At 43.4% G+C, this 121,896-nt stretch overlaps 1 protein-coding gene across 3 annotated transcripts; it reads left to right on the top strand.

The window, feature by feature from the left end:
* Window positions 1–1,079: 1,079 nt before the first annotated feature.
* ESYT2 (extended synaptotagmin 2) lies at window positions 1,080–99,482 on the top strand. Of its 3 annotated transcripts, XM_055115583.2 has the most exons (24): window positions 1,080–1,547; window positions 30,321–30,362; window positions 31,301–31,435; window positions 35,762–35,838; window positions 41,060–41,132; window positions 41,384–41,473; window positions 56,256–56,311; window positions 61,876–61,996; window positions 64,785–64,961; window positions 66,475–66,557; window positions 68,094–68,142; window positions 69,491–69,580; window positions 70,055–70,150; window positions 72,872–72,973; window positions 77,463–77,525; window positions 80,591–80,665; window positions 82,038–82,124; window positions 86,816–86,965; window positions 88,595–88,968; window positions 91,365–91,463; window positions 93,283–93,414; window positions 94,867–94,972; window positions 96,004–96,053; window positions 96,223–99,482. In XM_055115583.2, exons 1-24 carry the CDS (start codon window positions 1,218–1,220, stop codon window positions 96,266–96,268), a joined length of 2,703 nt encoding a protein of 900 aa, XP_054971558.1. In that variant the 5' UTR covers window positions 1,080–1,217; the 3' UTR covers window positions 96,269–99,482. The 3 variants fall into 3 exon arrangements, with proteins under 3 accessions (XP_054971558.1, XP_054971559.1, XP_054971560.1); XM_055115584.2 differs by lacking the exon at window positions 72,872–72,973 and having other exon boundaries at window positions 1,081–1,547; XM_055115585.2 differs by lacking the exons at window positions 72,872–72,973; window positions 77,463–77,525 and having other exon boundaries at window positions 1,082–1,547.
* The last annotated feature ends 22,414 nt before the right edge of the window (window positions 99,483–121,896 follow it).

The raw sequence follows: 121,896 nt of genomic DNA, 5'->3' as shown, positions 1-121,896 counted from the left end.
TGCTACTGTTTGGCTTGGAGTTTCCTTGAAAGAAACTACAGAACAAATATAATTAACTCGATTGAATTCACTGGAAAGTAAAGTGATCAATAGTTGTGTTTTTGAGTTAACTGAAAAGTGACCTCAGGAATCACAGGCAAGGCCCAAAATTAGTCGTTTGAAACAGCTATTCATAGTTGGCCACAATATTAACACCTTCGGCGAAGCTGCGTGGTGCCCGGGGTGGAGTTCCCGAGTGTCAACAGCGTCCCTTGGGCGCTTGCGGTGGTCTTTGCCCGGCACTACCAGACCCCTCAGGGAGGACTTTTGGGTTTAAAGGCATCTTAAAAGCCAACTGAACTGTGTGAGAGTTGTCAGGGTCACAACGGAGTCGTTCGTGTTTAAAACCCTGACAAGCAGGGTGGGAAGGGCCCCAGAGGCAGCGTTCTCACGCCGGAATACCTGATAACAAGACCATCCCGAGAGACTCCGCAAAAGCCACAACCTTGCACACTGGCTAGGCAACCTCACACCGAAAAATACTGGAGGACTCCCGCCAGCGGCGCCCGTCCGACCTCCGGCGGGCGGCGCCCTGTCACCCGTCCTCCTGGCCGCGAAATTACCGCAAACAGGGACGCCGCCCTCTCATCCCACCGCCACCCCGGCTGCGCTCAGCGGCCGCGCACCCCCACGTTTGCCAGCAGCTCCCAGAGGCGGTCAGCCTTTGGGTTTGACGACGGCAACTTCCCGGGCCCCGGCGAGCGCAGCCACGCACCCGGAAGCCGCCTCGGGGCGCGACGCCGAGCCAAAACCGCCCGCGGGCTCCGAGGCCACAGGCAAGTGGGGAGGGTGCCCTGTGGGGCTCGGGGGGACGCAGGCACGCCCAGCCCACGCAACGAGCACTCTCCTTTCCCGTCCCCGGCTCCCGCCAGCCGAGACACAACGCTCGCGTGATGACGTCGTGCGCCTGCCCGGCCCACTCCAGTAGTCTCCGACCCGGCCCACGGCCCGCCCCGCGCGATGACGTCAGTATCCACCCCGCCCGCTCCCGGTGACGGGCCAGCCCCAGGCCCACGCCGCTCCCGCCCCGCGTGATGACGCCACCGTCCCGGGCGGAGGCGGGCGTGCGGCGGAGCCGCGTCCCCTCAGAGGGGCGCTGGCGCGGGGCTGAGCCGCCCGGGATCAGCGCGAGCACCCAGCCCGCCTCGGCCGGGAGGGCAGCGCGGCACGGCGGGGCGATGAGCGGCGCCCGGGGCGAGGGCCCGGAGGTGGGCGCCGGCGGGGCTGGGGGCCGCGCGGCGCCTGAGAACCCCGGGGGCGTGCTGAGCGTGGAGCTGCCCGGGCTGCTGGCGCAGCTGGCGCGGAGCTTCGCGCTGCTGCTGCCCGTGTACGCGCTGGGCTACCTGGGGCTCAGCTTCAGCTGGGTTCTCCTCGCGCTCGCGCTGCTCGCCTGGTGTCGCCGCAGCCGCGGCCTCAAGGCCCTGCGCCTGTGCCGCGCGCTGGCGCTGCTGGAAGACGAGGAGCGCGTCGTGCGCCTGGGGGTGCGCGCCTGCGACCTGCCCGCCTGGGTGAGTGCAGACCCCTGCCCGTCCCGACCCCTGACCACCAGTCCCGATCTCCCCTCGTCCAGGCAGGCACTCCCCTCCCCGCGACCTGCCGCCTGGGTGAGTGCAGACCCCGCCCCGCCCCCCGGCCCCGACTCCCAGCCTGCTGGCGACCTGCCCCCTAGGGCGAGTGCAGACCCCAGCCCCGCCCCGGCCTCCGGCCCACTCCCTGCGAACCTGTCCGCCTGGGGCCGCCGCCCGCTGCTCGCCGCTCCCGCCCTAGTCCTGAGTGCTCCGTGCCCTCCCTCCGTCCAAGTCGGGCGTCCCCTTCTCCGCTTCCCCGCCCGCCCAGGCTCCGGGTCCGGGGCGCGTCTGCCCTCGTGAAGCCTCCCCTCGCCGTCCCGCGCGGCTTTCTCGGAGACCCCTCTTCACAAAGCCCACTTCCCTCCCCCGGCCTGCAGACCCCGAGCGCCAGCGGCAGGTACCGGGCTTGGTGCCCCCTCTTCGGCCGCGGCCCTGCCCGGAGCGCGCGCTTCCTCCTGGTGCCGCCCGCGGGGTCTCCTTAGGGGCCTGAGCGGCCGGTTCTGCTCTCAGAGCGCCCAGCGCGATTCTCGTGCTCATTCCCAACGCCCTGCCGGCCTGGAAATGCTCCGGGTGGCTTCAGCTTTTCCTTCTCTCTGTTTTAAAAAAAAAACGTAATGACAGCTGGTGGGGGAGAAGTTAACTTTTTCTTCTACCGGGAGAAGACGCACTCGTGTCTTGGTTGTTTCTGACGCATTTCAAGGGCAGTGAGTGTCTCTCGAAAGATGTGGAGATATTAGATAATTGAAAGATTGTTTCAGTTTTTTGCAAGTATAATTGTGAGACTGAGCATTTTTATATGGGATCGACCTGAATCCAGTGTGAATGTGTGTGTGTGGCAGGAAGTTTTGGAAGAGTTGCAGCAATAACAAGAGTCATGGTATTATTTTATTTTTAACCCGGCAGTTCTCTACCTCATATATTTATGGACTATAGACACGAAGAGTTGGCTTCAAATCTTTTTCTTGTCATTCCCTAATTCTTTCTTAGCCATGACTTGGCGTCACAGTTTCACACTGCAAGAAAGGATTTTAATGATTCTTCCATTAGGCTTAATATAAACTTTGGGGTGAAGGTGACCAGCAGTGGGTTTCGGAAGGGTCATTTTCTCTTAGAGGAGAAAAGTCCCTGTTTCCAGTCATGAGACACCTGAGAAGTAAGGCATAACACAGATGGCAAACAAGAATTAGAAAGGAGGCGTGCCCAAGACAAGAAGAAGGTAGTAGATGCTACTTTGTGACGTCATATTGCAACTGGAGTAAGAATATAATGTAAGGAGCTTGGGAATGTACAGTTGTGCCGATGCGTGGTGAACATGAGGGAGTCATATTTGGAGAACCAAGGTAACTGGCATGGTGCAGCTTTTAGCTAGTGGCGGGAAAAACCGAGGGGTGTGTAGAAAAAGGAAGTTAAGAGGAACCGAGGTGGGAAAAACTAAGAACAGAAGAGGTGCACTTTGGAAATGGAAAAGGACTTTAAAGTGACGTTTTGTATCTATATTACACTAAGATGCATAATACTAAAAAGTAGCTAAAAATAGAGTCCATTAGCATCCATTACCAAAACAGCAATGTTATCAATGCTGAAATTTGCAGGAAGTGATGATGCTGACTTTCATAGATACTTGGTTATTGGCTAATATCAAATTTGCTTGTTAAAAATCTTTGTGAAACACAGATTTTCTGTTTTTTTTTCTTTTTTTTTTTTTTGAGACAGAGCCTCTCCCTGTTGCCCAGGCTGGAGTGCAATGGCGTGATCTCGGCTCACTACAACCTCCGCCTCCAAGGTTCAAACGATTCTCCTGCCTCAGCCTCCCGAGTAGCTGGGATTACAGGCGTGCGCCATCACGCCCAGCTAATTTTTGTATTTTTAGTAGAAACAGGGTTTCAGCATGTTGGCCAGGCTGGTCTCAAACTCCTGACCTTGTGTTCCGCCCGCCTTGGCCTCCCAAAGTGCAGGGATTACAGGCGTGAGCCACCGCGCCCGGCCACACAGACTGTACAGATGAAATTGCTGCCCTATTGAAGAACTGAAATTTTTTTTTTTTTTTTTGAGACGGAATCTCGCTCTGTTGCCAGGCTGAAGTGCAGTGGCGCCATCTCAACTCACTGCAACCTCCGCCTCCCGGGTTCAAGCCATTCTCCTGCCTCACCCTCCTGAATAGCTGGGACTACAGGCGCACACCACCACACCCAGTTAATTTTTGTATTTTTAGTAGAGACTGGGTTTCACCATGTTGGCCAGGATGGTCTCGATCTCTTGACCTCGTGATCCACCCGCCTCAGCCTCCTAAAGTGCTGGGATTACAGGTGTGAGCCACTGCGCCCAGCCTGAAATTCTTTTTTTTTAAAAAAATACAAAAGTAATTTAGCCAAAGATTCTTTTCGAGTTTTTAATCTGTGTGACTTAAACTGATGAACTGTGGTGTTGACCTCATGAATTTATATTTTCTCCAGAATGTTTTACTTGTTTATTCCAAATTTGTACTTGAGCTCATAATCCCATATGTGTAAACTTCAGTGTGCCTAGGTTGCTTAAGACGCTTCTTGAAGGATTCACATGAAACTTGACAGTGATTATGTTGACAGTTTTAGAGAGATTTTAAAAATATCTTTTAAATTATGTATCTATTTTGTGATATTTATTAAAAGTGTAATATACTTTATTTTCATAATAAAACCAGCAGGTTGCATGGTCTCGAAGTGTGCCTGAAATTCTGCTACGCGGCAGGGGTGGTGGGGGTGGTCAAAGCACATCAATAATAGAAGAAACTATGAATAAGAAAAGTTAAGATTTCAGTATTACTTGCACTTTGGGTTTGTTTTTGTTTTTTTTTTTTTTTCCTAGAGGTGAGTTCTTACCGCGTTGTCCAGGCTGGTCTCAAACTTTTGGCCTCGAGGCATCCTCCCACTTAGACTTCCTAAAGTGTGGGGATTACAGGTGTGAGCCACCATGCCTGGCCAATGTTACTAGTACCTTGATTTTTACCATACATACATTGATGCTTGGGGTTTCTGAACTTTGGACTGGTATTTTGCCTTGAACAAGATGTATCTGTACATCCCAAAGGCTGTACTTGTTTTCATAGTGTGTCGTTGATGACCGTGAATTCATGGCAGAGTGGAAACATAGGAAAACATGAATTAAGGAGATACTAATTTCCTCACCTCACCTTTGTATATATTCACTGACAGCTTTTCTTCTTACTGAGTAAAAACTGAAGCTGGATATGGAAATGAGATAAGAGTATTAATACTTTGAGAAACTATATGTACTGTTCCTGATTGAGGCTATTAGGATGTGACAGATGGCTCTCACTTAACTGTGATAATTCTGTAAGTTTGGTCCTACAGCTTTAATATAAACAGTGTTGTTATTCTTCACTTCTTTTCCCATGAACAGTTATGTTCCAACTGCTTAGGGGAAAGGCCTGGCAGGCTGGATGAATTGAGGACAGGGTTTTTTGTTGTTTAAGTGTCTACCCTGTGTTAATGGGCCCTGGACCATTAGACTACTCTGGGTGAAGAAGAGAAGATTTATTTATTTATTATTTCATTTATTTATTTATTTTTGAGACGGAGTCTCACTCTGTTGCCCAGGATGAAGGGCAGTGGCATGGTCTCGGCTCACCGCAACCTCTGCCTCCCGGGTTTAAGCGACTCTCCTGCCTCAGCCTCCCAAGTAGCTGGGAGTACAGGTGCCCGTCACCACGTCTGGCTAATTTTTGTGTTTTTAGTAGAGACAGGGTTTCACCATGTTGGCCAGGCTGGTCTCAAACTCCTGACCTCAGGTGATCCACCAGCCTTGGCCTCCCAAAGTGCTGGGATTACAGGCATGAACCACCGCGCCCAGCCTTTTTTGTTTTTTAAAGAGAGGCGGTTCTCGCTGTGTTCCCCAGGCTTGAACTCTTGGGCTCAACTCTTGGGCTCAAGCGAACCACCTACGTGAGTCTCCCAAGTAGCTGGGATTACAGTTGCATGCCACCATGCTCAGGGCTGTGAGGAAGATTCTTGAAGGGTTTTTATAGAGATGAATAAGGGCAATTTTTCATTACTATTTTTATTTATTTGAAAATATTATCTCTTCATAGGATAAAGTCTGACTCTATCCTGCTTTTACTATTGCCAGTAAATGCTGATTGTATGGCTGCTATGGATAATACTGTCACGGATAATACTACTTAACTGTTCTGACAGTTGGTCTTTTATTACCCTCATACTTGGATTATTGAGAATTAAAGCATATTAGCTTCCTTGGTTATGTTGTTCTGTACTTTTGTATACAAACTTTCTCTGGGGAGAGCTTTCTTCCCATTGCCCTTCTGGGAAGTTCAGGAAAATTTAACTCTAGCAAAAATATGGTATGTATAGTCTAAGAACCAAATGAATAGAAGAAAATAATGCACTGTGATCTCATGTAAAGAAAGGGCAAATATTTTTTTATTCTCAGTGTTAATCATTGACTTAATACTTTAATAAAATATTGTGAAGACTTGTAACTGAAAATAGTTGGCATAGCTAATTCAGGAGCCACAATTTAGCTATTTTAAACAAGTGCTTCTTTAGCACCTGAATCCGAGTGGTCATGTGGTTGAGGAAGTGTTGGAGTCCTCATCGTAGCTGCAGATAGGATGAGGATGCTGCTTGGGTTTCTTGTTCACACCCACACTGCGGCTGAGACACAGAAGGGAAAGGATGTGACCGTTGTTGCTTCAGTTCTGTGGTCTGAGAACCTCCTTCAGTTAGAACATTAATGCCCCAAGATGGCTAAAAATAAAGCAGTAAATATCAGGTTTTTAGTTTAAGCTAAAAAATAGATTTAAATTTAGGATATATGCAATCCATCAGCCTGTATGTTGTGGATTTAGTAAAATTTCTACTTAAGATTAATATTATTATCATTCTACATTTAAGGATGGGAGGGTATAGAGCTAGGACTGAAATATAAATAGTTTATATGGATATATACACTTAAAACATAATATATTTTATAAGTACGTATTCATAAATGTAAACTTCCATCCTGTGAAGATCAGTTATGGAATAGTGTGATTGTTAGACCTAATGAACCCATGATCGTTTCTGTAGGCTTTCATGGTTTCCACATTGGTCACAGCCTTTAACCTTGAAGTAGACATTCTGAATATACTAAAAACCATCAAACTGTTTACTTTAAATGAGTGCATTGACGAGTATGTGAATTATATCTCAATAGCACTGTTAAAAAATATAGACATCAGGGCTGGGCGCGGTGGCTCACACCTGTAATCTCTGCTCTTTGGGAGGCCAAGGCAGGTGGATCACGAGGTCAGGAGATTGAGACCATCCTGGCTAATACGGTGAGACCCTGTCTCTACTAAAAATACAAAAAATTAGCCGGGCGTGGTGGTGTGCGCCTGTAGTCCCAGCTACTCGGGAGGCTGAGGCAGGAGAATGGCATGAAACTGGGAGGCGGAGCTTGCAGTGAGACGAGATCGCACCACTGCACTCCAGCCTGGGTGACAGAGCCACAGTCCGTCTCTAAAAAAAAAAAAATCCAATGTCTTTTTTTTTTTCTTTTTTTTTTTGAGACAGAGTCTCGCTCTGTCGCCCAGGCTGGGGCACAGTGGCACCATCTCGGGTCACTGCAACCTCCGCCTCGCTGGTTCAAGCAATTCTCCTGCCTCAGCCTCCCAAGTATCTGGGACTACAGGCGCACACCGCCACATCCAGCTAATTTCTTTTGTATTATAGTGGAGACAGGGTTTCACCATGTTGCCCAGGCTGGTCTTGAACTCCTGAGCTCAGGCAATCCGCCTGCCTCAGCCTCCCAAAGTGCTAGGATTACAGGCGTGAGCCACCATGCCTGGCCTGAATTTCTTTTAATAATGGATGAAAAGGTGGTCAGTTATAGTGCAAAGTGAGGTACACCTTTGCTTACGGAATTCTAGCTAAAATTGTAAAAGTTTTTAAGGAATTTTGTTCTAACTTAAGTTTGAGGGTATTTACATTTTAAAGGATAGTTAATGAAAGGGTTAGGTATATGAATTTTAAAAACTAGGTAAATATTTTTAACTTAAACCTAATAGTACTTTATTTATTTTTTGAGCTGGAGTCTCACTGTGTTAGCCCAGGCTGGCCTCGAACTCCTAGGCTTGAGGGATCCTCCTGCCTCAGCCTCCTGAGTGGCTGGGACTACAGGTGTGAATCATTGTACCCAGCTCTAATATTACTTTATTTTTATTTATTTTTTAATTTTATATATTTGAACATTTTTTATACTTGTAGTAGAGCCGAGGTCTTGCTATGTTGCCCAGGCTGGTCTCAAACTCCTGGGCTCAAGTGATCCTCCCATCTCAGCACTTCTGAAGTGCTCTGATTACAGGTGTGAGCCACCACCTCGGGCCTCTAATAGTCCCTTAAACACGGATGCTATACTATATTGGCTTAAACAAATATTAATTTTAATTGCATAGCAATAGAAATCATGCTTCAAAAATATAAAAAACCGAAATCTGTTTTTCCGTGAGTTATTCCAAAGTCTTAACTGTGATTCAAGGTATCAGTATATAATCATCACATGTTTGAGTAGTTTAGCTTATGGATTGGTTTGTTTCATACTGGGTACATTCTATCAGAACATAATTTTATCATGTATTGTAGAATACATTGTGGTCTTTTGTCGTCTCTTGCATTTTGTTATGGTTTGGCAAGTGATTATCTTTTTTAGTTTTCATGATGATTCTGTCTCAGAGGAATTTTATTTCTTCATTTAGAGATGTAAGGACCCACTATATGCAGATGATTGTGCCAACACAAGTGTAAGAAATCATCCTGTCTTCATATTTACACTCTGCTCAGAGTAGTTAGAACAAGCACCTGGGAGGCGGGCTGTGGTGATGGCTCCAGTGTCACGGTGGTTCAGAAGAAAGGAGCAGGGAGGGCTTGATGGTAAGTAAGGGGGTGTGTTATAAATTTACGGACATGTTAGGGAAGAGATTCTATTCTTATTGAAGGGCATGGCCTTATGTTCAGTGGCAACAGCACGAGCAGCCGTGTGGAGGACAGTTGCAAAGGCAGATTTCTGGGCCGTCTCATCTGGAGGGAAATGCATGGTAGTTCTGATAGGGTTGTAACTCCTCCACCTGGTAGAAGGCTGCACTCAGCTTGGGATTTACTCTGGGCCCAGCAGTGAGGAAAGGAAGTGGTCCCACTAGACCCCAGCCCAGGTCCCCATGACCTGGGAGGAGTAGAAGTGCTCCTTCTGGATGGCTGGCCCAGGCCCTCAGGGCAGTTCTGATTTACAGGATGCAGGGACGTGGCTGGGATTACTGTCGTGCTTTTAAGACAGAGTTTGGACATGATGGGGGTGAAAGTAGTGATGTGTTCAGATCTAAGCTTGTGAAATCAGAAAAGGAAAGCTACTGTGTAATGCAGTATACTTCTATTCTTGCTGTAGCTACCAGAAAACTCACAGCCAAAATTATTGCTGGATTGTTGGGCCCTGTACTACTGTAATAGCCGGGAGTACCCATCGCACTTTTCTTCAAATAGGCGATCTTCTTTTACTCTCAATGATCTTATTGTTCCTTGAACACTGAGTCACCTCCTGTTCTTTTGGAATTGGGTGGGGCATAGTTCTTACACAGATGGTGAATGTGTTAGTAGTTGTCTTTTGCATGGGATCATTTTTTCCATAAAGCATGTTTTATTTATGGCGGTTTTTCCAGAGTCTTTCTCCCTGTCACTGATTTTTTTTCTTCATTTATTTTTCTTAACTGTTTTTAAAGTTCTATAATGTTTGTTAAAGCAAACTATTTATTTTTGTGAATTTTTTCCTGGATCACATTTTAAGAAACTATTCCAATTTATATGTAAGGATTAAAAATGAGTCTTGATGAATTTATGGACATTTATTAGGCATTTGCTATGTTCTAGGTACTGTGTTAGGTGCTAGTGACACAAAATATGTGTAAGACAAGGCCTTAAACTCAGAAATTTACTAGCCGGCAATAACACAACAAATCTGTTTAATCCTAGCATTAGTCATAGTATGAATTGGTGGGTTTTTTTCAATTATTTTTATTTATTTATTTTTTGACACAAGGTTTTGCTCTGTTGCCCAGACTGGAGTGCAGTGGCACAATCATGGCTCGCTGCAGCCTCAACCTACTGGGCTCAGTCACCCCTCCCGCCTCAGCCTCCCCAGTAGCTTGGGCTACAGGCATGCGCCACCACGTCTCACTAGTTTTTAAAATTTTTTGTAGAAGGGAGGTTTCTCCGTGTTACCCAGGCTGGTCTTGAACTCCTGGGCTCAAGCGATCCTCCTGCCTCTACTTCCCAAAGATCTGGGAGGGAATACAGGCGTGAGCCACTGCACCTGGCTATTGTTATTTTTTTATCTGATAAAAGTATTATTTTTATTGTGTTCAACATGTTTTGAAATATGTATACATTGTAGAATGTGCTAAATCAGGCTAATTAACAAATGCATTATGTCACGGGCTTACCATTTTTTGTGGTGGAACACTAGAAAATCTACTCTTAGTGACTTTTTCAAGAATATATTATATTGTTCTAACTATAGTTACAGTGTTGTACAATAGATCTCTTGAACTTATTCCTTGTAATTGAAATGTTTTATCCATTTGTTAATATCTCTCTAGACTCTCCCCCATTCTTTTAGTAAAAATAATACATGTTCACTTTTTTAAAATCCAAGAAAAAATATATTTAAAAGATCATCCATAATACCAAACCATCCATAATGGTAGTTGGTAGTAAAGTATAAATTGAATGGGGTTTAATGGATTACGGCAGTGTCTAGATGAAAGTATCAATACAAAGTAAGAAGCACATCCCACGTGCACCTGTGTATTGCAGCAGCAGTGTCCTTTCGGATAACAGCTTCAGTTTTGTGCTTGGTGATTGCGTGCTGGAATTAGTGATAACCACACCAACAGCAGATGTGGAAATACTAATATGATGGTTTTCATTATGCTTTCTTTATTACTTGTAAAATTGTCATTGAAACTGAGTTTCTTTTTTTTAATTTGTTCAGTTACACGGTGAAGTCCCCCTTTATCTTTCTATATTTAATGAACGTGTAGTTGTATTTTTCTTCATTTCTTATGTTATGGCTAGACAGGTTTCAAAAACATTTTTTCTGATTTAAAGAAGAAAGTATGCTCATTGAAGAATAAGCTTTGGAGAAGAATAAAGAAGAAAAAAGTTACCTGCAATTCTACTAACTAGTGATAACGTTACATTGGCAACATTTCTGTGGATTTTGTTAATGTTTTAATGATATGTTTGGATATATGGGTGTGTATAGTATCCTCCTTTCTTAAATGCTATATTATGGATATTATGTTATTCTTCAGAAATATGACTTTGACTATTGCAGTATCATCTGTCTTATGGAACTACCAGACTTTATTTAAATGATGTGTGATAGACATTTGAAAAACTAGATTGTGAGATATGATATAATGAGAAGAGTTAAAAATAGAATTTGAGATATTTAATTTTCTGCTCTTTTTAAGTTATGAAAACGTATTTACTTGAGCTATTTATTAGATCTGTGTCTAGGATATATGAATTATTTTTGAACTCATTAGACTGACATGATAATTTTGTAAGCAAAAGTCTGGCCATGGAAGGCAGTGTTTGTTTTTGCATGGTATGATGTTAAAAGACAGAAGATTTATCCCTATCTCTTTTTGTCTGAATAACCTTTGGAAGAAAGCATTCCCTCCATAATGAGTCACAGCTTCAGATTGCTTTTCTTCCCCTATGCTGTGTTGGTATATTAAAGTTTGCTAACAGTTACAAGTATTTTTAACTGCCGTGGTTTCGTGTAGCACAATTGAGCGATGGCTACTTTGAGGTTCCCGTGATGATTTGTTGAATTGGTGTGTCCTTGTCTGGACATGACCAGTCATGTGGCCAGTGCCCGTGCGAGTGGGGCTGCCCTTCTGTGGGGTGTGCTGAGGTGTGGCCACCGGCCTCTGGTTAGCTTTGAGGCTCCCACCGTCTCGCAGAGCCCACAGCTCAGGCTCTGGCTCTGGTGGGTGTGGGTTGCGCCCTGAGACCCACCCCTTCCTAACTCCCTGCCCTTGGGTGAGTCAGGTCCAACTCTTAGAACCTTGTTTCCTCTTTGGTTTGATGGGGGTTGAGCCTGACTCTGTGCTGTGGTTGTGAGGCTGGAATGGGGAGAGGCCAGTGAACACACTGGACATGGGCGGGCAGGGAGGCATGTCCTCGGGTCAGCCGTCTGAGTCACAGGCCCAGAGATGCCCAGCTGTGACCAGTGCTCCGCTTGCAGGCAAGTCCTGGTGTGGCCTTTGCCACCTCCCTCCCCCACCTCTGCTGAAATGGAACAGATGAGCCCTGGGGTTTTTCTTTGTTTCTGTTCCACCGTGGTTTGTTTACGCTGTTGCTAAGAATTTATCTACCATAATGCTTTGTTGTTATTAACGCTTGCAAGTATGTATGCCGTAAAATTTCACTTTCTCTCTCTTCCTCTCTGTATATCCCTAAAATAATATCCAAGGAGCCTACAGTGTCACTCCTCTTCCTTGCCTTGATTTGCTCTGTATCTTCCTTAAAACAGATATTGTTCCAAGAACATGGCTAATCTTTCTTGACTCCACTTCCAGGAGTCACCCTGATGCCATAGATAATGATAGTTAACTTTACATTTTGTACATATAACATTTAATTATTCTAATATTCATTAACTTCCTTTTGTGAATAAGTGCTGGTTAGTGACTAAAAAGTGGGGATTTGAAAGTGCACATCCTATTTCGGGGTCAGTTGTAATAGTTTAATTTTAACGTGTATTATATGTGGAGTTGTTTCCTGTCCGAGGGATTGATATGTTTTAAGTTTCCCAGAGTAAGGTAGATCTGTAGAAAATAAATCCAGTGATTTGGGAGAACATTATCTAACTTCATGCCATAAATATTATACTGGAGTACCTATTATATGCTAGTTTTTGATTATGCTGCTCACATTTCGAGAACCAGTATCAAATTGCTAAAATTATTAATCTGAATGATACTTTCACCTTCCATTTTCTTATGAAACTTTGTTACATATTTGTTGAAGCATTTAGTTTAATCTGTAAACCAAAAGTATTTGAGACAAGTCTCAATTAATTTAGTATTTTATTTTGCCCGGTTTAAAGGATGCTGGTGACATAGTCTCAAGACATTTGCCCAAGGGGGTTGACCTGTAAGTTTTAGGGATACATAAGACATCAATCAATACATGTAAGCTGTACATTGGTTCAGAAAGGTTGGACACCTGGAAGTGGGTACATTGGTTCAGAAAGGTGGGACACCTGGAAGCAGGTACATTGGTTCAGAAAGGTGGGACAGCTGGAAGCGGGTACATTCGTTCAGCAAGGTGGGACACCTGGAAGCAGGTTGGTGTGGGGAGCGCTCCAGATCATAGCTGGACTCAAAGATTTTTCTGATTGGCAATTGGTTAAGTTACTGTCTAGAGACCTGGAATCAATAGAAAGGAATGTCTGGATTACCTTGTGGAGACCAAGGTTTTATTGTACAGATGAAGCCTCCAGGTAGCAGGCTTCAGAGAGAATAGATGGTTAATGTTTCCTGTCAGACTTAAAGAGTCTGTCAGTTCTTCTGTCAGTTCTGTCAGTCTTAAGTCTGTGTCATGGTAATGAGGTGTGTCCGACGCCCCGCCCCCTCATCGTGGCCTGAAGTAGTTTTACAGGTTAACTTTGGAATGCCCCTGGCAGAGAGGAGGAGCTGTTCAGAGAGTTGGGAGCTTAGAATTTTGTTTTTGGTTTATACTTTGTACCCAATTTGTAAAATGTTATATAAAGCTGGTGTTGATATTTATACACAATTAGAAGTGAATTGCCTACTGAGATCATTAATTTATTTCATTTGTGCTACAAATCTTTAAATGGCTAGTAAGTGCGTACCTAAAATTTGTTAACACCGTCTACGTTAATATCTGAGTGCTAGAATTTTGAAACCGAAACTCCAAATATAATCCAATACAAAGTAACAATACTCTTCCTACTTATTTTTTCACACATATAAAGATCTTGGAATTTATCCAGTAACTAGTAGAAAGAATTGATTTTACTTAATCACAAATGGTGCTGTGTGTGAAGCAAAGTTTTAAAAGAAATGCTCCGTAGATGTCAACGTCAGTACTGGAGCAGGAGGGAAAGGATGACATGGTTGGTACATTAGGGCGCCTGTGACAAAGTGCCATCAACTTGGTGGCTTCAGACAACACTCTTATCTTTTAAGGGTTCTGGAGGCCAGCAGTTGGAAATCAGTTCCTCTGGGCTAAAACTGAGGGATGGGCAGGGTGTGCACTCTGGAGGCTCCTGGGGAGAAGCTTTTCCTGCTTTTCTTGCTTCTCAGCCACATTCCATGGCTGCAGGCCCTTCTCCCTTCAGAGCTGGCAGCTGCTTTCATCCTCATGGGGCCATTCTGCTTTCTGTTTTGTCAAATCTCTGTTCCTCCCTGTTTTCTTTCTTTTCGTTAGACAAGGATTGAGGCTGCAGTGAGCTGTTTGCACCTAGGCTGGAGTCTGGTTGTGTGGTCATAGCTCCCTGCAGTCTCGACCTCCTGGACTCAAGCAACCCTTCCACTTCAGCCTCTCGAGTATCTGGGACTACAGGCCTGCACCACCACACCCAGCTAATTAGCTAATTTTAAAAATTTTTTGTAGAGATGGAGTCTCACTGTGTTGCCCAGGCTGGACTTCCTCCGTTTTTAAGGATACTGGAGATGGCATTTAGGGCCTTACGGACAGTCCTCCACCAGCGAAGATCCTCCATTTTACCACATCTGCAGCGTTCTTTTTGCCATATAAAGCGACACTCACAAATTCCAGGGATTAGGACGTGACCATCTTTTGAGGGCTGTTACTCAGCTTCCCACACTACCCTGTTTCTTGGAGTATTCAGGAGCCAGGAAGGCTTAGTTCCAGCACTTTCCCCGTGCCGTAACATCTCAGAAATCAGATTTATTTTACAAGGGTGCATCACTGTTAATGGACTGTGCTCTTAGTGGCACATAAAGTGATGGTGCAGCTTATAATTGATCACATCTTGGATTCAATACTAAGGTTTTTTTCCATTTTTGGCTGTAGTCCTGGTGTCTGAGGTTGGATGTGGTCTTTCAGAGGTGGGATGAGGAGGAGCTGTGCAGTGGGAAGAAGGGTTAGGAACTGTGGGAACTGAGATGACCACAGGAAGCAGCACCGTAAGTTACCCAAGTGGAAGAGTTGGGCTTGATCCCTAGACACAGGGCAGCATCCAGATATCCACTAGAGGGATGTGTCCCAATTTAAAAGGGGGGTTTAGCAAGATACATTTGGCAGGGATATCCAGAGGGACTGGGGACACACATCTAAGCATGAGGGGGAAGGAGTGCCTGAATGTCAGGGGAATAGCTTTGGGGAGGAAGGAAGATAGATGAGTGAGCCAGGAATGTGAACAACCACCCCAGGGTGTAGAAATGATGCTGGAACAATAGGAGCAGTAGTTTGAGGCGGGGGCTGCGGTGGGAGATTACTTCAGTCTTTAATGTTGGTGTAAGAAACCCAAGGAAGTTCCGAGAGGACTCAGCCCAACAGCAGCCACCACCTCCCTGGAGAGACAGGAGACAGGCAAGCGAGAGGCGGAAGATCGTGTGGATAGCTTCACAAGGGGGCTGCCTCTCTGCACTGGGAGGAGTGTAACAGAAAACCCGTGAGAAAACAAACGGTGAATGTGCTTAGCACTCATTGCAGGCTCTCTTCTAACTCTTTACATGGAAGTCATTTAAACCTCACAGCTAACCCGCCACCTTTGTTTTACAGGTAAGGAAACAAGCTCTGCTAATGTCAGAGGTGAGCACAGGCAGCCCTGGACCTGTGAGGTCTGTGCACTGCCGTGCATTCTCTGCTCTCTCCTCTCTCTTGATGGCAGTAGGGGAGGAACTGGGGATTTGGCACCATCTAATCTAGTCATTTTTACAACCCCAAGAGAATTGTATGTCATTTCCGCTCTTCAGAGCAGGAGCTAAGGTCTGAGAGACCCTGCAGTCACCCCAGTACAAGTCAGGTGTACCCGCCTGACCATACTCAGTGCCCTGGGAGCTGGGCCCAGCCCATAAAACCTGTGCTTTGCAGAAGGCACCAGAGACACCAGGGTGGTGGCAGGTTACTGTTTCTAGAAGAGGAAAACCAATGCAAGTGAATGAGCCACCACCTTGTTAGCCAGTGGGAGTTTCTCTGGGTGTTTTAAGTTTATATACTGTTAGCATTCTTAAATACGTTAGGAGGTGACAGCCAGACTGTGATATATTTTTAAATGTTTCACATCTGTGAGAGTAATCGGGACGAGTAACGTATATTTTTAAATGTTTTAGATCTGTGAGGGTAATCGGGACGAGTAATGTATATTTTTAAAACGTTTTTGATCTGTGAGAGTCATCTGGACGAATAACGTTTTATATATATATATATATATATATATATAATTTTTTTTTTTTTTTTTGAGACGGAGTCTCGCTCTGTCGCCCAGGCTGGAGTGCAGTGGCGCGATCTCGGCTCACTGCAAGCTCCGCTTCCTGGGTTCACGCCATTCTCCTGCCTCAGCCTCCCGAGTAGCTGGGACTACAGGCGCCCGCCACCACGCCTGACTAATTTTTTGTATTTTCTAGTAGAGACAGGGTTTCACCATGTTGGTCAGGATGATCTCGATCTCCTGACCTCGTGATCTGCCTGCCTCGGCCTCCCAAAGTGCTGGGATCACAGCGTTAGCCACCGCGCCTGGCCTGAGTAACGTATATTTTTAAAATGTTTTTGATCTGTGAGAGTCATCGGGACGAGGAACGTATATTTTTAAAACGTTTTTGATCTGAGAGTCATCGGGACGAGGAACGTGTATTTTTAAAACATTTTTGATCTGTGAGAGTCACTGGGACGAGGAACAGAGGTGCTCTCCCTTGGTCTTTGTTTCCTTCTTACTGTTAACACGTTTTGTCTGGGATGATTTTCCTCCTGCCTGAAAAACTTACTTTAGTATTTCTTTTACTGCAAGTCTACTAGCAATGGATTTTCTCAATTTTTGTCTGGAAAGGTATTTATTTCCGTTTCACTTAGTTAAATTAATAGACTTCATTTTTTAGAACAATTCTGGATTTCCAGAAAAATTCAGCAGATAATACAGAGCCCCCACATCCCTTCTTACAACTTCCTTTGCTATGTCTGTCACAATTAATGAGCCCGAGTTGATATGTTTCATACTAGTCTGAAGCCCACAGTTTACAGTACAGCTCATTCTCAGTGTTGTACATTCCGTGGATCTTGACAAATGGATAATGGCATGTATCAGCTATTACAATGTCATACGAAGTAGTTTTGCTGCCCTAAAATCTTCTGTGCTTCAATTCAACTCTTCCTGTCCGTCTGCCTGTGCTTACTGATCTTTTTACATAGTTTTGCCCTTTCTAGAATGTCATATATTGGAATTATAAAGTATTGGCCTTTTCAGATTGGTTTATTTCACCTAGAAATATGCATTTTAGGTTCTTCTGTGTCTTTTCATTGCTTGATAGCTCATTTGTTTCATTTTTATTGCAGTAAATTCAAATAACATAAAACCATTTTAAAGGACACAATTCAGTGCCATTTACTACCTTTACATGTAGTGTAATCATCACCTCTCTCTGGTTCCAAAACATTTTCTCTGCCCTAAAAGGAACCCTGTTTTGTGCCCATTCGTGGTCACACCCTGTTTCCCCTCCCCCAACCCATGGCAACCACATCTGCTTTGTATCTGTGGGTTTACCTGTTCTGGATATTTCCTGTAAACGGAGGCATGTAATATGTGTGTGATCTTTTATGTGTGGCTTCTTTCAGTTAGCTTAGTTTTGAGGTTAATTTGCATTGTAGCGTATACCAGTGTATCATCTCTTTAAGGCTGAATATTCCGGTACCACAGTTTGATTATCCATTCATCCACAATGGCCATTCGGGTTGTTTCCACCTTTTGGCTGTTTTGAATGGTGCTGCGATGAACATTCATGTACACGTTTTTGTTTGAATATCCATTTTCAGTTCTTTTGAGTATATACCTAGGAATAGAATTGTTGGGTCTATGTTTAACATTTTGAGGAATGCCAAACAGTTTTCACAATGCCTGTACCATTTTACATTCTCACCAGCAATATATGAAGGTTGAATTCCTCCACATCCTTGCCAACACTTGTGTTTTTCTGTTTTTATTGTTATTGCTGTCCTAGTGGATGTAAAGTGGGAGTCACTGTGGCTCTGACTTACATCTCCCCGATGACTGACTAGTACCACCTTTACATGATTTTGTGCATTTCTTCCACCTCCACATTCAGTTAGGTCATTCGGTAGCTTGAAATTAGCCATGGTGGGAATATTCACACCTCAGAAGTTAGCAGTCTCTGCGAAGTGGCTGTGAGCAGGAGCCAGCCCAAGCCCATCCCTGCTCTGAAGCATGTACTCCTCCAGAGGGGCTCCCCCGTCCTCTGGAAGGCAGAGTGGGCACGGGCTGCCCTCTCCAGGGTGGGTCTGAGCCGGCCTGTGGCTGTGTGGCAGGGGGAAGCTGTGGCTGCCTCTGATACTCTCTGCTGTAAGGCCCAGCCCTCCAGATGTTGTGACTGGGAGTCTGCAGTGTTTCCTAAGTGCCTCCTGGTCTGTCCCAAAGTCCAGTTTGTGCTTTCTCAGTACAACATCTTGCCAGAAGCTCTGTTTTGCTCCTTCGAGGCTAGCTTCTTGCCCTGGGTAGCTTAGGAATTTAGCAAATTCCTCTTGAAAGAGACTGTACCCTTCTTCCCACTTTCCTCTTTCAGGGATCTTGGCCCCTCAGGTTCCGGTGGTTTAGCTGACCCAGACTCCACTTCTTGTCCCGCCAATCTCCTGAGACGTCCATAAACCCTGTTGGCTTCTTTGAATCTCAGCCACATTTCTCTGGATTTCTCGACCTCTTGTAGCACAACCTTGAAGGAGAACAGCCATAGAAAGTTGACTCACCACTCTGTGGTCTCCGCCCCGCCTGAATCCTGCAACGTTTCCAGTGTTTGCAGGTGTGTGTGTGAGCTGTGGCGGCCTGTGCACATGTGCGGGAGCTTGTGTTCATGCGCCTGTGTGTTCCTGTGAACGCGCATGGTTCATCTTTATGGTCTCACCAAATATTTCAGTTCTGATGTATTTCTCAGTGATTAACTAGTTTGGCAGATAATTTGGGACCCACAATGGAATGGCTTTGCCCCTCATTTATCACTGAGCTGAGCCATGTGCTCGTTAAGGACCAGATAGCTCACTGGGTACCTTTGTTGGTTGGTTAAGCCACGAACAAGGAGCTCTGAATTAGGCCACTGATTTACTTTGGGTCCTCTGGCTCTACTTACTTGGTTCTGTTATTATTTGGGGAAGTATCTAATTAAAATAAATGGGCCATGGTAAAAGCAGTATGTGTTTTATAGATTGAGATATTCATTTCTTTTTTCTTAATTTTAATTTTTAATTTTTAATTTTTTAAGAGACAGTGTCATTCTGTTGCCACGCTGGAGTGCAGTGGTGCAATCATGGCTCACCGCAGTCTTGACCTCCTGGGCTCAAGTGATCCTCCCACCTTGGCGTCCCAGAGTGCTGGGATTACAGGCTTGAGCCACTGTGCCTTACCCCTTTTGTTTTTTTTAACAGCTGTATTGAGCTATAATTCACATACCATACAATCCAGCCATTTAAACTATACAATTAACTGTTTTTCAGTATATTCTCAGGATTGTGCAACCATCACCAAAATCTCTTAGTAGATCCTTTTGTCTTCTGTAAAGAAACCCTATACCCATCAGCCCTCAATCCTCAGACCCCTCCACTGCTCTCCCTGTCACGCCCACCCTAGCCACCCAGTAATTCGCTTTGTCTCTAGAGGAAGACACCTTCTGGACATCCCATGTAAATGAAATATTATAACATGTAGCCTTTGTGATGAGCTTTTTTTTTTTTTTTTTTTTTTTCCCCAAGACAGGGTCTCGCTCTATCACCCAGGCTGGAGCGCAGTGACGCAATCACGGCCCATTGCAGCCTGCACCTCCCAGGCTCAAGTGATCCTGCCATCTCAGCCTCCTGAGCAGCTGGGACCACAGGCATGTGCCACCATGCCCATCTAATTTTCAGATATTTTGTAGAGATGGGGCTTCACTGTGTTGGGCTGGTCTTGAACTTCTGGGCTCAAGTGATCCTCCTGCCTCTCAGCTTTCCTCCACAGTGCTGGGATTACAGATGTGAGACACACCATGCCCGGCCCACTTCTTTCACTTACTAGATAGTGTAACATATATTAGTGTTTCGTTTCTTGTATTGACAAATAATTCTGTTGTATGAAAAGGCTATATTTTGTGTAGCCATTTATCAAGTAATGATCCTTTGAGCTGTTTTGACTTTTAGGCAAATATAAATCATGCTGCTGTGAGCATTCATGTACAGGTTTTTGTGTGGGTGTGTGTTTTCCTTTCTGTTGCATATATATGTGTGGGTAGAGTGGGTCATATGGTACCTCTGTGTTTACATATTTTGAGAATATGCTAAATTGATTTTCAAAGGGGCTACATCATTTTACATTACCACTGGCAACAAATGAGAGTTCGATTTCCCCACGTCTTCACCAAAACTTGTTGTTAAAAGGAAAATCTCAGACAAATTAAATTTAACGTAGTTTAATTGAGCAAAGAATGATTCACAAATTGGGCTGTCCCTGAACCAGAATAGGTTCAAAGAAGCTCCAGTGCATCCATGTAATGGAAGAAGATTTATGAGCAGAAAAAAGAAAGTGAGCTACAGAAACAGCCAGCCAGGTTATAGTTCTGCATTTGCCTTATTTGGATGTGGTTTGAACAGCTGGCTGCCTGTGATTGGCCAAAACCTGGTGATTGGCCTAAGAGTACGCTACAGTCTCTTCACACATCCAGTTAGGAAACCTTCAGGCTGAAACTTACAAAGTGTTAAGGAGACAGCTTTAGGCTAAACTTAACGCTGTCTATATTTTAACCATCCTAGAGGGCATGAAGTGGTACCTCATTGGGATTTTGATTTGTATTTCTCTAACTCATAATGTTGAGCATCTTTTCATGTGCTTCTTGGCCATTTTTATATCCTCTTTGGAGAAGCGTTTATACAAATACTTTTGCCCCCCTCATCCCCCCTGGTTTTTTTTTTTTTGAGATGGAGTCTTACTCTGTAGCCAGGCTGGAGTGCAATGGTGCAATCTCGGCTCACTGCAACCTTCGCCTCCCAGGTTCAAGCGATTCTCCTGCTTCAGCCTCCCGAGTAGCAGGGACTACAGATGCACGCCACCACGCCCAGCTACTTTTTGTATTTTTAGTAGAGATGGGGTTTCACCATGTTGGCCAGGATGGTCTTGATCTCTTGACGTTGTGATCCGCCCGCCTTGGCCTCCCAAAGTGCTGGGATTACAGGTATGAGCCACCACGCACCACGCCCCGTCACTTTTGCCCATTTTTTAATTGGCTTAATGTGATCCAAAGTTTACTACAGTAGCCCCCCCCTTATCTGTGGGGGATATTTTCCAAGATCCCCAGTGAAACAAGATAGTACCAAACCCAGTTGCTGTCAATCAGAACATCTGTTTTGTCTTCTACCCACAAACTTATTTGTTTATTTATTGGTTTTGTTTTGTTTTGTTGTTGTTGTTGTTTTCTGAGATAGAATCTCACTCTGTCACCCAGGCTGGAGTGTAATGGCGCAGTCTCGGCTCACTGCAACCTCCGCCACCCGAGTTCAAGCAATTCTCGTGGCTCAGCCCCTCCCAAGTAGCTGGGACTACAGGTGCCCACCACCACACCTCGTTAATTTTTTTTTTTTTTTAGTAGAGATGGGATTTCGCATGTTGGCCAGCCTGGTCTTGAACTCCTGACCTCAAGTGATCTGCCGGCCTCAGCCTCCCGAAGTGCTGGGATTACAGGCAAAGTCCTGGGATTACAGATGTGAGCCCCTGTGCCAGGCCCCAGCCACAAATTTAATGCCTTTTCCATCTTAAAGTTTGACATGTGACAGCAAAGCTAGCATGAAATTATTTTCCTTCTTCAGTTTCACAGATGGAAGATTCGTTCTTACATCTTAGCAACCTCAGCGTATGATACTTAGTAAGTCGAGAACTTTCACCTTTTCACTTAAAGGAAGCACTCGATGGCTTCTCTTTGGCATATCTGAATGGCCAACATCACTGTTGGTGTGTTTTGGGCCATTAAGTAAAATAAAGGTGACTTGAAATGAGCACGTTGATCCCACGACACTTGAGCTGACGATCAAGACAGCACAGGTGAGTGGGCGGGAGCATGCTCGGCGCGAACGTGCCGGACGGGGCTCGTGTCTCGAGCTGGACAGAGTGAGATTTCATCACCTTACTCAGAACAGCATGCAGTTTAAAACTGACGAATTGTTTGTTTCTGGAAGTTTCCATTTAATATTTTCTGACCTTGGTTGACTGCGGGTGATTGAAATCACAGTGGAACTGCCGATAAGTAGGGGATTTCTATAATAGGTAACAAATTGGAGGTCAGTGGGTTCAGTTTTCAAACACTTTAGTTACCCCAATGTTAAGATTTGGGGTATTTCTAATAAAAAAAGGAATGTTTGGCAGACATTTTTCTGCACCTGGAGCTGTGGGGCCTGCTCTCTGGAGAGAGAGGCTGGACGGCCCTACCCCGTGGCGCCATCCTTTTGCGGGTTTGCGCATCCCTCTCAGCGGGCAGCAAGCCTCAGCTCATGGCCTGGCTTCCTTTTTGTTTTTGTGGCCAGTGAACAGCTTTTACATTTTTTAATGGCTGGAAGAAAGTAATTTGTAGGAGGTGAAAATGTTATGAAATTCAAATTTCAGTGACCATATTAAAGTTCTTTTGGAACACAGCCGTGCTCATTAGTTCATACTCCAACTGTGGTTGAGTTGTAGTGACAGAGACCTCATGGCCCATAAGTGCCCCAGATATTTCCTGTCTGACCCTTTATGGGGAATGTGTAACAGCAAACAGCAGTGAGGCACACAGGCTATAATTGGGAAAGATGTTCTGGAACCTTGGTATCAAACATCCAGTGAAGGTAATGATCATATTCAGGAAAAAAGTACTAGTGTTTTCATGTGTCTGATTATTTACTGTTTCTTCATTGTGTACAAATAAATAATTAAAAAGGAAACAGTAAGTTTTAGGGTGGTAAATTTCCGACCTCCTTCTCATAAGTCGCGATAATTTCCTATCTGCATGAGAATAAAGTTAAGCTCCTAGGAGATACATAAACTTATTTCTTCAAAATGTAAAATTCACAGATACATTTTAAGTCCGATGTTAATTCTGAATCCATGTAGATAGATTTTGAGTATTCCAGTCACTTCTGTAATTCTTTTTTTTTTTTTTTTTTCTTCAGACGGAGTCTTGCTCTGTTGCCCAGGCTGGAGTGCAGTGGTGCGATATCGGCTCGCTACAAACCCTGCCTCCCGGGTTCATGCCATTCTCCTGCCTCAGCCTCCTGAGTAGGTGGGACTACAGGCACCCACCACCACGGTTGGCTAATTTTTTGTATTTTTAGTAGAGACGGGGTTTCAAATAACCCTGTTTTTACAATCTCATGTAGTTTCTCATATATATATATTAGAATAAACTATATATACTATGTATATAGTCACACAAAGCTGGATTCATTTAAGTAGTATACAGAATATATGCAATTAATTCAGTGCTACAATTGCCCATCTATCTTTTAATCCATTCCAGTCAAAACATAAGCGTGTATATTTGAATTAATATTCATTTGATTTAAATTTAAAATAAAAACAACCGGATTGTCTTAGGTGTTTTAGTGAAGGAGATGAGAAGACAGATTTCCTATTCTTGGAGTCATTTTAATTTGTGATATTGATGTAACTCATGCCAGAACTTCAGCTTAAATCACGATTATGAAATAATTGTGTGACCTTTCTTTTAGCAGAGACAGGAAAATGTCTAAAGGACTTCAGAATTTTGTGAGAATATGCTTCAAATCTTTGAAAAATATTCTTCACGGACATGTGTTTATATGTAAATAAGTCTGTTGACGTTAGTGTTTCCATGAAGGGATACCCTGTTCTCCTGAGTAGAAGCTGTGAGGCATCCCTATTTTGACTCTGCCATTGAATATTAGTCCTGGTTTAAATTCTCCTAATATTTCACGCATGCACTAAAAGGGGGCTTAACCCCTTTAAAAAATAAACGGATAGAGGAAGAGTATATGTCAGATATAACATGAAATTCAGGGTATGTTCTCTTAGGAATTTAAGACTTGGATTTCAAGTGACTTAGACAGCTTTGTTATGAAAGGTATGCTGGGATCAACCTAGTTTTTAAGTTTTTCTTTGACTCTGTTTTCTGATCTACCAGAATAGATAATGGTCACTTGTCTAATGAAGAAATAGTGATGAAGTGTTGCAAACAGCGAGGAAGCCCTCTCAAGGCCAGTGCCTCCTGCGCATTGTGCGCCAGCGCCTCCCACGCGGTGTGCGCCGGCGCCTCCCACGCGGTGTGCACCAGCGCCGGCTCTGCTGCCAGTGTCCTCCTTCAGGCCAAAAGAGCCCTGTGTCCCTGGGGCCCATGGTGGCCACAGCTGTGGCTCAGCCGTCATTCCTTTCGTGGCAAGAGTCCTTATTTTACACTGTTAAGAGTTTTAGGTGACATAAGAAAGCAACAATTTGCCATAGCTCTGGTAGACAACACCATTTGATTTGTGGTGAGAAAGTCAAGGAGTGACCATGATCACTACCTGTGGGCTCAGTTAAAAACTTCAGGGATATTAGTGTCTTTTCGGATTTCCTAGTGAAATTTCTCATTAATGTAAAAAGCACCTGGGGAGAATTTTGAAAATGTTTTCTGTTAAGAAATGACCTTAAACAGATGGATTTTTAAGCAGTGTCATTGCACCAAAGCATTGGGGTATCCAGTTACTCTGTTGCAGTAATCGAAGCCCATAAACCACAGAGAAAATTACAACCTTGTGGATTTTGGAAAAGATCAATTGCTTTATTTACTGTGTGAATTAATTGATGGCCTGCTTTTTATGTAGACTAGAAATAGATAAAAATGGTTATCTTGTGCAATTTCCTTTTACTATTGGAGGTAGTAATTTGACCATACTGTGACAGCTTATTACAGGGTTGACAGATGTTTTTAGATTCCTCTCTACCTTTTTAACCTTGACTACTTTCTTTGTAGAAGCAACTATTTGGATAAAGCATCCTAATATCTTTGAAAAAAATACCATTTAATCAAGATTTCTGACCGGCTTTTTCAGTTTCCATGAATACTGACCAAAGTCTCTAGAGAAGACAGGCAGATAGGATTTGAGGATCTTGAGGAGGGACAGATAGTTTGGGAGATGAGTAAAGACATTTGATTATACAAAGATCAGAAGGCACAAATTTGTGTTGGTACCAAATTATATTTAAGTCACTCTACTGCTAAGTTCAGCAGCCCAGCTGTGGGGACGAGCAGAGATCCCCACTGATGTGGAGAGCTAACAAGTGCTCCGTCAGATCCTCGTGCCTTACAGTTCTAAACATTGAAGCGCCGTGTGCCTGGAAGTCTCGTCCACTGTCAGGAATACTGTCCCTAATACTTTTTCTCATCATAATCTGATAATATGAAGAGGTGGCTCTGAGTTGCTTTTCCCCAGGCCCCACAGAAGTGCTTCTCTTCCCTCCAGTGCAGGACACCAGCTTTCTTGGAAAGCACTGAATGAGGCCTTGGGTTTTTCATGCACCTCACCCTTCTCGGCAGCTTGTGTTTTTCACTCGCCTCACCTTTCTCAGCACTTTGGGTTTATCACGCGCCTCACTTTTCTCAGCGGTTTGGGTTTGTCACGCGCCTCACCCTTGTCAACAGTTTGGGTTTGTCACGCGCCTCACCTTTCTCAGCACTTTGGGTTTGTCACGCGCCTCACCCTTCTCGGCAGTTTGGGTTTGTCACGCGCCTCACCTTTCTCAACAGTTTGGGTTTGTCGCGCGCCTCACCTTTCTCAGCAGTCCCCAAGTCCTGGCTGCTCCAGGAAGGTGTCCTGTGTGTGTTAGAACCTTGAACTCCCTTTTGTTGTGCTGTGTGTGAAGCAAAATTTTCTAGGCAGTTTTAACTTTCTGCAAGTCTTTTTGACCATTTGCGCTGACTTTAATTCATATTCAGAGAGAACAATATAAAACATTTTAAATATTTAACGTTTTTAGTATTTCTCCAGACTGAATTATTTGAACACAGGCCACATCTGTTTAAGTAAACCTGTAGTATGCTGAGTGCTTCCAAGTAAAGGTGTGTTGCTTGCCTAAAGGCTTCTAGAAACCAGAGTTTCCGATTTCTCTTGTGATGTAACTGATAAAGAAGAGGTGTCTCATGTTCTTGTAGAACCGAGGTTCTCTGGTCCTTTTTGCCTTATCTGTTCCATTTTTGAGACTGTGTTGATTTTACACAAGGAAACAAAGCTACCCACTTAGATGTTGTTCATTTTATAGGCTTAACGTAGAACTAGCCACGTGGTGTAGGAACGTTGGTGTTTTCAGATGGCCAGTAAATGGGTGACCCTCTCACTTAGGTGTGCTCCGGGGAACGGCGCGTTGGCCCCCACCTATGCTGGTGGGGCCTGCCCCAGGGCACACTCTCGATTGCTGTGCCAGGGACTCAGATTCCTTCTCCCTTCCCCTTTAGTTGTGGTCTAAGAGAGGGAAAGAATTCTTCCCTGCAACCAACCATTGCTTCCAGTAAGAATTTTGTGTGTTTTGTTTTTTTCTTTTTAAAATAGTGCCTAAAGGGTTATGCAGCATTGAGCAAGGCTCAAATCCTTCTTGGAATGAGGAAGAATCTTGAATAAATGAACTTGATTGGCAAGTTCATGATTTCATGTTTAGTGGCATTTTGTTTCTAAAAGAATCATTTTATCCATTTATCTTTTAAATTTTACTTAAAGGTATTAAATCAGCAATGCCTCAGGTATAGCATCTTTCTTCATATTTTCTCAGACATTACCTATCTAAACTTATTCTAGGCTATTAATTTTTAAAAAGGAATGAGTCAGCAGAATTGATAACTGCATGTTTCAGTGTTACTAATGTTAATGGAATTTTAAAATAACTCCTCTACATTCCCTGTCAAGTGCCTGCTGTACTTTTTTTTGTAATTAAAAATGCTTATATCAGCCTGGTGTGGTGGCTCATGCCTGTAATCCCAGCACTTTTAGAGCCCGAGGCAGAGGGATCACTTGAGGCCAGGAGTTTGAGACCAGCGTGGCCAACATGGCAAAACCCTGTCTCTACTAAAACTACAAAAATTAGCCACTTGTGGTGGCGGGCACCTGTAGTCCCAGCTACTCGAGAGGCCTAGGCAGGAGAATTGCTTGAACCCGGGAGGAGGAGGTTGTAGTGAGCTGAGATCGTGCCACTGCACTCCAGCCTGAGTGACGGAGTTAGACTCCATCTCAAAAAAAAAAATGCTTATATCGTGCATAGGACATGGAATTTATGAACAATAAAATCCTATGCAAGTTCTGATTGTTAATACTGGTCTTCAAGGGGAATGTTGTTTGAAGAAAGACATTCCTTTTACTTAATTTTTGTTTTAAATGTTAGCTGTCAATTTTTTTATGTTTGGATATAGGAAGAATATGATTTAATTGGCAAGAAAATTTTGACCAGTTATGTCAATTCCATCCTGTATACTTCAGCAGGGCATAGCAGGAAGGACTCTGGAGTCCTTTGGGTCTGGATCTCTTTATTCTACCTGTTCCCCCGAGGCGTTTTGTTTTCTGTTAGATGGAGCCACTAATTGTTCAAAGGTTCTGGTGAGGATTAAACAAAATATTGTATGTAGAGTTCCTGGAGCACAGTTAAATGTTCTGTCTTTGTATATTTGGTTTAATTTTTCTAAACAAAACAACTTTGGTAATAGCAGCAGCGTATTAGAATCTAAAATACGCCTTTGTTCTTTTAAAAGATAACATTAAAGAGATTTTTGCGGGTGGTGTCAACTCAAATATAGAAACGTGAATAATCGTACAATGATTATTTCTAGTTCATACAGATAATATAAATATAGAAATTTGTTTTATAATTAGAACTTAAGAGAGATTTGAGTCTTTTTTTTAAGTTGAAAGATAAGATTTAAAACCGAATCTGTGTTCCTGTGTTCCTGTGTGATTGAGGACGGTGTTTTCTGTGATCCCTGTGTGTCCCAGTCTTTCTCTGTGATGTTTTTGCTACTTTAGATTCTGTTTTATGCAAAATAAGCAAATGTTTATGAATATGTATTAGTGAGAAGCAGATTTTTGACTTAGTGAACAGAATTTAAAATTTCGTAACAGATTTGCTTTGTTCAAATCTGATATATTCTCTTTCTCTTTTTCTTTAGCACATTGGGATAATCACTCATAGATGAAAAACCTCAGAACTATTGAATGCCTTGGGATAACACTACTAAGAGACGGCTCGATTTTCAAAGCCACTTTGTGTAAATTCTAATACAAGCCAGTTAACCAGTAAATTCTAATACAAGCCAGTTCACTTATATTCAAAGCTTATTTGGGCAGAGGGTTTCTCTATTCATTCCAGAATAGAATGGGGCACTACAGGCAGCTCCTCCCATGCTCCTGTCCATCACTGCCTCACTGCAGGCTTGGGTGCCGCTGCCTCCGACGCTCCTGCCCATCACTGCCTCACTGCAGGCGTGGGTGCCGCCTCCTCCCGTGCTCGTGTCCATCACTGCCTCACTGCACGTGCTTTCTGTGCCACTCGGGGGGTGCTGATGTCACCACACAGGCAAGGGTTGGCACCCATGCCTACAGTGAGGCAGTGATGGACAACATGGTGAAACCCCATCTCTACTAAAAATACAAAAATTAGCAGGGTGTGGCGGTACCCGCCTGTAATCCCAGCTACTCGGGAGGCTGAGGCAGGAGAATCACTTGAACCTGGGAGGTGGAGGTTGTGGCGAGTCGAGATCGTGCCACTGCACTCCAGCGTGGATGACAGAGGGAGAGTCTGTCTCAAAAAAAAAAAAAAGAAAGAAAAAAGAAAAAGAAACCTATTAAAAAAAAAAGTGGACTGGGCACAGTGGCTCACACTTGTAATTCCAACACAGGGGGAGGCTGAGGCAGGATTGCTTGAGGCCAGATGTTCAAGACAAGCCTAGACAACATAGTGAGATCCTGTCTCTGAAAAATTTTAAAAATTAGCCAGTTGGCACACGCCTGTAGTCCCAGTCCCAGCTACTCAGGAAGCTGAGGCGGGAGGATCACTTTGGCCCAGGAGTTCCAGGCTGCAGTGAGCCATGATTGAACTACTGCTCTCCAGCCTGAGTGACAGAGTGAGACCCTGTCTCTGGATTTAAAAAAAGAGAAAGAAAATATTTTCTCTGCCATTGGGGCTAAAATAAAATATCCTTGGCCGGGATCGGTGGCTCACACCTATAATCTCAGCACTTTGGGAGGCAGAGGCAGGCGGATCACGAGGTCAAGAGATCGAGACCATCCTGGCCAACATGGTGAAACCCCATCTCTACTAAAAATACAAAAATTAGCCAGGCGTGGTGGTAGGCGCCTGCAATCCCAGCTACTCAGGAGGCTGAGGTAGGAGAATCACTTGAACCCGGGAGGCGGAGGTTGCAGTGAGCCGAGATCGCGCCACTGCACTCCAGCCTGGTGACAGTGAGACTCTGTCTCAAAAAAAAAAAAATTAAGAGGCCACATAGTCTTAAAAATATCGTACGCATATGCAAGTGTGTATAGAAACATGTCTAATGTAAGTTATACATGCTTATAAATGCATGGAAAAGAGGTTTGCAAGAATATGTTGGCCAGGCTGGTCTTGAACTGCTGGCTTTAAGCCTCCCAAAGTGTTGGGGTTACAGGCATGAGCCACCATGCCTGGCCCTAAATAGGTTTCTTTTCTCCTGTACAAACCCTTCTCCAGTATCCAGGCCCTACCTGGAGAATTGTAAGAGGGATCCCTATCTGGGTGAAGGTGGGAGATGATGGTACGGAGAGGAGCCATGTAAGGAAAGGTATCTCTTAGCTGGTTTGGGCCAAAAGAGAAAAGCAAAAGGGAAGAGTGAATTTTATTTTAGTTTATATTTTGTTACTTTATTTTATGGAGTCTCATTATGTTGTCCAGACTAGGGTGCAGCACTAATCACAGGCATGATTGTAGCACATTGCAGACAAGCTCCTGGGCTCAAGGGATCCTCCCACCTCAGCCTCCTGAGTACCTGGGACTTGCAGGTTTGGGCCACCACGTCTGGCCTGGGAAGGGTAGGGGCTCTGAGCCTAGATTGCCAGGACATGATGATAATACTACTGACAAATTAGAAACATGTTTTTTTAAAAAGGTAGAGGTCAGTTTTGTATAATTTATGATGTTTCAGATTCCAATGAATTTCCTCTGGACAATGGGGTGCAGAGAAGACTCTGATGGCATTTTCCACACTCAACTTTTTTGCTCATTGTGTTCTCAGAACGTAAAGAGCTGGGGTGCCATGCATTTCACTTTCCCTCCTTGGAGACCAGTTTCCCAAGCTTTAGAGCAGAGTGTTTTAAAGAAGCATCTTGTAAACAGAGGACATATGATGAGAATACGAAATTGCCTGCTTGACATTTTATTTACAGTTGTTGGGAGTTAAGTCATATGTGTGTATTTTCCTCCTAGGTTCATTTTCCAGACACTGAAAGAGCAGAATGGCTAAATAAGGTAAGATTAGAGTATACCAACTACCATCCATCAGTGGAATTGGAGGATGAGATACCATCTTTCCATATTTGGGGATTTGCATGTTGGTAATATTTGAGCTCGTTTGGACTTTAGTGGGTTGGCTTCTGGTCCCCAAAGACCTCAGTCACAACAAATGCATTTCTTTTCTTTCCAGAGAGTGAGAACTGTCTCTTTGACTTGAGAAAAGTATAGGCATGTGCATATTTGTGTCTCTGGCCATGTGTCTTCTTTCCTGAACAGCCAGGGCTCAAGTCTATTTTATAACAATCATAAGTTTTAAAAAACATGACAAAGAAAGAAATAACTTACAAGAAACTCAATAATCAATAACAATCTTTTTTTTTTTTGAGACGGAGCTTCACTCTTGTTGCCCAGGCTGGAGTGCAATGGCATGATCTCGGTTCACCACAACCTCCACCTCTTGGGTTCAAGTGATTCTCCTGCCTCAGCCTCCCGAGTAGCTGGGATTACAGGCACGCATCACCACGCCTGGCTAATTTTGTATTTTTAGTAGAGATGGAGTTTCTCCATGTTGGTCAGGCTGGTCTCAAACTCCCGACCTCAGATGATCCACCCGCTTCAGCCTCCCAAATGCTGGGATTACAATTGAAGAACTATATAAATATTAATGTTGTTTTCAGCACCAAGTTGAAACCACAGGACTTCTAGAAATCTTTAAATGTGCTGACATATTTAACCAGAATAACTAGTTCCTGCAACATATTGGTTAATCAGTAGTTGGTTTTTCTAATAACTTTCTAGAATTTAGATCATGTTGATTTTGCATAACACGAAGATCCTCCCGCCCTTTATTTTCAAAACCAGGTTTGGTCTGTTGCGAGAGTTTCTCACGAGCACTCGTGTGTGTCATGCATTATACAGCATTTTGTTTAAACTGAGTTCTTTTTCCTTTCCAGACTGTAAAACACATGTGGCCTTTCATTTGCCAATTTATAGAGAAGTTGTTTCGAGAAACTATAGAACCAGCCGTGCGGGGAGCAAACACCCACCTTAGCACCTTTAGTTTCACGAAGGTCGACGTGGGCCAGCAGGTCAGTGTTCTCTAAAGTATCCTCACGTGCACACAGTCAGATTGCTGTGAAAACACAAAACAACACATTTTCTTTTTTTTTTTTTTTTTCTTGAGACGGAGTCTCGCTCTGTTGCCCAGGCTGGTGTGCAGTGGCACTATCTTGGCTCACTGCAAACTCTGCCTCCCGGGTTCACACTATTCTCCTGCCTCAGCCTCCCGAGTAGCTGGGACTACAGGCACCCTCCACCACGCCCGGCTAATTTTTTGTATTTTTAGTAGAGACGGGGTTTCACCATGTTACCAAGATGGTCTCGATCTCCTGACCTCGTGATCTGCCCGCCTCAGCCTCCCAAAGTGCTGGGACTACAGGTGTGAGCCACCGTGCCCGGCCAAAAAACACATTTTCTTTTAAAATTTTTTTTTTCAGACGGGGCCTCACTATGTTGCCCTCCCTGGCCTCAGACTCCTAGGCTCAAGTGATCTTCCTGCCTCAGCCTCCCAGCTAGCTGGGTATATGTTTTTTAAACAACTTCAACTGGGAGCGGTGGCTCATGCTTGTGATCCCAGCACTTTGGGAGGCCTGAGCTTAAGAGTTTGAGACCAGCCTGGGCAACAAAGTGGGACTCCGTCTCTACAAAAAAATTTAAAAGTTAGCTGGGTGTGGTGGTGCACGTGTATGGTCAGAACTACATAGAAGGCTGAGGCAGGAGGATCACTTGAGCCCCAGGAGGTGGAGAGTGCAGTGAGCCATGATCACACTACGGCATTCCAGCCTAGTGACAGAGCGAGACCCTATTTCAAAAAACAAACAGACAGCTTCAAATTATGTTCTGAAGAAAATTGTTCACCAAGGTCTACCGGGTGCCCCTGTGTTTCCCACTCAGGCTCTGCCTCCAGCCGCGGTGCCTTTTCCCGTCTGTCGGGAGGCTGTCCTGCTGCCCTCTCACCTGCAGTGCCCTTTCCCGTCTGTTGGGAGGCTGTCCTGCTGCCCTCTCGCCCGTGGTGCCCCTTCCTGTCTCTGTCACTCAGGCTCTGCCTCCAGCCGTGGTGCCTTTTCCCGTCTCTGTCGGGAGGGCGTCCTGCTGCCTTCTTGTCCGCGGTGCCGTCTTGGCCATGTCAGCCTCCGTCTCATGGCTTCTCTTTAACACTGACTTTTTCTCCACCACGTGTCTTTCTGCTCCACGTTCTTCTGTCAGCACGCCCTTTTCGGAAGCACTAGTTTTAAGTAGGCTTTCCTGTGAGTGAGTTTGATATGTGAATTCATGCTAAATGTGCAGTAATTGACAAGTTTAAGGTGTTTACTCCTCTCGGGATGTTAAAAAACAAAACTACTAATGACTCTAATGCTGGTATGTTAGGTACAACATTCATTACGTAAGTGGAAGAAAAGATGGATTTTGTTAATGGAGTCACATTATATAAAAAGGAAAGCTGACACTTCCTAATACCACCTTTCGTAAAAGCCTCAAGAGTACATTTAGTTGATCATGGGAAGTTTTTCTTTTTCTATTTTTAAATCAGTGTTTAAGTAGCAACAGTCCAAGGTAACACTGTTTTATATGCCTAAAGACTCAGAACGTGATAGTTCTTGTAAACACACACACAGTCCGCACACGTTGTTGCACACACAGCAGAGTCAGCAAACAGACATCCCCGTACAGTGCGGTTCAGGGTTGTGATAGATGTGGCTGTGGGAGGGTCTGGCATGGTCACTGTGTATTTGCCACCTGTTAGTGGGCACCAGTGTACACCCCATGATCTCCAGGCTGCTGGCCACCTTTCTCCATCAGAGCTGACTTTCTGTGTGCAGAGAATGCTCTGTCTCAGAAGCAGTTACTCCAGACCCCGTGCCTCCTGTGCAGCCTTACGTGTGACACCTGCCTGTATGTGCTGCTGCTTTTCCTGTGACATGCCTGAGGTGTGGCCATCCTGTGCAAGAGCCCACGCCTCCACACGGGACACCCGTAGGGCGAGCCCACGCCTCCACACGGGACGCCCGTAGGGCGAGCCCATGCCTCCACACGGGACGCCCGTAGGGCGAGCCCACGCCTCCACACGGGATGCCCGTAGGGCGAGCCCACGCCTCCACACGGGACGCCTGTAGGACACTTTCAGTGTTGACTTTACCTTCAACACCTAAAATGGTAACCACAGATGGGAAAAAACACAATTACAAGTTAAAGTGCCGTGTGAGTGCAGGTTAAAGTCCCAGTGACAAGTTAAATGCTGTAAAGCAGGGGCCGCATGCTCTGTCTGTACATGGCCGCAGGGGCCGCGTGCTCTGTCTGTACGTGGCCGCAGGGGCCGCGTGCTCTGTCTGTACGTGGCCGCAGGGGCCGCGTGCTCTGTCTGTACGTGGCCGCAGGGGCCGCGTGCTCTGTACGTGGCCGCAGGGGCCGCGTGCTCTGTCTGTACGTGGCCGCAGGGACTGCGTGCTCTGTCTGTACGTGGCCGGGTCATGCATGTTTTAGCTTGGACTCCGCCTTAAGTCTCTGGCACATTGTCCTGCTGTCTCTCCCTCCCTTCTTCTACAGCCCTTTAGCCAGGTGAAAACCATACTAGCTCCAGGGCTGTAGAGTCAGGCTGAAGGCCACATTTAGCCTGTTATGCCCTAAGTTACAGCATGTTCGTGTTTGTGGATATTTAAAATTCCATCTCAGCTGGGTTTATTTTAGGAATAATTTAATTATGTTTGAGTTCCATCACACACACTTTAAGTTTGATGCCAGCTGAATAAGAAGATCCTTGGAGAATAGCAAGAGTATTAAGAGGAGTGCTGATTGAATAAAGATAGCTTTGGCATTTTCATCTACTGTACCAATGTCTTACAAGTGTCAAACCCAGGCTTTCTGATGAAGGGATGGATAGAATGGCATGTGGAGTCCTGTGCAGGGTCCTTGGCCAGACTGTGTGCTGACCAAGACTCCCGGCAGCTGGGCAATGTTGCCTTCTGGTGTTTGTCCTTCATTAGGTAGTGCCCAGTCATCTGGAGTGGGGTTGGTCCCCTCATCTCCACGTCATTTGGGGAGTATGTTATCTGATGCACATCATGCCTGCCCCATTTTCACTTATTAGAATAGTGTGTTGATTGTGTTTTTTAGTGCAGTCTGTACATGGCTTAGCTAGTACCATAAAGAAAAAGCCTGGGAACTTGGGAGCATAGGAGGTGGCTAGACTTTCAAGTAAAGGCTTAGAGTTTGATTTGACAGCTCGTTGAGAGTTGTCATTTTAATACACTCATGCTTGTCAAAGTAAGCAGTAGTACTCTAAAGGTAAAGTGCTTCTTTCATTTTTGAGACAGGGTCTTACTCTGTCACCCAGGCTGGAGTACAGTGGCGTGATCACCACCGACTGCAACCTTACCCCCCCGGGCTCAGTGGATTCCCCCTACCACAGCCTCCTGAGTAGCTGGGACTACAGGTGCATGCCACCACGCCTGGGGAGTTTTTGTAGAGACGGGGGTCTCCACTCAGGCTGGTCTCAAACTCTTAGGCTCAAGTGATTCTTCCGCCTCCACCTGCCAAAGTGCGGGGATTACAGCTTTGAGCCATTGTGCCCAGTTTTGTTTTGTTTTTAAGAGATGGGGGTTCACTCTGTTGCCTAGTCAGGAGTGCAGTGGCACAATCATAGCTCACTGCAGCCTCAAACTCCTGTGCTCAAGCAATCGCCCCACCTCAGCCTCCTAAGTAGCTAGAACCACAGGTGTGCGCTACCATCTTAGCTAATTTTTTTTACTTTTTGTAGAGAGAGGGTTTTAACCATGTTGCCCAGGCTGGTTTAAATCTTCTGGCTTCAAGCAGTCCTCTGCCTTGGTATCCCAAAGTGTTGGAATTACAGACCTGAGTGGCCACGCCTGGGCGTGAAAGTCTTAAGAAATGAAAAATTATGAGACATAAAGAATAAATGAAAGGAAGTTATGTTTCAAACATGGTAGTAAGGATGGAGTAGAGGGAAAGGGTCAAGTTAGATGTGAAGAGACGAGAGTAAGAAGCTTGAAAAGAGCACATACGTATTGTTACGTGTGCTGACAACAGCAATCATACCCAGTGCTTAATAACTGCTGTGGGCAAGTCATGCACTGCTGTCTTGACATTTATTTTGTCACCTAATTTCACAGTAATCTCATGAAACAGAGGCCCTTGTTTTCTGCAGCTCACAGGGGAGGAAGCTGAGGAACAGGTGTTAAATAGCCGAAAATCAAGCCACACTCTGTTATGAAGGCAGAATTTTAATTCCTGTTGTAGTCTGAAATTTAAAGCTTGTTCTGTTTGTCTCTATGGTATGTTACACGGTTTGATTTTTTTTTTAACCTCTGTATTTTAAAATAAGCTGCTTCTTATTTCAGCCCCTCAGGATCAATGGTGTTAAGGTATACACTGAAAATGTAGACAAAAGGCAAATTATTTTGGACCTTCAGATTAGGTAAGTTTTTATTTGTTATATTTGTGTCATGGTTAATGGCGTGTAATGTCACTTAGCTGTACCTGTAAGGTGGAGGATACAGTGAGCACACGTCTTACCTGCTGTTGATTGGAATTCGACTAAATTCTTGTTAGACATCCAAATATTATTTACCTTCTGGGTCTCAGTTTCTAACAGCCTTGATAATTGCCATTCATAAAATGTGTTAAATAAGAAGTTAAAGACACTGCAAAAAAAGAAAACTGTGGACCAATATTCTTTATGAACATTGATAAAAAAATCCTTAACAAAATACTAGCAAACTGAATTCAGCAGCATATTAAAAAGATTTTACACCATGACCAAGTAGGATTTATTCCCAGAATGCAAAGATAATTCAGCATACAAAAATTTGTCGATGTAATACACCACATTAAAAGAAAGGAAAAAACCAAATCGTGATTATCTCAGTTGATGGAGAAAAAGCATTTAACAAAATTCAATACCCTTTCATGATAAAAACACTGAATGAACTAGGAATAGAAGGAAACGAACTCAACATAATAAAAACCATATAAGAAGACCCCACAGTTAACATTATACTCAGTGGGCCGGGCGTGGTGGCTCATGCCTGTAATCCCAGCACTTTGGAAGGCCAAGGCGGGCGGATCACGAGGTCAGGAGATCAGGACCATCGTGGCTAACATGGTGAAACCCCGTCTCTACTAAAAATACAAAAAATTAGCCAGGCGTGGTGGTGGGCGCCTGTAGTCCCAGCTGCTCGGGAGGCTGAGGCAGGAGAGTGGTGTGAACCTGGGAGGCGGAGCTTGCAGTGAGCCGAGATCGTGCCACTGCGCTCCAGCCTGGGGGACAGAGCGAGACTCCATCTCAAAAAAAAAAAAAAAAACCCACGTTATACTCAGTGGTTAAAAACTGAAAGCTTTTTCTTTAAAATCAGGAACACTGCAAGAATGCCCTCTTTCACTACTTCTCTTCAACACGATATTGTGAGTTCTAGTTGGAGCAGTTAGGCAAGAGAAAGAAATAAAGGGCACCCAGGCTGGAAAGGAAGAAAGACATTATATATATATATATTTATATATATGTATGTGTGTTTTTGTTTGGTTGGTTTTTTTTGTTTTTGTTTTTGACACAGGGTCTTGCCTTATCACTCAGGCTGGAGTGCAGTGGCGCAGTCTTGGCTCACTGCAGCTTCGACCTCCCAGAATCAAGCGATCCTCCCACCTCAGCCTGCCGAGTAGCTGAGACTACAGGTGCATGCCACCACGTGTGGCTAATTTTTGTATTTTTTTGTAGAGATGGGGTTTCACCATGTTTCTCAGGTTAGTCTCGAACTCCTGGGCTCAAGCGATCCACTCACCTTGGCCTCCCGAAGCTCTGGGATCACAGGCGTGAGCGACTGCACCCAGGGGAAGGAATTAATCTTTCTGTTTACAGTTGAGATGATCTCATATGTAGAAAACCCTAAAGATCCCACCAAAAAAAAAAAGAACTCGTGGAACTAAGAAATAAATTCAGTAAAGTAGCCGGATACAAAGTGAACACACTAAAATCAATTGCATTTTTATACACTAACAATTAACAATCCCAAAAGAAAATGAAGGAAACAATTTCATTTGTAATAGAATCAAAAAGAATAAAATACTTAGGAATAAACTAAGGAGGAGAAAGGCTTGCACACTGAAAACTAAAATATTGCTGAAAGAAATCAAAGAAGATACAAATAAATAGAAAAACATTCTATCTTAATGGATTAGAAAACTTAATATTGTTAAGATGTTACTACTACCTAAAGCAATCCCAGATTTAATGCAATCCCTATAATCATGAATCCAATAAACAGTCATCATCCAGGATATATAGAGAACTCCTGAAATTCAACAACAGAACAACCAAACAGCCCTATTCAAAAATGTGGAAAGAACTTGAATAGACATTTCTCCAGGGAAGATACAGAAATGGCTAGGAAGCACATGGAAAGATACTGACCATCACTAACCATTAGGAAAATGCAAATCTAGACCATAATGAAATACCACCTAACACCTATTAGAAAGGCTACTGTCAAACCCAGAAAATAACAGGTGTTGGTGAGATGTGGAGAAATTGGAACCTTTGTGCACTGTTGGTAGAAATGTGAAATGGTACAGCTGCTGTGGAAACAGTTCCTCAAAACCTTAAACATAAAATTACCATGTGATCCAGAAATCCCATCTCTGTGTACATACCCGAAAGAATTGAAAGCCGGGACTTGAGCAGATATTTGCACACCCACATTCTTAGCAGCATTTTTTACAATAGCTACAAGGCGGAAGCAGCCCAAGGATGCGTGGGCCGATGAATGGATAAGCAGAATGTGGCCTGTACGCCTTAGAAACACGGGACTCCTGCTCTAGGCCGCCACATGCTGGACCTTGAGGACCTTATGCTGAAGGAAACAAGCCAGACACAAAGGGACAGCGTCTGCATAATTGCACTTGTGTGAGGTTTCTGGGGGAGTCAAACTCATAGACAGAAGCAGAATGGTGGTTGCCAGGGCCTGGGGGCAGAAGGAATGGGGAGTTAGTGTTTAATGGGGGAAGAGTGTTCATTTTGCAAGTTGAAAAATGTTCTGGAGACGGATGGTGGTGATGGTTGCACGTTATGGATGTGTTTAGTACCACCGAGTTGTATACTTAATGATCGAGGGGAGATTTTTTGGGTATTAATTAATTCATTTATTTATTTTGAGACAGAGTCTCACTCTGTTGTCCAGGCTGGAGTGCAATGGCACGATCTTGGCTCACTGCAACCTCCGCCTGCTGGATTCAAGCAATTCTCCTGCCTCAGCCTCCTGAGTAGCTGGGATTACAGGCACATGCCACCACGCCTGACTAATTTTTATGCTTTTAGTAGAGACAAGGTTTCCACCTTGTTGGCCAGGCTGGTCTAAAACTCCTGACCTCAAGTGATCCGCCTGCCTCGGCCTCCCAAAGTGCTAGGATTACAGGCATGAGCCACCATGCCCAGCCAAATTTTTGTGTATTTTAATACAGTGTTTTACATTGGGAAAAAACAGAAATTGAAGATCTGCCAACTACCATGCCTAGCATAATAAAAATGGGCTTCCTTCCCCCCACACACCCCATAGGGTCTCGCTCTGTCACCCGGGCTGGAGGGCAGTGACGCAGCTGTGGCTCAAAAGTGGGCTTCTCTTGTCCTTCATCCTCATTCTTCCTTGAGCTTGCTCAGGGCTTCCTGCTCCACGTGGGGCCTCACAACACACTGTGTGTGGTGCCCAGTGAGTACTGTGCACTCAGAACAGCCATGTGGTGTCTAGCAGCTCAGAGTTGTGTGCTGTTTTTGATCCTTTACTAAGGATCATTTTATTAAAATGATCATCTTTGAGTTTACAAAGTATTTAAATATAGTGAATGTACAAAGTTGGGACCAAGTTACCTTTATTTCAGAAAGCAGCATAGACTTTAATATGGAAAAAATCTGCCTCTTTAAAATATTTGGTGCTAGGGCAAACACCATTGTCATCAGTGGAATAAAGGAGGAGGCCCACGTATGTCTCGGGTCAGGCAGTGCCCCAGGAGGACGCTCCGCCCCCAGGAGGACGCTCCGCCCCCACTGGGCTGATACCAGGCTTCGTGAGGGTCGGAGCCTTGTGCTGTTTGTCCAGTGTCTCCAGCACCGAGCGAGTTTGAGTCCATCAGTCAGTGGATGCCATTTTGAAGGTGCAGTCTGGTTTCATGGTTAGCTGCCATAACATATGCCAAGTATCCTGCTCAGATTTATGTCTCTGAACAAATACGCATCAGTCTGGTTTCATGGTTAGCTGCCGTAACATATGCCAAGTATCCTGCTCAGATTTATGTCTCTGAACAAGTATGCATTCTGCTTTGTTGTGAGTTCCAGACAAGCACTTTAACCAAATTGGCAGGCAGTAGAGATAGGGAAGGAGTAATTGAAAAGTACTAGAAAATAAAATGATCCAGGCCAGGTGCGGTGGCTCATGCCTGTTAATTCCAGCAGTTTGAAAGGCCCAGGTGGGTGGATCCCTTGAGGTTAGGATTTCAAGACCAGCCTGGCCAACATGGTAAACCCCATCTCTACTAAAAATACAAAAATTAGTTGCGCGTAGTGGCACACACCTGTAATCCCAGCTACTCGGAAGGCTGAGGCAGGAGAATCACCTGAACCCAGATAGCGGCAGTTGCAGTGAGTCATCATTGCACCACTGTACTCCAGCCTCGGCAACAGAGCGAGACTCCATCTCAAAAAAAAAGAAAAGAAAATGATCAAGTCATAGAATGAAGAAAAGGAAAGTTTTTTTAATAGTTTCGCAACAGGTTATTGGTGATTTTGCCAACTAGGTAGAGAGTAATTCTCAATGAGAGGAATCTGTAGGTATTGGCTTTAACACCAGGACAATAAATATTGGAAGAAACTTATCCCAGATTCCTTTTGTTACTATTTTGCTTATCTGCTTAGACATTCCCTTTCTAGCATTTATCAAACTTACCAACAAACATTGTCAGGTAGGAGTGTGACATCCTACCTCCAGGAGCCAAGGGTTGGGGTCAGGTCCTACACTAACCCATGGAAAAAGTATTTGACATTTCATGTTTATATTAAAAACAGGTGCAAATCTTGCCTTTAGCATTATGTTTGTTTCATATTAATATTTGAAATGACTTAATCATTGAGTAAAATTGAGGCCCCAAACAGATACACTGTTTCTAGTCTTTGATGTTATAGAGGCCTAGGGCACTGTGAGATTTTTCATGATTGGGAAGCAAGGTGTGAAATTTATTTGTGTGAAATAAAATTAAACTTTTTAATGTTTAAACATCAGATTTATAAGGTAAGAAAACTACATTGCATCTAAAGACTGCTTCAGAAGTTGCAGTTTGTTATTTGCATCTTCTTTTGAACATGGACATTTATATTTAGTTAAGTGTTTTATATATAAGACCAACAACAACCACAGCCATTGATTGATTGATTGAGAGTATTCCTCCCAACATCATAGCAGTGTTGGATCTGATAACAGCCTGCACACCTGGAGCAGTAAAATACTATAATTTGATGGGCCACATTTTAGAGTTTTTACCTACAATCTGATTTGGTTGCTTTACTATCATTTTATTCAGATTATACATCTTGCAGGTCTATAATGATTAAGAGAATAGTTCATTTCACTTACATCATGTAATGCAGAATTTTTTGTTAGTTTTGTAGGAAATTGTGAGATTGATTTGGAGATCAAACGATATTTTTGTAGAGCTGGTGTGAAAAGTATCCAGGTAAGTTTTTTGTTTTTTTGTTTTAATTTGACAGTTTTCTAAAGTTCTCTAAGCTGTATTCAAAAATAAAATTAGGAAGTTTTTTTAGCTTGGAATTTTTTTGACGTTCAGTTTTTAGCTGTAGGTCATAGTTGAGATAAATAAGAAGTCACATGCTCAAAAGTTACTAAGATTCGCATGCAAACTCCTTGCGTTAAGCGGCCCTGCAGAATGTTTTCTATTACATATTTTGGTTTCCTGTTTGAGTTTAGATTCATGGTACCATGCGGGTGATCCTGGAACCGTTGATTGGAGATATGCCCTTAGTCGGAGCTTTGTCTGTCTTCTTCCTTAGGAAACCAGTAAGTCAATATTTATTTCATTTTTATTTTCCCATTTGGTGGCAAAAATACATACCCGTGGAAGAATATATAAAGTGGAGAAACAAAATTTTATCAACTCACCGTTGTCCCTTTGTGTTGTGTGAATCCTGTGGGAGTTTTTTGTATTTCTTTGTGCCTTAACTGAGAGCTTATCTCTTGATAAACAGCTCTCTTTCCTGATTATAAAAATGTTACAAAAATTTGGAAACATGGACTTCTTCAGAAAGGTGGGTCTTAGCTCACATTTTATTCACCACCTCACTGAATATGATTTATAGATATTTGCTCATTTAATCCTCATGACTCTATAGCAAAATATTAACATTGTTTTCTCTTACTGTTCAGAAACTGAGATTTTGAAAGTCTTATTTTTCCAAGTCACATAATTAATAAGAGCCTGTATACGGATCCAGTTTAGTCTGATACAGAGCTCATGTTCCTGAACACTTTGTTGAGAAGACTCATCTGCAAACCTCCCTCTTCTCCCCTCCAGAGATAAGGGCTGCTGTCATTAGCATGCATCTCCTTCCTCGTTTGGGGTGTGTTTAATGAACTGTACATACAGTTTTATATACAGGTTGAATGTTATCGGAGATGCTTGGGACCAGATTTGTTTCAGGTTTTGTAATATTTGCGTTAGACTCCAGTGAGTATTTCCTTTGAGCATGATGCTAGTACTCAAAAAGTTTCTTACATTGAAGCATTTTGGATTTTTAGATTAGGGATGCGGAACCTATACTGTGTTGTTGTTGCTGCTGTTTTACAGTAGTTAATACTATTTGTTATTTCCCACAAAACCAAGACAACAGAACTGTTACTCCCACCAGACAAACTCCTTCCTCCTTCCCTGGGCTCCTGCAGCCTCTGTCCAGCGTCTCCCTTTGCTGCCCTCCGTGTTCCTTGTGCTCCTGGTCATCTTCTCCAGGTGCACGCTGCCCATATGGTTGTCTGTATCAGCCCACACCTCGCCACTACCTCCCTGTGCCTTTTTCTTTGCCGCAGAAGGCTTTCTTCGCCCCTTTTGTTTCACTTTTGTGAAACTTTCTTCGCCCCTTTTGTTTCAGCAATTTCTGCACAGTTATTGTTAGCTCTTTGAAAGCAAGGATCATAACTGTCTCCTTAGAGTTTGGCAAATGAATGATGCAAGATGTGCCATTGATGAGTCCTTTATGGAAGTACCTTCAACATCATTTGTAATTTAAAGTAGGAATATTAATTCATATAATTTGATTCAAATAACTTATTAAAAATTGTCATTTGGCTTTTAAAATACGGGTTTATCTACACCTGTCATAAACTAAGTTTACTACAGCTTGTACTTTTTCTGTATAAAAACAAAAGAATTAAGTGTCATCACTTTCTGTTATGAATAAAATAATTGTTCTGATTTTCTTATTACTGAAAGAATGGGCTTATTTTGAATCGATTTTAAGTACACGAAACATGGGAACATCCAAAAACTCCTAGGTCATCTCTGTCAAATTTTACTGTTTAAATTTTACTATTCAAGAAGTTAAGAGATTCATAAGATTTAAAATTAATGTGTTTTTTCCCCCATACCAGTCATTAAAAGTCCTGTATGTTTAAGAAACGAACTTCATTAGTGACCAAAAAAACCTCAGTAATCTTAACAAATTGCTAAGTATTTTTAACTTACCCATCTTTAGCCAGGGACATTTTTAACAATTTAGAGAAAGACCTTTTTAAAAAGTTCATTTCAGAATGTAACGAAATCCAAATCTTTAAATCTTCTTCAAAATTTATAGTGCTGTTACTTAGTTTGGATCTTCCATCGATGACTTTACTTTTAAAATAACGTGTTAACTTCCAAATGAAATTTAGTGCTCAGAAAAGAAGGATGGGGCTGAGAAGTTCAGAGTCACTCATTTCCTTATATGGTGAGTAAAGTCATCAAACGTACTCCAGTGAAGAGGAAAATTTTCAGTTTATTTTACTGGAAAATATGAGAACAGAGTTACTGCTGGCTGCCAAGTAATTCCTCCGCATCCTGGTGAAAGATACTTCTAGAAAGGTTTTTATTTTGTGGGTTTTTAAAATTTCTTTCTACTATTTGGATGATTTAGAAACCCTTACGAAACCTTTATACATTTTTCTACTTGTTGGCTTGTTTAGTTTTTATAATGTAGAACTTGTTGAAGGAAAAAAACCCTAAATATTGCTGAAGTGACGAAGTTGGAGTGTAGGTGAAGAAGGCAGCACAGTGCTGTGGTTAAGTGATAGACGTGTGTGTTGGACAGCCTGGTTTTCCACTCCTAGTTCTTTCTCTTACTGTAGCCTTTGAACAACTTACTTCTCTAAGTCTCAGTTTTCCTGTCTGTAACATGTCAGGACAGTAATACCTACCTCACACAATTAAATCTGAAAATTAAATGCCAGTGAATGTAAACTACTTAGTATAATACCTAACAGATAGTAGTCTTCATATTTTAAGAAATTAAATATTTCTGCTACATGTAGGTTTAGTCCTGACACTGGAGGTTATTTATTTATTTATTTATTTATTTATTTATTTATTTATTTATTTATTTTGAGACGGAGTTTCACTCTTGTCACCCAGGCTGGAGTGCAGTGGCGAAATCTCGGCTCACCGCAACCTCCACCTCCCGGGTTCAAGTGATTGTCCTGCCTCAGCCTCCACAGCAGCTGAGATTACAGGCGCCCACCACCACGCCTGGCTAATTTTTTTCTATTTTTAGTAGAGACGGGGTTTCACCATGTCAGCCAGGATGGTCTTGAACTTATGACCTCAGGTGATCCACCCACCTTGGCCTCCCAGAGTACTGGGATTACAGGCGTGAGCCACCGCGCCCGGCCACTAGAGGTGAATTATCAGTAAGGAGAAAAGCTTGGATAAATGTTCTGGTAAGAACTCAACCAATTGGTGTTTGCCTTTGGCTGTGCATAGGGAATCCTTCTCACTTGGTAGTTGTTGGGCAGCATACGGTTTTAGGGTGTTTCAGAGTCCTTAGTCTTGTTGAGATTTATCCCTCGACTAGAGGGGATCCAGGAGGTCTTTCCCAAAACTTCCCTTAGAAATGGTCCTAGGCTTACTCCAAACATGTTCATCCACCAACGTTCGGGGTCTTCCAGCCCAATGCGGAGGTGCTGGCTGCTGGTATCTTTTGAACCGCAGATTCCATTTCTTCCTCTGTAAAATGGAAACAGTGTCTTCTGTTATGAGAAGAAATTGAATCCTATTAGCCAAGGACTCCAGAAATTGATGTGCTTTAAGCAAATGGGGATAAAAAGGAGACAAATTTATTTAAAACATAAAAATAGCATATATTGATGTCTCATGACGTGTACAGGGGACTGCAGTTGAGTCTCAGGAACAGAACGGAACCAGGAATTCGAAAGCCTTCGTGACTGTCTCCACCTCTGCTCGCTTTCCTCTCCCTCTGAGACTAGCTTCATCTGGTTCTGCAGTCCACATGTGGAATAGCATGTCTGCCAGCACTTCAGAGAAAGCCTTGCGTCTTCCTGCATCCTTGGCCTCTCCCTTCGGCCTCCCAGAGTGCTGGGATTACAGGCTTGTGAGCCATTCCAGCTGGGTCAGATACCGACCCCTGGACCAGCTGGGGGTAGGAGGGTTGCAGTGTTTGAACAGGGCTCCCTGAAGCCCATTCTTAACAGCCTTGCAGATGAGGCTGCAGTGAGTTCCAGAGTCAGGGCCACAGGCACATCCACAGACTCAGACCACACATTAGTAACTGGGAGTTTTTGCAGTATTTGTCCTGCTCTTTTCCCCGACTTTCTGGGATCTGTGGTTTGATGTTTATATTATTTTGGACAGTCTTGCCCACCCCCAGTAGAGGGGGTACAGAGGAGCTTCCTGTTGTCCTGGTCCATCCTGGGTCTTGGGGCCAGAGCTCTCCCAGAGACCCTGCTCCTCCTCCCTGTGCCTTGTGTCTTTGGCGGGTCTTTTGCAGGAGAGAGTCTGCACCTGCCCCAGCAATAGAGGTCTCTACCAGCCTGGGACATTGTCCTACCATGTCCTTAAGGGACCTCTCCCCAGCTGCAGTGGGTTCTCAAGGTGCTTCCCTCCCCCAAGCCTTCTGTCCCTTAAGGTGGAAGGTGGGGCGGGGCTTCCTTTGTGCTCTTCTACAGTGGCAGCTGCCTCCTCCCGGGCTCCTCCCCATGGGAAGTGTCCTCCCTGGGGTCGTCTTTGCACACCGGGGATGCAGGTGCCACCACGTGATGTGCACACCTCTGTGGTTCTCTGACTCACCCACACTTGGCCTGTGGCCTTTCATTAGGATCTTGCTGGAGTCGTCTCACTTGTTTTGTGGGGATCTCGTCTTCCTTCAAGTTCAGCTCACTCCTGCCTCTCCTCCCTCAGAGCTGCCCGGAAGGAGGGGTTTCAGGCTGGCTGGTGGCTCAGGATGTCAGCTCTCCCGTGTGGTCAAAAGTGAAGCTCTCAGAAGTCCTGGGACTTAGAAACATAAGAAAAACATTTTTGAACTTTACCAACAGCCCAGATCTGCTAAATAAAAAACTGGAGAAAGGTGGGAGCCCTGAGTTTGTATTTCCAACAGACTTCCCAGGTGATTCTTGTTCTGAACTGTGGAGCTCAATGCAGCCAGGATGCCAGGCATACAGCACGTGGTCAGGTGCCAAGCAGCTGCCCTGGAATTGTAAACGTTACCCACACCCGTCACAACGGATTAGGGAACGTAGAGAGAAGAGGGGCATCTGTGCGCTTCATGAAATACGTGGATACATCTGTGTCGTTCCAGTTGAAACCTGACATTGTTTTCCGACCTTGGAGTGCCGTACACGTTCTGCTTCTCGTAGAAGAGCCGCAACAGCTCAGAGGTGACTTCCTGTCCTTTGGAAATGCCTGTTCCACTGGCTTTTCAGTTTCCTGAAATAGCTCAGTCCTCCAGAGGCGAGGCTCCCAGCATCCTGAGGCACGTGTCCGTGGGGAAGGAGGGGCACGCTAATTTTAGTTGCTTTTCCAAAGGCGCCTTCTAAAGCCAGGCCTTTATCGGGCCCTGCTGGTGGCTTCTCCATGGTGCCCTCGTGTGGACCTCAGACTGGGCTTTGGAGCCTCCTGTCTCACACACCCATTTTGTCCTTCCCACACACTCATTCTCTCTCACTTGTTCTTTCACACCTGTCCGCACTCATTCTCTCTCACTTGTTCTTTCACACTTGTCCGCACTCATTCTCACAGACTTGTTCTCACACGGTTTCATTCTCACACATTTGTTCTCATGGACACACATTTTCACACTTGTTCTCACACATGCTTGAGCTTCCATACTCATTCTCACACTTGTTCTCTTGCAGACTCGTTTTCACACCCATTCTCACACTTGTTCTCACCTTTGTTTTCATGCTTTTCTTTGTTCTCACCCACTTCACATGTTCTCATTTGTCACACGCTCTTGTTCCTTCACACTCATTCTTTGTTCTCACACCCACTTTCACGCTACTTCTCACACTCATTCTCATTTTCTTACACTTGCTATTCCACTCACACTTGTTCTCACTCACTTGTTCTTTCACACACCTCTCACTTTGTTCTCACACTTGTTCTCGTTCTTACACTCACACCTCACACTTTGTTCTCACACTTGTTCACTCACACTTGTTCTCGTTCTTACACACCTCAGTTCTCACACGTTCACTCACGTTCTTACACTCACACCTCACACTGTTCTCACATGTTCACTCACACTTGTTCACTTGTTTTCACACACTTCTCACACTGTTCTCACACTCATACTTGTTCACTCACACTCGTTCTTACACATGTTCTCACACTCATTCACTCACTTGTTCTCGCTTGTTCTTTCACACTCACACCTCACTGCTCACACTCACACTTGTTCACTCGCACTTGTTCTCGTTCGTACTCACACCTCACACTTTGTTGTCGTTCACTCACACTTGTTCTTACACCACACTTTGTTCACACTCGTTTACTCGTTCTCGTTCTTACACTTCACACTGTTCACACTTGTTCACTCACACTTGTTCTCGTTATTACACTCACATCTCACACTTTGTTCTCATTCTCGTTCACACTTGTTCTCGTTCTTACACCTCACACTTCTCACACTCGTTCACTCACGTTCTCGTTATTACATCTCTCACTTTGTTCTCACACTAGTTCACACTTGTTCTCGTTCTTACACTCACACCTCACACTGTTCTCACACTCATTCACTCACACTTGTTCTCGTTCTTACACACACCTCACACGTTGTTGTCACACGTTCTCACACTTGTTCTCGTTCTTACACTCACACCTCTCACACTTTGTTCTCGTTCACTCACACTTGTTCTCGTTCTTACACTCCCACCTCTCACACTTTGTTCTCAGTCGTTCACTCGTTCTCGCTTGTTCTTTCACACACCTCACTTTGTTCTCACACTCGTTCACTCACACTTGTTCTCGTTCTTACACTCAAACCACTCACTTGTTCTCGTTCTTACACTCACGCCTCTCACACTTTGTTCTCACACGTTCACTCACTTGTTCACTTGTTCTTTCACACACACCTCACACTTTATTCTCACACTCACTTGTTCACACTCAGTTCTCATTCTTACACCTCACACTTTGTTCTCAACACTCGTTCACTCTCACACTTGTTCTCACTTGTTCTTACACTCACACCTCACACTTTGTTCTCAACACTCGTTCACTCACACTTGTTCTCACTCGTTCTTACACTCACACCTCACACTTTCTCACTCGTTCACTCACTTGTTCTCACTCGTTCTTATACTCATACCTCACACTTTGTTCTCACACTCGTTCACTCACATTTGTTCTCGTTCTTTCACATACCTCTCACTTTGTTCTCACACTCACACTTGTTCACTCACACTGGTTCTCGTTCTTACACCTCTCACACTTTGTTCTCATACTTGTTCACTCACACTTGTTCTCACTTGTTCTCTCACACTCCTCACACCTCTTACACTGTTCTCACATTCGTTTCACACTTGTTCTCACTCATTCTCTCGTACTTGTTCTGACATGTTGTGTCTCACATTCATTCTCACACCTGCTCTTATGTTCTCACACACTCCTCACATATTCTCACACTTATTTTCTTTCTCATGCTCATTCTCACATTAGTTCTCTGTCCCTCTTTCTCACATAGATTCACAGCCTCTCACACTCTTTTCGTCTCACAGACATTCTCACTCATACACACGTGTTTCCTTTCTCTCTTTCCACTTGCTCCTTCCCTCATTACAGCCTCTGGCTCTTGCTCCTTCACCATTCCCTGTGCTCAGGGACAGGCCTTTCAGTGCCTTTAACATGGGGACCCCTTTGCCTGGTGCCTTCTTTCTTGCATTCAAATCTCTTCCTTTCAAAAGCCAGCTGAGTCCTTTCCTTCCGCAATTCCTGCTCCTGCCTCCCTGCCGATTAGTTTCTCTGAACTTCAGTAGCACTTAAATGTGTGTCAGTCTTTTCAACAAGGCCCACGTGGGCATGCCCTCTGTTGCCTGACAAGCTTATACTAAAACTTCCTTGTTTTGTGTTTTTAATACTCCATCGTTGATAGTTAATATTCTTTTTGAGGTTTTGTTTTAGACAAAGTAATGAAGTTGTTTTTCTGAAATGATTCTAAGACAATTGGTCAGAAATAGTCTCTGCTTGTTTGGTTTATGTTTGGTCAGTTGTGCTTTGATTATAGATGGTTCCTCATCTGAGATTAAAGTGGGACAGAACTTCAAAAGTAAAAGGGTAAATGTTCGCTGTGATGCTTACGTGGCACATGTGCTAGTCCTTGATAGTGGCGAGAAAGATCTTAATTGCTCAGAGGGATTTCCAGGGAAGGAAGCCCTCAGGTGATGACTGCAGTCGCAGGCAGTGGGCTTGGAGCCAGGCGCATGGCCTCTGTGCATTGTCTGACTTAGTCCTCACAGGATGGGATTGTTCCCGTGTTACTGGTGAGGAAAATAAAGGCCAGTTTATCATTAAAATGGAAACTTTGATAAGGATTGACATTTATTCTAGCATTGACATTTATTGTCTAAAATCTCCCAAATTGTACTTTAAAGTTTAGAAACTTTGTTCTTGAATGGTCTCTTTTGTAGGTAGTCATTCTGAGTGACAGATTTGGAAATGGATGTTTAGGGTGTCACAATAATGGGGGCTGGGGCCCCTATTGCCCTTAGTGGCAGAAACCAAGTTGGATGCTGACCACTTAAGTGTCTTCTGCCTGTCAGTGTTGTGTAGCAGAGGACTGCCCCTCCCCACCCCAGGGCCAAGAACCCCCTGTTCATAAGCTCTGCATAGCCTCTGTAAGCAAATACCCGAGTCAAGGTAGCTAGGCATAGAAGCAAATATGGGCCCGGGCTGTCTGCCAGTCATTCCATGTAGAGAGACTTAGAAGCAAGTGAGAAGTCAGTGAGCAAGATGAGGCACATCAGAGACAGGAGCAGATTGGACGGTTTAGAGCAGAAGGGGCCGCAGCACCGTCTGCACAGCTGTCCTTAAAAATCAGTCGTTTCTTCCCATGTGGGTCCAGTGAAAAGATGAGGATTTCATTCTGTCCTTGGCTTATCTAGTTGTGAAAGGCAAAAGGTTACAGATAAGATTACTTCCTCTAGGTCTTAGTTTACTTAACTGTGAAACTAAAATAAATGATTTTCTCAGTTCTAGGACTAACTCTGAATTTGAAGACCCACTTTTTAGCCTAGTTTTATATGTAATTTTCAAAATGTATGTCTGTTTGGCTTCTTTTTTTCTTGAGATGGAGTCTTGCTGTGTTGCCCAGGCTAGAGTGCAGTGACTGTTCGCAGAAGGAATCATAGAGTGGAGCACACTACTACAGCCTCACACTCCTGGGCTCAAGCAATCCTTGTGCCACTACACCTGGCTCTCTTGCTTTGTTTTTGAGCTTACTCCAATAACCCTTCATGCTCTTTGCTATAAATAGAAACTTCTTCCTATGTTTGATGCCTTTGATCTTTTGTTTTGATAGGCAAGAAGCCATCTTTCAGATTTCTAGATAGCCTTAAGGAAGTTTTATCTAGATAGTTTGCCTACAAGAGGAGCATTAATACTACCCATTTATGGAGGTTTTACTTGCCAAATTTGGGCAGTTTTTATCATTTAAAATCTAGCAAAACATTATGTCAGTGCCCTCCCAGGCCTTTAAAGTCTTCATGTAACAGCAGGCTAGGGGTTTTGTCAGCTGTAAAGTTACATCTTCTGTTCCTTCAAACAGAAACATACTTTTTAATCTAAACAAGTGGATACTTTTCTTGGGAGCATGTTAAAAAAAAAAAAAAAGTGAAGCCAGCCAGTCACACGGTGTGATGTCGTTTTTACATAGCACCTTTATACACGATATAAAAAAGTAGGTTTTTTGCATCAACTGCAAACATGTTTTGTACTCTGTGGATCGGAATCTTGGTGAGGAAGAGCATTGCATCCCGCAAAAGGCTGATGAGTCAGTTAGCTGGAGAGACAGTGCCATCATTCTGGGTTGCAGTTCTGGTGAAGTAAGTAGGATGTTAACACTGCAGATGGAAATGGTTTTCAGATTGCCACATGGAGTAATAGTACGGAACGTGAAGTTTCAGGAATGGGAGGAGATTCTTTTATTATTTTCCTCCTTCCACTTTGTACATTTTTTTAATAGCCTGCAACTAGTTACATTTATCTTTTTTGTTTGTTTGTTTTACATTTTTATCCATAATACAAGTAACTTGACTAAAGCCAGTGTCTGTTTCATGTAAATATATTAACAGGTCCAAAATCACCAACTAAAATTAGCTTTATACTGACTTTTTCTAAAGTCAGTCCTTGTCTCACCCAAATATTTTAACAAGTCCAAAAATACCACATAGCTACTTGGAACCATATTAAAATCTCATTATAACATGAATTTCAGGTATTCCATGTTGTAGACTTCTCCTTGAAAGATAATGACATTGAAAAATGCTCTTAAGAGAGTTGTTAATTCTGTTTCCCAAAACTTCCTGGATAAAACAATTCTACCTTAATGCTATTAAGACTATGCTAGGTGGTTTTTTTCTTTAAGTAACAAGACTGACGTATAAAATATGAATGCGACATTTAAGATGAAAGTGTTCATAGGCACACCTCGCTTTATTGTGCTTTGCTTTATTGCGCTTCGTAGATACTGTGTTTTTACTAGTTGAAAGTTTATGGCAGCCCTGTGAAAAATAAGCCTGTCCGTGCTGTGAAGCGAACAGCATGTGCTCACTTCATGGCTCTGTGTCATGTTTCGGCAATTCTTGCACAATTTCACACTTTTTCATTATTATTTTATCTGTGATCTGTGGTCAGTGATCTTTGTTGTTTCTAATGTAATTGTTTTGGGGCATTACAAACCATGCCTGTGTAAGATGGTGGATTAGTACATTCTCACACCGCTATAAAGATTCTACCTGAGACTGGGCATTTTATGAAGAAAGGGGGGTTATAAAGATACTACCTGAGACTGGGCATTTTATAAAGAAAGGAGGGTTAATTGACTCAAGGTTCTGCATGTCTGGGGAGGCCTCAGGAAACTTACAGTCATGGCAGAAGATGAAGGGGAAGTGAGGCACATCTTACATGATGGCAGGAGAGAGAGTGTGCAGGAGAAACAGCCACTTTTAGAACTATCAGAACTCGTGAGAACTCCCTCACTATCATGAGAATAGTATGGGAGAAACTGTGCCCACGCCAATCACCTCCTACCAGGTCCCTCCCTTGACACATGGAGATTACAGTTCGACATGAGATTTGGGTAGGGACACAGAGCCAAACCATATCAAATGGCCAGGTTAATTGGTAAATGTCGTATCTTCTGACTGCTCCACTGACTGACTGTTCTCCTATGTCTCCCTCTCCTGGATCTCCCTATTCCCTGAGACACAACAATATTGAAATTTTAGGCGAATTCACAACCCTGCAGTGGCCTTTATGTATTTAAGTGAAAGACAGAGTTGCACGCCTCTCACTTTCAGTCAGAAGCTAGGTGGCTCATGCCTGTAATCCCAGCACTTTCAGAGGCCAAGTGGGGCGGATCACTTGAGGTCAGGAGTTCAAGACCAGCGTGGTCAACATAGTGAAAACACCTCTCTACTTAAAAAAAAAAAAAATACAAAAATTAGCTGGGCGTAGTATAGTGTATGCCTGTAGTCCCAGCTACTTGGGAGGCTGAAGCAGGAGAATCACTTGAACCTGGGAGGCGGAGGTTGTAGTGAGCTAAGATGGCGCCATTGCACTCCAGCCTGGGCGACAGAGCAAGACTGTGTCTCAAAAAAAAAAAAAAAAGCGAAGCTAGAAATGATTAAGCTTAGTGAAGAAGCCATGTTGAAAGCCAGCACAGGCTGAAAGTTAAGCCTCTTGTGCCAAACAGCCAAATTGTAAATGCAAAGGAAATGTTTGAAGGAAAATAAAAGTGCTGCTCCAGTGAACACACCAATGATAAGGAAACAGCCTTCTTGCTGATAGGGAGAAAGTTTTAGTGCCTGGAGAGATGATCAGCCCAGACATTATATTTCCTTAAGGCAGAGCCTAATCCACAGCAAAGTCCTAACTATTTTCACTTCTGTGAAGACTGACAGAGGTGAGGAAGTTGCAGAAGAAAAGTTTGAAGAGGTTGGTTTATGAGGTTCACGGAAAGAAGCCATCTCCATAACATAAAAGTGCAAGGTAAAATAGCAAGTTATCCAGAAGATCTAGCTAAGATCATTGATAAAGGTGGCTCCACTAAACAACAGATTTTCAGTGTATATTAAACATCCTTCTGCTGGAAGAAGATGCCGTCTGGAACTTATCCAGCTAGAGAGGAGAGGTCAGTGCCTGACTTCAAGGCTTCAAAGGACAAGCTAACTGTCTTGTCACAGCTAATGCAGGTGGTGACTTTAAGTTGAAGTAAGCCCTCATTTCCCATTCTGAAAACCCTTGGGCCCTTAAGAATCACGCTATATCTACACTGCCTGTGCTCTATACCTGGAAAAACAAAGCCTGGATGACAGCACATCTTTTTACACACTGGTTTACCAAATATTTTAAGCCCACTGTTGAGACCTGCTGCTCAGGAAAAAAAGAGTCCCTCAAAATATAACTGCTCATCAGCAGTGCACCTGGTCACCCAGGAGCTCTGATGCAGATGTACAAGGAGGTGAATGCTGTTTTCTTGCCTGCTGACACATCATCCATTCTCCAGCCCATGGATCAAGGGGAAATTTCAACTTTCAAGTCTTATTATTTAAGGAATACTTTTTGTAAGACGATAGCTGCCACAGACAGTGATTCCTCTGATGGATCTGGGCAAAGTAAGTCGAAAACCTCTGGAAAGGATTCACCATCCTAGATGCCATTGAAAACACTAGTGATTCATGAGGAGACAAAATATGAATATTAACAGGAATTTGGAAAAAGTTGATTCCAACTCTCATGGATGACTTTGAGGGGTTTAAGACTTCAGTGGAAGAAGGAAGTGCAGGTGGAAGGGAAATAGCGAGAGAACCGTAGTTAGAAGTGGAGCCTGAAGAGGGGCTGAATTGCTGCAGTCTCAGGATCAAAGTTTAAGGACGAGAAATTGCTTCTTATGACTCACAAAGAAAGTGGTTTCCTGAGATGGAATCTACTCCTAGTGAAGATGCTGCAAACATTGTTGAAATGACAATAAGCGATTTAGAATATCACATAAATTTAGTTGATAAAGCAGTAGCAGGGTTTGAGAGGATGACTCTGCTTTTGAAAGCTGTTCTGTGGGTAAAATGCTATCAAACAGTGTGGCATGCTACAGAGAAATCTTTTTTGAAAGGAAGAGTCAGTCAATGCAGCAAACTTCACTGTTGTCTTACTTTAAGATGTTGTCAAAATCACCCTAACCTTCAGCAACCACCACCCCGGTCAGTCAGCAACCATCAGCACTGAAGCAAAACCCTCTACCAGCCAGATTATGATGCGCTGAAGGCTTATGTGATCGTTAGCATTTTTTAGCAATAAAATGTTTTAAAATAAAGGTATGTACATTTTTAAAAAGATATAATGCTATTGCACACTTAAGTATGCCTTGGGAAACCAAAAAATGTGTGTGACTCACATGTTGCAATATTCCCTTTACTGCACTGCTCTAGAACCCAGCCCGCAATGTCTCCGAGGCACGCCTGTATAGGAAAAATTCTTTATGTCTTTGTTAAATAGCATCTTTGAATTGTATTCTCTTTCCTGTTCTTTTAACCACAGTGGCCTCATCTAATTGTATTTACAAGCTTACCTGCCACTTGCCTTGACACAGCCATCCTTTCCTGAAGTTCATGTGGCCCCTGTGTCTCACGGCTCTGCGGACGGAGCAGTCACCAGTGGGTGTCCTCTGATGGTGCGCTGTGTGAGGTGCTTGCATTTTAACCTGAGTCAAATGCAAGATTCTGCGCTGTATCTTTGATATGTTCTTACTTCCTGATGTAGATTTGTGATCAGAAGTAACAACCTTCAGAACTAAATGATAGAATCCTGTTGTGATGCCCTTTTAAATCTTCGTTTCCTCATGACAGGTATTTTTGTATGACCAGAATATTTTGTTGTGGCAGGGAGTACCTGTTCCTTTTTAAGTTGTGTAAGAGAAAAGAGAAAGGAAAATGAGCTCTTAAGTCAGTGTTTATAAATATATTCATATGATTTAGAATGTAGAGGTTTAGCCAGGTGGTTCAATGGGTGGACTAGGGAAAAACATTTATTTTAAGGGGGAGGTAAAGCATAGGTTGATACTGATGTTTGCAATCCAGTTTGAAGATTAGTTGCCTATTTTTTCCTTCCTAATATTTTATATTTATATCTCATTTCTGTTACATTGAGAAATCTTAGCCTTTCAGGATCTTAAAAATTGTTTTTTGTTTGTTTGTTTAAGTTTTGTTCTATCTATAAGAATCTTGACTCTTCCACTTTATATTTGCTTGCAACCAAAAAGGGATTGCAACCAAAAAGCAGTTTTGTTACTCAACTATATGGGTTATTGAGATCATGCAATTTTACTTAGAATTTCTTCTACAAATATAGAACACAAGTGATTTTATTATGTGCTGTTTTGTTAGGAAAAGCGGTATTTCTAATCAGTAGTTTTCATCAACCCACATCTCCTTAATGGAATGTTAGCTAACTGTATGGGAATTATTCTAAGATAAACACAGATGTCGAATGAGTGGGTAGAGCATGGTCTGCTAATTGGAAAATACAAAGTAAAACAATGATAAAGTCCATTATTTCACTGCCAGATAGGCTGGCTTTTAGTATTGTTTTTGGTGAGGTATGTGAAAAGGACATTTTCATACACTTTGGGTGGGAATGTAAATGGATACAGTATTTTTGGAGGGCAGGTAGGTACCATCTATTGACATTAAAAATGAACATAAGCCTTTGACCCCAAAATCTCACTTTTTGAATGCTAGTCTGCATATGTATATGAGAACATGTATGTAAAAAGATATTCCCTGACTCATTATTTGTAATTACAATAAAGAGAAATTGTCAAAATTCTAAGTATCCATCCATAGGAGAGTGGGTAAATAAATTATTTTATGATTTTACTAGCAAAAACTGTGACATTATAAAAAAACAAAAAGAGGCAGGTCTCCATGTACCACCAAAGAAAAATGTCCTTGGTATATTACAAAGGATGAAGGGTGTGGGTCTGTGTTGTGTACTAACCCATTTTGTCTACAAAGAAACAAGCCTGTGTGCACCTGATTCGATAATTGGAAATTGTTTGGAACTTAATATTTTGCCCTTGTTTTAAAACAGCTTTTAGAAATTAACTGGACAGGACTGACGAATCTTCTGGATGTCCCTGGATTGAAGTAAGTCTCGTGTCTGGTCCCGGAGGCTTAGCGTTCGAGGGCGTGTTGTGCATTTTGGATGTCTTGACAATAGTGTGAGAATGGTTAAGACCTGCGTCTGCCAGGTGAATGGGTGCCTTCTCCACAGGCTGTCGTGAGAAACAAGCAGAGGGTACAGGGGCTTTGTTCTGCCTGCCGGGAGCTGCTGGGAGGCGATGGGCCAGGGCGGGAGGGCTCTGGAGTGCCAGCTGAGGACGCAGTCTTCATTTGCGTTTGTTCACCACAAGGTGTCTTCCTGGCCTTGGCATGTTCGAAAAGTAGAGGTCTTTTAATATTTTGTAAAAACAGTTTGCAAATTTTTTTTTTTAATCTTCTCAGAAACAATAAAGGAAACTTTAAAAGGAAGTGCTTTCCAGGGTCTCTCCAGCCTTTGGCTACCCCACCCTTTCTGCCTTTTTTTTTTTTCACCTTTATTCCATTCCTTTTTGAAATGGGTTGGGGACAGTGTGGACTTCTGGACTTCACCAGAACTCTTGAGTGTGAGAGGTGAGGAACTTGAAGTTCCATATCATTTCACTGGGAGTCCCTTCATTATTCCATAGCGATCTAGTGTCTAAAACCGGAGAAAAATGTTCCATAACAAGCATCTGAGGCCCTGGAGGGTGCATCCCTGCTTAGAGACAAGGAGTCATTCTAGTTGCCGTGGTGCCATTACCTGAAACAGTGCGTGGGGCTGTGGGTGGCAGACCTGTTGGTCACCTCCAAATAGGAAGTTTCGAAATTACAGCCTCTAAATGCTTTTGCTGGCTTTACCGTTTTATTTGAAAGTTAAAACACATCACCTGTGGGTTAAAGTTATATGTTTCTAGTGGATATTTTCTAGTGTGATTTGTTTTCCCTAAAATAGTTTAGAAAATTATGAAACTTGGTTTCAGACTATTTTTTTATTCTCATATATTTGTTTATGCCTCTGAAATGGCCTTTCTAAAGAGTTTTGTTTCATTATTAGGGAAAAATTAGGACTTTAATTATCTGAAGCACAGTCATCATGAAAGTCCTTTTTAGGTGCTGTGATTTACTGGATACAGAAAAATGCTGTGATCTTTAGAAGATCTGCGGAAAGAAAGCACAACTTTAAAAGATTGGTTAAAGAGTTCGTTAAGATTCTGGTTGCAAGCAACAAACCTGACTTAAGTGGTCTTAAGTAGGTAAATAAGTAAGTTTCTTTTTTTTTTTTTTGAGATGGAATCTCACTCTGTTGCCCAGGCTGGAGTGCAGTGTTACAGTCTCAGCTCACTGCAAGCACCACCTCCCAGGTTCAAGCAATTCTCCCTGCCTCAGCCTCCCAAGTAGCTGGGATTACAGGCGCGCGCCACCACACCTGGCTAATTTTTGTATTTTTTTAGTAGAGATGGGGTTTCGCCATGTTGGCCAGGCTGGTCTTGAACTCCTGAGCTCAGGTGATCCGCCTGCCTCGGCCTCCCAAAGTGCTGGGATTACAGGCATGAGACACCACACCCGGCCAGTAAATAATATTTTCAAAAAGCAGTTTATTCACTCTTCCAACAATGGGCGCCCACTGCCTGCTCTGAGCTAGCCGCAGCCGCTCGTGCATGGGACACAGCTGTGCTTGTTTCCTGCTCGGCAGCTGGAAAGCTGGCGTGTCTTCTGAGGGACTTCAGATGGAGCCGGTGTTGGGCACCATAAGGGCTCTCTTGCCAGCTCCCCACCCATGCAGGGTGGGCGTGTCCCTCCTGGGCTTGTTTTCAGGCAGTCTCTTGCTGTGCCTGCAGCTACAAGCATTTAGTCTGCGGACTTAGTCGCCTTTCCCGCTAGGTCCCCGCCCAACTTGTGTGTGCAAGGGCCACCCTTGGACAGATTCCTGCGACTCCGATGATCAGGTTTCAATCTCACATACACCCCTACAGAAGGCAAAGAAATGGAAATTCCAGTGATTGGGGGCATCCCCCAAAGCAAAAACTTTCTCTAGAAATAGGGGGAGGAGATACTGTTTAGCCAAATGGAACAAACATCCACACACATCAGTGTAGAAAAAAGTATTTGATTTTGCCTCCCTTCAGTATCATAGGAGGACTGAAATAAAACAGCATTATTGAACATCTACTCTGTAAACAATGTTGTATTAATACTGGCAACCTGAAAGGGCAGTCAGAGAATGTGTTCTGCCCCGGCAAGCCTACAGTTTGGGGAAGTTGATCCCCTGATTCATTTTATTTAAAAGTCATTCACACATACACACGTAAATACAGAGATAAATATACATGTATAGCTCCATTCTATTTAATAATTTATATGTAGCCTCTTTTTATACAGTAGTCATTTCTAGCTATTTTATTTTTATTTTTCGTCTTGTTTTCAGAGATAGATCTCACTATGTTTCTCAGGCTGGTGTCAACCCCCTGGGCTCAAGGGATCTTCCTGCCTCAGCCTCCCAAGTAGCTGAACTATAGACTTGTACCACTACACCCAGCTTCTCTTGTTTTATATGTAGATTTTATATATGTAATACAAAAATATAATCATAAGGCCAGGGGCGGTGGCTGACGCCTGTAATCCCAGCACTCTGGGAGGCCGAGGCAGGTGGATCATGAGGTCAGGAGATCGAGACCATCCTGGCTAACACAGTGAAACCCTGTCTCTACTGAAAATACAAAAAAATTAGCCGGGCATGGTGGCAGGCGCCTGTAGTCCCAGCTACTCGGGAGGCTGAGGCAGGAGAATGGCGTGAACCCAGGAGGCGGAGCTTGCACTGAGCAAAGATCGCGCCACTGCACTCCAGCCTGGGCGACAGAGTAAGACTCCGTCTCAGGAAAAAAAAAAATATATATATATATAATCATATATGTATAATTATGTCATTAAAAATATATACTTACCTAACAGATAAATACACAAACACCATTCAAAAAACAGGCTGTTGTATAAAAGGGAGATGTGAAAATATCTTTTCTAAGTTTATATATATAGGTATATATAATTTATGCACAATTATGTAGATTTTATATAATAAATTATGTTTACATAAATGTTATATACTAAAATTTAATAGATATGTACGTAAAATTGGGGCTACTAGTTGTCAGTCTTTCTATCAGATAAATTACAGCTATGGCAACCCTTAGGTTATAAAAGTGAATATTAAATAACTATGAGGCTGAACGCGGTGGCTCATACCTGTAATCCCAGCACTTTGGGAGGCTGAGGCGGGTGGATCGCCTGAGGTCGGGAGTTTGAGACCAACCTAGCCAACATAGTGAAATCCCATCTCTACTAAAAATACAAAAATTAGTTGGGCGTGGGCACACACCTGTAATCCCAGCTACTCGGGAGGTGGAGGTTGCAATGAGCCAGGATCATGCCATTGCACTCCAGCCTGGGCAACAGAATGAGACTCTGTCTCAAAAAAAATAAATTAATTTAAAAAATAATAATAAATAACCGTGAACTTAACATAATGAAATCCTGTCCCAAGCTTTATAAAATGAGCATCCACATGTTATATTAATTGATTACAAAAAGAAACCCCAGACATTATAGAGTAAGAATAATGCCTGAATTCCTTCACTACACCATAACTTTGGGCTATCCCTATTAAATATCCATTGTGTTCTAATAAGCGGCTCTAAGCTGAGTGTTGAAGTCGTAAGAAGGGTGAAGATTATGATTAAATATCCGTTATGTTTTGATAAGCGTCTCTAAGCTGAGTGTTGAAGGTGTAAGAAGGGTGAAGATTATGGTGGAAACAAAATACGGGTGATGAGTAGTCTTGGTTCCGAAGGACACACAGGGAAATAGTGACTCCCAAGAAAGTAACCACTTCAATAGACGCTTCTGTGGAGACCTAGGGGAGCAGCATCCACATCCACAGTTCGGGGACATGTGGGGTGTAGTGGGGTGAGGAGGCGCAGTGAGGGGAGCCCCGCCAGGGAGCTCGGTCAGAGCTGCTGTGGCCTCCGAGGCCAGGAGTCTGTGTGTGAGAAAGGTGGGTGGGTCCTGCCTCTGCGTGGTGAACACACAGCCAGTGTCTGCTGGCTGAAGCCCTCTGAATCTCTGTGGAAGTATTAACTGTCTGAATAACTGACCTGTTCATAAGTAGAGTAGTGTTACATATGGTTTTTCTTTCGGGGATTTAAAAAATTTTTTTCCCATATTAAACTGAAAAGTCCTTGAGGTGCTGGGTCATCACACGTGGATACTGTCTTGCAGTGGGTGCTTGGGCATTATTTGTTGAACGCTGATGATTATCACTGTCTCAGAATTTATTTGTAATTATGTATGTTAATAATTTTAGCATCTAAAACATTACTGGCGAGAAGCAAAGTACTTTCGCAACTTCACAGTTCAGGTAAAGGTGTTATACAGCAATGAAACTTAGGTTTATAAATGTGTTTAAAAGTGCTGCCACATATGCATTATTTAATTCTCACGTTTACCCTAAAGAATAGGACATATATATGTTTGTTTGTTTAAATAGAGATGAGGGGTCTCGCTCTGTGTTGCCCAGGCTAGTCTCTAGCTCCTGGGCTCAAACAGTCCTCCCACGTTAGCCTCCCCAAAGTGTAGGGATTACTGGCGTGAGGCACCATGCCCGGCCAAAAAAGATATATTAAAAGTACATCTTTGACCAGGCATGGTGGCTTACGCCTATAATCCCAGCACTTCGGGAGGCCAAGGTGGGTAGGTCACCTGAGGTCAAGAGTTCGAGACCAGCCTCGCCAACATGGTGAATCCTGTCTCTACTAAAAATACAATGTTAGCCAGGCGTAGTGGTGCGCGCCTGTAATCCCAGCTACTTCGGAGGCTGAGGCAGGAGAATTGCTTAAACCCAGGAGCTGGAGGTTGCAGTGAGCTGAGATCATGCCGTTGTACTCCAGCCTGGGCAACAAGAGCAAAACTCTGTCTCATTAAAAAAGCAAGTATATTTTTTCCTTTAGCCTAAGCAATTTTATTCACTTAGTTTGCTGTGCAGTGATGTATAGTATTTCAAAGATTATCAACGTGTCCAATACTCAAAGTGTTGGATAATGGATAAGAGAGAACACAGTAAGTTCTCCTTCAGTGTTGACTGGTGTACAACAACGGAGAAATGGGATGTGTATATGAACATGAATGGGCCAATGAATGTTATTCTCTGTACTTATATGTATGTTTGAAATAGTTTATGTTAAAAAAGTCAATGAGGTGTATTTTAGTAAATAAGTATAAAATCTATGATGAAGTAGGAATACATTAAATGTTATTTAGGAAATTATGAAGTGTATTAGGTTGGTGCAAAAGTATTTGCAGTTTTTGCCATTTTAATTGCAAAAACCACGTTACTTGTGCAATAACTAGAATTTTACCTTGTATTCTATAAATAAATTCTGTATCATAGTCACCATAGTGGTATCACAGCTAAAGAATTGAAATGAGGGTTGTAAATATTGCACTGGAGGAATGAGATAACTCCTACTCTGTAAATAAATGGGACTTACATCATATTCATGGTAAGTCTGTTGTCAAAGGTGAGAGAAGCATTCACATGTCTGATAGTCCGTTTGCTCTTTTTGTCTCCCAACTAACAGTGGTTTATCAGATACTATCATTTTGGATATAATATCAAACTATCTGGTGCTTCCCAATCGAATCACCGTTCCACTTGTCAGTGAAGTTCAAATAGCTCAGTTGCGGTTTCCTGTACCAAAGGTAAGCGTGTCCCGGCATCCATTCACATTTAAAAACGTCTTGGAGACCTGCCTGCCTGCGGGTGTGGCATTGGGTGCTGTGACTCTTTGTCTCTCCCCAGCAGCCAGCTTGCCACACGGTTCTTGATGCATTGACTATTGGTTGTCCGTCACTTTCCTTAAGAGACTTGACTGATGTGCGCTGATCCTAAAGCTTGTCATGGAGACAGCAGGATGATTCTCACCCCATAGCTGTGTTCCTCAGAGGGGCCGATAGGGATTTAAATCTGCAGGGGTACATGGCACAGACATCTTAGTTACCTCAGAAAGCACATACTGCATTTGTTTTTATTAAAATGGACAGCCCTCAGCAACAGGCACCAGTTTTCCTGGCAGTCATGATGAGAGCTTCATGTAATAATTTGTGTATTTTCTCTCAGATGTTAGAATTCCGTTGCCTCTGAAGCCATTTAATGAGTCACCTGGTAGAAGAAGCACTTATACAACAGCTGACCTGGATAAAATGGAAAGAACAAAACTAGATTTTTGTCGCAGCTCTTGAGTTTAGCTGTAGCTTTGCTTTTATGGGTATATTACTTGGTGTGGCTGGGCCACAGTTTTGTCATCTGTAAAATGGGACAGCACCCAGCACACAGAGCTGGTTGCAGATACTGATGTCACCTTCATTTGAGCAAACTAAATAACTGCAAAGTAGTCAAGAACATGAGATTCCTTCTGCTGACTATGGAAGGGGTGGGTGGAGTGAAGGATCTCTCATGGCTAAGGAGCTTTTCAGTCACTCAGGTGTTGGATCCCATGTCTGTTTAGTCTGTCTGGACTTTGGACTCCAGAAGCCAGTGAGCATTACCACCGTGGTGGTGTCTGTAGTCAGCAGTGCACACCACATTATTTATATTTACTGAAACAGGACGTGGTAAGTTGGTCCTGTTTCAGTGGATATATTGTTTTTATTTTTGTTCGCTGAAGTAGAAGTAGATCACTTTCTCCTCTGGTTTAATTAGATCTAAATAATGGTGCGCAAATTAACAGACATGCAGAGGTATCCTTATATTTTTTAAGAGTAACAATATGCCAGTAAATTTGGTGCTCAAATTGGTTATATCAACATTTTAAAGCTGGCATTCAACAGCTTTAATGTGATGCTGTATATTAGAAAAGAATGTCTTTTTTCCTTAACTTCTGACTCTCACCTCTGGAAATGCAGGAATCCCTTTACTTGTAGAAATCCTCTGCACCTAAGCCTCTTATGCTCTGAGTACAGGTGAGCACCTGAGCCTGGATCTGGCTGCCCTCAGCTGCATGGGCTTAACAGCCGGTGCTGTCAATAGATGTGGCCAGATTATCTCAACTTTAGACATGTGAAAATATAAACAAGAGCTGCTTCGAGTTTTCCAAGTGTGTTCCTCTGTGGGGGGACATGTATTCCTGTGCTGATTGAATGAGGAATATCACTCTGTAAATTTTTTTTTTTTTTTTTGAGATGGAGTCTCGCTCTGTCGCCCAGGCTGGAGTGCAGTAGCACAATCTCGGCTCACTGCAAGCTCCGCCTCCCAAATTCACACCATTCTTCCACCTCAGCCGCCACCACACCCGGCTAATTTTTGTTTTTTAGTAGAGATGGGGTTTCACTGTGTTAGCCAGGATGGTCTCGATCTCTTGACCTCATGATCCGCCCACCTCGGCCTCCCAAAGTGCTGGTATTACAGGCATGAGTCACCGCGCCTGGCCATCACTCTGTAATTTTAAAAAAGGATGTGTGGGGGCAGAATGCTTCCTACCAAAAGGTGACTTGAGCATCTTTGTTTGCCTTGGAAGAAATGAGTGAATTTTTTTTTATTTTATCAATAAAACAATATTTTCGGGAAAGGACTATATTTGGTTTTTTTGTTCATTTATTTATTTATTTTGAGACAGGGTCTTGCTCTGTCGCTCAGGCTGGAGTGCAGTGGCGCCATCTCAGCTCACTGCAAGCTCTGCCTCCTGGGTTCAAGGGATTCTCACACCCCAGCCTTCTGAGTAACTGGGACTACGGACATGCGCCACCATGCCTGGCTAAATTTTTTGTAATTTTAGTAGAGATGGGGTTTTGCCATGTTGGCCAGGCTGGTCTTGAACTCCTGGCCTCAAGTGATCTACCCACCTCGGTCTTCCAAAGTGCTGGGATTACAGGCATGAGCCACCGCGCCTGGCCAAGACTATGTTTAAAGTCTATGAATAATACATATTTCAAAGTTGCAGTTTTCTCCTCTCTAAAATAAGTTTAATGACAGGATTGCATAGAATTATTCTGAAAATGGAACAGCATAGTTACTACATGTCTAATGCTTAGTGACAGGTCTGATACAACCTCTCATGTTATTACTCACTGTAGCACCAGGATCTAGTACAGCTTGGTGGCCTGTGTCACCAGCCTCCTTGAGATAAGCACGGTACTGTGCTGGGTCCCCTGCACTCGGCGTCCCTCTGCCAGGAGCGCGCTCTGGGGCTGCGTGGGGCTGTCTGTCCTTGTGTCTCTGTGGAGGGGTTGTCCCTCCAGAAGCCCATCTGTTCTCCTCTGAGCCAGCCTCACCTGGGCACTGCTGCCTTGCCCTGCTCTTGTTTGTCTCAGCACCTGCTTCTCCTGTACACACTTGCCTTTCCCCGCTGCTGGGATGTACTCGGCACCGGAAGAGGGTCTTTATTCCCTCGGCACTCCCAATTCTCGAGACGGGGTCAGGTGCGTAGCTATCTTCCATGCCGGTTAAACAAGCCAGCCAAGGGTCTAAACTTCAGTTTGTTCTTCTTTTCAGGGTGTTCTAAGGATACATTTTATTGAAGCTCAGGATCTTCAGGGGAAAGACACTTACCTTAAGGGACTTGTCAAGGGAAAGTCAGACCCCTATGGAATCATTAGAGTTGGCAACCAAATCTTCCAAAGCAGAGTCATCAAGGAGAACCTCAGTCCAAAGTGGAATGAAGTCTATGAGGTGGGGTGTCGTGTCTGCTGTGTTGCTGGGGTGGTGGGCTGAGCCCTGAGCGGGATGGCCAAGCTCTCATTCCAGCACAGTCACGTGGGAGTGTGGCTCATTTAGGCCATCATTTAAATGTTCCTTGTTTAATTTCCCATCTTTAAAAAGTGTCGTACCTTCTCTCCTTACTACACAACATTCTTGTCATGCCAACAGGTAATGTGTTAAACCTTAATTACATAATGCTATCATACTGAATGATCAGCAAAATATTTTTCATAATGTGAGTAGCTTGTCTTTCTAAGTATAAAATGTTACGTGTGGTTATTAATGCAGTAAACACAAAAATGAGGTGAGTTATATACCTCCTTGCGAGCTTTTTCTAAAATTAGGACATCTTCACATGTCAATGAATAGAGATCTACGTGATTTTTAATAACCATTCCATCGAATAGACGCCTTCATCTGTTTACCCAGGGAGGCCTAGGCTATTCAGGTCAGCATTACAAACAGTGCTGTACAAGTAGAATGTGAGTGTCTCTTCACTCAGCCAAGTTTTCCCCAGATAAAGCTCTTTAAAGTGAAATTGCTGGATCAAAAGTTACACATTTTTAAAGGACTGAAATATCTTTGTAGAATTACCCTTCAGGACAGTCGTGTGATTTATACTCCACCAGTTTTTAAAGGACTGACGTATCTGTAGAATTACCCTTCAGAACAGTCGTATGGTTTATACTTCACCATACGACTCCTCTCCCCCACTCCTTTGTGAGTCTGGTCTCTTGCCAGTTTCTTACCCTGAGTGGTGCTAAGCAGATAACTCGTGGTTATTCCAAGATAGCATCTGAGTGGAGCCACTTCAGGACTAGAGGGATGTGTCCTGGATCTTTGGTCTGTCTCATGCCTTGCACCAAGCTTGTGGGTGACGTACCATGACCTTGTTGGAGTGATTGAACTTGATCTATTGAGACGCAATCCAGGATCCCTAGAAACAAGCACGGTAGACTGTTACTGTGTGGCAGGTGTTTCAGTGACCTCCCGTCATCAAGAGGTGTGTGTGACTCGACAATAAAAAAATAAGTGTTCTAAAAGAATTTACCGGCTGGGTGCGGTGGCTCACACCGGTAATCCCAATGCTTTGGGAGGCCAAGGTGGGTAGATCATTTAAGGTCGGGAGTTTGAGACCAGCCTTGCCAACATGGTGAAACCCTGTCTCTACTAAAAATACAGAAATTAGCCGGGCATAGTGGCGCATGCCTGTAATCCCAGCTACTCGGGAGGCTGAGGCAGGAGAATCGCTTGAACCCAGGAGGCGGAGGTTGCAGTGAGCCAAGATTGCACCACTGCACTCCAACCTGGGAGACAGAGCGAGACTCCATCTCCAAAAATAAATAAATAAATAAATAAATAAAAAGGATTTACCACCAGAGAAAAGTACCTGGTCATATTTACTACAATCATCATATCATCATACTCAGTGTATGACTATATTAGTAAAAATGCACTTAACTACTAACCATTGATGTTTTAGGCTTTAGTGTATGAACATCCTGGACAAGAATTAGAAATTGAGCTCTTTGATGAAGACCCAGACAAGGATGACTTTTTAGGAAGGTAAATAAAGCCCATTGTGGTTATTGGAGGAGGGCATGGGGTCAGTCTTTTTGTTTAATAATCAAAAATATGTTTTAAAATACATTTGTATACTTGTTGTCTATTCATTAAATGGTTCTTAGATATAACAATTGTTTCACCTTGGATTTCTTAAAACATTTTTATTCCTAAAAGTTTCACATTTAAGAGAAGTGAGTCTTCTAGATCTGTGCTGTCTATTACAGCAGCCACTAGCCTTAAGTTAATTAAAGTTAAATAAATTAAAAACTCTATCTGAGTGGCACTCTCTTTGTTTACAAGGCTTAAAGCTACATGCAGAACCTGCCGCCGTACTGAGTTCTAGTGGACAGTTCTATTCCAGATTGCAAAAATGGGTTTTTTAAGTTTTTTGAGTTGCTGGATTAATTTTTGTCAGGATATAGTAATTCACATTGGGAAAATAAATACTGATTTGTTCACTTCAATTGAACAACTAGTATAGCTTTAAAAATAAACTTTTAAAATGGTTATTGTTTGACCACCGTTTGTTAATATCAATTATTTCTGATTAACCTAATTAAGTTATTTGACTGAATTAAATTGTGGCAAAAAAGATGTAGGGATAGAATACATTGGAGAGGTTCATACCTCATCAAGAATGGCCCTTGCACGTTGTGGCCTGACTTGAGAGTTCATGAGACTTCCCAGGACAACTAGGAACAATTGAGAGATTTTAAGCCAGACAGGGATAGATCAGGTGCTCATTCTAGGAAAATCACTGTGTGGATTGGATTGTCGGGGGCTGAGCTTAGAGACTGGCAGACCAAATAGGAGAGTGTGTCATAGACCAGGACAGAGAGAAGGCGGTGTAGACATAGATTGTGGGGGGCAGAAGAGGCTACAAGAAGAAGTGGGAGTATAATCATCCCATCTAGTTGTATCTGGCGTCTGGGGGTGGTGCCAATCTTGGAAGTACGGGAGGTTTAGGGGAACGGGAATGGGCCTCCTCTCAGATGCACCGAGTGAGGGCGTCCATCGGGCTCGATGCAGCATGGGTCTAGAGCCTGGGAGCAAGGGTGGGGGAAGGTGAGGTTAGCGTTCACTGTGCGAGTGAGGAATCCACAGTAACGCACAACCCTACTGGAGTTGTGAGTGAACGTATAAAATAAGACGTTCTGAGAGGACGTGTAAAATAAGAGGGTTGAGATGCTTTTAAACGTTTTTTGATGCATATAACATTGTAGGGAAGATCAGTTGTTTTTGTTTTTGTTTTACAGCTCTAACCTCAGCTGGGCCAAACTCAGTATTCTGAGCTCACAGAAACTCCACCTCACTCTTCCTTACTCTCCTGACACTGGGGGTGAGCTGGAGGAAGCTTGTGGAAGAATAGTCTGTTCCTTGATAAATTATTAGCGTTTTGTTGCATTTCTGGAGTGCTTGTTCATAGACAAATGCTTAAGGTTGTTTCAGGAAGAAATGTGTTTTCTATGTTTTAAAGTTGTTTCAGTAAGAAATGTGTTTCTATGTTCTAAAGTTGTCGTATTGTTATTTTTATAGTCTTATGATTGACCTCATTGAAGTTGAAAAGGAGCGCCTTTTAGATGAAGTAAGTTTCCCTGGAGTGTGGGTCTATTTACAATTGTTGACTGAGTCCCTGCCCTGTGCCAGAGGAGCCACGAACCACCCCTTCACCATCACACAGTGCCGGAATCCTAATTAGTATGGCATGAACAACATTTACTTCACGTATACTAAGAATTTAGGCCTTTTAGAAATACCAAATGAAAAATAAATTTAAGAGTCCATTCAGGTGCGTGTTGAGTCCCTACCATATGCTGGGAATCCTTACGGATATGAAGCATAAACTGACGTTATTGCAGACAAATATGCGATCCCCTGCAGAAGTAAGGGCAGGGCTGTGCGAGATGCCCCCTAGTGATGGAGATTTTCAGGTGGTTGGAGGGAATGGTGGAGAAGGCACAGTGCGGCCAGTGAGGCATCTCACGTGAGAGATGCCTGTAGAGACAGTGGGAACTCATGGCAAGGAGACTCGACTTCCACCATTTTATTGCTATCAGAATAAAAAGTATCAAAAAGGAAACATTTGTGGTGGCTTCTAAAAGAAGGGTAAGATTTAGATAAATGAAGCAAAATTAAACAAAAGTGTTGAATTCTGCTGCTTTCGTAATCACACATTTCCTTCCCTTGAGTGTTCAGCATTCATTGGCTGTGACATCTCGTTTTCCTGGGTGTGCCAGGCACTGGATGGACAGTCCTGCCCATGGCTTCTATCATTTAGCATTTGAGGAGCATCTTTGATTAATTATTTTGTGACTTTTAAGCTGATACAACTGTATACTATTTTATTAGTATAGAGTGATGAATTAGAACAAACAGATTAAATCGTTTGATACTGAAATTCAGTATTTGGAATCAATGTTGTATTACCTCTTACCCTGTACATTCCATTAAAGGCCATTTGGTGGAGCATGCTTGCCTACGCCTGTGGTCCCAGCTGCTGGGGAGGCTGAGGCAGGAGGATCGCTTGAGCCCAGCCTGGGCAACACAGCAAGACCCCTATCTCAAAAAAAAGAAGTCTATTCATAGAAGACTTTACTGTCTCTAGGTAGTGCTAGAAAACGTTTGAATTCTTATGTGTGAAGTAGGAATGATACTAGTACTTGCTTAGGGTTTCTGTCGGGGTCACGGGGTTGGTATGTGTAAAGCACTTAGAATGGTCGCTCACCCCTGTTGCTGCCATCGCCTCCAAACGTGAGGTCACTGGCATCCGCAGAGCGTAGAGCTGGATATGGTGAGGCTCAGCCTTCGCGTTACTGAGAACTGTTGATGCCTCGTGGTTAGTGAGCAGCATGGAACATGTGTAGAGACTGGGTTTAATTTGGATTTTTGATTCAGAAGAACTTTTGCTGAACGTAAACATTTTTTCTCTTCAGTGGTTCACTCTGGACGAGGTTCCCAAGGGGAAGCTACACTTGAGACTGGAGTGGCTCACGTTAATGCCAAATGCGTCAAACCTTGATAAGGTGCTGTGAAGCATGTGCTCTTGAAAACTACCTAACCAACTACTCCTCATAACTAAGCTTGGTCTCTCAGCTGTGTTGCTACTTGATTTTCTAACAATTATAGCAGTAATTTTCATTATTGTGTAATAAGTCACTACAGTAGCATCAGGGATAAATTAAAGATAATGGAGTTTTAAAAATGAAATTTATAGGTCCTTCATACCTGTTTTATCAGATCTTCAGTTTTGAGCTTGTTAAAGTGCAGGGATTTGTAGAGCCAGAAATCACCTGAGTGCTTCATTTAATTGACTTATATATGGAATAGTAGTCTTGTTATTTAAAAGGCATTTATTGTTTTAGTTCTGTCTCTATTGCATGGATTGGATGTTTCTCACCTTTCTTATTTTTAGCGTAATCAACATGATACAATCAGATAGAAATAGTATCTAATCCTGTGGAAACATGGCTGCTAAGGGCTTTTTCCTTTCCTTTTAGGTGCTAACAGACATCAAAGCTGACAAAGACCAAGCCAACGATGGTCTTTCTTCTGCATTGCTGATCTTGTACTTGGATTCAGCAAGGAACCTTCCGGTAGGTAACACAGTGGTAACACCTGTGGGTGCGTATTTCCTAGCAGCTGCTCTTGCTTGTAACCACTGCTTTGTGCAGCACTCTGCATCACCTGTTCTCTTCTTGTTGTGTTTTCACTTCACGTCCAAGTGCAGGAGAGTGGCAGTGGAGAGGGAGAAGTTAGTGTTTGCTCTGGGAGTGCATACATTTCTATTTACACATTTAGCTGGATTTGTGCAGTACATAGGAAAAGAAGATGAATAGTGGTTAGGAGAAGAGGTTAACTCTCTAGAAAATCACTACGTATTAACACTTAGTTGCCTTAGGATGAAAATTGTCTCTCTTTGGAATGGGAATAAAATTAAGCAGCTCTGATTACAAAATGCAGATTCCTCATGGCTGTCGCAGGGCCCTGCGTGAGCTGCTGGGCCTTGGTGATCCGTGGGGCATCAGATGGCAGAATGGTACTGCTGCACAAGCGAGCTGGCCTCTGGGTGCCTGGGATGTTTCTCGCAGAACAAAAGGAAGCCATGTCTCGGAATGACCTACTGCCATATACAAGACACTCTGTGCCTAGAGGCATATATTTTTGTTTGTATCAGAATTGTTCATTCGTAGAGAGAAAATGTAAAATGTTGTTTTATAGGTAATAACCATAACCATAGAAAAGGAAGATCTTACTAATTCAATCTTGCGAGGCATAGTGTGCTCTCCCATCATCCTACCTTAAACCCTGCTAGTGAGGATAGTGGTGTGGTCCTTAGTCATGTCATCTTGTTTGATGATTTTAGAGTGCCCATACACTTGCTGACTAGGCACTCAATGTTTATTTCATCGTGTCCACAGCCGCTTTTGTTGGAAGAAAGACTGCTGCCACCCGGTGCAGAAGTTTCTTTCCTCCCCAAGTTGTTCATTGCATAATTCCTCCTCCACAGTAAATACTCATCCACCCAAGTGCATTTGTACATAAATCGTCTTCCGTGTCTTTTCTCCCTTTGTCAGTGTTTACCAGGGAGATAGACAAGAAGGCAAAGAAGCGTTTTAACTCACTTCTCGACACACATCCTGGACCTCAGTTATCGGCCTCTCCATCCCCTGTAGTCTTGCCTTGCCGTGGTCAGACTACGCTTCATAGTTCACGATATGCACACCCTTGGCTTCCTCCAGCACCTTCCACATTCTGAGAACTGTGCATTTCCTTGAGCTTTGCACAGAAATGAAGTAAATACTTGTGCACCGGTGCATTTTATTTAAAGTTATCTACAATTAAGATATGATTGATCACTTATATTTCATACTGGGAGGATGTGATTGTACTCTTTGTTGTATGTAATTGTATATAATTGCACTGTTTATTTCAATGAAGCTTTCTTGACCGATTTTAACTTCTTAAAAGAATTCCTACATTTCTCTTAAAGTATTTACCTTAGTCTTTGATCAGTCTTCCAGTCTAAAGTCTGTGACTTTACCCGTTACAATTTCAATTTGGAAAAAGTTATTTCATTAAGTATTTAATCTTTCCACAGAATTTCTATACAGTAGAATTGTTTGCTTTTAGCCATGGTAATGTTTGTTGTAAAGGCTTCCATAATGCCTGATGGAAGTGAATTTGTTTTCTATTTTAGGGTAGAGAGAATAGTATCAGTGAATTGACTACAAAGGGTTAGGCCTCTTTAGAACTGTGTGTGTTGTCACATTAAATTGAAATTTGAATAATGTCACATAAGCAAAAAAAAAAACAAAAAAAAACCCAGAGAGAATGTATTGATCTTCTGTTAAAAGGGCACTTTGTGCATGGAATGTGCTGTGGCCATCAGAAGCAAAGGACCTTTGCAGAGCCGCGGGGTGCCCGGCGCGGGATTAAGGGGCGTCCCGCGGGCTCTGGGATCCTTTGGCGCTGGATTAAGGGGCGTCCCGCGGGCTCTGGGATCCTTTGGCGCTGGATTAAGGGGCGTCCCGCGGGCTCTGGGATCCTTTGGCCCTGGATTAAGGGGCGTCCCGCGGGCTCTGGGATCCTTTGGCCCTGGATTAAGGGGCGTCCCGTGGGCTCTGGGATCCTTTGGCTCCAGATTAAGGGGCGTCCCGTGGGCTCTGGGATCCTTTGGCCCTGGATTAAGGGGCGTCCCGTGGGCTCTGGGATCCTTTGGCTCCAGATTAAGGGGCATCCCGTGGGCTCTGGGATCCTTTGGCCCTGGATTAAGGGGCGTCCCGTGGGCTCTGGGATCCTTTGGCTCCAGATTAAGGAGCGTCCCGTGGGCTCTGGGATCCTTTGGCCCTGGATTAAGGGGCGTCCCGCGGGCTCTGGGATCCTTTGGTGCTGGATTAAGGGGCGTCCCGCGGGCTCTGGGATCCTTTGGCCCTGGATTAAGGGGCGTCCCGCGGGCTCTGGGATCCTTTGGCGCTGGATTAAGGGGCGTCCCGCGGGCTCTGGGATCCTTTGGCCCTGGATTAAGGGGCGTCCCGCGGGCTCTGGGATCCTTTGGCGCTGGATTAAGGGGCGTCCCGCGGGCTCTGGGATCCTTTGGCGCTGGATTAAGGGGCGTCCCGCGGGCTCTGGGATCCTTTGGCTCTGGATTAAGGGGCGTCCCGCGAGCTCTGGGATCCTTTGGCTCTGGATTAAGGGGCGTCCCGCGAGCTCTGGGATTCTTTGGCTCTGCCTCTCACTGTCTGTGGTGCTCCTGGTGCTCTCATTGACCACAATCCACCGTTCTCTGCTTTCTCCCCTGGCTCCACTGCCCTAAGAGCATCTACGAGGGAAACTTTGGGTGTGGCTACTTAAAAGAGAGGCGAGCGTCGGGACTAGTGTTTTGTGAAAATACCGCCTCAGTCTATAGAGCACTATTTGTGAGTCCTCCGGGCTTCTTTCTTCCTTTGTCTGTTTGGAAACTGCCAGAATGTGGACTGGAACTTCTAACGCAGTTGGCTGGCGGTGGACTGATGTTGCATGCTTTTATTTTCTTGCATGATTTTAACTATTGTGTATTTATTTTGTGCTTGTTTTGTGAAATGTAACACTGCTGTAACATTGGAGAGCATCTGACCATGAGATGAACAACCCTGGCGAGTAGAGAAGTGGTCCTCCATTCCTCAACTGCTACTGGCTCCTTGAAAAAAACCTCTCCTGAGGAGAAATGAAGTCATAATGATTAAAATTCATTTTCTTGTGGTTCATCTCAATGTGAGATGTAAATTTTTTTGTAAAGTTTCACAAAACTGTTTTAAAATCTATCCCCTCCTTTTTTAAAATTTGAGATGGAGTTTTGCTCTTCTTGCCCAGGCTGGAGTGCAATGGCATGGTCTCAGCTCGCTGCAACCTCCACCTCCCATGTTCAAGTGATTCTCCTGCCTCAGCCTCCCGAGTAGCTGGGATTACAGGCACCCACCACCACGCCTGGCTAATTTTTGTATTTTTAGTAGAGACAGGGTTTCACCATGCTGACCAGGCTGGTCTCCAACTCCTGATCTCAGGCAATCCACCCGCCTCGGCCTCCCAAAGTGCTGGGATTACAGGTGTGAGCCACCATGCCCGGCCTATTATCCCTTCCTGATCAAACACGCAAGAGTCAGAACTAGGGCCTTCTTTGAAAACCCTGCTGTGTAATCAACTCTCAGTCATTTGGGGGATGGTCACGTGAAGATAGAAATTCACCCATTTTTTAAATAAAAATTTGCCTTCACTTACATGATTTACCCAGAGCTCCTAAGGGAGAAGAAAACTATATTAAGTTTGTGATTCACTTTCTTTTAAGACACTTAAAGACCTTCCTGGAGTGGATAATTGAGCGTGTCTTTGTTCCCATCTCATCATATGTTGCCCGTCTGGCACTGGATACCTGTGCTGTTCTCTGTGCTTGCAGTAGAGAGCCGTTTTCACCTGCTTCAGGGCCACAGGGGGCCACAGCGTCTTAGTCATTAGCCTAGAAAGTCAGACTTCATCCAATTGACAATGAGATTCTTATGGCCCAGTTGTCCGTTAGTAGAGCAGTGATAGCGCTTTGCATTTTTGTAGAGTTTTCATTTCTATTTCCAAAGGATTTCCCTATGCATTCTCAGTTTATTCTTATTTTTTAAAGTAGGGGGAGTGTAGGGGGCAAAACTTGAAGAGCAGATATTTTGTTTATTTATTTACTTAATTATTTTAAATTATATTTTTAAGTTATAGGGTACATGTGCACAACGTGCAGGTTTGTTACATAGGTATACATGTGCCATGTTGTTTGCTGCACACACCAACTCGTCATTTACCTTAGGTGTTTCTCCTAATGCTATCCCTCCCCTCTCCCCCTACCCCCTGACGGCCCCCAGTATGTGATGTTCCCCGCCCCGTGTCCAAGTGATCTCATTGGAAGAACAGGCATTTTGCCCTGTCTTACAGATGAGGAAAATCAAGACCCTGAGGGGTTAGGTGAGCTGTTCAGAGTCAACAGCGATAGTAAGTGGTAACCATAGTCTCTCTGGCTGTCTACTCATATATGTCTAAGGCCTTTTTAAAGTCAAAGTGAGGTCAGCAGTACCTGTTTTACTGCTTAAAAGTAACAGCAGCATATCCTGTTACTTTTAAGAAAATAATTTTTTGCTTCTGATGATTGTTAGCAGAAAATTTCATCATAGACTTGTGTAAATCTGACTAGATAGCTCCCCTGTGTAAACTGTTAGTTTATCTCCAATAGCTTTTCCAAGTTGCTTTTTCCCATTCTACAACTGCTTCCTTTTGCAGAAAGGAAGTGTCTCTGACCTCGTATCAGGAGCGTTACCAAAATCAGCTTTCCTGCAGCATTATCCAAGTTGCACACTGTACTTCCTTATTAGAACATATGCATCACCTAAGATGTTCCGTAAAACAAATGTGAACTTTTCCCCCACCCATTGGTTTTCAACATGAAGCCAGATCAGTGCTTCCGCAGTTTTCCCCAGAGGGCTGAGAGCCTTGCTGTCACTGGTGAAGGCTTTGACGGCTGCCAACCCAGTGCTCTCTTACTTCCTACCCACTCAAAAGCACCTTGAATTCCAGCTCCAGGAGTGCATTGCCACCAGCGATCCCCATCTGCAAACTTAGGACAATAGGAATTTTTCGTAGGCTGGAAACGACCTCTTCATAATGTGGATTCTTAGAACTTTGCCCTCCTTCTTTTGATGAAATTCTGGGCTTTAATTTCAGGCTTGAACAAGAAGGACTTTCTCTGACTCATGGTGGCCAGCTTTGACATCTTAAGCCTGATATGACAGCATACTTACTGAGCACTTTCCAGGAGCCAGGCAGGGGTCTCAGGGTGCTACTTGTTTAATCTCCAGACCCTCATTATCACTTTACAGATAAGGAAATTAAGACAACACCAAGAACCCAGATGACACAGACTAGAGATTCCCAGGCACAGCTTCAGTGCGTGGGAGAGCTGGAATTGGAACTCAGCGTGGGCCCAGAGTCGGGGTGCTTGGCGCCTCCTGTCCCCTCGACCCTAGTGCAAAGTGAATTTATTGTCACTTTATTAAGTTTATAGATTCATCAGTCTGTATGTGGAATTCATCTGAGATGAGTGGTATTTGCACTAATGCCTTAAACATAACAGGGCTAGCTGGATAATAGCCACCACTGTGGAGGCCCTTAGGCCTAATGATGCTAGGAGCTTTGTGCAAGTTATTTTGGCTGTCATTTAAAAAAAAAAAAAGGCCGGGCACAGTGGCTCATGCCTGTAATCCCAGCACTTTGGGAGGCTGAGGTGGGTGGATCACAAGGTCAAGAGATCAAGACCATCCTGGCCAACATGGTGAAACGCCATCTCTAGTAAAAAAAAAGTACAAAAAGTTAGCCGGGTGTGGTGGTGCATGCCTGTAGTCCCAGCTTTTTGGGAGGCTGAGGGAGGAGAATCGCTTGAACCCAGGAGGTGGAGGTTGCAGTGAGCCAAGATGGTGCCACTGCACTGCAGCCTGGTGACAGAGCAAGACTCCGTCTCAAAAATATAAATAATAAATAAATAAAAACAAAACAAAAAACACAGGTGGCTCCCACTGCTTCCTGATGGTGAGTAGCCCGAGGCTGCAAGATGAGTAACTCCAGAGGCCTCCCGACGGGGCACCTGCCTGAAGCACTTGCATGGTCTAGTCTATCTCATCCCCAGAGCCACACAGCTGTCCACTACCTTACACAGCTTCTCCTGCATCCCCTACCCACACACCGCAGCCTCTCTCCTTGTTTTACTTTACTTGATGCATGTTAGAATAATAAGTGTCTTTGGTACAGCCCATATCTATCCAAAAGTGAGCTTCAGGAAGGGTTTGTAGGATATCTGAAGAATGTCAGTCCTTCCGGGCAGCAGAGTTCCCATCCTCATTGTATATGAGCCCCTGGGAAGTGTGTGAAGGATGCCCTTGTCCAGGCTCCACCTAGAGACGGACGCAGTGGATCCAGGGACTTTTGAGAGCTCCACCGGCAGCTTTAGGGTCATGTGAATTCCTGCCTGGCCGCATGTTCCATCTTCTCTCCTGGCCCAGCCTGCCAGTCATGGAAGATTGAGAGGCTAGTTACTCATCTTTCTTCATTATAAAATCTTTTGCTTAGCAAAAAAAAAAAAAAAATAAAATAAACATTTAGTTCAGCTTGTCACAAGTTTGAAGTTAATTACAACTAAAATGATAAATTCTTTAATCTTGAATACTAGTTCTAGAAGGAGCTTGCAAAACAACTCAGTCTTGCCTTTTTGAGGGCAAGAAACTAATGAATTGGAAAAAAATCAATAAAAGTAAACATAAAACCCATAATCATAGGACTATATTTAGAGCCCAAGAAGCTTCTGTGGGGATCCAGCCAGCCTGACTCCTACCCCGGAAAAGGACAGGGAGCAGAGAGGAGCAGCTCCTCTGCTGGGTGCTGGGTGGGAAGGTGCATCTCAGCGGCGGTTCCAGGACCTGACCTGGCCTGAGAGGGACTTGGGCGGCTGTGGCCCATTCATTGTGCTTCAAATAAAACCTTTAATTATGATTGGTATTTTAGGAGTTTATTCAGCATAGAATAGTAAATAGAACCCTTTCCTAAAGTCCCACTCTTGTATTTGTGAAATCACAAGGGATCAAGAGGGTGGGGGTAGTAAAAGAATATTAATCATAGGGGATAAGGAGCTGTCTTTTGATATTCATAGATTAAAGGTTCATTCTAAGATGAAGTCTTGGGCATAAAGAATTTTATAGGTGGCATTTTGGTTGTTTGTGTAATTCTGGTGGTTTTGTTTAAAGATTTTTGTTTGTTTATTCCCATAAATTTTCATGTCTTTAACCTTACATAAACTTCATTGCATGTTTTATTAACCCTTGGCATATTCGTTTTCTTCTGACTTGAAAGAGTAACCCATTAGAATTTAACCCCGATGTCTTGAAGAAGACTGCAGTTCAGAGAGCTTTAAAGGTAAACTGTTTTCCCTTCAGGTCACAGAGTTAATGAAAACATATTGAAAGAGATGATACTTTGTCTCATAAGTTTATTGGCAAATTACCTCCCATATTTATATAGTAATTAATTGTCTAGTGGAAGAGACCCTACTTTTGTTATCCAATAATTAGTAGTTAGAACAATGAAAGTCAACTTTGAAGGTAAATTTTATAAAGTACTAGTATGATAAATTAGATTATTTTCCTGTTGGCTTTAGGCAACTCTCTCTAAGGTGATTTAAGTATCTATTTTAATTGGATTTGAATTTGTGAAAATTGTGATATAGACGTTCTTAAAATCTTAACTGATGTTTAAATCATGACTTAAAGGGTATGCCTTGTGAACTGTGAATATACATTTAAACATCACCTCTTTCAATATGTTGAGTTAGGGTCATCTCTGAGTCAACAACTTCATGGCTTCTGGTGCTGCTGGGTTTGGGTGATCTCTTGAGAAGCTTTCAATTTCATTAAATGAGGTCTATTGAAAACTAAGCTCCACTCCCTAAAATATGACGTCCACGTGTGTGCTCTGGCAAATTGTTAAGAAGTTTTCTTATGATTTAATGTTTTATTATTTTTTCTTTAATTTCTTTGAATATTTTAGGCTTAAATTTTAGGGAGAGGTGGGGAATTTTAAATGAAATTATTTAAAGAACATTCTATCTATTCTAAAGAAACAGGAACTGTTTTTAACCAGTCTCATCTGGAAAAAATGAGTTAGATTTCAAAAGTGCAGGAGACTGGCAGAGTCTGCTTTATATTGTGGTATTTGCGAACCCCCGCTTCGTCCTGCACCAAGGAGATAAGTCGTGGGTTACTAGGGGTTCCTCCTGTGGAGTACTAGTTAGCACAGTAGTTGAAACAACTGTGCCCTCCAGAACACTGAAAGGAATTACATCAACACTCTTCTTTGCTATCTGAGAACATAACGTTAAGGCTGAATTCAGCCCTGAAATCAGACTGTGTTTAAATTGCAACCCAACTGCTCAGCAAGCAGCGTGACCTCCAACAAGACACTTCGTCCACTCTGTTGTGTTATTTGTAGAATGGAAGGAGTAGTATCCTCTTCATGAAATTATCGAATACATTAAATAAAAGAATACGTATGAAAGTGCCCAGTGTAGCTAGGATAATATATATTATCATTGTTATGTTATTAAATTAGCTCACCTAGTTTCCAAAAATGCCCATTTTGTAAACATGCAAACTGAGGTTCAGATAGATGCAATATTTAGGTCTCAATAATCAAGGGATAAATAGAGCTGAGGTTTAAGTTCAAGACAATCTGACTTAACGCTTATATTTTTATTATACTTTGTCCCTTTGACTTGTGCTGATGGATTTTGAATATTGCATCATAGTAGAAAACTTAATGATTTAACCTTATTTCATAGGATTGAAAACATCATCCATTTTAAGATACATCATTATTTTATGAACCACTAAGATTTTAAATGCCGCTAAGTTTTGACAGTGTTTATTTTATACTTAGAGAATTTTAGGATAAACAGTTTTATCATGTCACTGACAGGTATACCTAAACAGAAAATAGAAGCGGAATAAATTGGTTAGGGCAGTGACAACTCTCACTACTGCCAACCTCCCCCAAAAAGGTATATATTATCGATTTAAGATTCATTCTGTTTTCAGGGATGTTAGAAAATTGGGGAAAAAAAAGTATATGTTTTAAAATTGACAAGATGCAGTCAATCTCTAGGAACAGGTGACCACTTTTTCAGAGATGAAGTGTCTATATTAGTTAAGGAGCACCCTTGGTTTCTGTATCTAATAATAGAACTGACTTAGAAGTAGCAGTAGGTGATCTCCCTCTAAAGTCCGGGGGTTCTGGCCTGGGGGTCTGCCACGAGCCACCTGTGGCTCCAGCCCGAGGGGACACAGCCTCCTGTGGGGCCAGAACTTAGTTACTTGGCCGTGCCTGACTGCAAGGGAGGTTTGCCAACAAAATCTTTATTTACAGAGGACTTGTGCTCAGCTAAAACTTGGGAATTCTAATATTAAAGGAAAAAGGAGAAAATTAACTTAGGGGGAAAATTAGTATTCTCTTCCACAGTAATCTGTAGCCTTGGAAACTTTTTTTAACAGTACTTATTTCATTTTGCAGAATTCATTCACATCAGAAAGATGAACCAGAAAATAGATTATTGCAGTAGGTTTGAGCTAATAATATTTCTTCCAATAATGATAGGATTTTAACACCTATTTCTGACATTGCTGTATTGTTGAGTCTTGACTCTAAAATTATTTAACTCAAAAACATTTTTGTGACCTTCTAATGAATTTCCACTAACACAGATATTTAACTGCATCTTCTTGTGGGGCTAAGTTATAAATAAACCTCATGTCACACGTATCTGCTGCTTTACTATTTTCTCCTATCAACTATCTGTGCTAGTGTATACTTCTTACCGTTTTTCCTAGTCCTGAATTTTTTCTTCATATTTATATCTGCTTAATTTAATATGATTCTAAACTGATGATTATTCTTCCAGTCAAAATTATTTAGCAGCTGGTAAGCAAGATTTGATATATGAAAGCTTAAAAATGCTCAAACAGAAGATGCTAAGTTGAGAACATAAAACCATGTATATGACACTCTGTACTATTTTTATTCCCACCAGAGAAATATTCTGAATTTTATGTTCTTTTACATTTGTCTTTTAATGATTTTTGGTTTTCATTAATTGCACTTTATTCATTTTCGTTATCCTTGTAAATAAAAGAACTTTCGAAAAGTGTGATTAACATTAAGAATTTTTAGAAGATTCAGTTTTCCAAAGTAGTTGGCTTTAAAAATACCAGACTCTAAGCTTTAAAATTTGTGTGCAAATGAAAGTTTTGTAGTTATGGTTTGGGGTGTGTGTAGCTTATGTTTTCCCATTAAATTGTTCCCAGATATTCCCTTAAATATCAGAGATAAATAAAAATGACTATTAATATAAGCCAGTAATTTCATTTTTAGTTAAGACCCATTTAAAATGTGTTTATTTATTTTGTCTGTTTTCTGTTTGTTTTGGGTAGTCAGGGAAGAAAATAAGCAGCAACCCAAATCCTGTTGTCCAGATGTCAGTTGGGCACAAGGCCCAGGAGAGCAAGGTAAGGCGCTCGCCCTGGACTCAGCCTTGGTGCCTGTCGTGCGGGCGCTGTCCGTGTTGCCGTCTCACCTGGGGATGCCGGGTTGCAAATGCATTCAGTTGTGTGATAGCGTGGGCATCAAGACCAGGGCTTTTCAGATCTATTTTTTCTTAAATCAGTCATTTGATATAGATAACCAGCTACTTGAAATACCAAGAAATATACTGTTCATTTTTTAAAATGACTTCAGTGGCTAGGTGTGGTGGCTCCTACCTGTAATCCCCACAATTTGGGAGGCCGAGGCGGGGAGATCCCTTGAGGTCAGGAGTTCGAGACCAGCCTGGCCAATATGGTGAAACCTCATCTCTACTAAAAATACAAAACTTAGTCGGGCATGGTGCCGGGTGCGGTGCCGGGTGCCTGTAATCCCAGCTACTCGGGAGGCTGAGGCAGGAGAATCACTTGAACCCGGGAGGCAGAGGTTGCAGTGAGCCGAGATTGCACTACTGCACTTCAGCCTGGGCGACAGAGCAAGACTCTGTCTCAAAAAATAAAACAAAAATAACATTAGAAAGTAATAGATGAATATGTTTTTGCTTGATTTTATGAGTAGACACATGGGAACAATTCCTAAGTTTGTCTTGAGCACTCTATAAATATTGTTTAAAAGGAAACCAACAGTGCTTAAAATTCAACCAATACAGTTAGAATTACGACTTGAAAAGAGGGTATTGCTATTACATATTGCTGTAATATGTTCTGCTTTCCTTACAGGAGAAAAAAAATTAGCTGGGCGTGGTGGCACGTGCCTGTAATCCCAGCTACTTGGGAGGCTGCAGCAGGGGAATTGCTTGAACCCGGAAGGTGGAGGTTGCAGTGAGCTGAGATTGCGCCACTGCACTCCAGCCTGGCGACAGAGCAAGACTCTGTCCCCCCTACCAAAAAAAAATAAAAAAATAAAAAAAAATCAGAAAGAAATTGCCCAAAGTTACAGGTCGTCACTCACTGAATTGTGAACAGTTTAAGAGACGTGCCCAAGTGCTCACCCTCCTCAGTTCGGAGGAGCTATTACGTTGGTGCAAAAGTCATTACAGAACCGAGGCCAGGCCACGCACACGACGCCTTTGTCTGTGGGCGCACAGGTTGGGGCCTCATGACACACTCTAAAGGCTTTAGACCGTCTCGTTATCTTTTCAACACATCCACCATCAATACATAATAGTGCATACCTGCAAATACATGTCTTGGAATTTAATTAAGGTCAACCTAAGCTTCTAGTTTTTTGTTTTATTTATTTTCTTTTTATTTTTCATTCTAAGCTTCTAAACACATAAAATGAGTAGCCCTTTTCCACAGAAAATATCAGAGCTAATAATTTGGATATTTCTTCCAGATTCGATACAAAACCAATGAACCTGTGTGGGAGGAAAACTTCACTTTCTTCATTCACAATCCCAAGCGCCAGGACCTTGAAGTTGAGGTATTTTATTTGCATTTTTTAACCAATTTATTGAAATGTAATTGACTTTTTAAAGTATACAATTTGCTGAGTTGTGACCCGTGTATACACCTGGGGATCCATCGCCAGAATCAGGACAATTGGTAGATCTCTCTGTAGCCCAGACCTCCCCCAGCCCCAGGCAAACACAGACCTGCCTTTGGTCGCTGTAGATTACTGTTCACATTTTCCAGGATTTTATACAAATAGAATTATGTGGTATGTACTCTAGTTGTCTGTATTCTCTGGTGATAATTATTCTGAGGTTTACCTGTGTTGTTGCAGATACCCACGGTTTGTCTTTTTTTATTGTTGAGTAGTAGTTATGGATATACCACAATTTGCTCATCCATTTACCTGTGAGTAAGACATTGATAAAAGGTTGGGTTCTTTCCGGTTTAGACCTGTTACATATAAATCTGCTGTGAATATCACATACAAGACTGTGTGTACATACGCCTTCATTCTGTTGGGTAAAATGCCCAGGAGCAGGTTGCCAGGTTCATGTTTAGCTTCTTAATAAACTGCCAAATTGTTTTCCAAAGAGATTGTGCCACGTCACATTCCCACCGAAGTGCATGTGAGTCGAGTGGGCCCCACATCTCGCCAGTGCTGTGGTGTTAGTGGGTAGATAGGAGTATTTCCAGGTGGTTTCAGCGTCATTACTAATGACGTTGAGCACCTTTTTATGCTTTTCTACAGTCTGTGTATCTTCTGTGGTGAAATGTCTATTCAGTTTTTTTGCCTGTCTTTTTTATTAGGTTATTTGTCTTCTTAATACTGAGTTTGTAAGACGTTTGGGGTTTTTTTTTTTTTAATGTTTCATTCTTTTTGAGGTGAAGTCTCACTCTGTCACGGAGGCTGGAGTGCAGTGGTGCGATCTCAGTCACTGCAGCCTCCACCTCCTGGGTTCAAGTGATTCTCTTGCCTCAGCCTCCTGAGAGCTGGGATTACAGGTGCGCGCCACCACACCTGGCTGATTTCTTGTATTTTTAGTGGAGACGGGGTTTCACCATGTTGGCCAGGCTGGCCTTGAACTCCTGACCTCAGGTGATCCGCCCACTGTGGCCTCCCAATGTGCTGGGATTACAGGCGTGAGCCACCACACCCCGCCTCTTTGTTTTTGAGAACAGAGTTTCACTCTGTTACCCAGGCTGGAGTGCAGTGGCGTAATCACAGATCACTGCAGCCTCCACCTCCTGGGTTCAAGTGATTCTCTTGCCTCAGCCTCCGGAGCAGCTGGGACTACAGGCAGACACCACCATGCCTGGCTAATTTTTTTATTTTTTGTAGGGTCTCACAGTGTTGCCCAGACTGGTCGCAGACTCCTGGGCTCGAGCAGCGATGTTCCCACTTCTGCTTCCCCAAGTGCTGGGATTACAGTTGTGAGCCACGGTGCCCAGCCTCTTTTTCTTAATATGGCTGTGTAGTTGTTCAGCATTTGTGCAGTTGTTTAGTCTTTGTTGAAAAGATTATTATCTGCCCTAATTTATTAGCTTAGCAACTTTCCAGAAATTCAGTTGCCCATATGTATAGGTCTGTTTCTGGAATTCCTTCTGTTCCATTGTTCTATGTGTCTGTCTTTATGCCAGTATCACACTGTCTTTATTATTGGTGCTTTATTAATCTTTTTTTTTTTTTTTCTTGAGGCAGGGTCTCACTTCGTCACTCATGCTGGGGTGCAGTGGTGCAGTCATGGCTCACTGCAGCCTTGACCTCTTAGGCTCAAGCAATCCTCCTGCCTCAGCCTCCCAAGTGGCTGGGACTAGAGGTGTACAACACCACACCCAGCTAATTTTTGTGTTTTGGGTATGTGTGTATGTGTGCCTCAGCCTCCCAAGTGGCTGGGACTACATGTGCATGCCACCATACCCAGCTAATTTTTGTGTTTTGGAGGGGCGTGTGTGTGTGTGTGTGTATGTATGTAAAGATGCGGTTTCACCACATTGCCCAGGCTGGTCTCGAACTCCTGAGCTCAAGCCATCTACCCACCTTGGCCTCTCAAAGTGCTGGGATTACAGTCGTGAGCCATCATGCCTGGCCTGTCTTCTCTCTTCTTCTTCCTAATAAGTCTTACAAGATGTTTATTGATTTTATTTTCTTAAAGAACCAATTTTTTGTTTTAATTGTCATTATTGCTTTTCTTTTACTATTTCATTGATTTCTATTATGATCATTATTATTTCAGTCCCACTTACTTTGGGTCTTTGCTTCTCTTTTTCTAGTTTCTTAAAGAAGAAGCTTGAGACATTTCTGTTTTTATAATGTAGGCATTTACTCCAATAAATTTCACTTTAAATTCTGTAGCTACATCTCACAAATTTTGACTTGTGGTTGATGTCTCCTTTTGATTATTATTATTTCCTTAATTTCCCTTTCAATTTTTTCCTTTGACCCGTGTATGGGTTATTTTGGTCTGTTATTTAGTTTCCATATGTTTGGGGATTTTTTTTTAAATCTTTCTATTATTGATTCCAATTTCATTCCATAGTGGTCAGAGTACATACTTTGTATGACATGAGCCCTTTTATGTTTGAGACCGGCTTTATGGCCCAGAGCACTGCCTGTCCTGGGACACACTCCACACACACCTGTAGGCTGTGTGCCTTTCTGGTGTTGGCGAGTGTCTCATGAATGTCAGTAGGTCAGGGTGGTTGGTGGCATTGCCATTGCTCAGGCCCTCTGGGGCCTTACTAGTTCTCAGACTACTTCTTATATCAGGTATGAAGAGCATGGTGTTTAAATCTCTGAATTTATGTTTTTTCCTCAGCCTCTGTTTTTGCTTCTTGTATCTTGAACCTCTCTTGATAGGTGTGTGTGAACAGCCAGGCCTAGGAGACCTGGTCATGCCGCTTGCCCGGCCCTGTCTCATTAGATAGGTGAGTGTGAACAGCCGGGCCTAGGAGACCTGGTCATGCCGCTTGCCCGGCCCTGTCTCATTAGATAGGTGAGTGTGAACAGCCGGGCCTAGGAGACCTGGTCATGCCGCTTGCCCGGCCCTGTCTCATTAGATAGGTGAGTGTGAACAGCCGGGCCTAGGAGACCTGGTCATGCCGCTTGCCCGACCCTGTCTCATTAGATAGGTGAGTGTGAACAGCCGGGCCTAGGAGATCTGGTCATGCCGCTTGCCCGGCCCTGTCTCATTAGATAGGTGAGTGTGAACAGCCGGGCCTAGGAGACCTGGTCATGCCGCTTGCCCGGCCCTGTCTCATTATTCTGTGTTGGTTGTTTTATTAGGTTGGTGCAAAAGTAATTGGAGTTTTTGCCATTGAAACTGCAATTACTTTTGCCCCAGTCTGATACTTTTTTACATTCTGTTTTATACAAAAGTATTTGTGTTTTGTCTAGCTGGTTTTTCCTTCATAAAGTGCACTTCTATATTCTCAAAATAATCTATACTTCCTGGACCTTGGATTTTAAAAATAATTTTTAAAGTTCCACAAACATTGTCATAGTTATTTCATTTAAAACTGCTTTTGTGATTATAGTTTAGTTTAAAAAGAAATATGCAATCAAGCTTTTAGGTTTTCCTGAGTAGTTATGTGTTAATTTCTCTGACCATTTTTGTATAGCCTGAGAAACCTTCAGAGTTCTTACTCTATTTGATTAAATTATTTTATATTACAGCCATCTAACAGGAATAATTCCTGTTGCAGAGATAATGCGGAAGGTTATTATACAGGAAAAAGAGGCTGGGCATGGTGGCTCACACCTGTAATCGCAGTACTTTGGGAGGCTGAGATGAGAGGATCACTTGAGGCCAAGAGTTTGAGACCAGCCTGGGCAACATAGTGAGATCCACCTCTGTTTTTAAAAAAATTTTTAAATGCCTTGCTGTAAATTTTCTTTAATGTGGATTTTGAATGGAGAAGGCTTAAAAGGTACTTAGAAATGTATTGTCTCCATAAATGTCATGAGTGGAAACTGTATACATCATTATGAATGTGTATTGCCACCATTTTCCCAGGGGTTAAGACAGGTAGACTATTGCCTATTAACCCAGGGTTCTCCGAACCGATTGGTCATTATTGTCGTTACTGCTTTTCTCATTTGTCATTATTACATCATTTCTTTCTGTGCTCACTGTGATCTATAATGAGGAAATAGCAGATCTTTTGCTTGTTAACAGTGTTTTGTGTCTTTGTTAGGAGATTTCGTACCATGTTAATCATTATGGAAACACTACTTAAGAGAATATGGCTGAAATATGTTTGGGTTTTTAAAAATATCTTTCTTACAGACTAATATTGTCTGTGGACCTTTCTACATTTGTTTGTTTGTTTTTGAAACAGTTTTGTCACCCAGGCTGGAGTGCAGTGGTGCGATATCAGCTCACTGCAGCCGCCTCCTCCCGGGTTCAAGCGATTCTTATGCCTCAGCCTCTTGAGTGGCTGGGACTACGGGTGTGCGCCACCATGCCCAACTAATTTTTTGTATTTTTAGTAGAGACGAGGGTTCACCATGTTGGCCAGGCCGGTCTTGAACCCCTGGCCTCAGGTGATCTGAGCCTCCCAAAGTGCTGAAATTACAGGCGTGAGCCACCCCACCTGGCCCCTTTCTACATTTTCTAAGTTCCTATCTCTGAGGACAAAGGGTCAGGAGCTTAGAAAACGTAGAAAGGTTCTGCAGACATGATCCTAGTTATGCCAGTGTTTCCACCCTGTGTTTTGCAGGTCAGAGACGAGCAGCACCAGTGTTCCCTGGGGAACCTGAAGGTCCCCCTCAGCCAGCTGCTCACCAGTGAGGACATGACTGTGAGCCAGCGCTTCCAGCTCAGTAACTCGGGTCCAAACAGCACCATCAAGATGAAGATTGCCCTGCGGGTATCTTGTCGTCCTGCAGTGAACACCATAGGGGATGGGGAGGCGGGTGCTGGCAGGGATACTCATGGGCCCTGGGCATGAGGCCGGTGAAGAAAGCTCTGTGTCGGCTGCAGCTCTGGGCCGCAGGAGGGCGCCGGTGCAGGGAGGAGATATTGTTGCTGGGTGTCAGAGGGTTCCGGGGAGAAGACAAAGGCTGGGACTCAGCCATAGAACAGGCCACGTTTCCAGGTTGCCTGAGCAGGCCCACGGCTACTCACAGTGCTTTCCTGTGAACCCAGCAACCTTACCATTATCCTTTGGCCCGGAAAGTGTTACTGTTGGTATCAACAAGGTTTTCTCCTAAGTCTAACTTTTCAAAGGTTGTTCAGAAGAGAGAATTTAATAAAACTCCACGAGACAGTAGAACTTACAGGAAAAAAATATTTTTCGTCCAAAATCACGATTCATTTGTAAATAGCTAAGGAAATATTGAAAGTAAAACTGGCAAACATATGGGGAAATACTAAAACTCATGAATCAAAGAAATGCAAATTAAAATGAAGAGCCAGCTTTTTAAGAAAATTACAAATGTCTTCTATTGAGGGGGCAATGGGAACAGCCTCCTTGCCCCCGGCAGAGACTGGAGGTGTCGCACACCTCTCCAGAGGGAGCTGCGGCAACCCTGAGCCACTCATCTGAAGGCTCCTTGGCCTTTCTTCTAGAAACCTGACTTTTGTTTTGGTGATACAAAATGTGGGGAGACCAGGAACATAAAGATGTTCACCGCAGCGTTATTTCCTAAAACCAGAAAAAACCTTTAAGCTGTCACGTGAGTGGAGTGATTTACAAGGTGTAGACTCTGCTCAAGCCAGCCCAGGGACCAGCTCGTGTGCTCACACAACTGGGAGACCCCAGGCCCTGCGGGAACCCCCTGCTCCTGCACTCATGCCAGGTTGTTGGGGTGATCTTGCTGGATAGCAGGGGTTCTGGACTTTCTTCCTCCCTCTGGGGACGCCGGGTGGAAACCCCTTATGTAGAATACGGGCTTTGGTCTTGTGTCGAGGAAATGCGACTCTGGGCTCTTGACGTAAAAACATTGTCCCACAATTGTGTAGGAATACATGCAAACAGAAGAGACTAGAGGAATACGCAGAAGTGTTATGGGGGGCTCCTTGCCTGAGGCATGGCCTGGGGAGGATGGAGGAGCTTCTGCCCAGGTTGTGTGGCACCAGAGGGTCAGCTTCAGGGGGTGGCCTGCCCTTCCACACCAGGCTTATCACTGCCACCGCCCTGTTGCTGCCACCAGAGCCTGAAGACGCAGGCCTTGGTGATGCCCCAGCTACTTGGCAGGCTGAGGCGGGAGGATCTCTTGAGGCCAGGAGCTTGCGGTGTAGTGCGCGATGGTCACCCCTGTGGAGAGCTACAGCACTCCGGCCTGTGCAGCTTAGCAGGTCCCCATCTCTAGGAAAAAACTGGTATTGGTATCACAGAAGTGATATTTTGGTTACCTAAACTTTCCTTTAAAAAAAATTTTTTTTTTGAGCTAAGTTTTAAAGAAATTTTTGCAGGTAAAGACATCCCAGGCTGTTCCAATATTAGGATGTTACCAGTGTCACCAAGTTTAATTTTTATGTTTATGTCCACCTCTAGGTGCTCCATCTCGAAAAGCGAGAAAGGCCTCCAGACCACCAACACTCAGCTCAAGTCAAACGTCCCTCTGTGTCCAAAGAGGGAAGGAAAACATCCATCAAATCTCATATGTCTGGGTCTCCAGGCCCTGGTGGCAGCAACACAGCTCCATCCACACCAGTCATTGGGGGCAGTGATAAGCCTGGTATGGAAGAAAAGGTCCAGCCCCCTGAGGCCGGCCCTCAGGGGCTGCACGACCTGGGCAGAAGCTCCTCCAGCCTCCTGGCCTCCCCAGGCCACATCTCAGTCAAGGAGCCGACCCCCAGCATCGCCTCGGACATCTCGCTGCCCATCGCCACCCAGGAGCTGCGGCAAAGGCTGAGGCAGCTGGAAAAGTAACTAAGTGCCACCATGTTGTTTCTCACCAGCAGAGCAAGCGCCCCCCACCCCACGCTGGGGGAGAGTCGTTTAACGCAGCAGAGCGTGAGGCCGGCATGCTTTGGGGAGGGAGGCCTAATCTTAGGTTAACTGAAAGCACTTCAGGTTGTGTTGCCGTTTTGCTCACTGCATCTCGGACTTTGGAAATAAAACCTGCCATTTTCTAGGATTTAGTCATTAAAGATTAGAACGTGATGGAGTAATAGGTTTCACAGTAGGAAAGACAGGAGGCAGTGCCGGGACGCTGCTGTGTGCCTGGGCCACTGCCAGGAAGACGGACGCAGAGCTGGCCCGCGGGCCTCGCTGCGGCCACCGGAGAAGCCCTGGCCTCCCCGTTGTGTGAGGACAGACCTGCCCTTTCACGTAGTCGGATCCCATCGCTGTTGCTCAGTCTCTTTTGTTTGTCTTCGGATGTCTCTGTTGACTCCTTATTTAAGCCCCATGACTCACAGGTGTGTGTTAAGGGTTTCTTTAGATATGGAGGAAAAAGTTGTCTGTAGTCATCACAAGCTTCAGATGTTAACCTTTTCCTCTTGGTGGAAGAAACAAAATTAACCTTTGAAATAGTTCTCCCTGTGTGGTGTTATAAGAGGTGTGTTGAGTAATAAGAAAATAGTAACAGAAACGGAGGCAAAGGTGCTTCTGAGCCGTTAGAAAAAGCACACGCAGACTGTGGAGCTTGCACAGCCGCCCTCCTCTGAGCCACACTCACTTTTTTCTTTCATGCTTTCTCATGTCCACTATTTTGGAAAGAAGAAAACATTCCTTCTGTCTTGCTCCAGAAGGAAATAGAATTTTAAACAAGGAAACACTTTTTCTCAGGAGCTCAATTTGGGAAGTAGAAATGATCTTAGGGGCCACTGAACGAACAAGACCAGTTGTCATTTTGGGGGTCTGTGTTCCATCCTTGAGCAGAGAGAAATGGAAGGAAGGGCGCTGCAGTCTCATCAGATGGGAAGAGAGCACGTGGCTTGCATGAGGCTTTGAGACGGGACTTGCAAATTCGGGTAGGACAGGCTAGAAACTGCTTAACAAGGACCACAGGGCTGATGCTTGTAATAAGGACACTGTGTGGTTTTAACCTTGGGTGCTCAATTGGTGAATCATAAGATCTGCACATTTAGAAAGGAGACTATTCCTTATAGGGTTGCAGCCTGCAGGCCGGCCAGCCTGACAGGCCCGGAAGCACCTCAGAGGAGGAAGGGTAGGGCAGGAGCTTGTGCGGAGCACGCGTCCTCAGCAGGTTCCAGGAGGAGCTGTGAATGCTGCAGAGTGCCCAGCCTCTCTAGAACAGCCAGCAGCAGTCCGTGGTCAGGGTCTGCCATCAGGAGGAAGTTGTGAAATCAGCCTCTCGTCAGTCAAAGCTGCAGTTAGCGCCGGTGGAGCAGGGGTCAGTGAGTCAGCATCTGGATGAGGACAAGCTGGGATTTTGCTTTAACACTGCTGCTCTCGAGGCCAGTGCTTGTTTAGCTGCTGGAGAAAGAAACACCTGGCGGCAGGTAGAAGCCAGTTTATTCTGTTAAGCATTGGGTGTGAGGCTTACCCTTGCCTGGCACGGCCCCAGGTCTTCTTTGTAGCTTGGTATCTTATTGCCGCAAGGAATCTGTTCCTTCAGTCTTAACGATCTCTGCTGCAGCATTAATGCCAGTCGGTTGTTGCATCTGAACTGCGAAGGAGGGGGGTATAAATAACCTCCCGTCCTGTTGTGGTCAGGAACTCAGTGTTTAAGTTTCTCTGGGGTCCCCTGGGTCCACTCATGTGGGAGTGGGGTGGGGGCTTAGGATTTTACTTTTAGTTTTCAGGACCCTAACTAAAAAACTGTCAGTTGGCTGGACGCGATGGCTCACGCCTGTAATCCCAGCACTTTGGGAGGCCGAGGCAGGTGGATCACCTGAGGTCAGGAATTTGAGACCAGCCTGGCCAACATGGTGAAACCCCGTCTCTACTAAAAATACAAAAAATTAGCTGGGCGTGGTGGCGGGCGCCTGTAATCCCAGCTACTCAGGAGGCTGAGGCAGGAGAATCGCTTGAACCCAGGAGGCGGAGGTTACAGTGAGCCAAGATTGCGCCATTGCACTCCAGCCTAGGCAACAAGAGTGAAACTCCGTCTCAAAAAACAAAAACAAAAGAAATAATGTCAGTTTTGAATAATTAATTTATATTGAACCCTCAAGTAAAATATTCATCTGTTTGACTTGTACCCAGAAGTTTCAAATTATGTTTAAGTTCATGGGTAATTTGACTTCTTTTTGTCTAAATGAATAGAAATTATCTTATTGTGTACAGTGGACCAGTGAATCACAACGTTCTCCAGTCTCAGGCAAGCTGGTGACTTTCTGCTCTTTTCCCACAGCGGGACGACCCTGGGACAGTCTCCACTGGGGCAGATCCAGCTGACCATCCGGCACAGCTCGCAGAGAAACAAGCTTATCGTGGTCGTGCATGCCTGCAGGTGGGGGCTGGGGTCCCACGCGCCCGCTGCTGTGCTGCTGAGTGCGGATGCTGGATAGGATGATGTAGACACCGCCTTTAGGATTTCCAAACATCCATTTATGTTTCATTTAGAAAGGACAAAGCAATTAAACCTCTAGAGATGGTGCTCGTAAAGGGTGTCACCACTGCATATGTCACATGACAACGTTTTGGTCACCGAAGTACAACGGTCCCCTAAGATCATACTGTATTTTTACTGTACCTTTTATGTGTTTAAATACACAAATATGGCTTGGCGTGGTGGCTCACGCCTGTAATCCCAGCACTTTGGGAGGCTGAGGTGGGCAGATCACCTGAGGTCTGGAGTTCGAGACCAGCCTGACCAAAATGGAGAAACCCTGTCTCTACTAAAAATACAAAATTAGCCAGGTGTGGTGGTGCATGCCTGTAATCCCAGCTACTAGGGAGGCTGATGCAGGAGAATCACTTGAACCCAGGAGGCAGAGGTTGCTGTGAGCCAAGATCGTGCCATTGCACTCCAGCCTGGGCAACAAGAGCGAAACTTTGTCTCAAAAAGAAAAAAAAAATACACAAATATGTCACAATTGCCTACAGTATTCAGCACAGTAGCATACTGTACAAATGTGTAGCCTAGAGCAGGAAGAGTGTGTGTGTGTGTGTGTGTGTGTGTGTATTTTTTTTTTTTTTTGGAGACAGAGTTTTACTTTGTCCCCCAGGCTGGAGTGCAGTGGCACAATCTCATCTTACTGCAACTTCCGCTTCCTGGGTTCAAGCAATTCTCCTGCCTCAGCCACCCGAGTAGGTGGGATTACAGGCGTGCACTACCTCGTCCGACTAACTTGTATTTTTAGTAGACACGGGGTTTCACCATGTTGGCCAGGCCTCCTGAGTAGCTGGGACTATAGGTGGAAGCCACCAGGCCTGGCTAATTTTTAATTTTTTTATGGAGACGCTGGTCTCTAATTCCTGGCCTCCCAAAGCACTGAGATGATAGACTTGAACCACCATGACTGGCCTAATCAGGAAAAATTTATTTTAACTTGTTTGTTATATTAATAAGTATAAAGTCAGGTGACTGTTGCATTAATTGCATTCGTTAACAGTGATACTGTGGGCTTACGAACTATTTTCCTTTTATGCAATTTTCTCTGTCCTATTAGTGGTTTAAAATATGATATAAAAATTTGGTGCTTATAAATAGCTGTTGGAAACATAGGAAAATAAAATTAGCACCATTTAGAAAGATGATAAAACTGTAGAGTTCAGTACATCACTCTTGAGAAGTTCATATATTCTTGCCACTAAGATAATGATCGTGGGGGATACTGTTGTAGAGGAGTCTAGCAAAACAATCCCTCCTAGACTTTGTGGTCAGTCAGCAAGTGAAGAATGTGGGGGCCTGTGCAGCTGGGCACCTGACCGCGTTTGCTGCAAAGGAGCAGCCCCCGTCTGGAGGGGTAGGCACTGTGGGGTGGGGGCCTGGCTTTCTTGGCTGTGAGAGAGAAAATGGCAGAAGCATTACGGAAAGACAACCGTCACTCTGTTACAAGCAGAGACCAAGGACTTGGAACGTCCTCCAAACTCTGGGCTTGAGAAATGAAGGCCGAAGTCGCTGCTGAGAAAGCCACTAAGGAGTTTGGGAGATGCCACCAGGCAGCCGTCGGGGGAGGCAAAAGCGCCTCACGCATTCTGTTCCTTGTTGCTTCTCGGTTTGTAGATAAACATGAAATCAAAGCTTGATAAAGCACATCTGAATGTGCTGCTCATTCTCTTTTTCTCGGTCCTAATACCTCGTCTTCTCTGGTTTGTGTTGTAAGAAACCTCATTGCCTTCTCTGAAGACGGCTCTGACCCCTATGTCCGCATGTATTTATTACCAGACAAGAGGCGGTCAGGAAGGAGGAAAACACACGTGTCAAAGAAAACATTAAATCCCGTGTTTGATCAAAGGTACGGTATTTTATCCAGCTGAGGATAGACTGCCTGGTTGAAGTGACGGATTAAGAAGGCCCTAAATGGTGCTTTTGAGTGGCCAAAGCACATAAATCAGCTGTTGAGAAGTTCAATCAGAAACCAAATTTTAGCAAACATACTTCTCCAAACAAATAAGCATTTTGACCTTCATGTAGAAGCTCTAAATACAGTAAATTCAAGTTATAACCCTGTGGACATGGAGACTAGTGATTAAATAAAGATCAGGTTACTGATGGCCCTGAAGAACTCATTTTTGGGGGTTATATCTGTTGACACTTAACTATGTTATCAATTAAAACTGAGAATTTAAGGATACATATATTTTTAATTTTATTTTTAAATAACAGTAAGCCCCAAACATCTTAACGTATGACATATTGGAAAAACAACTGTATTTCTAAAAATAAAAAACATAATAATGAAAAGAATGGTATTATTGTTCAGCATTTTTGCTCATCTCTTTAGTGGTCTGGCTCAAGAGGGGCTGGAGCCTGCTTCTGTGGTCAGGGTGATTTGGTGACCTCCTAGGAGGGTCTCAGAGACACCCCCAGGGGTCATTAGCCCCCACTTTTAAAGAGCTGCCAATCTGTACCATTTTGGTATCTTAGGTGATTGTCCCCTAGTGCTTCAAAACCCACCCGTGTTTTGGGAGATGATAATAATACAGTTGTATGGTGTCGCTATCTGCTAATTCAGTTTACGTTTCATCTTTAAACGTCCGCCTCATTCATTGTACTTTCATACAAGTAGCTTTATGTAAAACACCCATCAGAAACTGGCAGGCGTGCATCAGCCCCTGATGAGGTTGTGCAGGGTGCTCCTACCCATCCGAGGCATTTAAGCGTCTGGAGACTCCACGTGCCTGTCTGGGTTTCCAGCACGGTGGCCTGGGGCAGGCACCCGCAGCCCCGAGGAGAGATGCCCTGCGGCGCTTTAGTGCAGCGTCTGGCTGAGCATCGGGAGTGCTTTGGAGGCCTTCTCCCTCCTGCGAAGCTGCAAGCACATACTTTTTTTTATTGGAGATGGTGGGAATAGGGCCTGAAGACTAAACAAGACTGAGTGGAAAGCCTGAGTGAGTGGGCTGCTCTGGAATTGCTGTTTTGTCAACATTATCCCACATTTTAACCCCCTGGAAGAGTCAGACATGTTCAGAGACGCTCCTCACCCACCCGTGAGTGAGCCAGGGACCTTGGGACCCAGACATCTGTGGGATGCCGGAGCCTTCTCTTATGTGTGGGAAATGAAAAAAATGTTGGTTTTTGAGTCTTCCTGAAATGCCAGATTAAAACATTAGGTAGAAGAACTCAGTTTTGTAATAAAAAACAAACATGACATTTGGAATGATCTCATGAGCAGAAATGCCATTCTTAGTTGTAAGAAAATACAGCAGAATGATGGATAAAGTAAGGCTCTCGTTTGCTATTTCAGCTTTGATTTCAGTGTTTCGTTACCAGAGGTGCAGAGGAGAACGCTCGACGTTGCCGTGAAGAACAGCGGCGGCTTCCTGTCCAAAGACAAAGGGCTCCTTGGCAAAGTAAGTGCCAAACGAATCCTCAATCAGTTCCTGCACTTTGTAAAATTGAACATTTACTTGCAGTGCAGTGTTTAGACCATGTCTGTGTAAGCGGAAAGGGTGAACTTACGAGGTCGATGCTTGTTTATAAATCATGGGCTATAAAGACAGTCAAAACATCTGTGCTTTCTGAAGATATTTTAAGTTAAGTCTTCACATTTTTGTTCAAGTATCACATTGAAGGAAAATAATCTCTTACAATTCCATCTCCTCAACTGATGGCTCTGCTCTTTTTCTAAAATTCTTTGGCTTTATTTATGTGAATTTCTTCTACTCTTTGTCCGTATTTCACATTTCACTTTGGCATGTGGGTGTATGTTATTTAGGAATGAGAGTAGGTTCAGTTGGGGAGGAAGAGATTTGAGTCACGGGCATCATTTCGTCAGCTGTGCTGCCATGGAGGGCACGTGGGCCAACCCTCCTGTGAGTCATCTCCGCTGATATTCCGTCATAGCTGAATTTTAAGACTGCTGGATGCATGAAGGATTTCTTAGATGTATTCAGCGATATAGCTTACAGGTGCTCACGGGGGTAGAAAAGATTGAAAAAATAAGAGCCTTCAGAAAAGGGAGAGTCCATATTCCTAGATGAAGACAGAAGATTAGAGAGATGAGAAGGAGTGGTAAAAGATCTAAAAGACATTGCCTTCGCCTACTTTATGTATTTGTTTATGTATTTAGAGACAGGGTCTGTAGAAGCACAGGCTGAAGTCCAGTGGCGCGATCATGGCTCACTGCAGCTTCAAATGCCTGGGCTCCAGCAATCGCTGTCTCAGCCTCCCGAGTTGCTGGGACCAAGGTGCGTGTCAGCACGCCCAGATAAATTTGTTTTACTTTTAATAGAGACAAGGTTTCACTATCTTGCCCAGGCTGGTCTCAAACTCTTGGGCTTAAGCGATCCTCCCATCTTGGCCTCCCAAAGTGCTGGGATTATAGACGGGAGCCAGTGCCCCCAGCCCAGCCTACTTTAACTGCTTTTTTAAAAACCCACAGGTATTGGTTGCTCTGGCATCTGAAGAACTTGCCAAAGGCTGGACCCAGTGGTGAGTGTCCCTGCTGCAGACAGAGAACCCCAGTGTGTAGCTAAAAACGCTTTCCCCGCCCGGTGGGTAGTGTCCCCCACAGACAGTGGTGGAACCCGACACGTATCTGATAGGCTTTTCCTACTTGGTCCTGTATCCGTCACCACCTTCCTGTCACTGTCTTTCTCAGGTATGACCTCACGGAAGACGGGACGAGGCCTCAGGCGATGTCATAGCCGCAGCAGGCAGGAGGGTCCTCTTCAGCGTAGCTCTGCACCTCTACCCGGAACACACCCTCTCACAGACGCACCAATGTTATTTTTATAATTTCATGGATTTAGTTATACATACCTTAATAGTTTTATAAAATTGTTGACATGTTAGGCACATTTGGCCAATATTATCATTGAATTTTCTGTGTTGGATTTCCTCTAGGATTTCGCCAGTTCCTACAATGTGCAGTAGGGCGGCGGTAGCTCTTGTGCCTGTGGACTCTGCTCAGCTGTGTCCGTAGGAGTCGGATGTGTCTGTGCTTTATTATGGCCTTGTTTATATATCACTGAGGTATACTATGCCATGTAAATAGACTATTTTTTATAATCTTTACATGCTGGTTTAAATTCAGAAGGAAATAGATCAAGGAAATATATATATTTTCTTCTAAAACTTATTAAATTCGTGTGACAAATAATCATTTTCATCTTTGCAGCAAAAAGTTCTCAGTGACCTATTTTGTGGTGTTTCTTTTTGAAAAGAAAAGCTGAAATATTATTAAATGTTAGTATGTTTCTGCCCATTATGAAAGATGAAATAAAGTATTCAAAATATTAACATTTTCATAAATACAAGGATGTATTATTGAGAAGTAAGTTGAAGGGCTTATAAGGAAAAATGTTTTATAACTGAGTAATATAAGATATTAAGAGAATTGTCATGGTTCATAAATCACATTGTGCTAATCTGAAATTTCTTACATAAAAATGAAATGTCTTATGTTTATTTTAATTGCTGTTGTAACTTACTCATGAAACAGTATACAGACACCTTGTACTTTTCCTCAACTGTAAGAGCAGACTTTCAATGTTAGCAATTAAGCTGTTGTCAAATAATCAGTCATGAGCTTTGTTAATTTTCAATGTTTTCCCAGCCTATAAAAAAAGGAAGGTACACGTTGTCCTTTTAAAGGTTGTGAGGTAGATTGGGGTGAGTAGACAGGATATTGCATTAAAAATTGAAAGCTCGATCTCATTATTGTCAGGAACCCCCAGTGTGACCTCACACATAGGATGTGGGACCTTTGAGCCGACGTGCACTGGCCACCACCAGGGTTGGGGGTGCCACAGCTGCGAGCCCGGCCCCTGCTGTTCTCAGCAGCCACTTCCCAGGCTGCCTCACTTTATGCCATGACTGACCTTAATATTGGGATATTGTTATGCAATTTTTATCCTGTTTAGACTGTTAAAAGCAGGTTTCTGTACTTAAGAGTCCCCCAGACCTCCTGTGAGGTGAGGCTCTGTTGCAGTGTCATAGGCTGTGTGTGTCTGTAAAGAAAGAATGCACATATGTAGACGATTAAGTGTATATTATAAGCTATATGCTGAAAATGGCTTCCATAGCCATGAGAACATCTTAAAACTATGTATAAATATATTAAGGAAAGTATAGCTTTGTAATTTAAATTGGAGCTTTTAGCTTATTTCATGGAACTATACAACTTGTGGGTAACTCACATGAGCAAACAAACCAAAGTGCCTGTGACGGGGCGGGTGGCATCTACCCACCCTCCCTTCTAGCAGATTCTTATTTTGTTTGAATTTATAAACAAGGCTGGTGGCTGTCTACCCACCCTCCCTTCTAGCAGATTTTGATTTTGTTTCAATTTATAACTTACACTTTGAACCATGGGTTTACTTATAATGGAGTCTGTAGCTTCACAGCATATTTCATGTAATCATAAAGACCAGTATATTCTCTCCTGCTGAATGACATGCGACTGTAAAGCCTCTTTATAAACCATTTCCAATGTTAGTATATAGGATTATTTGGGAAGCGTATCAATACCTTTATAGACACATACGAACGTGTATGCACACAAAACATTTAACTATGGTATTTATGGAAGACAGGTAACAACATTAAATCTAGTTGCTTTCCCTTAGTATTAGATTTGTTGAGGGTTTTTTAAAAATCAGGTCTGTTGAAAGTCTTCTGTCATCATCTATAAAGCAGCAGCACTCATGGAAATTGTAGCATGCCAGTAATTTTTACCAACATCCCATACATCTGAGTTCTGCAGTCCAGTGTGTAATCCGCTCCATGTGTATTTTGCTTAATGGAATGTTTTATTTAAGCACTTAGGCAGAGTAGACACAATTAAAGGTACAAAGCCCAGAGGAAGTGGTAGAGCAGCACCGTGCCTGCCCTGAGGCAGTGGAGTCAGTAGCGCTGTCTCTAGGGCCTTGAGTGCCTGGAGGTTCTTGGCCTCCAGTAGCTGTCTCCATTCTCTTTTTAAAAAAGGGGGTGATTCTGAGGCACTGAAGTACCTCCCAGATGTGGAGGAGTGAAGCCACCATCGAGGCCACTCTCAGCACTCCAGGATCCCAGCGATGTCAGACACTCTTGAGTTGTCAAAACGTTAATTCTCAGTTTTAAATAATCAGTTTATCTAAGAAAAGGGAATTTTAACTTTTCTACCTTGAGCCAAGCCAATGAAGGGAAAATTAATTAACTTAGTAAATTTGAAGTGCAGCTCTGTTAGCTCGTACATGTGGGTTCTTATCCTGATCCTGTGCCTTAAAGTAGGAAGGTGTTTCCAAGTTCAGATTAAAATAGAAGCAGCTGGCCGGGTGCGGTGGCTCACGCCTGTAATCCCAACACTTTGGGAGGCCGAGGCGGGCGGATAACCTGAGGTCAGGAGTTCAAGACCAGCCTGGCCAACATGGAGAAACCCCGTCTTTACTAAAAATACAAAAATTAGCCGGGCGTGGTGGTGGAGCGCACGCCTGTAGTCCCAGCTACTCGGGAGGCTGAGGCAGGAGAATCACTTGAACCCAGGAGGTGGAGGTTGCAGTGAGCCAAGATCGCACCACTGCACTCCAGCCTGGGCAACAGAGTGAGACTCCGTCTCAAAAAATAAATAAAATAGAAGCAGCCTTGTAACTGTATTTACCATGATAATATATTCTGCACGGTAAGAATTCCTTTTACAGACATTCTTTATCAAGAGGTCGGCCCTTCTTTTTCAGGCACGTAAGCCAAATGCAGGCCTGTGTGTAGCTGTGTGTTTTTTCTGTGGTTGCCGCATTTATTCCACCTCCAGCTGGACCCCCCACTGCAAATAGAGAACAGCGGTGGGGGATGGGGGTTAAAAAGTAGAGAACGGCCTTTCTGTTCAACTAATTTCACGTGACAGTGCATGTATTTATTCAATAAAACCTTTATGTTAGCTCAGTCGTGATTTGTTTTTCTGTCTTTTGAAGGGAGGTGTTCAGTGTGCAGTCAGATCATTTGAAAGGAGACGTCGTGCACTGTTTCATTTGCTGTCTGCACTTGCGTTTTCCCAGCAGCTACGTCAGAGCAGCTGACATCCTTCCTGTTGTTCCCAGCTCAGTTTGACTCTCCTCTGCCCAGCACATTACACTCTGCATGTCGAAAACAGCTCTTCTAAAGGGTAATCATACGTAGAAAAAATAGACTTTAAATGTGTTTTTAACTAGGGCTCTGAGAAGTGCAGCGGGGGCTGCCGAGACACCTGAACGTTGGAACACTGAGGGTGACACTGGAGTATCCCTTCCTGTTGCGTTCGTTACTGGTGGTCCGGATCGACTTGAGTGGAGCCCTTGCGCTTTTCCTCGTGGCCGCTCGGCATTTCACACCGGGCACTTCCTTTCTCCTTGACTGTGGGCATTTCACACCGGGCACTTCCTTTCTCCTTGATTCTCGGCATTTCACACCGGGCACTTCCTTTCTCCTTGATTCTCGGCATTTCACACCGGGCACTTCCTTTCTCCTTGATTCTCGGCATTTCACACCGGGCACTTCCTTTCTCCTTGATTCTCGGCATTTCACACCGGGCACTTCCTTTCTCCTTGACTGTGGGCATTTCACACCAGGCACTTCCTTTCTCCTTGATTCTCGGCATTTCACACCAGGCACTTCCTTTCTCCTTGATTCTCGGCATTTCACACCGGGCACTTCCTTTCTCCTTGATTCTCGGCATTTCACACCAGGCACTTCCTTTCTCCTTGACTGTGGGCATTTCACACCGGGCACTTCCTTTCTCCTTGACTGTGGGCATTTCACACCGGGCACTTCCTTTCTCCTTGATTCTTGGCATTTCACACCAGGCACTTCCTTTCTCCTTGATTCTCGGCATTTCACACCGGGCACTTCCTTTCTCCTTGATTCTCGGCATTTCACACCGGGCACTTCCTTTCTCCTTGACTGTGGGCATTTCACACCGGGCACTTCCTTTCTCCTTGATTCTCGGCATTTCACACCGGGCACTTCCTTTCTCCTTGATTCTCGGCATTTCACACCGGGCACTTCCTTTCTCCTTGATTCTCGGCATTTCACACCGGGCACTTCCTTTCTCCTTGACTGTGGGCATTTCACACCGGGCACTTCCTTTCTCCTTGATTCTCGGCATTTCACACCGGGCACTTCCTTTCTCCTTGATTCTCGGCATTTCACACCGGGCACTTCCTTTCTCCTTGACTGTGGGCATTTCACACCGGGCACTTCCTTTCTCCTTGATTCTCGGCATTTCACACCGGGCACTTCCTTTCTCCTTGATTCTCGGCATTTCACACCGGGCACTTCCTTTCTCCTTGACTGTGGGCATTTCACACCAGGCACTTCCTTTCTCCTTGATTCTCGGCATTTCACACCGGGCACTTCCTTTCTCCTTGATTCTCGGCATTTCACACCGGGCACTTCCTTTCTCCTTGATTCTCGGCATTTCACACCGGGCACTTCCTTTCTCCTTGACTGTGGGCATTTCACACCGGGCACTTCCTTTCTCCTTGATTCTCGGCATTTCACACCGGGCACTTCCTTTCTCCTTGATTCTCGGCATTTCACACCGGGCACTTCCTTTCTCCTTGACTGTGGGCATTTCACACCGGGCACTTCCTTTCTCCTTGATTCTTGGCATTTCACACCAGGCACTTCCTTTCTCCTTGATTCTCGGCATTTCACACCGGGCACTTCCTTTCTCCTTGATTCTTGGCATTTCACACCGGGCACTTCCTTTCTCCTTGACTGTGGGCATTTCACACCGGGCACTTCCTTTCTCCTTGATTCTCGGCATTTCACACCGGGCACTTCCTTTCTCCTTGACTGTGGGCATTTCACACCGGGCACTTCCTTTCTCCTTGACTGTGGGCATTTCACACCGGGCACTTCCTTTCTCCTTGATTCTTGGCATTTCACACCAGGCACTTCCTTTCTCCTTGATTCTCGGCATTTCACACCGGGCACTTCCTTTCTCCTTGATTCTTGGCATTTCACACCGGGCACTTCCTTTCTCCTTGACTGTGGGCATTTCACACCGGGCACTTCCTTTCTCCTTGATTCTCGGCATTTCACACCGGGCACTTCCTTTCTCCTTGACTGTGGGCATTTCACACCGGGCACTTCCTTTCTCCTTGATTCTCGGCATTTCACACCGGGCACTTCCTTTCTCCTTGACTGTGGGCATTTCACACCGGGCACTTCCTTTCTCCTTGATTCTCGGCATTTCACACCGGTCACTTCCTTTCTCCTTGACTGTGGGCATTTCACACCGGGCACTTCCTTTCTCCTTGATTCTCGGCATTTCACACCGGGCACTTCCTTTCTCCTTGATTCTCGGCATTTCACACCGGGCACTTCCTTTCTCCTTGACTGTGGGCATTTCACACCGGGCACTTCCTTTCTCCTTGATTCTCGGCATTTCACACCGGGCACTTCCTTTCTCCTTGATTCTCGGCATTTCACACCGGGCACTTCCTTTCTCCTTGACTGTGGGCATTTCACACCGGGCACTTCCTTTCTCCTTGATTCTCGGCATTTCACACCGGGCACTTCCTTTCTCCTTGATTCTCGGCATTTCACACCGGGCACTTCCTTTCTCCTTGACTGTGGGCATTTCACACCGGGCACTTCCTTTCTCCTTGATTCTCGGCATTTCACACCGGGCACTTCCTTTCTCCTTGATTCTCGGCATTTCACACCGGGCACTTCCTTTCTCCTTGACTGTGGGCATTTCACACCAGGCACTTCCTTTCTCCTTGATTCTCGGCATTTCACACCGGGCACTTCCTTTCTCCTTGATTCTCGGCATTTCACACCGGGCACTTCCTTTCTCCTTGATTCTCGGCATTTCACACCGGGCACTTCCTTTCTCCTTGACTGTGGGCATTTCACACCGGGCACTTCCTTTCTCCTTGATTCTCGGCATTTCACACCGGGCACTTCCTTTCTCCTTGATTCTCGGCATTTCACACCAGGCACTTCCTTTCTCCTTGACTGTGGGCATTTCACACCGGGCACTTCCTTTCTCCTTGATTCTTGGCATTTCACACCAGGCACTTCCTTTCTCCTTGATTCTCGGCATTTCACACCGGGCACTTCCTTTCTCCTTGATTCTTGGCATTTCACACCGGGCACTTCCTTTCTCCTTGACTGTGGGCATTTCACACCGGGCACTTCCTTTCTCCTTGATTCTCGGCATTTCACACCGGGCACTTCCTTTCTCCTTGATTCTCGGCATTTCACACCGGGCACTTCCTTTCTCCTTGACTGTGGGCATTTCACACCGGGCACTTCCTTTCTCCTTGATTCTCGGCATTTCACACCGGGCACTTCCTTTCTCCTTGACTGTGGGCATTTCACACCGGGCACTTCCTTTCTCCTTGATTCTCGGCATTTCACACCGGGCACTTCCTTTCTCCTTGACTGTGGGCATTTCACACCGGGCACTTCCTTTCTCCTTGATTCTCGGCATTTCACACCGGTCACTTCCTTTCTCCTTGACTGTGGGCATTTCACACCGGGCACTTCCTTTCTCCTTGATTCTCGGCATTTCACACCGGGCACTTCCTTTCTCCTTGATTCTCGGCATTTCACACCGGGCACTTCCTTTCTCCTTGATTCTCGGCATTTCACACCGGGCACTTCCTTTCTCCTTGACTGTGGGCATTTCATACCGGGCACTTCCTTTCTCCTTGACTGTGGGCATTTCACACCGGGCACTTCCTTTCTCCTTGATTCTTGGCATTTCACACCGGGCACTTCCTTTCTCCTTGACTGTGGGCCTTTGACACCGGGCACTTCCTTTCTCCTTGATTCTCGGCATTTCACACTGGGCACTTCCTTTCTCCTTGACTGTGGGCCATCCTTCTTGGCCTCTGTAGCGCCTTCCTCTGTATTTTTCTTGCACATTATTGGCCATTTTCCAACACTGTCTTCACCTTCAACCAGACTCAATAATTGGCATAATGTGGGTTTTGGTTCTGATCACTTATTTTTATGTGGTGTTCTGAATACCATCAATACCCTGGTTTCCAGATGTATGTCACTGATACAGATGTTGTCTGAGCTCAGGACCAGTTTATCCCACTGCATCCCCGTCCTCTGTGTCACATGGACACCTCAAGGCACACCCTTTGTCCATTTGTCTGTCCATCATCTGTCTTGGTGCTGGAGCTGAGACCTGGACAGCACCAGCCACCTCCCACTGCCTCAGCCCATGTGCAGACACCAAGTCCTTGAGCTCTAACTGGAGAATGTAGCTCAACTCTAACTCAACTCTGTCCCCTCAGTCCAAGCCACCGTCCCTCTCCATTTCTCAATCTTTCTCCCCTGCCTGCTCCATTTTCCATACAACAGGAGAATCTTTCAGACACAAATCACTCCCACTCAGCTGTGTTCCACTGTTCAAGAGCATTTCCTGACTTCTGCGGCTGAGTGTTTCTTCTTTCTCTGGGACCCTCACCCACTGTACCTCAATCAATGCCTCTCAGTTCCACAGACGGCCCCTACACATTCCCACTCAACACCCCCAGGCATGCTCCTCCCCGCAAGCACCTCCACACCTGCTCGGAATTCCCCAATATCTCCACACTGCTCCCCCGAGCACATCCATACTTGCTCCTCCCCCCCAGCACCTCCACACTTGCCCCTCTCCCCAGCACCTCCATGCCTGCTCCAACCCCCCCACCTCCACACTTGCTCCTCCCCGCCAGCACATCCACACTTGCCCCTCTTCCCCAGCACCTCCACACCTGCTCCAACCCTCCCGCCTCCACGCTTGCTCCTCCCCCACTATCTCCACACCTGCTCCTCCCCCCAGCACCTCCACATTTGCTCCAATCCCTCCAACCTCCACCTTGCTCCTCCCCCCAGCACCTCCACGCTTGCGCCAAGCCCCCCACCTCCACGCTTGCACATCCACACTTGCTTCTCCCAACACCTCCACGCTTGCTCTTCCCCCACTATCTCCACACCTGCTCCTCCCCCCAGCACCTCCACATTTGCTCCTCCCCCCGACCTCCACGCTTGCTCCTCCCCCCAGCACCTCCACATTTGCTCCTCCCCCCCACCTCCACGCTTGCTCCTCCCCCCAGCACCTCCACATTTGCTCCTCCCAGCACCTCCATGCTTGCTCCTCCCCCCAGCACCTCCACATTTGCTCCTCCCCCCCACCTCCACGCTTGCTCCTCCCCCCAGCACCTCCACATTTGCTCCTCCCCCCCACCTCCACGCTTGCTCCTCCCCCCAGCACCTCCACATTTGCTCCTCCCCCCAGCACCTCCACGCTTGCTCCTCCCCCCCACCTCCACGCTTGCTCCTCCCCCCAGCACCTCCACATTTGCTCCTCCCCACCACCTCCATGCTTGCTCCTCCCCCCAGCACCTCCACATTTGCTCCTCCCCCCCACCTCCACGCTTGCTCCTCCCCCCAGCACCTCCACATTTGCTCCTCCCCCCCACCTCCATGCTTGCTCCTCCCCCCAGCACCTCCACATTTGCTCCTCCCCCCACCTCCACGCTTGCTTCTCCCCCCAGCACCTCCACATTTGCTCCTCCCCCCACCTCCACGCTTGCTCCAACCTGCCCACCTCCACGCTTGCTCCTCCCCCCAGCACCTCCACATTTGCTCCTCCCTCCCACCTCCACGCTTGCTCCTCCCCCCAGCACCTCCACATTTGCTCCTCCCCCCCACCTCCACGCTTGCTCCTCCCCTCAGCACCTCCACATTTGCTCCTCCCCCCACCTCCATGCTTGCTTCTCCCCCCAGCACCTCCACATTTGCTCCTCCCCCCACCTCCACGCTTGCTCCAACCTGCCCACCTCCACGCTTGCTCCTCCCCCCAGCACCTCCACATTTGCTCCTCCCCCCCACCTCCACGCTTGCTCCTCCCCCCAGCACCTCCACATTTGCTCCTCCCCCCCACCTCCACGCTTGCTCCTCCCCCCAGCACCTCCACATTTGCTCCTCCCCCCCACCTCCACGCTTGCTCCTCCCCCCAGCACCTCCACATTTGCTCCTCCCCCCCACCTCCACGCTTGCTCCTCCCCCCAGCACCTCCACATTTGCTCCTCCCCCCCACCTCCACGCTTGCTCCTCCCCCCAGCACCTCCACATTTGCTCCTCCCCCCCACCTCCACGCTTGCTCCTCCCCCCAGCACCTCCACATTTGCTCCTCCCCCCACCTCCATGCTTGCTCCTCCCCCCAGCACCTCCACATTTGCTCCTCCCCCCACCTCCACGCTTGCTCCAACCTCCCCACCTCCATGCTTGCTCCTCCCCCCAGCACCTCCACATTTGCTCCTCCCCCCACCTCCACGCTTGCTCTTCCCCCGCAGCACATCCACATTTGCTCCAATCCCCCCACCTCCACACTTGCTCCAACCTCCCCACCTCCATGCTTGCTCCTCCCCCCAGCACCTCCACGTCTGCCCCTCCCCTCCAGCACATCCACACCGGCTCCTGCCCCACCCACCTCCACACTTGCTCCTCTCCCCTCCCCAGCACCTCCACGCGGGCTCTTACCATGACTGGCCCAGCTCACATCCACTCCCTGTAACTTCTCAGTTGAAAGCTGATCTCGGTGTCCTGTGAGTTTTCTTAGCATCGTGTGTGTGTGTCTGTGTTTTTTTGTTGTTGTTGTTTGTTTTTTTTTTTTTTTTTTTTTTTTTTTTTTTGAGACAGGTTCTTACTCTGTTGCCCAGGCTGGAGTGCAGTAGGGGGATCAAGGGATCCCCCCCACCTCAGCCTCCCAAAGTATTGGGATTACAGGCCTACGCCACCATCCCGGCCTGTGTTACTTTGATTCACCAAATTTAACGTAATTACAATTTAGTTTTATTTAAAACTTTCCTACATGGACTGTAAACTTTCAAGGGCAGAGATTATGTGAGTTTTATTTAAAACTCACTGGTCGCCTATCACTGTTCCAGGCACATGGTAAACCAAATATCTGTTGAATAAATGTATAAAGTTTGGCAGGCGGCTCACACCTGTAATCCCAGCACTTTGGGAGGCCAAAGCAGGTGGTTCATTTGAGCTCAGGAGTTCAAGAGCAGCCTGGGCAACATGGCAAAACACTGTCTCTACCAAAAATACAAAAATTAGCCAGGCGTGGTGGCGCATGCCTATGGTCCCAGCCACTCGGGAGGCTGAGCAGAAGGATCACTGGAGCCAGGAGGTCGAGGATGCAGTGAGCCATGATTGCGTTGCCGCACTCCAGGCTGGGTGGGACAGCAAGACCCTGTCTCAAGAAATAAATACGTTTGGCAGACCAAAATATAATTCATCTCGTCTAACAAGTTTCCATTCAAAAAAAGATATATACCTACTAACGGTTTTTAGTGACGACTAAGGAGAAGATACTGCTAAGTGTGATGGATACTATTGAGAGAAAAAGCCAAGGGCCTCCTCATCTGAGAAACAGTTGAGACATGAAAGTTGGAAACACCCAGGAAGTCTGCCTTTAACTATTTACTGTTATTCTCAACTTCCTGGGCAATATAATACAAAGAAAAAAGATTATCTGGAAATTTTTACAAAGAGATAGTCATTTTCAGATACAAGATTGCCTACCTGGAAATCCCAATAATAATACTCTGCAAAGAAGGCCAGGCACGGCGGCTCACACCTGTAAGCCCAACGCTGCAGGAGGCCGGACACGGCGGCTCACACCTGTAAGCCCAACACTTCGGGAGGCTGGGCATGGCGGCTCACACCTGTAAGCCCAGCGCTTCGGGAGGCTGAAGCAGGAGGATCAGTGGAGCCCAGGAGTTTGAAACCAGCCTGGGCAACAGAGTGAGACCTCATCTCTATAAAAATAAAAAAAACTAGCTGGGCATGGTGGGTGCACACTTACAGTTCTAGCTACTTGGGAGGCTGAGGTGGGAGGATCTCTTGAGCCCAGGAGGTTAGGAGGCTGCAGTGAGCTATGATTGTGCCACTGCACTTCAGGGTAGGCGACAGAGTGAGACCCTGTCTCAAAAAAAATATCTGGGCTGGGCGTGGTGGCTCACACCTGTAATCCCAACACTTTGGGAGGCCGAGGTGGGCAGATCACGAGGTCAGGAGATTGAGACCATCCTGGCTAACGTGGTGAAACCCTGTCTCTACTAAAAATAAAAAAAATCGGCCAGGTGTGGGGGCACACGCCTGTAGTCCCAGCTACTCGGGAGGGCGAGACAGGAGAATCGCTTGAACCCAGGAGGCGGAGCTTGCAGTGAGCCAAGATCGCGCCACTGCACTCCAGCTTGGGTGACAGAGCGAGACTCGGTCTCAAAAATAAATAAATAAATAAAAATCTGGAGGCCAGGCGTGGTGGCTCACGCCTGTAATCCTAGTACTTTGGGAGGCCAAGGCAGGTGGATCACTTAAGGTCAGGAGTTTGAAACCACCTTGGCCATCATGGTGAAACCCCATCTCCACTAAAAATACAAAAAATTAGCTGGGCATGGTGGTGCGCACCTGTAATCCCAGCTACTCAGAAGGCTGAGGCAGGAGAATCACTTGAACTGGGGGAGGCAGAGACTGCAGTGAGACGAGATCATGCCACTGCACTCCAGCCTGGGCGACAGAGTGAGACTCCATCACCAAAAAAAAAAAAAAAAATCTGGAAAATATTTGGATGTAGAAATGTCTGTGTTGTATATGGTAATGCCAATAGCTATTAGAAAATATGGAAAAAATCATACAGCAGCAGCCTTAGAAGTGCAACAGCACAGATGACCAGCAGCCTTGCTGCCTCTGGAGGGGAAAGAAGGAGCTTATTGCTCTCCAAAAGTTCCATCCCCAGGGAATTGTCACTATTTCAACTCTCAGGCTCCCAGGAAAACTCCATCTCCAGGTTTGTTGGCCCAGAAGAATCGGTGGCGGTTGTTTAACATTGCAGCTGCCTGAGGCAGTGGTAGCAGTTGGGACAAACAAGAGGCCAACCAAACACTTTGAAAGGAGAACTTAGGGGATGAGACTGTCCGCAGAGGGCTTTGTAAAACTCTGGCATTGCTGGGGTGCTAGACACATGCACATGCCGGGCTGTGCACATCCCCAGGAAAGACCTGCAAGAGTTCTCATTTCTGGCTGTGAGGTGCCTGCTGGAAGATTGAAGGCACCCAGCACATGCACAGGGCCCCTTGGCAGCAGGTGGGAGACCAACTGGTCTGAAGTATTCAAAGAAGTCCTTTCCAATCCTTAGCTGGCACGTGAGCTAACCCAGCAGAGGCTTCAGAGGCAGCATGTGACAACACAGCTTCTAGAGAGTCCAAGTATGTTACTAAACACAAAGAAACAACAGTGACAACCATCATCAACAACAAAGCCAGGAGTGGAAGAGGGATCTTGTCTACAGAGTTGCCACACTATATTATCTTTATTTTTTTTAATTTTTTTTTTTAGATGAGTCTTGCACTGTTGCCAGGCTGGAGTGCAGTGGTGCCATCTTGGCTCACCACAACCTCCACCTCCTGGGTTCAAGCAATTCTTCTGCCTCAGCCTCCCGAGTAGCTGGGACTACAGGCGCCCACCACCATGCCCAGCTAATTTTTGTATTTTTAGTAGAGACGGGGTTTCACCATGTTGGCCAGGCTGGAGTATATTATCTTAAATGTCCAGATTCAATGAAAAAAGGATGAGGCATGCAAAGAAACAGCAGAGTGAAGGCCACACACAGGACAAAGGTAGTCAGATAAACCACCCCAAAGGAAGTCCTGGTGCTGGACATCATGTGGACGAAGACAAGACCCTGAATCCACTTTTAACGTGTTCACGGGAATAAGGGAATCATGTCAACCATTACAAGAAAGTATGAAGATGATGTCTCACCAAAACAGAGAAGATCAGCATAGAGAAATTACGAAAACAGTAACCAGAAAGCCTGGGGTTTAAAGAAGTGTAATGTGAAATTCACTAGGGGAGCTCACCCATGTATCTGAGCTGACAGAGGAAAGAATCAGCAAACTTGGAGGTGGCTCCATCGAGATTATCCAGTCTGAGGGACAAAAAGAATAAAGAAAAACGAACCTGATATACGTGCAGTGAGAGTTCCAGAAGGAGAGGAGGGAGAGAAGCACTAGTGAAAACACTGAAAGAAATAATAAGCAAAAACTCCCTAATTTGGAAAGAGCCACACGCAGGCACATCTTAGTTAAACTGTTTGAAAAGACGATGCAGCTAGAGAAAGACTCATCGCCTCCGCAGTGCGAACTGCTGAGTTCTCATCAGAAACCCTGAAGGCAGAGCAGAGGGATGAGGGATTCAAGGTGCTCACAGAGCCTGTCAGCCAAGAATCCTGTCGGCAACAGCTGTCTACAGTGAAGGAGAAACTAAGGCATTGTGAGATTTTTTTTTTTTTAAAGAGAACTTGTTGTGAGCCAGCGTGCCCTGCAAGAAATACTAAGGATAAAGTCACTTTTTTGTCTTTGCGTACATGTCAGGCCCGAAACAGAAACACCTCTCTAGAGGGTCTACGTTTCCATTTTGCAGGACCTCAAGTCTGGGAAACAGGGAGGCCCAGTGGGGTAGAGCATGGCTCTGGAGTCAGAACCCCCAGGTTCAAGCCCCACTTCCGTCCCGCGGGACCTGGAGCAAGTCAAGTAACTTCTCTGCCTCCATTTCCCCCTCCAGAGCAGGAATCGCTGTAGTCCTTACCTCAAAGGCAGAACTGAGGATGAAGTGAGGTCATCCCTGGAAAGCACTTAGGACAGCACTGGCCCGTCGCATTGGATGATCATCAGCCACCACGTCCACTCTCTGTCCTCAGCTTTGCACGATCGTCAGCCACCACGTCCACGCTCTGTCCTCAGCTTTGCACGATCGTCAGCCACCACGTCCACGCTCTGTCCTCAGCTTTGCACGATCGTCAGCCACCACGTCCACTCTCTGTCCTCAGCTTTGGATGATCGTCAGCCACCCCATCCACTCTCTGTCCTCAGCTTTGCACGATCGTCAGCCACCCTGTCCACTCTCTGTCCTCAGCTTTGCACGATCGTCAGCCACCACGTCCACTCTCTGTCCTCAACTTCTATCAGAACGTGGCACCCTCCCCTCCTTGTCCACTAGGTTAGGACAACAATAGTGTTACACTTTCTCTTATACTCAAATCCCCAAATCATTAAGGCATGAACCTTCCACCAACCTAACTGTCAGAGGTGCCTCTCCCCTCTCCAACTCCAGATTCCTTCCCCACATACCTGGCTATTCAGTATCTTCTAGCATTTGCTACTCATTTGTCCAAGAACAAGGCCTTCTACTCCCCTGCCTTTTTGGTGGTTGTTGTTGTTTTTGACAGAGTCTTGCTCTGTTGCCCAGGCTGGAATGCAGTGGCATGAACACAGCTCACTGTAGCCCCAACCTTCCAGGCTCAAGTGATCCTCCCACCTCAACCTCCCTAGTAGCAGAAACTACAGACATGCACCACCACAGCTGGCTAATTTTTTAATATTTTGTAGAGATGGGGCTTTGCCACATTGTCCAGGCTGGTCTCAACTCCTGGTCCAGAGGGCTCATGTGATCTTCCCGCCTCGGCCTCCACGGTGCTGGGATTACAGGCGTGAGCCACTGTGCCTGGCTACCCCCACCTTTTTGAGGTCATGCATCTGTTGGGCCTGTGTATCCCCAGTGACGTCCCCCAGGGCTCCACTTGGCCTTTTGGGGCCTCCTTCATTCTCCACAGTACAATGAGGCCATGCAGTTTCTTCTTTTATTCATGGTAGCACAGGTGCAGACAGAAATGTGCACAAATCCTATTTCACTGCCTTGATGAATTTCCAAGCTGAACACACCTGTGTAACCAGCACCGTCAGAAGAAATAGCAACGTCAGAGCCCCAGGCACCCTCTTGTGCCCCTGCTGGTTCTGCCCTCACCCTACCAGGGGTCACTCCGCTCCTGACGCCTCGCCCTGCAGATGTGTTTTGTCAGATTCTGAGCTTGATGGAAGTGGAAGCGTTCAGTGGGTTCTCCTGTGTCTGGCTGCTTTTATTCAACATTGTGAGAGGCAACATGGTGCCTTTTAACAAGGTTTGACTGACGACTTGGGTGTAAGTGAAGCTTAATACAGAAAGAAAGAATTGATACCAGATGAGGCCCAAATCAGGCTTCACAGCCAGCCCACCTCCAAGTCCACACCCACGACCACAGCTGCATCCGTGTCTTCGGCCTGCGAGCCCAGGCCTGTAGGCAGGAAGGACTTCTAGGCTCACAGCAGAGGCCTCACCTGCACCCAGCATGAACACTTGGGCTCCGCAGTTCACCAGTGGACGGCACCCCCGTTCAGGCCTGGCTCCTTCCATTTCCATAACCATGAGGGCACCGCAGACCAGGCTGGCGACGCCGCAGCCCCATGCCAGTGTTCACAGGCTTTTCTGCAACAGGGACAGGGACCGGCATCTGAACCTCACTTGGATCAGACACAGCAGAGGTTGGTCTCAGTTCCCAGTCTCTCGTGAGAACCATCACACACACACCACACACATGGACAACACACAGTATGCACACAACACATACCACACGTATTCATACAGATACAACACAGAACACAAACAATATATACACACCATGCATGCATAACGCACAATACACACAAAACAATACACACAACAAAATACACATCACACACATTTACATGGACAACCAAGAACACACCACACACTTGCACAACAGACAATATACACACAACATACACACAATACACAATTCACATACCACACATTCATAAAACAGCATATAACACCACACTACCACACAAATACACAAAACAATACATCATACAATATATACACAACACACAAGACATACTACACACACTCAGACAACACAACACAATACACACAACACAACACAAAATATACATACAAAACAATGATAACAGGACACACAACACAACACACATACAACAGTATAACACGCGACACAGTCCACACACATGCACACAGCACATGCTCACAGCTTCCTAGAATCTAAATCTAACCTGAGTGGGGAGCACTGGCCTGGGTTCTGGATGACGATGCTGCCTCGGGGCTAACTCAGACTTACAGAGAAGTGCATAGGATCGCTGTGGCCCACATGGACACAGTCAGGGCCTACAAAGTTCAATTCCAGTCTCTACACTGAAAAGAGACTCTACTCTGAAAGAGAGCTGTTGATGACCATTTCTCTAGTTAAACAAACTAAAGGTACGGCTCTCAGGCCCTCTGTTCCCTGCAGGCAGCCCCGTCAGTGGATGGGTGCTTTGCTTCTCTGTAACCTTTCTGACAATGCTTACTATTAAACAACCTCTTTGTTTGGCTCAAGATTCACTTCCACTTGTCCATGATTCTCCAAGCTTCTTCCACCCTCAGTTGAAAGGTGAAAGCTTTTTATTTATGATTTTTTTTAAGAGATGTGATGGCTATTCACAGGCATGATCATAATTCACTACAGCCTCAAGCTTCTGGGCTCAAGCGTCCTCCCATCTCAGCCTCCCAAGTAGCTGGAACTATATATATATATAGTCATATATATAGTTACATATATAGTTATATATAGTTGTATATAGTTTAGTTACATATATAGTTACATATAGTTATATATAGTTATATAGAGTTTAGTTATACATATAGTTATATATAGTTATATATAGTTTAGTTATATATTTAGTTATATATAGTTATATATAGTTTAGTTATATATAGAGTTATATATAGTTATATATAGTTGTTATATATAGTTATATATAGTTATATATAGTTATATATAGTTTAGTTATATATAGTTATATATAGTTATATATATAGTTATATATAGTTTATATATATAGTCATATATAGTTTAGTTATATATAGTTACATATATAGTTATATATATAGTTATATATAGTTTAGTTACATATATAGTTATATATAGTTACATAGTTTAGTTATATATAGTTATATATAGTTATATATATAGTTATATACAGTTATATATAGTTTAGTTATATATAGTTACATATATAGTTATATATAGTTATATATAGTTTAGTTACATATATAGTTATATATAGTTATATATAGTTACATAGTTTAGTTATATATAGTTATATATAGTTATATATAGTTATGTTATATATAGTTACATATATAGTTATATATAGTTTAGTTATATATAGTTATATATTTAGTTATATATAGTTTAGTTATATATAGTTATATATATAGTTATATATAGTTATATATATAGTTATATATATAGTTATATATAGTTTAGTTATATATAGTTATATATAGTTTAGTTATATATAGTTATATATAGTTATATATATAGTTTTATATAGTTTAGTTATATATATAGTTATATATAGTTATATATATAGTTATATATAGTTATATATATAGTTATACATAGTTATATATAGTTACATATAGTTTAGTTATATATAGTTATATATATAGTTATACATAGTTTAGTTATATATAGTTATATATAGTTTTATATAGTTATATATAGTTTAGTTATATATATAGTTATAAATAGTTATGTATAGTTATATATAGTTTAGTTATATATAGTTATATATAGTTATATATAGTCATATATAGTTTAGTTATATATATAGTTATATATAGTTACATATATAGTTATATATAGTTTCGTTATATATAATTATATATAGTTATATATAGTTATATATAGTTATATATAGTTTAGTTATATATAGTTATATATAGTTATATATAGTTATATACAGTTTAGTTATGTATAGTTATATATAGTTTAGTTATATATAGTTATATATAGTTAAATATAGTTTAGTTATATATAGTTATATATAGTTATATATAGTTATATATAGTTTAGTTTTATATATAGTTACATATATAGTTATATATAGAGTTATATATAGTTTAGTTACATATATAGTTATATATATAGTTACATATAGTTTAGTTATATATAGTTATATATAGTTATGTTATATATAGTTACATATATAGTTATATATAGTTATATATAGTTTAGTTATATATAGTTATATATAGTTATATATAGTTTAGTTGTATAGTTATATATAGTTATATATAGTTTTATATAGTTTAGTTATATATAGTTATATATAGTTATATATAGTTATGTATAGTTTAGTTATATATAGTTATATATAGTTATATATAGCTATATATAGTTTAGTTATATATAGTTATATATAGTTATATATAGTTTAGTTATATATAGTTATATATAGTTATATATAGTTTATATATAGTTATATATAGTTATATATAGTTTAGTTACATATATAGTTATATATAGTTATGTATAGTTATATATAGTTTAGTTATATATAGTTATATATAGTTATATATAGTTTAATTATATATAGATATATATAGTTATATATAGTTTAGTTATATATAGTTATATAGAGAGTTATATATAGTTTAGTTATATATATAGTTACATATATAGTTATATATATGGTTATATATAGTTTAGTTACATATATAGTTGTATATAGTTATATAGTTATATATAGTTATATATAGTTTAGTTATATATATAGTTATATATAGTTATATATAGTTTAGTTATATATAGTTATATATAGTTATATATAATTATATATAGTTTAGTTATATATAGTTATATATAGTTATATATAGTTTAGTTATATATAGTTATATATAGTTATATATAGTTTAGTTATATATATAGTTATATATAGTTTAGTTATGTATGTAGTTATATGTAGTTATATATTATATATAGTTTAGTCATATATAGTGACATATATAGTTATATATAGTTATATATAGTTTAATTACATATAGTTATATATAGTTACATGTAGTTTAGTTATATATATAGTTATATATAGTTATATATGGTTATGTTATATATAGTTACATATATAGTTATATATAATTTAGTTATATATAGTTATATATAGTTATATATAGTTAAATATAGTTTAGTTATATATAGTTATATATAGTTATATATAGTTATATATAGTTTAGTTTTATATATAGTTACATATATAGTTATATATAGAGTTATATATAGTTTAGTTACATATATAGTTATATATAGTTACATATAGTTTAGTTATATATAGTTATGTTATATATAGTTACATATATAGTTATATATAGTTATATATAGTTTAGTTATATATAGTTATATATAATTATATATAGTTTAGTTGTATAGTTATATATAGTTATATATAGTTTTATATAGTTTAGTTATATATATAGTTATATATAGTTTAGTTATATATAGTTATATATAGTTATATATATAGTTTTATATAGTTTAGTTATATATAGTTATATATAGTTATATATAGTTATGTATAGTTTAGTTATATATAGTTATATATAGTTATATATAGTTATATATAGCTATATATAGTTTAGTTATATATAGTTATATATAGTTATATATAGTTTAGTTATATATAGTTATATATAGTTATATATAGTTTAGTTATATATAGTTATATATAGTTATATATAGTTTAGTTACATATGTAGTTATATATAGTTATGTATAGTTATATATAGTTTAGTTATATATAGTTATATATAGTTATATATAGTTTAATTATATATAGATATATATAGTTATATATAGTTTAGTTATATATAGTTATATATAGAGTTATATATAGTTTAGTTATATATATAGTTACATATATAGTTATATATATAGTTATATATAGTTTAGTTACATATATAGTTATATATAGTTATATAGTTATATATAGTTATATATAGTTTTGTTATATATATAGTTATATATAGTTATATATAGTTTAGTTATATATAGTTATATATAGTTTAGTTATATATAGTTATATATAATTATATATAGTTTAGTTATATATAGTTATATATAGTTTAGTTATATATAGTTATATATAGTTATATATAGTTTAGTTATATATATAGTTATATATAGTTTAGTTATGTATGTAGTTATATATAGTTATATATTATATATAGTTTAGTTATATATAGTTACATATATAGTTATATATAGTTATATATAATTTAATTACATATATAGTTATATATAGTTACATGTAGTTTAGTTATATAGTTATATATAGTTATATATGGTTATGTTATATATAGTTACATATATAGTTATATATAGTTTAGTTATATATAGTTATATATAGTTTAGTTATATATAATTATATATAGTTATATATATAGTTTTATATAGTTTAGTTATATATATAGTTATATATAGTTATATATAGTTATATATAGTTTAGTTATATATAGTTATATATAGTTATACATAGTTTAGTTATACAGTTTAGTTTTATATAGTTATATATAGTTTAGTTATATATATAGTTATATATAGTTATATATAGTTTAGTTATATATAGTTATATATAGTTACATATAGTTATATAGTTATATATAGTTTACTTATATGTAGTTTTATATAGTTATATATAGTTTAGTTATATATATAGTTATATATAGTTATAGTTATATATAGTTTAGTTGTATATAGTTACATATAGTTAGATATAGTTATACATATAGTTAGATATAGTTTAGTTATATATATAACTATATATATAACTATATATAGTTATATAGTTATATATCGTTTAGTTATATATCGTTTAGTTATATATATAGTTATATGTAGTTGTATATAGTTACATATAGTTTAGTTATATATAGTTATATATAGTTTAGTTATATATAGTTTCATATAGTTATATATAGTTTAGTTATATATAGTTTAGTTATATATATAGTTATATATAGTTATATGTATAGTTATATATAGTTATATATACTTATATATAGTGTTATATATAATGTTATATATAGTTATATATAGTTTAGTTACATGTATAGTTATATATAGTTACATATATAGTTATATATTGTTATATATATAGTTTTATATATATATAGAGAGAGAGAGAGAGAGTAAATTATTTAATTCCTTCCATAATGATTTAGAGGGACTGTCTTCAAACCAGTACAAATGTTTCATAAATAATATCTGGCCGTTTTCTAACCAATTGAGTAATTTGTTGCACAATAAGCCACCTTACAACTTTCGAGTCGATTTTAATCTATTAAATTTGAGTAGTAAAGATGTTACATAATTAGGACACAATTGAAATGTGGTTTAAATATTTTTGTGGGGGAGAGGACGCCACACTTCTACTCAATGAAGACAAACATTTTTATGGTCCAGAGGTCTTTTATTTTATTTTCTTTGAACACCTATGATGTCATGAATTCACAGGGAATAGCTTCCAGCAGCTCAGATTCCTTCCCCTTGGTTCTCGCACCGTGAGCTTTCCTGGGTGGAGCAGGCTGCAGCTTCAGTTGAACCAGGTGCCTTTCTCTTCCGCTTCTTTCTTTTTCTGATCATTTTCCTCCACACATTTCAGGAAGCCACTTAGAGTGCTCCGTGTGCTCAATACGCACATAATTCTCTCGGCAGGAGTCTTGCCCTTGTTTGTTTGCAACAGCACGCTGGAGACCGCTGGAGGCTCCCAGCTTTGCCGCGGTCACACCTGTGGAGCTTCCTTTTTGAACACTATCTATTCCCTTGACGTCTACACTATCACCTTTCTTATAGACTCGCATATACGTGGCCAAAGGAACAACTCCATGTTTTCTAAAAGGCCGGAGAACATCTATCGGGAGCCTCTCCCCTTTCCCCTCCTGTTCCTCATTTTGGCAAATGACGGAAGATGGCGGTTCCGGCCGAAAGGAAGCGTGGCTGAGCTGTAGTTGTGCATTACCATGTCCATCTCTAGATGAATATTTTAACTTAAAACATAATAGCATAAGCTTCTTGGATCACTTATTATGCAATAATTCTTCCAAAAATTTGCCCAGAGATAGTGCGCTGGATGTGTCTCATCATAATTCTCTGAATATGTAAATACTAGCGTCAGTTGCTAACAAAGTATGTTTTGTAAGGCAGAACAGCTACGTAAAGGCTTTTCATTCCTTCTGCTCAAGTGTAGGAAACAGCTTTGGGGAATTGTTATTTTGTTGTTGTTGTTGTTGTTGTTGTTTTGAGACAAGGCCTCCCTCTATCACCCAGGTTGGAAAGCAGTGGCACAATTCCAGCTCGCTGCAGCCTCAGACTCCTGGGCTCCAGTCATCCTCCCACCTCAGCCTCCCAAGTAGCTGGGACCACAGGTGCACGCCACCATGCCTGGCTAATTTTTTTATTTTTTGTAGAGATGGGTGTTTCACTATGTGTGCAGGCTGGTCTCAAACTCCTGGGCTCAAGCAACCTCCCATCTTGGCCTCCCAAAGTGCTGAAATTACAGGCATGCGCCACTGTGCTTGGCTAGGAAGTTTTTGTTCTCCGCTCATATTCCCTTGCTTTGAGAACGTAAACCTGTGAAGCATCTCATTGACTTTCTCAAAATATAAAATAGAACCAAAATACTGTTTAGCGCTCTTGATTCATTCAGCAACATTGAAACACGCACCTACTATGTACGAGGCGGTTTGCGCGGCAGTGATGGGGGAGCTCTCTGTCTTCATGGGCCAAATACATCTGCCTGTGTATGTGTGCGTGCGTCTGTGCTCATGTGCGTGAGTGTGTGGCCGTGTATCGTGTGTGTGATCTTTTCATTGTCTTTATAGTTTTGCCTTCTCCAAAATGTCATATAGTTGGAATCACACAGTATACGGCCTTTTCAGATTGGCTTCTTTCACTTAGCAGTATGCATTTACAGCTCCTCCATGTCTTTTCATAGCTTGATAGCTCATTTCTTTTTAGTTCTGAATCATATTCCATTGTCTGAATGTGCCACAGTTTACTTATCTACCTCACTTGCTAAAGGGCAGCTCATTTGCTTCCAAGTTTGAGCAATTACAAATAAAGCTGCTATAAACATCCCTGTGCAAGTTTTCTGTATGGCCATAGTTTTCAACTCTTTTGGTTAAATACTAAGGAGCACAATTGTTGGATAATATGGTAAGAGTATATTTTGAGCTGGGCATGGTGGCTCACACCTGTAATCCCAGAACTTTGGGAGGCTGATGTGGGGGGATCACTTGAGCCCAGGAGGCTGAGGCTGCAGTGAGCTATGTTTGTGCCACTGCACTCCAGCCTGGGCAACAGACCAAGACCCTGTCTGGAAAAAAAAAATAATAATATATTTAATTTGGTAAGAAACCACCGACTGGGCCAAACATGGTATCTCGCGACTGTAATCCCAGCAATTTCAGAGGCTTAAGGAAGCAGGAAGATCACTTGAGGCCAGGAGTAAGAAACCCTGGGCAACATAGTAAGACCCTGTCTCTGCAGAAAATTTAAAAATTAGCCAGGCATGGTGGGGCATGCCTGTAGTTTCAGCTACTCAGGAGATTGAGTTGGGAGGATTGCTTGAGCCCAGTAAAGAGGTTGAGGCTGCAGTGAGCTATGATGATATTGAGTGGAGTGCCACTGCACTCCAGCCTTGGTGAGAGAGTGACCTTTAAAAAAAAAAGAAAGAGGAGGAGGAGAAGGAGGAGAAGGAGGAGAAGGAGGAGGAGGAGAAGGAGGAGGAGGAGGAGAAGAAGGAAGAAGAAGGAGAAGGAGGAGAAGGAGCAGGAGGAGAAGGAGGAGGAGGAGAAGGAGGAGGAGAAGGAGGAGGAGGAGAAGGAAGGAGGAGGAGGAGAAGGAGGAGGAGGAGAAGGAGGAGGAAGAAGGAGGAGGAGAAGAAGGAAGAAGAAGGAGGAGGAGGAGAAGGAAGAAGGAGGAGGAGTAGGAGAAGGAGGAGGAGGAAGAGGAGGAGAAGAAGGGAGGAGGAGGAGGAAGAGGAGGAGAAGAAGGAAGAAGGAAGAGGAGGAGAAGAAGGAAGAAGGAGGAGGAGGAGAAGGAAGAATAAGGAGGAAGAGGAGAAGAAGGAGGAGAAGGAGGAGGAGAAGGAGGAGGAGAAGGAGGAGGAGGAGAAGGAAGAATAAGGAGGAAGAGGAGAAGAAGGAGGAGGAGGAGGAGAAGGAAGAAGGAGGAGGAGTAGGAGAAGGAGGAGGAGAAGAAGGAGAAGAAGGAAGAAGAAGGAAGAGGAGGAGGAGAAGGAAGAAGAAGGAGGAAGAGGAGAAGAAGAAGGAAGAAGGAGGAGAAGGAGGAGGAGGAGAAGGAAGAAGAAGGAGGAGGAGAAGAAGAAGGAAGAAGAAGGAGGAGAAGGAGGAGGAGGAGAAGAAGGAAGAAGAAGGAGGAGGAGGAGAAGGAAGAAGGAGGAGGAGTAGGAGAAGGAGGAGGAGGAAGAGGAGGAGAAGAAGGAAGAAGAAGGAGGAGGAGTAGGAGAAGGAGGAGGAGGAAGAGGAGGAGAAGAAGGAAGAAGAAGGAGGAGGAGTAGGAGAAGGAGGAGGAGGAAGAGGAGGAGAAGAAGGAAGAAGAAGGAGGAGAAGGAGGAGGAGGAGAAGGAGGAGGAGAAGGAAGAAGGAGGAGAAGGAGGAGGAGGAGGAGAAGGAAGAAGGAGGAGAAGGAGGAGGAGGAGGAGAAGAAGGAAAAAGAAGGAGGAGGAGGAGGAAACTGTTCTCTACAGTGGCTGCACCATTTTGCATTTCCACAGCAGTGAAGGAGAGTTCCTGTTGCTCACTTCCTTGCCAGCATTTGGTGTTGTCAGTGTTTCAGACTGGCCATTCTAGTTGGTGTGCAGTGGTATAACATCGTTGTTTTTATTTGTGTTTTCCTGAACATATAATGTGGAGCATCTTTTCATATGTTTGTTTGCCATCTGTATATCTTCTTTGATGTGGGGCCTGTTAAGATCTTTAGCTCATTTTTTATTTAGATTGTTTGTGTTCTTATTGTTAAGTTTTCAGAGTTTTTTGTATATTTTGGATAACAGTCCTATATCAGATGTGTCTGTTACAAATATCTTCTCCTACTCTGTGCCTTGTCTTCTCTTTCTCTAGATATTGTCCTTCACAGAGCAGAAGTTTTAAATTTTAATGAAGTCCAACTTATAAACGATTTCTTTTATGGATTATGCCTGTGTTGGCTCATCGCTATACATAAGGTCATCTAGGTTTTCTCCTGTGTTATCTTCTAGGAGTTTTATTGTTTTGCATTTTACATTTAGGTCTATGATCCATTTTGAGTTAATTTTTTGAGGGGTATAAAATCTGTGTCTAGATTCACTTTTTGCATGTGGACGTCTAATTGTTCCAGCATCATTTGTTGTAAAGACTATCGTTCATCCATTGTACTGTATTGCCTGTGCTCCTTTGTCAAAGTTCAGTCAGTTGTATTTATTTGGGTCTATTTCTGGGCTCTCTTCTGTTGCACTAATTTATCTTTTCATTTACCAGTACTACAGTGCTACTACTATAGCTTTATAGTAATACTTGAAGATGGTAGCATCGATCCTGTCTCTCCATTTAGTTAGTTCTTCTT

Source organism: Pan paniscus, chromosome 6, assembly GCF_029289425.2.
Source record: "Pan paniscus chromosome 6, NHGRI_mPanPan1-v2.0_pri, whole genome shotgun sequence".
In the NCBI taxonomy this organism is placed as follows: Eukaryota; Metazoa; Chordata; class Mammalia; order Primates; family Hominidae; genus Pan; species Pan paniscus.
The sequence above is the reverse complement of the archived record's forward strand: the minus strand, read 5'-3'. Positions and strand labels throughout refer to the sequence as shown.

What these genes read in the sequence shown, in the direction of transcription:
- ESYT2 (XM_055115583.2), top strand. Translation starts at nt 1,218, where the DNA reads ATGAGCGGCGCCCGGGGCGAGGGCCCGGAGGTGGGCGCCGGCGGGGCT. An exon ending in AGGAGCGCCTTTTAGATGAA is followed by an intron (nt 68,143 to 69,490) that starts GTAAGTTTCCCT and finishes TTTTCTCTTCAG; the next exon opens with TGGTTCACTCTGGACGAGGT. An exon ending in CAGTTCAGAGAGCTTTAAAG is followed by an intron (nt 77,526 to 80,590) that starts GTAAACTGTTTT and finishes TGTTTTGGGTAG; the next exon opens with TCAGGGAAGAAAATAAGCAG.